The 111,248-nt window shown below is 43.9% G+C and overlaps 1 protein-coding gene and 2 long non-coding RNA genes across 5 annotated transcripts; 1 reads left to right on the top strand and 2 right to left on the bottom strand.

The window, feature by feature from the left end:
- Positions 1-504: 504 nt before the first annotated feature.
- LOC136791396 (uncharacterized) lies at positions 505-7,718 on the bottom strand. The gene is made up of 3 exons (XR_010833348.1): positions 5,993-7,718; positions 5,203-5,279; positions 505-4,875 (listed from the first exon to the last, which is right to left on the bottom strand). It is a non-coding gene; the product is annotated as an uncharacterized lncRNA (long non-coding RNA).
- Positions 7,719-8,521: 803 nt separating this feature from the next.
- MKLN1 (muskelin 1) lies at positions 8,522-102,757 on the top strand. Of its 3 annotated transcripts, XM_067001401.1 has the most exons (18): positions 8,522-8,651; positions 23,023-23,092; positions 30,275-30,417; positions 31,801-31,889; positions 37,493-37,602; positions 41,467-41,659; positions 49,077-49,154; positions 50,364-50,429; positions 58,629-58,741; positions 73,786-73,998; positions 75,774-75,995; positions 78,035-78,164; positions 86,713-86,860; positions 87,706-87,820; positions 90,292-90,431; positions 92,775-92,877; positions 100,522-100,576; positions 102,441-102,757. In XM_067001401.1, the coding sequence occupies exons 1-18, from the start codon at positions 8,560-8,562 to the stop codon at positions 102,560-102,562; spliced, it is 2,202 nt and encodes a 733-aa protein (XP_066857502.1). In that variant the 5' UTR covers positions 8,522-8,559; the 3' UTR covers positions 102,563-102,757. The 3 variants fall into 3 exon arrangements, with proteins under 3 accessions (XP_066857502.1, XP_066857532.1, XP_047918438.1); XM_067001431.1 differs by lacking the exon at positions 100,522-100,576; XM_048062481.2 differs by lacking the exons at positions 8,522-8,651; positions 23,023-23,092; positions 30,275-30,417; positions 31,801-31,889 and having other exon boundaries at positions 41,464-41,659.
- Positions 19,054-21,536, bottom strand: LOC125182637 (uncharacterized). The gene is made up of 3 exons (XR_007162793.2): positions 20,537-21,536; positions 19,702-19,832; positions 19,054-19,294 (listed from the first exon to the last, which is right to left on the bottom strand). It is a non-coding gene; the product is annotated as an uncharacterized lncRNA (long non-coding RNA).
- Positions 102,758-111,248: the final 8,491 nt, after the last annotated feature.

Here is a 111,248-nt window from a genome sequence, read left to right as displayed (position 1 = left end):
CAAGCGGTGGGGAGGATCAGTTCCGGACTGTCCGTGTTTCTCCTCTCCTTGCTCCTGGATGCGGAGACATCCGTACAGGGAGCAGAGAAGCTGCTGAGATGGTCTGTGGCTGGTTTACCACTGCTGGGAAGAAGAGAAGGGAGTTGGCATCTCCTCCAAGTGGCCTGTGCCTGGCCACTTGACAGGAAACAGGGAGAGCCCAAGAACCTCCCTGGAAAAGTCATCTTTTGCGCGGATCAAAGCGTGAGACTGTCTCCAGGACGAGAAAATAAATAGAGAGCGTGAGAAATGTCAGCTCATTTAGAAAAGAGGCAGGAGGAGGAGAACGGGCTTCCCTGGTGTGGCCAGAAAGCCCAGCAGCTGGGCTCGCAGAGGTGGGACACCAAATCACAGCAGCTTTTCCAGGATGGCACAGGGAAAGAGCTGAGGGTCGAAGAGGGTTTTTTTTTGTTTTGTTTTTTGTTTTTCCAGATCCAATGAGGTTAAAAACATTTGTTTGTGAAAGCTGAGCATAATTAGCAGTGAGTCACGGAAAGCGTTGTTCCAGCTACGGCGAAAACAAGGCGGCGCTGAAGGGTCTGCTGGTCGTTTGAAAGCTTCGAGAGCTTCTGCACAAGAATCCTTCCTTAGCTGCACCGCTCTTGGGCACTCACTCTAAATGAAGCAGACGGGAGCAGAAGAGAGCTAAGGCACTGCTCTGAAAGGCAGACTATTAACCAAAGCGTCTCTCCGATGTTTAACTTCAAGAAGGCATCGTTGAAACCTCATCGGTTATCATCAACAGACACGAGAAAGGCTTAAAGTTCATCCCTAACGAAATCTGGACAATAATAAAAACTAAAGATGAGAGATAAATGATGAGAGATAAAATCTCTTTTTAGGTCGAGGCTACTTCAGTCCCCAGGGAGAGTGAGACGGGTTTCTGTGTGGTGCTTCCCACCGTGCTGCACGCATGCAATAAATGCATGGCAAGAAAACTTTCCCCGATGCACTCTGGCAACTCGGAGGATGTTGCTGTTCAAGAATTATGCTAGTTACAGACACCAGCCCTTTCTGTGTTGCTCCAGGCATGTTCCCTTGTCATCATTCTTGCTTTTCTCTTTCCAAAGTCCACGGAGCTATTGTCACAGCTCTCCTCTGGATCACAAGCAGCTCACTGCTGCCCTTGGCATCCTCCTCCTTTAAACTCTTCGCCCAAGTCCCCTGCCCTCAGCAGACCAGTCAGTGGGAGCGATGAACTTGGGGACACCCTGACATCCCCGACTGGAAACCAAGATTGAGCCCTTCGCTTCCCACGGTGCTGCTGACAGCAATACCACTTAGCGCTCCTGCCCTATGACGCATTACCCAAACACCAGCTAATTATCCTGCTTGACTCCTTAGAAAGTAGGCAATTAAGTAGTTAGCTCCATTCTCCAGATGGGGAAACCCGGGCACAAAAAGAGGTTTAGAGAGGGGAAAGGCTGATCCCATGGTGTAGGGTGGAGAGCATCCCTGCTGGTCGGAGGAGTGATGTGGAGTGCGGTGCCCATCTTACCTATCTCAGCTGCCCGCGCTGCAGCTGGGCTTCTTCTGGAATGGGCACCAGAACAGCAGCACCCCAGAAGGATTAATCTTTGCCCAAATTGTGTCCTGTTGCTGTAGACTTAGGCATCTTCGAGGAGGAGCACCCAAGGAGTCCACCCTCTCCACGGTGCCGAAGGGAAGGTGCGGGTGCCCCGAGCAGGCATTGAGAGTCCTCTCCAAACCACAGATGTTGGCAGGATCAGTGCTTAACAGCTCCCAGATCCTGGAAATATTCTGCCAGTGTTGTTTAAGCTGACTTTGGTGTGCGTTTTGGAGCACCCAAGGCCAAGGCACCGCAACTCCCGCGGTGCAGAAAGCGGGCTGCAAACCCTGTCCTTGTGCTCCATCAGTGCCATGAGCTGGGGCTGTCTCTGGAGGCACACAAGTGCTGAAACAAACTATTTTTAAAGCAGGGAGAAGGTGCTTAACAGAAAGGTCTTTAAAATACAGCAGCAGAAGGAGTCCAAGCCTAATAACAGGCGCTCCAGCCATTGTGACTAAGTACTCCATAAAAAGCGTAATTACGGCACTATAGCAACTATTGAATTCCAAGGCACATTTTGCATCTGAAACAGAGGCCGGAGCATCCTCTCTGGGTGATTCAGAGAAATAATCACAACGCCCAGGCGCTCCTCTTGGAAGAGGGAAGAGGCACCGAGGGCGCAGGAGCACTGGAGAGGGTGGCACAGGGGTGACATTCGAGAGGCACGTCCTACCGAAGCACCCAGGGCAACATTTGTGCCCATCTCAGCAGCTTTTCCTGCCCTCCAGCAGCCTGTTTCAGCTCAGCCGGGGCTGAGCACGCCAGGGCACCAAGATCTTTTTTTTCCTCGACGTGGCTCAGAGCCGCTCGAATCCCTTAAATATTATTTTCTGACTCAGATGCGTTTTCCCCCCTTGTCTGGGGCACGTTGCTTTGCAGCTGGAGACTAATGAATGAAGCTGAGTTACTGACCTTGATGCAAATAATATAAAAAAAAAAAGCACGCTTGTGCTTTGTAAAACAAGCCCTTTCAAGCTGGCTTTTATGCAAAGAATGATGCCAATACGCACGTGGAGGCTCCGGTATTTAAGGCCCCTTTCAATCTTCCGGATTGCCAGCAAGCTCTTGGGCTGATTTAAGCCTTTAACCAAAGGACAGATGCTGCAAGAGCTGGTGAAGAGGGCTCGGGCAGGTATTTAAGTGCACGGCCTGGGAGCAGATGCTTGGATCAGGGCCTCCGTAAGAGGAGCTCTGTTATTATGCTGAAGGAGGCATGGTTTCACTGCATTACAAGAAGGTACAGATGATTTTTGAGGCTTGCTTTCACCCGTTTTTAGTATGGAAATGCATCCAGACCCCACAGAAGAGGAGTAAGCTTTTCCATTTTTTTTTTCCAAAGCTCGATAAGCTTTCCCATTTTTTCTTTCTCCATCATATCATCAAAATGAGACAGGATAGTTAGCGAGGATGCTTTGGGGAGCGATTCTGGAATTGCCCCCGGTCCTGCTCTGTCCCGTAGGTATTTTTCTTTGAAGATCCTATGGGAAGGAGCACACGTTTGGCTTTGAGAGATGCCAAGGGTCCAGCACAGCCAGGCAGGGTCCTTCCCCCTGCAGCCCCGGGTTAAAACCAAGCCCTGGCTGTGCAGAGGGAGCTCGGCGAGGTGAGCAAGCATTGCCAAAATCTGGTGTGACAATACCCCATCAGGCCAGCACTCCTCTTCCGCTCGCAGAACAATAGGAGTTTACACAACTGCAACCCACTGGAGGTTTTCGCCTTACTTCAGGGCTGAGCAACGAGACCCCAAACGTTACACAGCTCTGCCTCATGTCCTTGGCTCCGTCCCGCGTTGGAAGGAAACACGCTGTGGCCTGCACTGCCAATGCTATTTCCTCCCGCTCGTCTTTAAAGGTCTCTTTTTCCAACAGCTGATGGGCTCCGCAGCTCCGGGGAGGACGTGAGATCCGGCTGGCCCACGGTCTAGCTGGTATGGCTGCGTGCCATGTTGTTGTTTGTATTGCTTTCATTTTTTTGGCGTTACTTGGCTCCTCCACGCAACTTGTTTTCATCCTGAACTATGCGCTCATTACATATCTCAACACCCACGCAGGTTTTGCATGAGGAAACTCGAAACACACGCGCAGCAGAGGAGCGGGTTTGTGCCGTGGACACACACACACACACACACACACACGAGGTATTTGTCTCGAGGCAGACACAAACAATCCTCAAATCCCTGAGCTGTCCGTGGTTGGGTTTCAAGCCTGCTGACGACAAGCACGTTAACGCCCTGTGCGCATCCTCCTGGCGGAGGGAGGCAGGGGACAGCTCTTGGGGTCACCCTGGCCTCCCCTGGTGATCCCAGCTACTGTCCCAGGCGCCCATCCAGGGACCTCCTGGCATGCTCCTCCACGTGCTGCAGGGACCCACTTTTGCTGCTTGGTTCTGCTCTGCAGACAGGTCCTGCAGACACCAAACCCCGCTGGAGGATTTCAGCCGGATGCCAAGCGACGGGGACAGGAACTGCCCTGCACGGCATTTGCTTCCTAAGTGACCCCTCCGGGTTATTTTTCCCCAAAGCAGCGGGTCTGAGAGGCTGCCGGAGGTGGCACAGGACAGCATCACTGCCATCACCGTGAATCCCGTGTTGTATTTATGCAGCAAAAGCCTCGCAGAGCAGGGTCAGACACTCATGTTTTCCGAGTCTCTCCCATTTTTATGGCCCCGCCGCTGAGCTCGGGCAGATGCAGCGAGCTCAGCTGGAGCCTCGCAAGCTGCCCAAACCTGCAGCATGCCGGGCTCCTCCCGGCTGTGTGAGGCCCTCTCCGAGCGTGGAAAAAACCCTCTCCTGCCACCATCTAAAACCGTGTAGAGCTGGGCAGACTGAGCCCGAGTAGCTGGGAGAATTGCCTTGCAGCTCTGCAGCTTGCAACTGCTTTGCTTCCTCGCAGCCTTCCCTGCTTCCAGTGCTGCAGACGAATAAAGATTTTTTTTTTTCCAGGGCTGTCAGTACTGCATATTTCACCAGCTTTTGCTTCGCTTTAAGCCCAAAATGTGCTAAAAATAAGCTGGCTTGGAGTCCGCGTCCTGATCCAGGCGGTAACAGGACGCCGGGCGGAGAAAGTCCTGGGGCGGTTTGCTCCGTGCAGCGGCGAGCAGGGAGCTGCTGGCTCTTCCTCTGCCTCCTCCCTGCCGCAGGGCTGGCACTCACCGCTCGTTTGCAGTCTCCAAAATTTCATGTTCGGAGGTTACAGGTCTCATATGGCATCGCTCCTCTCAGGCTGCTTGTTAGCGAGGCTCCAAATGCCAGGGTAGCATCCCTTTCCCTGGGGTTGGGAGAATATTATTAGCAAGATCCTTACTGAACTATTTTCTTTAATGCTCCTGCAGTAAATGGCAGGGAAAAAATAAAAATAAAAAAAAGACCCACGGGCAGAATTTTAGATAAGTGAAATCTTAAATGCCACAGGAAGGCTACAAACTTCTAAAATCCTTGTTAGTGCAGCAGCAGAGAGAGGTGTGGAGGGTGGTGCATTGCATGCAGGTTTTTGTTGCGCTTTTTCAGCACTGTGGGGCTTTCATGCACCAAAACCACGGTGCCCCCTGCTCCTGGGAAGGGGTCTCGAGATGAAGCCCTTGCTGCTTCCACTCACTTTTGAAATAATCTGAGGCTGCCGGACGAATTTTTCAGCCACAGCCAAATTTTGTCGTCGTGCTCTCACTCACTTTCCTAAAATAAAGGAGGGGAAAAAATAAAAATCCTTGCGTTAATTTAATCTAGCCAGGCATCTTGCTGTCCTGCCCGATAATATCTCCTCAATCTGTCATTTCCAACCGACAGCTGGTTGTTTGCTGGTGGTTTATTTTCTTCCCCGTCACGGTCTTGAAATATCTCCTCTGATTTCTTGAGCATCCCAGAGCTGCCCCAGGATGTCCCAAACCTCCCCTCTGATTTGATGGGGGCTCTGGGTGAAAACATCTCCCTCCTATAAGAAAAAAACAGGTAACAATAGAGAAAACCATCAAGGAATGTCCGATTTATATGCTGAAATACGCAGGTGTTTGGGATTTTGGGTCCAGCCTCCTGGTGCGCGGCCACGCAGCGGGCAAAAGCACTGGAAAATATAATGGTGTGGAATGGAGATCCCAAGGGGAGCTTCCCTCTAAACCAGGGACAGCAACGCAATGCGGACACCCAAACATCCCAGCACTGACGGCGAACTCTTCAGCAGCATTGACAGAAAAAAAAAATAAAAAAATAAAAAATTAAAGTTAATAAATATGACAATGTGCAAGACTTGGGAAACCACTTGGGTTCTTTCCCACCGTCTGGACCTCCAGGCTACCTCCCCACGAAGCACGCAGACGAGCTGTTGTATGGACTGAAGGAGAAAAAAATAACCCAAGGAAAAAAAAATAATTAAATCTGACTAATGCTGGTACCCTGCGCTCAGCCTGTGATTGCTCTCAAAGGGGGCTGTTGGTCACGCGTTGAATCTGGGTACCGCTCAGTCAGTGCCTTTCCATTTTACTCGTTATTTACTTTTGTTTATGTGTTTTCCGTTATTTATGGGGACTTTAATTACCCTAATTCCTTTCTGGGGGAAAAAAAAAAGATAAATAAAATGCAACAAAACAGCATGTTAAAACTGGCAGAATTGTCAAAACAAGCTTCTCCTGGTCCTTCCCACGAAGCAGAGACACGGCGCAACACCCAGCTAACAACATGGAGCCGGGGAGAAGAGGGACGGGGATCACTGCAAGAGCGATTTGGACAGACCCTCTTCCCCACACCCTGGACCCTATACCCCATTGGGCATCCCCCTATAGCCCCATAGCCCACCCCTGACAGCCCCATAATCCCCCTTGGGCCCCATAGGTCACCATAGCCCCACAGGGCAACCCCCTACAGGCCCATATCCCTCTTGGGCCCCATAACCCACAACAGCCCCACAGGGCAACGCCTTACATCTCCATATCCCTCTACAGTCCCATAGCCCACCACAGCCCTATGGGGTAACCCCCTACAGCCCAACAGCCCCCTTGAACCCCATAGCCCACCACAGCCCCATGGGACATCCCCTTACATCTCCATATCCCTCTACAGCCCCATAGCACAACCCCCTACAGCCCCATATCCCTCTTGGGCCCCATAGCCCACCACAGCCCCATGGGACATCCCCCTACACTCCCATTGTCTCCATTGGCCCCATAGGTCACCGCAGCCCCATGGGGCATCCCCCTACAGTCCCATGTCCCTGTATAGCTCTGTGGCCCACCACAGGCCCATGGGATGTATCCCCCTTAGGCCCCATATCCCTCTGCAGGCCTATGGGGCACCACCCTACAGCCTCATAGCCCCCTACAGCCCCATAGCACACCACAGCCCTATTAAGCATTCCCTTACATCCCCCTATCCCTGTACAACCCTATGGGACATCCCTTACAGTCCCACATCCCCTTTGGGCCCCATAGCCCACCACAGCCCCATGGGACATAACCCCTTTGGGTGTTGTATCTCCTTATAGGCCCACGGGGCATTCCCCTACAATCCCATATCCCTGTACAACCCCATAGTTCATCACAGCCTCATGGGGCACTCCCCTACAGCCCCATAACCCCCTTGGGCCCCATATCACCCTACAGCTCCATAGGACATTCCCCTACAGCCCCATATCCCCCTTGGACCCCATATCCCCCTACAGCCCCATAGGACATTCCCCTACAGCCCTGTACACCCCTTGGGCCCCATATCCCCCTACGGCCCCATAGGGCATTCCCCTTGAGCCCCATACACCCCTTACAGCCCCATAGGACATTCCCTTACAGCCCCATACACCCCTTGGGCCCCATATTCCCCTATAGCCCCCTAGGACATTTCCCTATAGCCCCATATCCCTGTACAGCCTCAAGGGGCATTCCCCTACAGCCCTATATACCCCCTAGACCCCATATCCCCCAACAGCCCTATATACCCCTTGGGCCCCATATCCCTCTACAGCTCCATAGGACATTCCCCTACAGCCCCATACACCCTTTAGGCCCCATATCCCTCTAACAGCCTCATGGGGCATTCCCCTACAGCCCCGTATAACCCTTGGACCCCATATCCCCCTACGCCCCATGGGGCATCCCCCTACAGCCCCATATACCCCTTGGGCCCCATATCCCCCTACAGCCCCATATCCCCCTACAGCCCCATAAGCCCCATATCCCCTTGCAACCCCACAAAACACTCCCCAAACCTCCCCCCACCCCATTCCCTAACACCCCCCACACCTTCCCCCAACCCCCCAACCCCATATATCCTTACCCCCCCCAAAATCCCCATATCCCTCTACAGCCTCATGGGGCATGCCCCTACAGCCCCCTATCCCCCTACAGCCCCATAAGCCCCATATCCCCCTACAGCCCCATAAAGCCCCTACAGCCCCATAAAGCCCCTACAGCCCCATAAGCCCCCTATCCCCCTACAGCCCCTACAGCCCCAAATCCCCCTACAGCCCCAAATCCCCCTACAGCCCCACAAGCCCCCTACAGCCCCACAAGCCCCCTACAGCCCCACAAGCCCCAAATCCCCCTACAGCCCCACAAGCCCCCTACAGCCCCATATCCCCCTACAGCCCCACAAGCCCCCAAATCCCCCTACAGCCCCAAATCCCCCTACAGCCCCATATCCCCCTACAGCCCCACAAGCCCCCAAATCCCCCTACAGCCCCAAATCCCCCTACAGCCCCAAATCCCCCTACAGCCCCACAAGCCCCAAATCCCCCTACAGCCCCAAATCCCCCTACAGCCCCACAAGCCCCATATCCCCCTACAGCTCCACAAAACACTCCCCAAACCTCACCCCCACTCCCTATCCTAAACCCCGACCCCATACCCTTACCCCCCCCACACACCTCAATCCCCGGGCGCGGCCCCTTTAAGAGCGAGCCCCGCCCTCCCTCTGCCCCCCCCCCCCCCCCCCGCCCCGCGATCGCTGCCGGGCCGCGGGTGCCGATTCCAAGATGGCGGCGGCGGGGCCGGCGGGCCCGGAGAGCCGGGTGCTGGGCTACGGCCTGCACCGCTGGAGCAGCTTCTCCTCCTCCTACCTGCCCGAGTGAGCCCGGCGGGGGGCCTGGGCGCCGGGGGGGGACGGGGAGGGGACGGGGAAGGGGGTACGGCCTGCCTCGGGGGGCTGGGGCCTGGCGGGGAGGGGGTTGGGGGCGCTGTGAGGGGGTTTTGGGGGCTGTGAGGGGGGGGAAAGGGGGCGGTGAGGAGGGAAAGGGGGTGGGGGGGGGGCTGTGTGTGAGGGGAGGGGGGCTCTAAGGTTTTTGGGGGAGTGTGTGTGGGAAACGGGGGTGTTGTGTGGGGTTTGGGGGCTGTGCGTGAGGGGAGGGGGGTTTGGAAGGGTTTTGGGGGAACGTGTGTGGGAAATGGGGGTGGGCAGTGGGGTTTGGGGGCCGTGCGTGAGGGGAGGGGGGTGTTCTGTGGGGATTTGGGGCGGTGGGTGAGAGAAAGGGGGGGTAAAAAGCTTTTGGGGGGCTTTGTGAGAGGGAGGGGGTGTTCTGTGGGGATTTGGGGTGTGTGTGGGGGGGAAATTGGGGTGTTCTGTGGGGTTTGGGGGCTGTGTGTGAGGGGAGGGGGTGTTCTGTAGGGATTTGGGGCTGTACGTGAAATGGAGGGGGGCAGAAAGGTTTTGGGGGGCTGTGTGAGAGGGAGGGGGCGTTCAATAGGGTTTTGGGGCTGTGTGTGAGAGAAAGGGGGTGTTCTGTGGGGATTTAGGGTTGCGTATGGGGGGGTAAAAAGGTTTTGGGGGCGCTGTGTGTGGGGGAGGGGGGTGGGAAGGTTTTTGGAGGGCTTTGTGTGGGGAGGGGTTTTGGGGGGCTGTATGTGGGAAAAAGGGGCATTCAATAGGGTTTTGGGGGGCTGTGTGTGGGAGAAAGGTGGTGTTCTGTAGAGATTTGGGGCTGTGTGGGGGGGTAAAAAGGTTTTTAGGGGGCTACGTGTGGGAAAAGGGGGTGGTCAGTAGGGATTTTTGGGGGCTGTGAGTGAGAGGGAGGGGAGTTGGAAAGGTTTTGGGGGGCTGTGTGAGAGGGAGGGGATGTTCAGTAGGGTTTTGGGGGGGCTGTGTGTGGGAGAAAGGGGGTGTTCTGTAGAGATTTGGGGCTGTGTGTGGGGGGGTAAAAAGGTTTTGGGGGGGCTGTGTATGGGAAAAGGGGGTGGTCAGTGGGGTTTGGGGGCTGTGTGTGAGAGGGAGGGGGGTGGGGAGGTTTTGGAGGGCTATGTGAGAGGGAGGGGGTGTTCAGTTGATTTTGGGGGGCTGTGTGTGGGAAAAGGGGGTTGCGGGGTGCTGTGTGGGTCTGTGGGTGAGAGAAAGGGGGGTGGAAAGGTTTTGGGGGGCTGTGTGTGCACTGGGGGTGTCGGAAAGGTTTTGAGGGGGGCTGTGTGTGAAGAGGGGGTGTGCAGTAGGGTTTTGGGGGGCTGTCTGTGAAAGGGAGAGGAGTTGGAAAGGTTTTGGGATGCTGTGTGTGTGGTTCAGTAGGGATGTGAGACTGTGAGAGTGAGGGGTGGTAGAAAAGTTTGGGGGGCTGTGTGTGGGGAGGGGTTTTGGGGGGCTATGAAAGAGTGGTAGGGGTGGTGAAAAGGTTTTGGGGGGTGTGTGTGGGGAGGTAGAAAGGTTTTGGGGAGATTGTGTGTATGGGGAGGGGGTGTTCAGCAGGGTTTGGGGGTCTGTGGGGTGATGGTCAGCTCGGGGGGCTGTGTTCGGGGTCAGTGGTGCTCAGAAGGCTGGGGGGCTTGGGGCTGTGTGGGAGGGATGGTGAGAAATTTTGTGGGGAGCTGTGATTTACAAAGGGTTTTGGGGGAAAGGGGTCACCTGGTGCCTTACTTGTTGCGATTTTTGGGAATTTAGGGTTAGCCTGGAGTTGTGCTTCAGAGCAGTGGCCTGCACTAACGTGTGCCCGTCCTCAATGGGATCCTCGGCCTCCTGGCAGGCCACTTATGGCCCGTTGAGGTTCCCGGGTTACTGAAAGCAGAATTTGGGATGAAAACAACGTGGTCTGGCCGTTTGGGTTTTGCTGCCCCTTTCTGCAGCCCTTCAGGTCTGGGGGATTATTGGGAATACTTCGTTTGGGCACCGTGCTCACTGCCGGCCGTAGAGTCTTGTCTAATGATTGCACCGAGTTTAGTAACCTGGGGTTGAGGTAGCTCTGTCACCCGGTCTCAACAAGCAGCGGTTAATTTAGTTGTTAATTGTTAATTTCACGGATTATCTCCGTTTGCTGAAAGGAGGTAAAACTTTAACAAAAGTTTTGCTGCCTAAACCCACAGTGGCTGTATCTTTCCGTACGTTTGCTTTTTTAGATATTAAAAAGAACCAAGTTCCTTTCTGATTAATTATTTTTGGTGATAACGAAGTAATCCTTTTGGCCTTTTTTTGGTTAAAAAGCCGTTAAAGCATTATTTTTTTTTCAGGTCTGCGATTGTGCTTGTAGTTATAAATTGTTGGCCGCTGAAGGAAGGGTGACAGTCCAGTATCGATCTCCCTGATGCAACGCACAAAGATAACTCCCTTTCTCCTCCGTGCTCCTTTCTGAGGCTCCCGTTAGCCCTTTTTGCCACCTTTTTGTCAGGATTTAATGCTCTCGTGGCACCTGCAGTGCTGCCCAAAGTCCTTCGCGTCATTGCAGCCCGTGGTACGATTCCCCTCCCCGTAACAGGGCCGGCGTTTTACGAACGCGTGACCTTGCATTTGGCTGGTTTTTAAGGCAGGGTTTGTAGGCGCTCGTCGATAAAAGCAGGCGGAGCAGCTTTGGGGCAGTGTTCAGCAGTCCTGGCGACGACGGGGTTGTTCTCCAGCACGCCGACCCCGTTTGGGGCTCACGTGCTGGTTTCTGAGCAGCCCTGGAAACACCAGGCGGGGTTGTGGTGAAAGAGGCCCACAGGAAGGTTCGGTTTGCACTTGCTGCCTGCTGACGTTCGATTCCCACCTTCTGGGAGAGAGCTTGAACGTGGCCTGAAGGGGAAGGCTCCGACCTGTGGCTGAAGATCAGAGTCTTGAAAGGTGGAAACTCAGGAAGGAAATCCCGTAGGAGAGTGGTGTTTAGGGAGGGAGGGGAGGTGGGAGACGTCAAAATCACCGTTAAAGGCACGTAATGTGCTGTGGGATGAACGTGCAGGTAGAGCTGAAAGTTGTCTTACTATTTCTTTGGAACGAGGGGGTCTTTAAGGTCCTGCCCAACCCAAGCCGTTGCATGATTCTATGAATTGTGGTTAGGCCGTAGTTTAAATAAGTTTGGTAGCATAACTAAGAAGTTAGGGGTTTTCCTAAGAAGTTAGGGTTTCTACTTTAACCCTAAAGGGTCTCCTGCTGTCCCATACGTAGGAACACATTCAGAGTGTGGCTTGTCATTGGGAGCTTGCTCACTGCTGCCCTGGTGTTGGGAGTGAAGAGCTCGTGGCGGAGGAGCAGAGTGCATTACCCATGTTCTGTGTCAGCCAAGCATGATTTAAACGTGTCTCTCAAACAGTTACGTGGTTTTAAATGTAAAAATCAAAGCTGAGATAGAAAATTTTCATCGCTGCTGTCTGTGGAAGGAACTGGATATCCAGTGTCTTACTTGCATCTGCGTATTGGATGCTGGAGTGACACTGAAACTTGTCAGAACACCAAAAGTCACCCAATAACTGTAATTTTTCACTAAAAAGATGACAAACAAAAACCCACGCTGTTTTCAAAGACCCGTCTGGCCACATTCTCGTTCAGGGTCAGCAATCTGTTGATAACCACCAGTTTTCTGTAAGTGACCGAGCATTTTCTCGCAGCGAGCGTTAACTTTTCTGTTGCCTTTGGTGGTACAAGGGGACTGGTTAGTGCCCAACCCAATTTCAGGCCGTGTTACCAGTGACACGTTCATCTGCATGTTTGCACAGACCTTTCCAAACGTCAGGTGCGGATTGTCCTTCTCCAATCTGCAGAAGAATGCTCCTAGTGGTTTGCAGATGGCTGGAGCTGTCTTCTGCTGGCTTGTAGCTACCAGCAGCTATACTGGCTTGGAAATTATTTAAAACTATCTGGGTCCAACTGAATGACTTGGTCTGGTGTCTAGTTTAGTCTGCATTTTGGGGCAAGTTGTGCCTTTGGGAAGAGAACTGGTCCAAGAGCAAATTTGTTCTTGAAACGTGGTGTTTCCAGGGAGCACTCCGTATCGAGAGGCTTCAGCCTGTCCAGCTTGGAAAACATTCAGCCCAGCCGGTCGCTGACGCTTCCTCATCGGATCCTGCCTTGCCTCTTCGTGGTTTCTCCCCGAAATGAATGACCCATGTGGGAGACAGCTCCCCGATGTCCCACAAGGGACCACCCCGAGGACTTCCCCACCATCAGCAGTGCGGTCCCTTGGTGCAAGCCACACAAAATTCTGGTGTAGTTCCACGTGCCCCGAGAGAGGCAGACCTGGACTTTATTCCCCTCTCCCTCCTCCGGCTGTCCGCAGAAAGCGATGAGCTCAGGCGCTTCTTTTTTTGGACAGGGAGGGAATAAACAATTTATAGAAGGTAATATAACCCCCGTTCAATCTTCCTTTTTTTGGTAAGGGAGAGGACCAAAAGCTGTCTCTTTGTTTTCGGGGAGAAGCACTTTGTACCCTGATCTTTCCAATAGCCTGCTTTTTGTACTTGTTCCAGTTCAAATTTGCTGCCGGTGAATACAAGGAGCGGTGCTGTGCTCCCTGCAGTGGCAATCATGTGCCCTTCTCTGCTGGAAAGTGCCTCAGTGCTCTGTCCTAGGACCACGGCTTTCTAGTGGTTGCATCAGATTCCTGACTCATGGCATCTTGTAGCTGGCAAACGCGCCCAGGTCCTTCTGGCACTTTCACACGGACTAACAAGAGTGTTTTTTTTTTTTTTTTAAACAGCATTATTCCGGTCATGCAGCTTTGCTGGGAGGTTTCATCCCATTGCTGTTGCTCAGATCTTCAGCCATTAGGGTCTTCCTGTATGATACCTCTGTAGAGGAAGGTCAGAATATTTCCAGAATATTTATTTATTTATTTATTTTGAATATTTTCAGATTACTTTTTATATTGACACTTCTCTAAGTTATTTCTTGTGCTACTAAGAATATAAGATGGGTTTCTAAGCTGATGATTCAGTGCCAACAGTGGCCTTCTCCTAAATGGCAGTCACTTTTTTGTTACAACCCCTTGTTATTTATCTCACTGTGGACTTGAGTTATTCTAGTAATTCCAGTCTTTTCCTGTGTGACACTTCATGAGGTGCTATATCGAGTGCTGAAGCCTGGATAACTCTGTTCCTTTTCTAAAAGGCTCGCTGGAGAAGTAAGGGGAAAGTAAAGTAAGCAAAAGATTTTTTTCATAGTCAAGTTAGAAGTGACTGGGAGCCTTCCAAAGTGAGAATGCATTTTTTTTTCTTTCTTTTTCACTAAGTTATGGCAGAAAGTTCCTGCTCAGACTAACCAGCCATCTATTGCTGTCCTGTGTTTACCCTGAACCAAGGATGTACTCCCTTGTGTTTACAAATCTAGGATATTACACAGCATTAGCAAGCAGGTGCCGAGAACGTGCATAACGGCCTGCTTTTTGGGCAAGGTCCGTAGGATTTTAAAACAAACAAAAAAAAACCTGAAAATATCCCGAATTCCAGCTACCTGATCTCTGTGGCAGGACAAAACGCGTGTTTGAGGCTAGTGGAACGGGATTGCGAGTTCTCCCTCCGAGCAGGTGACAGCGATGAGTCAGGTCTGTATCTCGTGGCTTCGTAAATCTTGTCGCAGACGGATCCAGGTCTTGAAGGATCTCGCCCTTGAGCTGAGGTCAGAAATGTCTAACGCAAAGGTTTGCTTTTCCTTTTTGCTTTCTGCTTCCCGAGTTCTGGGTCCTTAACTAGGTGAAGCCATCTCCTGTTGAGGTCTCGCTGGTTCAAAACTGCCCAAGCTGTGCAGCATCAAAGGCCTTTAGAGCTTTCCTGGCAGGGCAAACTGCTCCTCGTCCATTTGCTGGATGTCTTAATGCTGCTTCTTGTTTCTCACAGTTTCTTAAGTAACTCTGGTTACGTAGCCCTGAGGACTTCCATTTCAGCTGTAGAACCACAACTGCTTTTGCACCTTTAAGCCTGCGTGTCGTTTTTTCAACTTCGTTTGTCAGCATTTCCAGTTTGACTTGAACATTTTAATTTAGTCAATCCTTTTTTGCTCTAGTCGCTTCATCTAGAGATGAGGGGAGCGGAGCAGACGCACCCTCTGGCCATCTGGAGTTACGTGCTCATGCTGTACTTACAATTAATCGATAATTTTACCAGTTGCTAAAACGGGCTGGGGACGCAAACGCTGACTGATGAAGTGAGCTGAGTGATGCTGGTCCCTGGCTGATTCCAGCGAGCCCCGTGTATAGAAACGTTCCCAGATCTGCTTCTCTTCAGCATCCATTTGAAAAGTTTTTTCACTTGTGTGGCTTTTTTTGGATGTTTCTACAAATTTTCTTTTCCTAACAGACATTTCCCTCCTTGCTGCATCACGTCTATAGCCTAGAATTCTTCTCTACAAGCTGAAATAGAGTACTGCAAAATATTTCTGCAGGAAATAGTTGCCTACAGGTTGAGTACACAAGTACTGGGTGATTTTCTGCCTGACAACTCGGTGAAAACGTGAAGTGATGAGGAAGAAAAAGATCAAAAGAGTGAAAGTGAAAATGAGCACAAAATTATTAAGTTCATGCCTTACACTGGCGTCAGGAGCCTGATAGCTCTTCGTGGAAGTTTCTTCCCAGGTGAAGGCACAAATGCTGTGGTAGGTGAAGAAATTTTTGTTAAAATGCAGCCATTATTTAGGAGGTTGGGCAGTTTTATTTGCTGGCAGAAGGATGAAGGTAAATTGCTAATTGCTGGGGTCCCACGGCGTGACGAAGCTGGCGGAATCTCAAACGTCCAACCCTGGCATTTTTGGGGAACATTAAGATTGTGAGATTTTCATAGAAGGTGTTAACATCGCCGGATTATGGATCATTCGTTCTGTGTATGGTTTATATCCTTCAAGCTTAATGAAAGCTGGCTAGATTGTGATTACTAATTACTTGCTTAAAGAGTAAAACTAGTTGGAGCAGAGCGTGTTTTCCTCGCGGTGACTGTTGTTATTGCTGAGACAGCATGTACAGTCTGATTCTTTTTTTTACGGCAAAGAATATAGCTTCTTGTTCTGCACATTCATCTTTTTAGCAAATCGCTGTTGAAATGCGCTGTTAACTTTATCACCACGATTGATTTTTATGATGTGATCAAGATTTTTCTGTTGAGGCTAAGTGGTGTATTCGGTACTTAGCTGGAGGTCAAATTTTGTCAGCTTCCAAAGCAAGCCAGTGCTTGATTTATTTTAATTGCATGTTAATATAAACCTCTAATGATAAATGTATATGTGTATATTTTGACTACAGCCTGTAGAGTTTTGTAGGAGCAGTGGATTTTAAGTGTAGCTTGGTCTGAATTCAATAATACAGCTTCTGGGAGGAAAAGGAAGGAGCAGTGAAGATGTTGAGTGGTTTGTCACCTTACTTAGTTGCTGTTTTAGCTATTACTTGACACTCAGCGTGCATAATCTTGGAGAAATTATTTCCTGGATCGATTTAAGTCGAGGAACACAACCATGTATGTGAGTTGAGGACAGGAGCCTGCGTGCCAGGTGGGTTGAGAAGGCTCGCTGCGCTGCCGCTGCCTTCTGCGGTGCCAGGAAAATGGCCTGAAACTGGGGGGGGGGGGTAAAAACTGTGTCGGTCATTTTGGGTTTGGGTGTGCTCTGTGAAATGATCTTCCTCCCCAGCCTGGGTTTGGTGTTCCTGTAAAGCCCTGGGAGGCAGCCTGAGGTGGAAGGAAAAAAAGCTGGATTAGGTAAATGTGACCCATGAGTAAGGAATTGCTGAACGAGTTCCCACCCTCCTCTCTCATGGTGGAGTTGCTACTGCTGACTTTCGGTTTGTCTTCTAAAAAAACCTGCCTTCTGGTACAGGATTTGGAAACTGCTGAACGTGAAAGGAAGGCGGCTTTGGGAGCTGTCGTGTGCTGGAGCGTGAATTCATGTATCGTGCTCCAAAATAAGGAATTATTCCATAATGCAGCACCACAGGCAAACGGTTCTGACTTGTAGCATGGCTCCCCGACTAACCAGTTCTTGAGATCACTCTGATGGTTTGTTAATTTCCTGGGTCTGTATTTTGTTGTCTGAATTCCCTGAGTAGAGTTGTGTTGTTTGTGAGATAACCTCAGTTTTGAAAGGGAAGCTAACCCAGTGGAGGCGTTTCTGCCTGGAACCAGGAGGAATTTTTTGTACGAGTTAGAAAAAAGTTCTGTGGTTGACCTCAGTTTGGACATGAGGGGCTTCAATCTGTTCTGTTGAACGTAGTCTTCTTTAAATTCTTTTACAGGCATCAGTGTTTTGGGTGAACATTTTACTGAGTGTGAAGTTACAGTGCTGAGGAGTATTAAAGAAGTGTTTATGGCTTCTATCGCGACTTCATATCTTTACATGCAGTCAGTCTGGTTTCTGTGGATTCCTCCTTTGGGTGAAAATGCAAATTGGCACGTAAAAACATGGTTGCAGTGCTGTGAAATCATGGGAGACCTAAGCCTGCTTCTTGGCCTTGGTCAGATTTTTCCATCCGTGCATTAGTTTAAGCAAAACCACTCCAACAAGGCTGTGATGCTTCAGAGTACAGCACAGGGACAGCACAGGGGATTCACCCAGACATGTGCCAGACACGGCTCTCCTCCAGCCTCCTTGGGTAGTGTTAGTGGGCTCCACTACCAGTGTTTCAGCAAGATTTGGAAAGTGCAAGTTCAGGGACTTCTCTGTTCAGTGCCATCAGTAGAAATCTCCGTGTTCAAATACCAGCTAAACTGCATTTTCTCAGCAAGGTGCGAGTTTTTTTTAAATTAAAACTGAACTTTATTACAAAGTGGCAGCGGCTGTTGATGTCCCAGACTCTGGAAATTTTTACTGCAGTGTTACCTCTATCGACTACAGATCCAATGAGCTGCAGAGCGTAATCTCCTCATCTTTGCTGAATATTGAAGGGTAGAGTTTGTGCTATTCTTAGTCATCTTATCAGGCCTGGGATTTATTTCTGTTCTGGAAACCTCCAGGAACGTTACTTAAGTTGCCTGCACGCTGTGATGCTTTTGTTTGTAGATCACTTAGGAAGCCGGATTTCAAATGTCCTTGAGTCTTAGATGTGTAGAAACAATCGCTCGAGTATGAGAAGGAATGGTTCCAGGTAGTCTTGTGTGCAAAAACATCAATTCACTGGCTGGTCAGCTGCAAATAAAATGATTATGAAATCAGCAGTTCATCACAGAGTCGCTGAGGAAGGAAAAGGCATTCTGATATTCCCAGCCTGGAGCCGGGGCCTCTCGCTGCTCAGGAGTTGGGTTGCTCAGTGCCTTGCTGCAGCCAGAAGTTAAGGCTGTGCTTTAGGGTTCTTGAGCACGACTGGAACAGAAATTAATTACGGGGGCACTCGCTGTGCCAATACAGTTGTTGAAATACTCAGCTCCCGGCGTGCCCGGAGGAAGAACCATCGCAGCAGGACGAAGGCACGACGGGATGCAGGGTGAGGAGGAGCGCCGGAGGTTTCTGTGCCCACATCATTTAGCACTTGAGGAGAGGTTTGTTTCTACCAAGGGCTTTTGCCTGTCTTTGGGTGGCAACGATGAAAGGCAGCTAAGTTTAAAAAACAAACAAACAAAAAAAAACAAAAACAAAAACCAACTGATCCTTGAAAGATATAATTGAGAAACTGATTTTCATGACCCTCTCTCAGACCAGAGCGCAGTGGTGCCTGTTTGGCTGTCCAGCACAGCCAGTTGTGATCTGATGAGTGTGTTTCTGTAAGGTGGTTGTTAAATTAAATTAGTTTTTATATGCTGTACTTGCTTAGCTATTTTTCTTTTGACAGAAGTGCATTTGTAATAAATTGCATGTGTTTGTGAAACAGCTGCTGAGAAGATGGAAATAAATTTGAGCGTTAAGTTGGCAAACCTCGTGACAACGTAGTATTTCAGGGTGCGTGCTTACGTACACTATTGCCTCAAGCTTCCTTGAACTTACTAAGCAAGAGGTCCTGCCTCAGTTCTTCATATTGGGGCTAAGAAATCCTCTGTTAACTATTTAAACCAAGCCTCAAACAAAAAATAACGTTTCTTCACTGTATCTGTGTACTGCCTAGCAATTGTGCGTGGTTTACTGTGTTCCAGCGCAGAAGTTTCCATGTCCTCATGCCCTTCTGCCGTTCGAGGCAGGGAACTTTCACAACAGAAAGGAGAGAAACTTTGCAATGAAATCTAGAAAGCTGTTTGAAATGCTTTAGGGGGGAGCTTGTAGGTGCATGTTGCTCTTTAAACATTGCGGCCGGGCAGTTTGAAATCAGTGTTAATTAAAAGTTTGTGGGAGCTGCAGTGAGTTGTAGGGAGAAAAAATTCTCTAGTTGTTTCCAGCCCTATGGAATAAGGTTTAGGGTTTTTGGTGGTGGTTTTTGTGTATGTGGGGGCGAGGAGGGGTTCTTCCCCTTGGTTAAAGACTGTTCTAGTGTCTAGGCTGAGCAAGAGCATCTCCGTTGCTGCTTTGTACTGGTGGGGCTGGAGGTCGCCCATGTTCCATGTGGTTGGCCTCGTGCATCTTAGTCCTCCCTGAAATGGACTGTGTTGAAATTTTAGTCCACGTTCCCAGTTGCTGTACTCTTGCTACTCTGTCTTGGGATGGTTCTAGGAAAAAATAACATAAAAAAGACACAGACAACCCTGACAAAAGTGCTTTGTCGGTTTTCAGTCAGCTGCTCCTTGCTCAGCACTCCCACCCCTTTTTGCCACGTACCGGCGTGGTACCTCGTGGTTTTCCAGCAGAGCTATGTCCGACTTCCACATCCTCTTTGGGATGTGTGTGCCCTTTTCTGCACAGCTGCTCTCTGGCCGTGCCAAGCAAAGCTAGTGTTTTGGAGTTGCTTACTCTCAAGGACTTGTTTCTAAAGTCGTCGGCTTTCTTAATAGAAGCTTCATGAAAATATTTAGGCTAGGTGCAAATTATATCAGCCTAAAACCTAATTTGCTGTACATTTTGCAAAGTTACCTCCCTTTTTACCCTCCCCCTTCCTCAAAAGCAAAGGCGAGCTCACCCCTTGTGATTGTCACGTCTGAAACCACAGAGCTTTGCACAGCGAGCTCCTCTGGAAGTGCCAAGTGCGGGGACGTCGCTGTAATCCCGGCGGAGATCGGCCCGCGGTTGGTGCAGCGCGTAGGATGGGCTCTGGGTTGGGAAACGGAGAATTTATCTACTTCCAGCAGCTGTGAGAGCAGTGTGTGCATGGGTAATAAAAAGAAACGTCCCGTTGGTTCTGCCAGGAGCGTTTCAGCGTGGTCACAACCATCCTCTTCTCTTCTCGGTGATGGGAGCACTTGCAATAAAACCTGAGACGCGAATAGCCTCGAAGGAAGCTGGCTTAGGGATTTAAGGCACACCCTAATGCCTCCGCACGTGTTCTTGCTGGTGGTGTGCAATTAAAGAAGCTCCCTCTGCTTAGCTTTTGGTGTGGGGTAGGAGTAACCACGGAGTTGTTGGCGTGCCGGGCCAGCCAGTTTCTCCTGTACTTACTCCACTATGGGAGAGTGGCATTGGGAATTTATGCCAGTAGATCCTATCCTCTTTTTTTTTCGCCCCTTTTATGCTGGCACTAACGGTAAGCAGAATTGGAGAACTGATGCGACTGAAGAAGTTATTTCTGCTAGTCTTTTTTTATTACGGCTGCTGGTGGAGGGAGGGGGAGGATCAAGCACGAGTGGGTGGACTAGTCCCTCTTGGCAGCGTTATAGATTTATGCTAGACTAGCTCTTGTATCTACAGCTTCTGATTATGAATTATCTCAAACCATGTTTAATGAGTTCCCTTTTTTCCACGGAGAAAGCCCGCACAACGGTATCGGTACGTGGAGTAGCTCAAGGGCTTACAAATACCTTTCTTTAACGTCTCGTGAAAATTGCGTCGACGGTCATCGAGTTGGTGGAGTTTGCACCTCTGAAGTTTCTCAGAGGTTTTAATTGAGATGTCACATCTGGGAAGCCTGCCTCTAGGTGCCGTGTAGGATTTCTGCAGTGTCCGGAGTGAAGGCTTTACGTGGCGAGAGGCGTCTGTCACTAGGAGACGTTTGTTTCTCGCTGTCTCAGGAATGCCTGAACTCCTCCAAGTATTCGAGCCCATAAATTTTCCCGAACCACGATGGTAGATTAACTTTGTACATAGCAAATTCTGTCTTCGACATTTGTTTAATCCTAATAAACTAATAACCCATGTATTTTTAAACATATTTATAACTTTCTCGATGCTGCTGGCTTTTCTGATTTAAATTTCCTTTTAACTTTAATTTTACGAGAGCTACGCGGTCCTCTTCTCTCTCTGCAGAAGGATTTTTTATCTTGTCTGGTTGTCCTGAATGAGCTCCTCGTTGGTTGTGGCAAACTGATCTTTGACCTGGAGAAGCAAACAAATCTGCTTCTAAAAATACGATCTTTGGGCTCTGGCCCAGTTAGAAAATGCCTCTTTTCCAGCAGGGCGTTATCTGACCGCGTGACGGTGCCAGCTCCTGCAAATGTTGCTCAGTGTATGAAGGGCCTATCCCGTGATATTTAAACAAATGTAATATCATAAATAAAACACGTTCTGTAGGGTGAATTGTTATTTGCATGCTGAGCTGAAGTTTCAAAGAGGAGAAAGCCGGACAGCGTTACATTTTTGTTTGCCTTCATGTCCATTAAGAGTCACATCTCCTTCAAATACAGCCTTTTCTCTCTCTCTAGCTATTAAAATGCATTAAAACATTTCAAAGTATCATTTCACCTTGCCTATGGCATGGCATGGCTGCGGTTTGATTCTTCTTCCAAGTGCTTTTTGGTTTCTGGTGGTGACTTAGCACTGCGGCTGGCAACTTCTGTTCGAAATCTGCGTGTCTTAGCAGCTTCCAACTTCTCCCCTCCTGGGAGAATTTGTCCCTGCTGGAATTAAGACAGGCGGGAGCTATGTTTTCTTTAGGACTTGAGCCTCTTGGTGCCACAAACAGGATGTTCCCAGCTGGAAGTGTAACGGCCTGACCTTTCCTGTTCTGATGGGGTTTGAGCAAGAGGGCAGCGCGTGGCCGTGCGCTGCTCCCACGCATGCTCTGTGCATACACGACTAAATCAGCTGGCACTGCTGTTAGTAAGTGCCCTGCTGTGATGGCAGCTAGCTAAAGCAGAAGGGAGGTTGAGTTTTTCTTCCTGTGCTGTAAAAAAGAAGTCGTGGCACGTGTCCTGGAAAGGCAGGCGCTGGGTCGGCGCTCGGAGGTGCCCCCGTGGTGCGGGACTGCCTGGATCCCGTTGCTGGTGTGGTGATTTTGGGCTGCCCGATGTGGAAAGAGCGAGCTAATTTCTGCCTGGTAATGCTCAACCTCTGATTTAACCTCTTTCCCTTCCTGGCTTTCATACGAGCGTTTTTTTCCTCCGGTCCTTTGTAGTAATCCAGATGCTCGTGTTCTTTTCCTCCTACACAGCAGATGGAGATGGCATAAGCCTTTTGATGACTGCGTCCTTCTTTTTACATAAGTTTTACGAGCTGGCAAGTTTGTGAGTTGGACTTGGTAGAGCTTTGTAAGCCCTGTCCAGCAGGTGGTGCGTTGTTACCTTGCCAGCAGGGGAAGGAGTAACTATATATTTTTATTTTTTTTAATTTTTAGTTTTCAGTTTTTAAGTTCATCTGGGAGGTGAACTGGGAAGAGCCTTACTGTACTGTTACAGGAAAGAGGAAGGGAGGTCCTTCATAAGGATTATCCTGATGAATGTGTTTTGTTTTGGCCCAAACACTGTTTGGAATTTGTTAATTACCCCAAGGCTGTGCTATTTCAAGCTGTACGCAGGCAATTAAGAGATTTACTTTGCTGGGTGAAGAGTTAAACTTCTGCTTTCCTGTGCGTTGTTCTAGGCTTTCTAGCTCATGAAAAATATGTGTTCGAATTTGGCGTGAGTTAGACGGTCAACTTCCACACTCCAGCAAAACTTAAGTAGGTTAGCAGCTCACTCTCCCTGTTCCAGTATCGCCTGTCTAGTAAGGGACAGCTTTTGGCTCGCTATCTGCCTTGCTGCTCATCGGTTTTAACCTCATTGAAAAGTTCCTACCCCGTCGAGGTGAATGAGACCGTTTTTTCCACTTCACTGCAGACTTGGGCCTACGTAAATTCATCTGTTTTACATTTATTTCACAATTTGGATTTTTGTTTCGCAACGTGAAATTCCATTTCCCAACCACATGGCTTGGAGACTTGTTTTAATGGGTCTGGGAGAAGCGTAGTCTCTGCCCAGCATTTTGGGGAGTTGCATGGGAGTGTTATTGATCTCCGTGTTTGACAGCTCTTACTGGCGATGTAAATACAGTGTGGCAGTTACTTAAATTACTTCTGGCTTCTCCTTTTTAGGAATATTTTGGTGGACAAGCCTAATGATCAGTCCTCGAGATGGTCTTCTGAAAGCAATTATCCTCCCCAGGTAAGCACCCGAATCTCTGCTCCTGTACGGCAGTCTTGTGCAACTTCAGGTACAATGGATTTTTTATTTTAAATACAGTCTGCTGCTACTTATACTGGATGCATTTGTAAGTTACCTCCTCTCACTTCAGTACATGTTGGTACGTTAGGTATTTACATTTCCAGCAATCTCTTCACGATCTTTCAAGGAAAGATTTTTGCAGGGGAAGAGTTTCACGTTTCATCCTTGAAAATCACAGTCACGCTGGAAATAATCTAACCTTACGGTTAGATTAAGCTGCTAATGAGGCGTGCAGGTCCCCCTTTGTTCGTGCTATTGGAGACTGCTGTAGGCTGCTGGCCTTGAATCCTAGATCTAAGGAGCTTGTATTTGTTTCCCCTAATAGCACACTTAGGAATGTAGCCTCTGTTAAAAAGAGCCATGAATGTCACCTCTGCTGATGGTTAATCGGTGATTATTAAAATAGAATCTGTATTGATTTTTAGCTTCTAATTTGCCTTCTCATTATAATTACATTGTTAGATTATCCGGAAAAATATACTTACCCTTTCACTTAATTTTCCCCCCCCCAATAAGTGTGTTACCCTTCTCGTTATGCCAGATCTACGCCTTATCGCTCTGGTCCTGTTTGCTTAACTTTTCCTGTGTTATGCTGGGTGTTTTGAGTTCTTTTGTTGAAGTACTGATGCGCAGCAGAATGTGTTGGGGGTATCTCTCACACAGAGTTCCTGTGCATAGAAAATAAGCATGTTTAGTTCAAGTATTCTTCATGAGTTTAGCCTTGGGAATTTTCCTCTAGGTAAATCTTGGTTTGCTGTGAAGGTGTGTTAAAAATCTGTACTCTTCACTGGCAGCTGCAGATCACAGCGGGGTCATCCCATCCAGTTGAAAGGCTTTCATCCTAGTTTTCGTGATAGTTTTCTATACTGCTGTCTGTGAAAGTGAGGGTTTTTTAATATGGGAAGAGAACTATCTTGTCTATACTGTTGGCATGTTTCATAAACCCGCTTGTCAAGGCTGATAATTTTTCACATGCTTTGATCCCCTTGATGCCTGTGTGCGTCTACTGCTCTTTTAATTTGATTTTTTTTAATGTAAATATTTTGTTAAACAGCAAGGGAGTTTAAAACTGCTTCAAGCTATGGATTAAACTGTCTAGGAACTATTGATTGCAGGGTAATGGGTTTTGAGCATGTGTTGCATCTCAGTGTGCCATCCTTCTTGTTGTTGTGCAGAAAACGTGTAGTTTCTTAGGGTTCTTCCGTCAGTTCACAAGGCGAGGTTGGCTGTGGTGTAGCTTTAGACTGACCCAAGGTGCTCATAGGTCTGCCTTTTGTTTTCTTGAGGGATCCTAAATGTTTTGTTCTGTTCTTAAACTGATTCTGGACCAGAAATTCATCTCTTGTGGCTGGATGCTTTAACATATTCCCATCCTATGCTTAAAGCTGCCAAGCAGTGATCCAGGTTGTATCAAGCAAGTAGATTAAGCGAGGAGTAATCAGAATCACTTAAATACAAACTACATAAACTTGTTCAAGAGAGATCTTCCGGCAAGTTCGTTCATTGAATATGGCGTGAATGAAGATGCTGTTGCAGCTCTACTGAATCCAGCCCTGCAGAGCTGGGCGCTGCCCTGCACGCTAAGCAAGTAATGCAAACCAAGCTTTTGATTGAAGAGTTACGAATTAAATGTGTGTATAGAGGGTATCCAGATAGTGGCAGTTGAGATAAGACAGTGTCCAAGTTGTGTTCTGTGTTCTTTAAAGACAAAAACAACAAAAAACCCGGCTGCCTAAGAGGAAAAGATGGTCCTGCTGGTTTCCTCTTATTTGAATCTCTGTATCCAGCAGCGAGAATATAAAAAGCTGCTTACTTGTCCGTTTATTTATTTGCAGTGTCTCCTAATATGTATTTTAGTGAATTCTCATGCCTCTCACCTGAGTGTTTAATTACTCATTTAAAGCAAATTTGCCAGTGTAACTTATCTGTTATAAAAACAGCTGGGAAGAGGGAACAGGGAATTGAAATACGCAGAAGTCTTCGTGCAAAGAATGCAGTTTCTGCTGTTCCTGTGCACACGGAGAAACTGTTCCAAGTTATGTTGTCTCATATGTGACCAAAGAACTTCACATTTGGTAAGATTTTGCACCTCTGAACAGTGAAATCTTAAGTTTTTCACCTCTGAACCGTGGTGATTGCCACACTTTAATGCAGGTAAAACTTTTATGCAAGCTTTCTGCTTCCCCGTTTTCACAAAAGCTCTAAAGGCAGAATCTCAGCTTGGGAAAACTTCAGCTGAAGTAATAATTGACTGAATTATAGTCGTGGTGGAGAGAGAGGCTGGGGTGAGATTAATCGCTTTACGTTAGCAAATGGGTATTTCAGATTCCAGCAATAATATGCACACACGCACATTATTTTTAATCCCCAAGATAAACACGGAGCATCCTATGGAAAGTGAAGCTGCGAAGCGTTTTATGGCTTTTGTGTTGGCACCACTTCGTTTCAAAATTGGTCGCTTTTACAGTGACGCACTTGTTACAGCGCGTGGGCGGCCGTAATAGTCTGGGACAGGAAGTGCACAAAAACTCAGTGCCATAAAGCTTGCCTTGTCTCAAACTTTATTAGCTGAAGCTAAGGCTAGGACTCGGCGTGAGGACTAATGCCATTCAAGCTCGCTGGCACACGCTGTGAGATATTTTAATACGCGGCAGCCCCAATCGCTGGCGTCTGTCTCCTCCGTGTGCCTCACCTTAATGTGAGGGTTTACTAACTCACTGCCCAAGTGATGTTCTGTGCTGCCTGAGAGGTAAAAATCACTCCCTAGTATTAAGTGGTCCCCTTTCTTTGTTGACTGAAGCAATAACACCTGTAGGCACCTTGCTTTGGGAGCATTCCCCTTGCTAAGGTAAGCACGAGTTTGTAAAGCTCCGAGTTTGTCCAGTGGCTCAGGGAAAGATCTGCACTTTGCAGCAAGCGTGGTAAAGCCCATACTAAAACTTCCTGAAAAGGGAAAAGAAAATGAAAGTGGAAGTCTGGATATTTGAAGTACTGCCCCGTGGCTATATTTAGTAAAACGTCTGCCTAGCTTGTGGGTATGGTAGAGTTAAATCATTCCTGAGGCCATGAAAGCCACGAGTTATGAATGAGTGCCAGTGGAAGGAAGCATGACAGCTGTTTTTCTGTTTATTAAACTAGATATCTGTCTTCAGCCTTGAAATAGAATGACCCAGAAATTACATATTCAATAACAAACCTGTTATGTAGTAACCTATTCGGGCAGAAGAGGGCTGGTAGTTCTATTTTTGAAGGAGTTCTTACATGGGAAGTGTGAAGCAGCAAGGCTGGTAATGCTGAAGAGCACGGCCCTGCCATCCGTGTGCGTCCCGATGGCTGCAGCCGTGGTCTAACTGGGAGGCTGCGTGCAGGAGAACCTCTAATTACCCATAGTGGCTTGATTAATAACGTGCAGAACAAAAGGGTAGACTTTGTGTTTTAAAAGACAGAAGCTTAATTGCAAAAACATTGGGTAGGTTTGCCTAGTGGCTGCTGACAGCCCCTGCCGAGGATCTGGGTTATTTTCTGCTTTTATTTTCACACGCAAAATAAATGTCATTGCTCCCTAATTTAAAAAAAAAAAAAAAAAACAAAGAACAAACACAAAACAAGTTTGCAGCGCTGCATTGCAAAGGTTGATGAGCAGAAAACGTTAAAGAGAAATAAGTTAATATAATGTGATGCGTGTCTAATTGCCCAGGCAGCTTGCACAGTACGGTTTGGAATCCGGTCGAGCTTATTTGATTCGGAGATGGAAAACTGAAACCAATTGTTCGGGGAGAGCCGCTAACATCCTACACATGCTGTAACAGCGCAGAATTTGTATCTGAGAAGAACAATTTTCCCCTCTCGATTCCCATCCTGCTGTGCAGATCATATCAGGAACTAATTTAAAATCCATTAATAAAATTTACACTCGGTTGTGTGATGCAGAAGCGTGCATATGGTTGTCATCAAATGGTAGCGCAGACCAGAGCTTCGGGAAAGCTTGGAATTCGTTGCGGCTCCCGGTGCCACGGGGCTGGATTCGCTTTTCTGGGTGCCTGTAAGCGGCTGCCGAGGTGCTGAAGCGCCGTACGTGACTCGCCGTGCTCTGCTCTTTGTGCATCTCTGCTTGCAAATGTTTTTTAATCACCGAGCAGAAGTCTTGCTCTTCTCATGCTTTGTAGCATCTTGTTTGCAAGGGCGGTAATTTGAGGCTCGACAATTAGGCTGAGGTTTTTGTGCAGTTGCTCCAATTAATGTCAGTGCGCCGTGCCTCTAATGAACAAACACTTGAGCTTCCAATTTGGATTTCTGGAATACTTCCTGAATACTCGGGTGTTAAATGCACTGACGTTGCTTAGAGCAGCAGGACTGGAAAGTGTTATATAACTCGGAGGTTACGAGGTTAAGTCTGTGAGGTTTCAGACAAATATATATAACTTGTTCTCCCCAGGCTTAATAAATAATTTGAACTTACGTGCTCTTCTGTCGCATCTCTCAAAGCTAGAGAGGATAGTCTGTCGCGTCTGAAATCCTGGTAACAGTCCAAAGCATCCCTGCAGCCAGCTGTTTGCAGCACTCGAGGCAATGCTTATCATTTTTGGACATCTGTGAGATGTGCAGCCTGTAACCATAGTGGCGTGTGTGTATATATACATACATTAAACCGTGCACGTGTTGATGTATTTTTATGTATGTTGTATAAGCATACAGGTGTATACACCCCCATATCTATTAAACTACAAAAAGCATAGATAGGTTCAGGTATCAGGCCACAGGCTTTGAAGCAAACCTGCTTTTTGGTTCCCTGTCAGTGAGATAAATTCACAAAGAGCTTGTCTTGAGCCTCTGTGCCTGTTCCTAATGCCCGCGTGACTCAGCAGCGCTGCGGTGCGTGGGAGCCCAGGGACGGCTGCAGAGTTTCCCCCCCTCCGTCCGTAGGCTCGAGAACTAATTGCTGGCCGCGGGGAGTAATTGCCGTGCCCTGCTCCGTTTCAGACGTGCATGCCAAGGTAGAGGATTTAACTGCAGCCCTGGAGTTTTCTCCCTTAATGTAGGGTAAGAATCGAATAACGCAGGATGAAGAGCGTGCCAGGCTTCTGCAGGGTGGCTGAGAAAGTCTGTCTCCGCGACCCAGGCGTGAGGGCTGCGACTCCAAGGAGATTAAAGCACTGCAGTCGCTGCTGTTGGTAGTGCTGGCGTCACTTCTTCATCGCTGGGAGAAAGCTGCAGGGAGGGTGCGGTGGTGGAGGAGGAGTTCGTAGATGTCGGGGTGTACTGGCTGTTCCACACGGGAATTTTGGCAGTGGGCTGTGCCATGGATCTGGTGTTGCCCTCTTCCAGGATTATCCTCTTGCTCATCCCTTCCTTTTCTCTATTTCAGCAGTTTTCTATATAGAATATATATATATATTTTAAGAAGTTTGGCAATTACTTTGAGATGGAAGCATGGCTTAACTGCTAGTTAAACTGACATTGGGTCCTCACATTTGGATGGGTGGCACAGTGCTAAAAAGTGTTCATAGAAATACTTAAAATATCTGGAAGAGCACCAAAACATTATTCCGTTGCATCCTCGCACTGCTGATACTGGCTTATTTTCTTCAATCTGAAAAAAAAAATGAATTGCTGTAAAGATCCTTGGCAGCAATTCCTCCTTATTCTAAATAGGTACCGGTCTTGTCTGCATTATTTGGGATAAATGGTGTTTGGGGGAGTATTTCTCCTAAGCTAAGCTCTTTGAGGTCCTCAAGGTTCCACATTTATCCTGATGCTCTCGAATGTTATTAGTACTGCTCCTTGGGTTCAGAATTGCTTACTTTATAGGGCCATGGCAGAAGGACCAAGAAGTAGGTAGCGGGTAAAGTTTCTTCTGTTGCTCACCCCAAAGATGCACTTGTAGGGTATGCTTGCCCCACCGATGGAGCTGCTCAGCACAAGCAGAGTGGTGCAGTGATGCTGGTATCTCCTGAGGACCTACAGAAGCATGCAGATAACTGCTAAATGCTGATGAAAGACCCGAAATACTGTATCACGCTGCTTTGGCAGCGCCCCTTTTCGGAGGCAGGGGCCACCAGGAGTGCCTGCAGTGGGAGGTGTTCCACAGCGCCTTAGCTGTCTGCTGGGAACGTAGCCTCGATCATAAGGTTTTGTAACAAAATCCAGGGCGATGAGTAATTGGGATTCTGCGCTTTGTCTCGTTTCTCTGCTGTGTGCTTCTTATTTCTGAGAAATTAGGGAAGACAATTAACCACCTTGTTTTTAGGTATGAACTTCGGTGTATCCTGCAAAGCAGGATGTCTCCAGGCTCCCTCAAGACCTGCTTTGTAGGGGAAGGTTAAATAAACTTGGTGCTCAATGGTCCCTGATGGACGGTGCGAAAGCTTCTCTGTGTATGGTTTTCAAGTGGAATAGATCTTTTCCTCCAGCAGCGCTGGGGAAGCTGGCAGCTGGGACCTGAAAATAAGTTACTTGACTTTGGTTTGTGTGCTGTAGGGGGACAAAGGTGTAAAGGTGAGCAAAGGTGTAAAGGGGAGCAAATGTTCGAAGCGAGAACATTTTCATCATTATATGTGTAAAGCCCTTTATTGTCAGCGAAGTGGTTGGGTTTTATTTGGGATGGTTATTAAGCAGTTGGCTCCTGCATTAGCCACAAATCAAACTTAGTCTGTGTTCAGTGGTTAAATAGTCTCTTCTAGAGAGGAAAAGTAATTTGATGTTCTCTTAGCATGTGGAACATGCTGTATTTATCTAATTGTGCATTCAGTTTAGGTTTCCTTTCAGGCTGGAGTGGGCGTTTGAATCATCGTCCTCCTTAGCTTGATCCTATTTGCCAGATCTCAGGAAGTCTTGCATCCAACTTGAAGGAATGTATGTAAGCCTTGAATAGCAATGCTAGGAATAGGCAATTCAACCCAATCTTTTTCCTGGATAGGTTTTTAAAAACTAATATTCCTAAAAAGCCTTTGGTTAGTTCCAAGAACTAGGGAGAAAATATGATAATTGGGGGGGGAAGGAATCATCTTAATTTTCATTTTTTCTGGCTTTATAACTGAATATTTGAAGGCTGCGTTGTTTCTCCCTTGGTGTGTTATGCAGCCTCGGCTTTAATATTGAAATTCACTGTTCTCTCTTCCACAGTATTTGATTCTGAAACTTGAAAGACCTGCCATAGTCCAGAGCATCACGTTTGGCAAGTACGAGAAAACGCATGTCTGCAACTTAAAGAAGTTTAAAGTCTTTGGTGGGATGAATGAGGAAAACATGACAGATCTCTTATCCAGGTAAGACGTGATTTTGTCAGCTGAGGTAATCAGAAAGGCTGGACCAAAAAGCTCTTGCCCTTCACTCCCGAGCAGACAGAGTAACAGAGCTGTTGTTGTGATCCTACAATTAGCTGCCCCTGTGCTTGTGGTCAGGTCAGTGAGCAACAATCCCAATGCTCGCTCCAGGGAGCCTTCCTTATCCTGCCCTAACCACAGAGGATTTGTGGAGAGTGAACTCCTGGAGGTCTGAAAGAGCTGAGAGCAAGGTTCAACTTTGCTGTGTTTGCGATTCCTTTCTTCCTTGTGCCTGAGGCGCAGTAGAAATGATTCCCCAGGTGTGGGTAACTTCAAGAAGCTTTTAAAAGCACGAGTAACCTGCCTATGTTAAGAACCTCCTTGCAGCTGTAAAGCTCTGGCTGGTCAGCTGCTCTGCCTTGCTTCAAATGGGTAAATAAATCAGATAAGAAAATAGAAAACCTTTGTTTTCCATTTCTTTTTTTTTTTAGTTTGGTCCAGTAGTTGTACTGGTAGGGAGTAACGAAGGAGCCTTTTGGCTATTCGAGGCTGATCGTGAGCTTCTGAGTAGTTGCTAACATAAATTTTCAAGGGCCTTTTAAGGGGTTTTCTGTTTCAGAAAGGGAAATGATGCTTAAATATCTAGGAGTACAAGAGCAACGAGGAGCAAGAACTAGTTGTGGAGGCCTACAGAAGGAAGCTCCACCTCTGGGGAACGTACTGGGGTACATGATCTTTACTCAGTTAGAACAGCCAGGGGGGAAACATGGGATGTTCTTTGTTGCAGGTATTCTTCAAAGCCATATAGAGACTAGCCACAGCTTTCCCCGTCCCTTCCCTCTCTTTAGGTAGACCAGTCTTGCAGCCTTGCTTTATTGCTGCTCGAACTTTGGGGGAAGAGATTTTAGTGACATAGTAATTACTGATAGATAATGTCACAAGTTCAATAAAAATCCTTGCTTTGGGACCTGTTGCTGCATCTTCAGTAGAAATGGACCTAGGATTTTTGATAAGCTATAGTAAATATTTGATATTTTAAAAAGTGTTGCTCAGAAATGGATCACAAAATGCTTTGGCAGTGTGATAAGTCTGCCTCCATCCTACCCAGGGAAGCGTGATTCAGATCGCTTGCCGAAGTCGCAGGGACGCTGGCACAGACCAGCAGCATCGATCTGATGTCAGTTCCCCCTGAAGCCACTAGCCAGTGCTGCCTCCCAGGGAGATAAGATGGTGGATAGCAGTCCAGGCGTTGGTCCAGCATGGGTACTGATGATTTATAGTAATATGAAACAAGCATCGCATTTCAGGCATGACCTAGATTGCATTTATTAGCTAGTCCTAAAATACAAGGTAAAATTTAGTAACCTTATTTATTTTTTCCCACAGTGGCTTAAAGAATGATTATAACAAAGAAACATTCACCTTGAAGCATAAAATTGATGAACAGATGTTCCCCTGTCGATTCATTAAGATAGGTAAATGCATTTTTTCGGCATTCTGAGTAGAAAATAATCTTTTCTTATACTTGTGCCAGTCTTGGCACTTGTGACTTCATTGTACTCAGGCAAAGTATCCAAAATAGCTGTTCCATTTCATGATCTCTTAGGTTGGTTAGATTGGAACACAGTGAAGTCCTGTTACTAAAATAATAGCTTCGTAATAGAAATCCTAGGGACTGAAAGCAAAATACTGTACTTCTCAGAAACGCAGTTGTTGAGCCAACTAATTACTGGAGAAGCTGCTTGCTGTCCTGCTATAACTTGCTATATAGAACTTTAAAAAAGAATCATTAAGTTAAATACTAGTAAAAGTTTCCAGCATTGATAACCTTGGAGTTTGAAGAAGTTTCTTCTTTTTTCCTCCAAACACGCTTGCAACAAAAAGCAATAGCAGAAGCCTTTCCTTTTGCCTTCTTGTTGCTCAAATCATGAAGTCTCACTTCTGGCTAAAGATGCGGTCCGGGAGCAAAGAAGAATTATGCTCCGTGATGTCCACCAGTGTAGTTTCTCTGGTGGAGCATGCTAGAAGGGGTACTAATTACTAATTCCTGTGACTTGGGAGCTCGGGTGGCTGCTCTTTCCTTGCTTTGCGTGGGCTAGAGAGAATAAGCGTCTTACACTTGCCATTATTGATGCTGGTTGGGCTTAATCCAGTAGTTTAGAGCCTTTCATCTCTGCATAGCTGAGTAGATTTATTTTCCCCTTCCTACCTGCTGAGACAGTAAAAGAATTACTGTTTTTACGCTGTTTAATTCTTCTTTTTTTTTTTTTTAAAAAAAAAGCAAGTAGAGCAAGTAGTTGCTGAAAAATCAAATGAGATCCTGTTGACTTAGAGGAATTTAGGAGCATTTTGAAGAATTGGGTAATTCCTTTGCCAAGATTTGGTTGACCGTGGCTGTGTAGAGGCTCTTCGTGGAAGTTTCAGTTTAGGAATCAAGTAATCGTTTGTGTGCCATAAACCATCATGTTTCCCATGTTTAGGCAAGTGGAGAAGTTAGTTGTTGTTTTTTTTTTTCTTTTTTTCTTTTTTTTGCCACTTCTTTTGGAAGCATCTGTAACACTTAGCTTGAGGAATCCTGAAGTGGAGGAAAGGAATAGTTTAAGGCTGAGGTCATGGAAGTTAAATCGATTTTTAATGTATTCTGAAGCTTTCTGTGTTAGCTTTCTGGGGGCATGATATTTTTTTTTAATGGCTAACAAACAACAAATAGTTACTGGAGGGCTAAAGGGTTGAATGGAAAGATTCCTAGCTACTGCTCTGGATGTGTAAGTTGTATTCCTGCAGAATGTGTTGCAGATATGTTCAGATGTTACAAAGCGTAGCATGAAGTTGGAACTTGTTAGGAAAGTGAAATGTTGATTAATTTTACCAGCATTTTTTCTCTGACATGACGTGAGTGGGTATTAAATTACACGGCTCGTTTTGTTGGGATGGGTTCCTTACTTAAGGAACATAAAATTAAGTATTCTTTTGTGACAAATATGTATATATTTGTCACTTGCTCACCAGTTATGGTTTGAGTTTTCCTTTTTAGTTCTATCTACTGCCTCTCATTTCTTGAAGCTATTTTCTGCGAAGGAAATTCCTGTGCTAGGAGAAAAATTAAAATGCTTTTTTGACCAAACCCTATTAATTTCTAGTTGGTTCCTAGTGTCATTTTGTTTATAAAGTTGCGAGTGTTTTTCTACTGTGAAACAACTGTAAAACGATGTTATGAAATTCTGTTATTTTTCAGATTCGCAGCGTGAAGATGTTTTCAGTTTGTTAAAATTTCCAAGCTGCTAGCCAAAGTAACTCAAAATTTGAAATACCGTGCTGTGTTCCTTGTAATGCTGCCAGTAAGCACGAGGCCAAAATCTGCCCTTTTGGACTCAGAGAGGCTGACACCACACGAGTTACTGTTATCAGCGAAGCTTGCCTGTTTGGAGGAGGCATTGTTTAGTTCGGCAGCTGCTTGCATAAAGCATTTTCTTTATAATTTTGCAGATAAACAGATCTGTACGCTGCTGTTAGCAGCACAACAGGGAGGATAATATATTTTTTTTTTGGGGGGGGGGAAACAGGAGGAATTTGACGGGTAGATCTGTGAGAGGTGGGGGAAAAACTTCCTAAAACTTCCATTGCCCACGTGATGTTTGGCTGGTAGGAAGCAGAAGAAGTAAGTTGCTTCTCTCACCCTCTGTCAAGACGAGGCTTGCACTTCTTGCAGTTTAATTAGTTCAACCTCAGTTCCTCAGCACTGAAATGCCCAGTTGTACAGGCTCCTGACCTACTTGACAAGTAATTTTTGTGTTTCACGTAGCACCTCGTTAAAGAGCTTGGGAGGGGAAAAGATGTTTATCTGGACAAAATAGTGAAGAACAATTTTATAAGGCTGCGAGCTTTGTTTCTGGCTGTTTGCTTTTGTGGTCCCTCGAAGCTGAGGTTTTTTTATTGTGTCATTGAAAGCAGAAGGTGTTGTGAAGAGTGATTGCCATGAAGGAGTCTGAAGAAATACTGAGTGCAATTCTCATGCCAGTTTGTTACTAGCATGGGAATTACTAACTCTGCTTCAAGGTTTTTGAGCTTTTTTGTATTAAAAAAAAACCAAAGCAATACTCCTTTATGGATGTTTCCAATATTAGTTGGATTAGTTGGATTGTACCTGCATTTTTCCATGCACTGTTTGTGTGACTACAGCTTGTAGATGAGGGGCACAGAAATTAGCTTGAGAGGTGTGCTTGAAATGATTGCACTGTTCAGTGCCTCTGCTGTTTTCTGTAGTATACAGGGTTGCAGTCCTTGCCTAGGCATAGCTTGCAATTATTGAGAAATATCCCCCTAAAGTCAGTCTTGTGTGGGTAAAAAAAAAAAAAACAAAAACAAAAAAAACCACACAACACTGTTTAAGTGACCTAAATACCTTTTGCTTCTGCTAAAGGGCTATTGATTTTTTTTTATTATTTTTCCTCTCTGCTGGGCACCTCTCACCGTGCGGTGACAGTTCAGCTGCGCTGAACAGTCATTTGCATTTCAGGACGGATGCAGCAAAAAAAAAAAAAAACAAGCTGAGGTCGCTTTTTGGTTAAAAAATGGAGAAATACTGGAGCGGTAGGTTTCAGATTCGACACTTTTAATGGGAGCATCTTTCTCCCTTAAGGGTGTGTGTCTGTGGAGGAAAAAAAAGCAATATAGCAAAGAGTGTGTAGAATAAGGTATGGCCCCTACAACTGTGTTGTGGGTTAGGGTTTCCACTATTTTTTTTGGAGGGGAACAAATAAAGAAACGGCCATTGGGGGACATGAGCAGAGGAATGGATTTGCACCCATGGAGGCTTATTCCAGCATCTTAGGCTACTTTTTCCTCTGTACCACAGAAATCGTTATGTAAAACTCACTATTTTTGATGAATTGTTGATTATTCAAGCTGGTAGAAGTTGGCATAAGTTCTCTGAATTTATACCAGAGGCTCTACTGGAAGGAAATCGAGGTGGACACCTCTGCTTTATTTTATTTTATTTTTTTTCCTGAAAAGAGGTGGTAAAGTGGTAAAGCTTGATTTTTTTTTTTTTTTTGAATTTTTTTCCCACCCAGTAAAGTCAACACCACGACATTGGCCTCAGGTTCACCGTCAGGAAATCGATGGCCTCAGCCCATTTGAGGTGGTCTGTGGTTTGGTTCGGTGTTTGAGCGCAAGGAGCTGATGAACAGATTGGGATTCTTTATGGCTGAATGAGCACCAGATTTAACTTCAGTTTGGTCTGTGCGTTCCGGTCTGAGGACAGAAAAAAGGGGGTGCCCACACTTGTGGTATTTTTTCGGTCTGTCATCCTAATAGGTGGGATGCCCTGGGTTGTCCATGAGCTCTAGTGTTTGGCAGTTTGCTGTCCTCCCAAGGAATGCGAGGAAAGGCTTGTGCAGTTGCTGCTGATGCCTTTTTGTGTCTCTGTGGAAGGATTGTAGCATTTTTTCACATAAAACATGCATCAGTTATTGCATCAGTTCCCCTATCTCTCTGGTAAAACTTTAAACTGATGCTTTTGGAGTTAAAAGTAGTAAGATTTTATGATATTGAGATAAAATACCTTGCTTAGCTTTGTCCCATGGAAGACAGGCTTGGTTTTCTCTACCAGTTCTCTTTCTCGGTTGGTTTTCTCTACCAGTTCCTGTCTCCACCGAGATGAACCTACTAGGGGCTGCTCTGAGAGCATCTCACCTGGAAGGCTGAAGGATCGAGTAGAATGGAATTATCTGGGATGATCTGAGAGCCGTTAACATACGAAGTACCTACGTACTGATTTTAAAACCAGTTAAGAATCGCATATTTGGAGTCTGTTTAGATCTTTTCTGAAAATCTGTTCTCCCGATGACTGTTCCTAGAAGTCGTCACAAGTCCCTAGCAAGAGGTTTGTAGAAACACCCTTTAAAATTTAGGGTATCATGCTTTTGAGCAATATGCTTTGTGCCCAAACGCGTTGCGGCAAATAAGGGATGTATCTTGGGGAAGCGTAAATACTTCCGAACCTTTAACAGGAACAGCTTTAAGACAACTTTTGGCTTTGATTTCCTCAGGGGGTGGGTCAGAAAACCCCTATTTGAACAAGTCAGCAGTCTCCATGGCGTTTCGTGGCGGTTTGAGGGGTAGCTAGCAGTTTCTCCGTGGGAAGAACAGCTTCTCTGGAAGGGAGGAAGTAGTGGACTCCACGCTGCTGCTGATTACTGCTCATTCATCTCCAATGCTATCTTTTCCTGTTTATCAGTTATGGTCAAATAGAGAGGAAACAAAAGTGTTTGAGAGAAGCCACTTGATTTCACTGCAGTTTTAAGGAGCGAGCGCTCACGTAAAAGCAGTGCGGGGGCTGCGATTGCTCTGAGAAGCAGAACAAACTCTTAATCTGCAGGCTAATCGATAAATCGATGCAAGACCATGGATGTTACCACAGAGAGGCCTTAAGTGAGAGGCTGCGGTGTGTTTCACAGGTCACTTAGTGTTTTAAATGTTTGGTCCGATACCCAGATGAAACAGGATTAGCCAAAAAGCTGCACGTTTGAGAGTTAAAAAAAAAAAAAAAATTAGATACAGTTTTTAAATTGGAGACTGACAGTTTTCCCTCCTTCCCTCCTCCACATCTTGCAGACGTTCCTAATTTTGTAAAATTTAAAATACCCAAGCTTCTTGTCTTCACCATTAGGGAAAATAATTGTTGCTGACAAATGTGAAAATAAATGTACTGCGAGGAGCAAATACTGTCTCTGGTATGCTCGTGATTCCCATCCATGTCAAAGCTTGTTGCCTCTCAGAGCTGTTTAAAATGATAGTATTTTTGCTCTTTTGCTTAAAGCGAGCTTCTGCTTTGCCATGATCTGCTGTGTTAATGTTGCTTAGTGCAGGTTGCTTTAAATGACAGCTTTACCGTGATGCGTGGTGATTTTTTCCTATGCTTTCTTAAACCTAAACTTATGTAAAGTCATAAGTACTGAATCTTATTTAACCTTCAAAAGCTTTCTGTTGAAATAGTACTGTTTATAGCCTGATAAGACTAATGCAGTGCTTGTTTGATGTTGATGCCTCCTTTTTCTCCTTTTCCTTTCTCCTCCAGTTCCACTCTTATCCTGGGGACCTAGCTTCAATTTTAGTATCTGGTATGTTGAACTTAATGGCATTGATGATCCAGATGTGGTCCAGCCGTGCCTCAACTGGTACAGCAAGGTAGGCCCTGCATTTTAGGTGCCTGTTTGCTTGAGGATTTGTCGTCTCAGAATCTTGTGAAACTTCTCGGCCTGGAATTATGTGACCTTTTCATTCCTTGAATATCTGCTATTGAAACAACAAACATGCGTAGTTAAAGCTCAAACCTCATGGCTGGCTTGGACTCTGAGCCTTGTGTCTGTAGGTTCTGTAAAAGAAACAAACAAAAACCTGCTAGGTAGATGTTGCAAGGAAAACTCGAAGAAACGTGGAGTCAAAAGGGGACAATGTTATTAAAATAATTTGTCGTGGAAGGGAAATAAATATTAAAGATCCCATTTCTCCCTCTTGTTGCCTTTTAAATAGTCATTTATTACCATACTAGTCCTTCTACAGAGCTGTGTATGAAAGTCTAGAGGCTTCTGGTTTATATATGCAGCTTTTATGCAACAGGGGATGAGGTTGTTTAAAGAAAACCCACTTCAGCGTCTTAACCTGTTGCAGATCTTTGCACATCTGATGTTTACCTCTTACTGTCTTTTTCTTGAAAATCCTGAAACGGAGGAAAGCTGACGCCGCTGGACTGAGATGAGATGATTTATGCCATTTGTCACTTTGATGGATAGCGAGTTTAAAGGGCTCTAAACATTATTTGTATAAGCTGTATTTAATTGAGCACAGCAGACGCCTGTTCTGTGGGCGGGAAGCGCACTCTCACAATGAGAAATCAGTTTGGTGCTGTTTTTTTAATGCCTAGATCTTCTGGAACAATTCATGCAAGTCATGTGGCGTGTTACAGAGAAGACATCCTTCCCTTTTGAATACGACTGAGTGGTGGAGCAGCATCTCTCTGCTTCCAGAACGAAAAAGTCAAAAAGGGGATAAAGACTGATGGTGGCTGTGAGGCTGCTGACTGTATCAGAGCTGTTAGCATGGCCCCAAGGTTCTTTACCCCGCTGTCTGGCTCATAAATGTTTGTACCAACATCACAAGTGACTTCGTGGAGGATTTAAAAGCAGCACTAACAGTCACAATAGAAGCCGTCAATAGCAGCTTTAATCGTAACGTGACATTGTGGTCATTAGCCTGCTCATTACCAGTGTCCAGTTCCAAAAAGCCCAGCTGACAGAAGCTGCTGATGGTTTTCTGTGCTGCTGCTTCCCAATGGTGGTGCCTCCAGCATTTTTGACTAGCTGCTGCAACTAGGAAGCTATGTTTTTTTTTTTTTTTTTTACTTTTTTTTCTTTTCTTTGATGATGATGTCAACATCTGTTTTGTTCTCTCAACCCATGGAATCGACACATTTCACGGTCAGCGTGTCTGCAGTGACAGCTTCTTCGAGGGGGTGCCAGCATTGTTCTTCTAAAGCTGCGAGCCCTAAAGCAGCGAGGCAGGGACTTAGTCATGACTGTCTGGATGAGTTGCCAAGCTTTGGGTGATCAGCGTGTGTCACCGATGTTTTCTTCTCTCACGGTCCTCAGGCCGCTGTTGCCAGAGCCATGTCGGAGGGTATGTGCTGACCCTTACGTAGGGAAAGGCAGGATTGAGCTCCTTCTTCCGTTCCTTTGAGGTATCTTCCGTTCCTTCGAGGTAGTGTGGGTATTACCATGCGTGTTCTTCGAAGCCTGACAATTTTGGAAATCAAATAATTATTCTCTATTGTCTGAGACCTTGGACAAGAAGGTTCTACACGAAGTTGCCCATCCTTTTTGCGGCGTGAGCTTCAACCAACAACATACTTCACTCCCCCCAGGAACAGGAATTAGGTGCAGGAGATGAGGACTACAAAGCAGCAGGCACGCTCCTCAGTTGGCTCCCTACTCCTCTCTCCTCACAGCCTGGCTCAGCTGACAGCCTCCTGAAAGCCTTCCTACTCCAGTTTTACTGAGGAGCAAGCAGACTTTGGCAGTTTAGCGATGACTGTCATTTTTGTTTTTGATAATGAGCATTGAAATATTTTTAATTCTACCTGTGTGCTTGACAGTGTGAATGTCTTAGTCTCATGTTCTCATTAAGATTTTAACCAAAGGAATTATTTACAAATTCAGATCAAAGCCATTCTTTGGTTTGTCATCTCTTTAAAGCTGCATGACAGCATGTAAAAAGGAGCCTTTTATATACTTTTTAGACACCATTTGCGTACAATATTTTTACATTTAGCTTCTGTAGTACTGCTGCGATGCCAATCACATGCAAACTTCTACATTACATCAAGTGGCCAGCCTGCGTCCAACAGTCATTTGATGTTTTGGAAGCCAAATCTATCAATCATGAGAGGCTCAGTGGAAATATACAGTCTCAATTTTGTCTGATGGCTGAACTAGAGGAGCTGAACATGTGGAAGTGGTTATTACTGATGTGCAGCTATCCTTTTGCTCCCTTGGCCCAGCAAAGAATCTAACGTGCTTTTGGCCTTGACTTATTCAAGTGAACATTTGCTTAAAGTCAGTGTCTTAGGTATCTCTTAGAAAGGAGGAAAAAAAATCAAGAAACATTTTTTTTTTATTATTATTATTATTTGTGCTGTAAAGCTGTGTTTTAGCTTTACTATTCCTTTGCCAGTGTCCTGCGTCTTTATTGGTATGTCTGCTTGGCCTTTCTCGTGTGGGCTGGGAACCGATTTTCTAAAAATGCATGGTTCTGGCTATTTGCAGTTGTGAAATACTGATGGATTAAGAACTAAAAATACAGCTCATGGCCATGTTCTCTTTAGCTGTTTCAGTTTGAGGTTCTTGCTATAGAGCCATTACTTCAGAAGCACTAATGTGTTTTGAATGTTGGTATTAGTTTTAGGGTTTCCAAAGGATTCTGCTCATTTAAATACAATAACTTTCAGCTGTGGCTTCCGTTTAAGAATAAAACCTTTTATCTGTAGTTTGATCGGTCTTAGAGGTTCTTAAGTTGAATTTGTTTTTGACTGCACTCGATGATGTGTGTTAAAGATGGAAATTGAGATTTTTTTTTAATGCCTTGGAACTTGGGTTTGAAGGGTCTGCATAAAAGAAGTGGCTCTGAAGGTCTGAGCTGCTTACCATAAAAATCTGTTGCTTATGCATATTGTTGGCAGCTTTGAATATGCAGTGGGGGATTTGGTAGGTTAACTGCACAAGCTGTAGCTCTTAAACAAAATTTACTATTTTCTCTTATTTCCGTACATTGATTTTTGATCTAGCGAGGGTTTTTCTAGCCATCTAGCCTCGTTCCCACAATCGAGTGGGAAATGAACAGCTTTGGCTGATCCGTAGCATGAAAGCAGCAGGGGCTCTGCTTTAAGGCCTGTGGAACTATTTTGAAGGTAAAATTTTGGCCTCGTGTAAATACTTGCTGTCACGGATTCGAAACCCTCACGAGCTTTGTGGCCAGCCATACGTTCTGCTGTTCCATGGCAGGAGCAGCGGTCACCGCGAGTATTTCTATTCCAGTGTTTTTTTTCGTCTGCTTCCAGAAAAGCTGTGACCTACTTACTCTTCTAAATTATTTTGTTACATAAGAGTCATACAATCAAATTATGTAACACTGATAGCGAAGGCTTTTTCCTGCTCTGTGTCATGGAGGCCTCAAACAGCAGGACCGGGCGGATGGGGGGGGAGATAATGGTTGCTTCAGAGATCCGGGACGCTGGGCAGCCTCCTCTTGTGTGCCTATTAAACTGGATGGCATGAAGCTGTATAATTTCTGTGCTGTTGGAAAGCAAATGTCTGCACAGCTTCTAATGCCTTTCACATAGCGTTCCTCTGTAAGCTCAGTTCCTCTGTAAGCTCACGCACAATTTATGTGCAGTGTGCAAGAGCCTGTTCTGCCTCCAGACAGGTTCACAGGTAGTCCCCAGCAGTGCCAGTAAAAGGCAAATCTACATGTCTCATAGGTTTTCTTGTGTTCCAGTAGTACCGTGAACAGGAAGCCATTCGCCTTTGCCTAAAGCATTTCCGTCAGCACAACTACACCGAAGCTTTTGAGTCGCTGCAGAAGAAAACCAAGATTGCTCTGGAGCACCCCATGTTGACAGACCTGCATGACAAGCTGGTGTTGAAGGGAGACTTCGATGCTTGTGAAGAACTGATAGAAAAAGCTGTGAATGGTAAGGGAAGCGGAGGCAGTCGGGTATATTAATTAAAAAAAGGCATTAAAATGTTACTGCTTTAAATGTTAACGTACACAGCAGTGGGATTGTCTAGTCCATGTTCTATTCATATTTAGCGTGTGGTGTCCTATCCACTTCTGGACTTGTATGTGCATGATGTAGGCTAAAAATTACGGAATCACTTCTCTCTGTTACTTTTGAACCTCTCTTTCCCCTTGAAATGGCAACGTGGTGCACTTAATGGGTGAAGATAGGTTCTGCATGTAAGTGGCTGGCAAGCTGAAGGTGGGTATAGCTATCAGAAAAGTGTTCTCAGCAATGATCCGCATCGTGATCTCTAGTCAGGGCTTTCCACCTGGTTGGAATTTCAGCAGAACTTGTATTTGAGAACTCTGTCTATGGGGACAATGCTCCCTGGAGGAGAGTTTAGGAGTCATGGTGAGTGGAAGAGGCTGACTTCGCTTACTGGTTTACTATTAATTTTTTTACTTGGAACCTTTCATCTCAGAAGCACTGCGTGTAAACGGCTTTCAACGCCTAAGATGGGTGAGATTTACTTTCCGTTGATGGAACGGGATGCACGAATTGAGCTACTGCGGTGAGGTGTTTCCAAAGGCCAGTGCAGCATTTGGATTGCAGCTGGATAAACAGAGGTCCTCATGCCTGCGGGTGTTGAGCTTTTTGATGACGTGCAATTGCTATTCCTGGGAAATCTGTGCTGGCATGAGAGATCCTTGTGCCTACGGACTTATGGACTTAGTGCACTAATTTAATGGGTGTCTGGCACCAGAGGTTTGTTCTGTGTTTTTCTTTTTAAATTCCAGGTTAATCAATCATTTCGGAATCTCTCTTGGATAGATGGCAGTATGCCTGCCTGGCTACCTCAGTGCGTTTTGTACCACTGAAGTTGCAAGCGGTTCTTGAGATGTGATAGAAATGATAGCTTTAAAATCAAGGTCTGTCTTCCATGAAAACCACAATCTTTTCGCGAGGAAGCCGTTCAATGGAGCATGGTGTTAAGGAGTTTCTTGCAACAGGTTGTCAAAAACTGCAGCTAGTGACTTTCTGTGAGTTTTGGCTCAAGGTTTCTCAACCGTAGAAGCAAAACAGCTCAGCTCTGCCCTGTGCTGAGCTCGCTGAGCAGCTGCAAGCATTGAGACTGCATTCGTCCCCGTCCTTCTGAGTGCTGCTTGCCCTCCTGAGACTATGTAGTGTTGTTGGCTGGGAAGGGAGCATAAACAGCTTCCTGCAATGCAGGGGCATTTTGCAACCAGCAGTTTTCTCCCGAGTCTAAGGGCACGCTAGGGTTGTAGGAGGAGAAATCAGCAGGGAGCTGCGGCTGGCTGCTGTTTTGTTAGGCACACGAGCGTCAGGGGCAGCCGATGAGCCCACCGAATTGAGGCAGGATCTGCTGAGAGCCAGAGGGGTGCTATATGCTAACGGGGATGGTTTTGCCAACGCATTAGTCTGCTGCCTTGGCGGCTTAATCTCATCAGTGCCTAGAGGCTGTCCTCTTTCCACTTCATCGCAGGCTGTAGTAGAAACTATTTCTTGAATGGAATTTCACTAGAGATCTAGAATGTGCTGAATTAGGTCCCTCAAAAATTGACTTCTTTTTTTCCACGGGCACTAATGAATCGAATGTTTGTGGCTTTGTTTTCTGTGCTGTCTGTCAGATGTTAATTTCTTTCACTACCGAACACGTAGCATACTGCATTTATTCCCTCCAGCAGTTTTCCCCTAGGGCTTGCATGGAGGTGGTGCTTCTGTGTCTCCCTGGTTCGTTGAGAGCGGGGTTGCTGTCTGCAGTGCTCAGCTTTTCCAGGTGTGGAAGTACTGGCAGTAGACGTGCCTGGTAGAAGAGTCTGTCTTGTGTTGCACTGGCTGGCAGATGGACACTTTCTCCTTGTCAGATTTGATGTGAATAATCCTGGTTCCTGTAATCATGTCCCTTTTTGGAGGTTGGAGAGCTCTGCATCTCTTAAGCAACCTAGAGAAATGCTGTAGTTTGTTTTGTCAGTCCTTTTTTTGTCCCAGCAAGTACAGAAGCAAGTGTTTTTGGTAACAGGCTGTGGATAACTTAGTAGGAGAGTCTTCAAGTAGCACGGTTAAGTTTCCTCACTGTTTTTGAGCGACAGAATAATATGCACAGGCATATTTATATTGCTTTCTTTTAATCTAGCACCGGGCTGGCTGAAGTTAGATGTCAGTGTGTGCATCTCCCATTGCTCTGTTGTTTATCCTTAATGATTTTGCTTGACTTTGAATACATTAACCTTCCTTCCCTCATCCTTTTGCGATTCTTTTTGCTGTCTTCAGCTTTTGTACCCATTTAAAGCTCTATCACCTCCTAGCAAGCACCCTTTGGAGAGAAGTGCTATCTATCCCGAGACACCGAGGCTGCATCCCGTTTATGCTGTAAGCTGACAGAACTTTGCCTAACTGGGTCAATCCAGCCCCTGCTCGGGACAGCGTGTCCCCTGGCACTGGTGCTCGTGCTGCCACGTGGCGAACCAGGTCAGGGAGCTGATCCAGCTAGGATGGGGGAGAGGGGTAGGAAAACCCCTCTGTTTGCCACAAAAAAAACTGAAACTGCGGCTGAAAGAGTTTGTCCAGAGTTGTACCAGATGACTTTAAATGACTTTAAGTCAAGTAACTGGATGTATTTGGTACCTAACAGCTGGGTCCTTCTTCTTTTTGGTAGGATGGGAATAGATGTTATCAGTCTTTCAGCTCTTTCTCCTACAGCATCGCTGCCATCTGCTCCCTGTGGCCCTCCATGGTTACCTGTCCTTGCTCCGTCCTGCACATCTCTGAAGCTCTTCAGTTTGAAAGAACCTCGTCTGCACCCAGCGTTTTGCCTTTTTTTTTTTAGCAGCTTCGTTGTGAAATCTCAGGAGCTTGCAGCTGAATCTGGAGGTTGTGGGGTGTTCTTATGGCTGAACTCCTCTCCGGTGCGGTGTTCTCTCAAATAAAAGCAGGTTAACTTTAGTCCTGCGTATGGCGAGTGCAGTGGAGTTCAAGTGTAGAGTTAATTGAGGTACACAGATCCTTAAATTATCCCTGAAATGGTTCGAAGAGCAAACTGTTCTGTAACAGGCTGGACATGAATATGTGAACTCCTGACCTCCCGCTGTTCTGAGAGCTCGTAGCCTTAAAGGAACAAACAGCAGTGCCGTGAGGTTGACAGAGGTGCCGCTTGCTCCATGCAGTCTAAAATCCCGATCGTAGAGGCTGATATTTGCTGTGGTAGGTATTTAAGAAGTGAGAAGTGATGCATCTCTTGCAGGCTATTTCCATAGGCTTAGTCATGTAGAAAAAGTGTAGGTGGTCAAGAATTAGTGCTAGCAGAGCTAAACTCTTGTTCTTTTGCATTGCTAATGATGAACGCTGTCTTCCACCTCACGTCACCAGATGATTTCTTTTGAGAGCTCAGTGGCAGGCAGCCACACTTTTCCCGCAGATTCTTTTGACTTGTGCATTACACTTAGAAAATGGGCAAATGGAAACTCTGGCAGCTGCCTGACTTCCTCTCAAAAATAAAAAGGTTCCCTAAACCTCAGCTGGTTCACAGACTTGGTTCAAATGCTTAAAATTTGGATTCATTCCTATAGCTTTCAAGCAGCCTATATTATTGAAGGAAAAAAAATCTGCTTAATATTCCTACAGAGAGCATGAGGCGTGCAAATTACTTGGTGGACTGTTTGCAACTACTGTAAACACAGAAAGCTGCCTGAAATGGATTGAAGATCGGCTAGGTTTGCTGCCTATTAGTATTCCAGGGACCGAGGTGTTCTTTCTGGCAGTTTTCATGTCCACATGAGAGATGCGTATGGGGCTGACTTCTCAACAGATAGAGCGATGAACCAGGAGACGTGAGGTACAGCCTGCAGGCTCAAATGTCTCCCCAGACTTGGGATGAACGGGAACAGCTGTATTCTCCTGGAAGCTGTTGACATTGACACTTTAATTTTACCTTCAAATACTTTTGGATTCACGTCTGAGAAAGTATAGACGCTGGTTTGCTGCTTTATCGTACTGGAGGGGAGAAGCTTGCTAGGGATCCGAAGCCCACGTCTTGTGGAAGTTACCTAGAGGCTAGACTCTCACCTGGCATCCTCTTTGTTTTCTGCTTCAGATTTTGTTTGGAAGCATCAACAAAACAAATAAACAGAAAACACCAAACCCAGAAGTCGTGGGCTAAATGTTACTCTGAAGTTTTTCATGCCATTAGCCGTAAAGTGAAGAGAATTCAGTAACCCTCTCTAGAGGCGTGTGTTGTCTGAAGTGAAACCTAATACAACTTTTACCTGTTCTAGATCAGCTTCACCAAGTCAAATATTTTTGTCTGCGATGTTTGCTTTGTTCCTTTCTAGGTAACGTGTAATTGGCTGACAAAATAAAACCTTCGTTTATCAGGGAGGTGGAATTTACTAGGCCCTAACTATTGTGAACTTCGTGTTGTTACAAGCAAAATGCGTCACAACTTGGTGCGAAGTGTTTGAAAATAGTACAAAATAAAAGTTCTGTCTGGCTGCAATTTTACAGAGTAAACATGGACATTGAAATGAGAGACCTCAGAGGCTAAGGAAGTAACTTCCTTTAAAGACCGGAGCTTACCACGTTTTCTACAGTGGACTTGAAATTTATTTTAAACTACCGATTCATTGGAAACAGCTGACAGACATGAGCAGGCCTAGTTCTGATCTTCAGTGCCTTGCAGAAGCTTTGGAGACTTTTTGGTCAGCACTGCTATCCTGGCAAGAAACAGAAGGAGTGCACTCGAACAGGTCTGGCATCAGACACAAAATCCACCTAGAAATCCTCCTTTTTTTTTCCCTGTGGTGTTGGACAGGTGGTGATTCAGCTTCCAAAACAAGCTGCCTCTGGTTTGCGGTGCAAGTGGAATGAACGTGGAACTGCTCCCAGCAGAAAGAAACATTTCTGGGAAGCAAGCTGGAGTGTTTCCAAACCAACGTCCCATGGAAGACAAGAAGCATTATTAAAAGAGGCTGAAGGCACAGTAGGGGAGAAGTGTCATATCTTGACAAGTGCAGCCTGTGGGTGTTGAGCATGGGAGAGAGGTTAAATCACCCTTTCGGATCCTGTGTGGTGTAATTCATCCTCTTGAGCTATTTATGTCCAATTATCCATTGGCTGCCGTGGGGATGATTACAGCCTTGCGTTCTGTCTTGAAGACCCAACGCTAATGATAACCAAAAGGCTGAATTTCTATCTAGGTTTGTGGCTAGAAAAATCTGAGTCAGTATGGGGTTTCTTACAGTGCATACATTTGTTCTGTTGGAAGTTGGCTCTCGTGAATCAGAACTCATGAAACCTCAAGTTTCAAGCCTCTCAAGTCCTGTCCCAGCTTTGCAAGTCCTGAAGAAGTTGGAGTAAGAGCCCTAGTCTTAAAAGCAAAACAAGCCCTTCTACATATGCTGAGCAAACTTTTGGCTTTCCTCAATTACCTAATGCTAGGAGAGAGCTGCTGTTTTTGGCTGTAAGACAGGTGAAAGTAAATCTGCCCTGCTTTCACAGCGTATTGGATCTGAACAACTTGCAGAGCTGAGTTGATGAAAGTTGAAAGCACTTTTGTATTTTGAGACCGAATTCAATACCTTTCAGGAGCTCCTGAGTGCCTTTACTTTGCTAGTAGATGGTCTTTAAATAGAGTATTCATCTTCTCCCAGGAAATCCTTGCTGGCTTGGGTTTTAATTAAAACCTGGATTTCAGTCATAGAATCATAGAATAGAAGGGACCTTAAAAATCGTCCAATTCCACAACCCCGCCACGGGCAGGGACCCAAACACCTATAACCATCATGAATAACCATCATGACAAACTACAGGATAGCAGGAAATGCTTTAAAACATTCTCTGAATGTTGTGTCATGCTTGGAAAAGATTCTTACCTTTTTGTAAATAAATAGGTACGAGTGCACTAAGGAATTTTCTTTCTTCATCTGTGTGCTTACCAAGGGATTTTGTGTAAATAAATGGAGGCATTCGTGATCTGTTCCATTCTTACCTCAAGCCACAATTACTGGGGTTGGAAGAACTGATACCTATCATATACAACTAAATAATTTCATTTTTCCTTTCTTCATTTTCCATTTCTTCACAGAACCACAGAATTGTGTGATTCTGTGATTCTTTTTTTGTGGAATGTACAAGTGATTCCTGAGCTAATTTGCTGGGTCCCATCCTGCTGAATTGCGAATCTCTTAGGTATTACGTGCTTTAGGGCTTCTGAACCCATCCTACATCTGAGCGAGCAGCCGATGTGCAGTGTGCTGTTTTACTACAAAGCTGTGCAAATCTGTCATTGGAGTCCCGAACTTGCCTGTGTTAGTTACCGTAGCATACCGGTGTAAAACTGGCTGTCTGAAGTCACTCTTTTTTATTTTTTTTTTTGGGTACTGTATGGCAAGTGTTTATAGTGCATTTATAAAGAGCTCGTGTCTTGATACGGTGGGATGTAGGCAAGCGACTGCTCGAGGAAAGCTGCGATCGAGGGACTGGCCGTTAGGAGTCTAACAGTTTGTTATACGTGCAGAAAGTTAGGAAGTCTGTCTTACTGGAGTCATCTCAAGGCTGATACCAACAGGTTCCCCAAACTCCTGCTAAGCTCTTTCCAGACTGAAGGGCAGTCCTGGAGAACGTGGGTGTTGTGTATCCCCTCTTCGAAAAACTAAACATTTCTGTAGTAGACTGACATACACAGATCAGAATTAAGAACTGACCTCGGGATGCTGGAAAAAAATGTGTGGTAGGTGTACAGAGGGAGAGGAAGGCACATGGGGAACGTGGATAGAGTGCTGCAATTAATGCTTCTTACATAAATGCTGCAGTTGGCATATCTGGCCAGTGACCTAATGTTGCTTCGGTTTAATTGCTTAAGTCTCTGAAAAGAATGTAAACTAATATTTTGTTTTTCATCCACTGCTTGGTTGTCCCGTGTTGTAGCATTTAAACAATCTGCTTTTCTTCCCTTTTCTTCTTGGATGAAGCTCCAGAGATAGTGCCTCACCTAGTTTCAACTTAACGTGTACTAAAAAGGTTGAATTTTACGTGCACTGGCAACTTCTCTTTCCCTTAAGTGTGGGGGTGGGATTCTAATCTAAATTAAATACACCACACTGGAGATTTATGGATAATTGGCATCACCTGACAGGCAAACAGGGTAATTCTTGATTGATCTAGTAATATGTATTCTTTTTATTATAGTGCTTACACATTTAGTTCATTATTGAGTTTAACAAACTAAATGATGTCTATAGAGAATTTATTTAAAATGAAGACTGGAGAAGCATACTGGATTGAGTATGGCTGAAATAACCTGCTTTAAAAGCGATTTTTTTTCTATAATGGAAGTATGAATGTTTTATACAGCAGAAATTTTGTTTTGCAGATGGTTTATTCAATCAGTATATCAGTCAACAGGAATACAAACCTCGCTGGGGGCAGATTATCCCCAAAAGCACCAAAGGTAAGGATATTTCTTAAGATATAACCTTCATACTGCTAGTTCTGTCGTGTTCCTTTTTGGATACAGAGCAAGAAAGCCTCCTGTCGGACAGCTGTTCAGGGGAAAAATTGCCATTTATAAAGTCGGTGAAATGCAGCCTGGACTCAGGCTGAGCAAGGAACGCAACAGGAACACTAGCTGTAACTTTAAGGATAGCTAATCGGTTCAAAAACGAAACTCAGAATGTAGGTTAAGCATAAGAACAGTTAGCTGTGTGGCAGGATTTAATGCATGGAGTCATCTTAAAGGGCAACATACAGCTAAGAGTGGTAAATAAATGCTTTATCTTAACATGGAGTATTTTAAATTTGAGACATCTTTTGAAATCTTTGCCTATTGTGCAGTAAATTCTTCAGTTCAGGTTTATCTCTGGTGTTCTCTGCCTTGAAAAGTCTCGTAACAGCAACCTTGACTACAAAGTACAAAAATCACTGTCATATATCAACCTTAGTATTCGAAGTGACAGTCACCAAACGTGGAGGCCCATACCCAAACCTCTTGGGAAGGGTTATCTATGAGAACAAGTAGATTTCTCTTCCAGCAGAATGCCGGTTGTCTTTCTAATGTTGCTTCCCAGGGGTGATGCCTGTCCTGAATGTTTAAGAAATCTGAAGTGCTTGGGAAGCTGCTTTAATTGGACGGTTGGAATTCCCTTATGTGAGAATAAATAATTGGTGCAAAGCTAACAACTCTTCTGTATCCGTACCATTAGCTCTTTGCTTCTATCCCTTGGGTACGGGGCCGTGTCATTTGAGTATCTGTTCTCACTCGTCTGCCTTCAGGCGGCTTTGGGTGAGAGAAGAAAGGGGAGCAAAAGATTCTGTGTCCCCAGCACTGAAGAGCTTCAGAGAGAGCTCAGGCCTCAGTTGTGGGGACCTGCATGCTTCAGGAGCTCCCGAGCTCCTATGCAAGGCTCGCAGAATTGCAGTAGGGCACTGTATTCAATGTAGCTCTCTCTAATATATGCCAAACTGTATATATTTATATTGCACGGAAGAATACTACCTGGAGAAAACTTTGTTAATGCTTAAGGAATGGCAAGTTGTTAAATTGCTCTGCTTTTTTATAGTACTGAAGTTATTATATATTAAGCTGTATATTTTTCATTTAGAGTCTTATTATGGACCAACACTCTCTCCTTCCTTTTTTTTTTTTTTTTTTTTTTACAAGGTGATGGGGAAGACAGCCGACCAGGGATGAGAGGAGGCCATCAGATGGTTATAGATGTTCAGACCGGTGAGTAGTTGCTGGGTTTCTTAACCGACTTAATTACTTAATGAGATATTTTTCAGATAAGTGTGCAAATGTGTTCTTCAGGGAATGTCTTAATTTAAATTTCTGAGGTGAAATTGCACTTTTTAATAGTTACATTAAATACTGTGCTTTCTTTTCTACTCCAGCTGCTTTTCCCACCCACTTCTCCCTGCTCGTTCTCCTTTAGGCCTGTTTCACTAAGAAACCAAGAACAATTGGTTTTAATTTTTGTTGTTCTTCCTCTCCTTTTTGAGCAGATGCTTAGACAAGAGAAAAGAAATCAGGGATGATTATTTCCCTTATCTATTACATATTGTGTGCTTTGGAATAGCACTCAAGCAATAGAACTGATGTGTTGAAACATTCATTCTGTTTTGGTTAGAGTGGCTTCTACCTTCAGCTATTTTTGTGCAAGAAACTCCATTTAAATAGATATTATTTGATGCTTTTTATGGCAATGCTTTCTATAGCGGTTTAAAGAATGGTTCAGCCTCTGTTTCAAAGAGCCCACAAAGAGAAGAAAGGGGGATATGGGTAACAATTCTGCTGATATTATATTCCATAATTTTCCATAGCTTTGTCTTGCTTTTATTTAATCATATTTTGGGGTACGTTATTCTTTACTAAAGTAACCTTTCAATTATGCATCCCTGCTTGCATCTTTTCTAAGCAGAGGATTTGTACGAGTAATACAAGTTTCCTTAGGTAAGGAGAAATAAGATCAGGGTCATCAGTAGCAAAGAGGTGTCATTGGGGGAGTTGGCACAAGCACTACTGTGGCCGTATCTGTTGTGGTCATATGGAAAGGGACTGAAGCATGTGACAGAACAGTACCTTCAGGAGTAATTTGCTAAGTCATAGTGAACAAGCAAAAATGCAGCAGTAGCTGCAGTCTTTGGCTTTTACTCAGGATGTAGTTACCGGGCTAGAGAAAGCATTCGAGTTGTTTTGTATATGAAAGCAAACTTTTTTTTCGGTGGAAGAGATTCATTAGAATAAAATGCTGCTGGAGGATTGCTGGTGTTTGCCTGCAAAAGAAGCTGTGAACGCTCCCTAGTGGTCCTGGTGAATAAGTAGCAGCGGCTGTTTGACAGGCGTGCCGAAGTAAGACGAGGCATGTGAACTTGGCAAGGGGCAGGCAGTCCTTTAGACCTGCTGAAAGAAAGAAAGCTGTGGTAGTGTGAGCCTTCATTTCATATTGGTTTAAGTCTTAGCAAGCATATCATCTCTGCTTTAGACTTAGATTTTCACTCTGCTGTCATAAGGCAGTAAAAAACATGGATAATTGATTTTTTTTTGACTTAAAACTGGCTGGAGAGCATGTGCAGAAGGAGTCCCAGTGCACGAGAACTGGATTTCAGTCCTCTCCTGCTGCAGCTCTCTCCAGTGGGGGCAGAATACCTTCCTTCAGATAGTTTCGCAGTGGGATATTTGGGAGGTTGCCCTTAGTTTTGCTTCCAGGCCCATTGAGGCTTGTAGAAGCTCATACGTTATTGAAATTAAAAGGTTTGCCATGTAATTCAGCTTACGGACAGGCCAGGGGAAGTTCTTGGTGCTGTGTGTATTCTTAAACCCAGCTGCTGCTGACTGCTTGAGTTTTCCTTTTGAACGTAGGTAGCGTTTAACGAGACTGTGGGAATTTGGCCAGCTATGTCAGGATGTGTTTTGCAGACTGGAGCTGGTCTCCCTGGCCAGTCTTGAGCAAATCTAGTATTGATGGAAAAAGGAGCAGCAGCACACTCAAAGACATCGTCCCTTCCTTACCCACATGCTTGTTGAGCTGTATTCTGAGGTTTTTGGGAGGTGAAGGAGTAGTTCACTTTGCATTCCTCATTAGGTTGGGGAAGTCCTTTCAAAAATGACTGCTTTCCTCAACTTTAATCTTTTGGAAGCAAACTTAACAAAATCAGACTCATAAGGAGGTTCTGATGTTTCATATCACATAGAACAAGCTTGGGAAGCAAACTTTAATCTCCAATGTCAAGCCCTGCTGTAGCTCTGGATATAACTGCAGAAGGTTCTGCTTTTTGATTAACCTCAAGGAGATATTAGCCAGTTGCTACTGATTACAATAACAAACGTTTATTTTTATTAAGTTTTGTATAGTACCGAGCCTGCTGGATGCACGTGTTAGTGTCAGGATAGGGATATGGGCTTGTAAGTAGTCGAGTTACATCTCGAGTTACTGATAGCCAGTTGAGTCACCGTGAGCTCTTGTTTATGCTCTAAGTTTCAGGCAGAAAATAAGTGAACTTCGCCTAAAGTGCCTTTTAGCATGTCTTATCTTCCAGTTAGGGGAGGCTGAAAGCAACTAAAAGAGCAGTTACGGCATCTCTGCTGGCAAACAGTGACTTGTGGTGGTGTAGCTCCCTTCTGTCTGATGTTCGCGCACTTAATACTTGCTGCAGCTGTCTTGGAATAAGCACAGTGTTCTTTGTGCTTTGAAAAACCTCCGTAGCATATGGAAACGAGGGCACAGGCATTTTCGGATGCGGAACTGAGACTGCAGCTTGTTATTGTCCCATGTCAAAAATGTGGTAATCGTTAATTCTCACAATTTTTTCCAGGCTTTTGTTTGTATTAGCGCTCAGACTGGAATGACCCTGGGTGGCGGAATTAGGAAGTTGTTCTTGGTATGCCTATAGAGAAACGTTTACAAAGAGGCATTCCTAGTTACAGTTGGAAACCGCTGGTGTGTACATTAAGGCTCTAGGCTGTAAATGAAAGCAGAAGATTTATGCTTCTGCTTTGCCTGCAAAGCACATGCCTCGTGTAGCTCTCTATAGGAGGCTGGGGAGTTTCCTGCACTCTTTTACGAGGAAGGAGAGGTGTTAAGGTAGTCACAGCCCTAAACAAAAAAGCATCCCCAAAACACCAAAAGCGAAAACAACCCTGAAGCTGCACAGGGGCGTTCTGTGTTAAGTGAGCTGGATGTCTGTCATGAAAACCTCCAATTTATGTAGGTCCTGGTGAAATACCCAAGCACTAAAGGGCAGGCTTGTATAGCACAGTGCTTTACAGATGCATTAAGTGCTGATAGGATGATTGCCCGAATGCAGTTTTGGAAAAAGGTCTAGGTGTCTGTCTAGCACTGTACCTTGATTATCACAACACTGATTATGCCCCCTCAGGCCTTTCTGTAGTTCAGATATGATGTGTTATGAAATGCCAAGCCTGACTCTGGAAGAAGGTGGGAATGGGTAAGCAGGCTGCCCCATTCAGGCTTTAAGGAATACCGTCCGTATTTTAGAGGAATATCTATACTGGATTTTGGATGTCTGGTTTATAATTCCATAGGTAAAGTGGATTTTTTCCTCCTCTCTTGTAGAGCAAGTATAATTTTATATGAATGATAGTGTAGTCCCTAAGGCCATGTAATTTGTTTGGGTAGCAGAATGATGTCTTTAGGATTTGAGAAGAAAATAAACTAGTACGAAAGTTGTTCTATTTAAGAGACTCTTCCATGATATATTCTAATTTTTTCCAAGGTTCATCTTTATTTCATTTAGATAAAGCCTCCGTATGTTTTCTGACTAGCCTGTTAGAAGTAATAGCTAAGCAACCAGTATGATTTTGGTCTGCATTTCTCCTAGCTATGGCAACTGAAACATTTTCTGAAGGAAAATATTAGTGAAGCGATCTTTATCAGTGTTTGTGCTACCTCTGTTCAGTCTCTGAAGTGAAACTAATTTGTGATTTCAGATGTACATTATTTCCCCTTTCCCTTTGTGAGGAATTCTGCTCGCTTCATTGTGTTAGATAAGTGAAAAGAAATCTGTAGGCTGGGAACAGTGGGAGATTGAAAACGGTGGGCACGGTATGCTCATGGTCTACGTGGAGATGGTGAGACTGGCCCAAAAGAAGCACGGAGAGATGAAAAAGATGAAGTGAAAGCAGCAGACATGAGAAAAGATGCTGTTTTGCCTGAGGAAAACACTGCTATCCATAAGATATTTTATTTAAAGACAGGACTTGTGTACAAGATGAAGAGATCTCTGAAACAAAACACAGATGGCTTCTAAGCTCTGAAACACAAACAGCTGCTGCATCCTGGAGGTTACTCAACTTCATGGGGCTTTTGCGTTTGAGAAGACTTTGTCTGCGTTGTATGCCTACCCAGACCAGCCTGAGCCTGAAAAAAATGCATCTGGCCACCATCTGCACTGAACAGCAATTCAGAAACTGAATGGTGTGATAGAATCACGGAATCATTAAGGTTGGAAAAGACCTTCAAGATCATCTGGTCCAACCATCAGCCTACCACCAATATCACCCACTAAACCATGTCCCTAAGCACCACATCCAACCTTTCCTTGAACACCCCCAGGGACAATGACTCCACCACCTCCCTGGGCAACCCGTTCCAAGTGGTGCACTTGTGCTCTGAGTGCTCCCTTACGACAAGCGCAGCTTGCAGATATCTAAAGCTGTGCTTACTGCAGGAGGTGCCATCCTTTAGTGGAAGGCTTTTCAGGTGCCTTGCACACAGCTTTCCTGAGACAAGTCCTCCTCCAGACCTAGGAACGCTGATTCTCAAGGGCACCCTCGGCAAGTTTGGGGTGACAGCAAACCATGGAGGGAGCAGCTGATAAACTGGAGGACGGGACTGTAATCAGGGGGGCTGGAGGAGAGAGCTGACAGAAGCCATAGGAGGTTCAGCCAAGGTAAATACAGAATCCTGAAGCTGGGATGTAACGACTGGGTGGCGAGCAGCTTTTCAGGGCTGTAGACAGCTGAATGCCAATCTGCAGGGTGTCCTTGTGGCGATGAAGGCCAACCTTCTGTGGGAGGCTTAGCAGAAGCAGGACCAGCAGGTTGGGGCACGATGATGTCCCTCTACGTGGTACTTGTGTGGCTGCCTATGGAGTGCTGTGGTACAATAAAGGTGGTGGCCTCCAGAAACTCAGTCCAGTGAAAGGATGGTTGGGGCTGGAGCACCTGGTGTACGAGGAGATGCTCGGGGAGCTGGTTTGGTTCTGCTTGTGGAAGAAAAGGCTCAGGGGAGAACTTACTTGTCTTCAACTAGCTGGTGGAAGTGTGTGGAGAAGATGGACGTTCATTTTGGGGGTGTGCAGGAATAGGATGAGGGGCAGCATACAGAAATTGCAGCAAGGGAAATTCCAGTTAGATACTACCAAAAAAAAAATATCATAATGAAGATGGTCAGTAACTGGAGCAGGGGTCCAGATATTCTGAAATATCATCCTTGGAGCATAGCTGAATATGTCCCTGCACATCCTGTTCTACTCTGAGGGGTTGGGGAGAGGACTCTTGAACTAGGTGACTCCCAGGGGTCTTCGCATATGAAATAATTTTGAACCTGTGGAGGACTGTTCTAGCAGGCACATGGAAATACCATTTGACCAAATTGTTTAGTTAAAGAATCACCAGGGTGGTAGTGCGTTCATTGCCCTGATGAAACAGGGATGCTGCAGTAGACCAAACGTCTTTCACCAGCCTGATGTTAGCAATTTGCCGTGTTACATCCTGGTAGGAAGACTTGCTGTGCCAGAATCCCACCAAGGATTTCACCATGCAGTGAAGACGGAGTCAAGAGAAGTTGGAAAAGCCGGCCTTGGCCTCAACTGAAGCTTCCCCAGGGTTTTGGGGATTTAACAGGGATTGAAGAAGGCTTCATAATGTACTCTTCTGAAGAATGGAACTTGCAGAGAGGCCATCAGGAAATACGTTAATTATTTTCTCTGATATTTTGAGGATTGCTCCAGTACCTTCCAGTCTTTTGGGGAGTAAGGAAAGGGAAGAATTCAGACACTCCAGAAACATTTCTGACTGAACAAGCAGTTGAAAAATTTTCATCGAACGTATTTAATTCAAAGTGTTGGATTTTTGCTCAACAAGGAATGTGCAGGAGATAAGGCTAAGATGCTGGAGGAGAACTGGTAAAAGCTTCGGGTAGATGTAACTGCTTTCATGTTGTTCTTGTTGCCTTGCAGGTAGATCTGAAAATTCTTCCAGTCTGTCCTTAAAGCAGAAGAGAGGCTTGCTTTAATAAAGCAATATCAATATTTCTGTGTTACATAGCGCTTGGGTACAAGGAAGAATCTCTTCTCTTCCAGAGAGGGATGCCCTGCTTGCATCTTGAGTTCCCTAGTGCTACTGAAGTAGAAATAATTACATCGATGGGAGACTGCTGTTTCCCCTCAAGCTTCACACTCCAGCTGCCTCCAAGTTTATACTCTATTCCTTGTCAGCCCTCCTCTTTGAGCATGTGCTGATACGTTGATGAGATGTTGTGGAAATGCATGGGAATACTGGATGTGTACTCTGAGTCCATCCTGGTGGGTGATTTGCTTGAAAAGTGAACGATTATCCTCCCACAAAACCCGAGTTGAAAAATAGAGTGGGAGGTATGATACTGGTTGTGGAACAGATTAAAGTTCAAATTTTGTTTTGGAGGGGAAAGAAAAAAACCACTAATTTTTCCTTATACTTTGGGAGAACAGTTATGAACTTCAGAAGAACTCTGGAAAAACTATTTACCTGGCATTACCAGCAGCAGATGAATTTATATATTAAGAAATGTTCCTGTAAAACTACAGAAACTTGCTATAAAACCGTATGTAATTCTGTAATAAGATTCACAATGATAGTCATTCTGGGTCTAGGTAGTGATGGAGCCTTTCTTCATCTGGACTGTGTTTCTATGTCAAGGTGAAAAATAAATTTGGTACGCAGTCCCATGTACACTCATGTTGTTCTTGGATTCTGTGGATGCTCACGGTTCACCCTATAACTATATGATTCTTCTCCTTTTTTGGTGCTTACATGCCACTTAGTTCTGCCAGCTTGGTTTAGGTAACTTAAAATCTGAGTTTTCATGAAATTCATTCAGGTTTGCTATTAAATTTCATCCGAGACGACAAAGCCTTTGCAGGCAGGCATGACGTTTTGGCAAGGCCCCAGTAGGATACTTAGCTGGTGCCAAATCTTTTATTTTCCTCGGCTATCAATGAAGCTGTTGTGGTAATGTGGGTTTTGTGAGCTGTGAGAATTTATGCGCACAAAGGGACCTGCTCTTTGCAGGGAACACTGGGAGCCCTGAGTCCAGGAGGAAGGGTAATTAAAGTTAATGAACCAGGGTAACCTTTCCATGGTGATGACCACTATCCTGATGGTAGGTGAGGGTCAGGGACTATTCCCGTTTTATAATCGCACTTCTAGCTCTGCTCTTTAATTGGTGTTGGATTAAAAATTGGCCGTTACCTTCATAATAGAACTGGCTTGTGGATTTTAAAGGAGTTTTTCAGAGCTCTGCAAGTCTTCAGTGGCTTGTTCTTCTTGGGCTTGGTTGTATGTTGGGTCTTAATGCAGTCTGAAAATGCGGTATTTTTAGTATTCGAGACTAGATAGTGAAGTTTCAGTAGTGGAAGTGGTTTAGTCATCTCTTGATGTCAGAACAGACTTCTTAGATGCTTCCCATGTTCGGGGCTTCATCTAGTTTGATCAGCAAGTCAGGGAAGCCTTTGAACTTGGTGTGCTTCGAGTGGTTATGAGTTTAAGGTAAAGGTGCTCCAAAGATGGGCCTGGAACGTTGAATTATGTCTGTTACTATTCTACTGGCAGGCTTTTGTGGCATCAGGTAAATTACATTATGCAAGCTATTCCCCTTGAAGAGGATTTTATAGTTGAAGTAAATTTTCCTTTATAAGGGATTGACTAAAAAGAAAAGCTTTGTGGCTGCTCTCTCAGAAGTCGTCTTTTGCTATAGGTTTTACATCAATCAGGGACCAAACTGCGACTTCACTGACAAAGACTAATAACGCATGGCATCCAAAATGTTAAATACTGTTAATTTGCCTGTCTTGAGTTTTAATCAGAAAGCTGTGGATTTGATTGACTTGTAAGTAAAAGCAGAAATAGAAAATGATTCCTCATGAGTTGGCAGTATATCAGTCCTGAAAATTTCCATTACTAAAAATTGACACTTTTGACAGTTTTTACTTTCTGTCCTGGTGACTGGTTCCATTCAAAGAGGAACGGTGCTTTGTAAGAATTGGTTTCACTTTTTTTTTCTGATGATCATTAAGACCTACAGTCTATTTGTCACAAGTGTTTCGTATATTTGTCACAAGTGTTTCATAGGTATTAACCTGTTTAAAGGTATTCTCTTTATTTAAAATAATAAAAAAATAACGTTCTTCCTTTTTTTTTTTTTATTAGAAACTGTTTATTTGTTTGGTGGCTGGGATGGAACTCAAGACCTGGCTGACTTTTGGGCATATAGCGTGAAGGAAAACCAGTGGACTTGTATATCCAGAGATACAGAGAAAGAGGCAAGTTCTACATCCATTCTGATATATATGCGTTATTTTACAGAAAAAATACCATGCTTCTGAAGTGCTTGTATTAATATATAGCGTGCTGAAAGAACCATGAAATTCAGACCATAAAGTTTTGAAGACTTTTGAAATGCTTACCCTGGGAAAACGTGAAATGGATGTGAATTTGAAGTGTTAAGCCTTTCCCCTCCAGTAATCATTATTTCTCAAGAGCAGACTGATCAACCAAAATCAGCTCAGTGATTAAAACATGAGTTTAATAATTTGATAGGACTGAACAACCAGGCTGCTGAATAAACATTTCAGACCTGATGCTGGTTCTGAGCTTCAAAAATAAATTCTTTTTTAGCTTCTGTCAAAAATGTAAGTAGAAATAGACAACTACGAGATAGAAGTTAAGAGAACAGAGGGTAACTGCCAGAGGCCACACAATCCTAAGAGTTTTTGTGGCATTCAAGCCATTTTCCTTGGCCTCTTTTGCTTGCTATTTGACGTATGAAACCTCTGAAATTAATGTAGCTTGGGTTATAGGAGGTAACAAAAAAGGTCCAGAACCTTTGGCTCATGTAATTCACATTACTATATACTGTGAAATGTTAAAATTTCCTGTAGTTATTGCGTTCCAAGTTCGTTACTTGTTTGTCAGAGCATAACTTAAGGAAATTCATGCAGACTCTTCCTGAAGGTCCGAGAAGTTTGAGATTCCACTACTTTCTGACAGATAAATTTAGGAGTTGATTTCCCCAACTATTTGAAAAAGGCATAAACATGTCTTCTCATTTGAATTTTTCCACGTTCTTGTCACTAGCTTATTTTATGAGCTTCTGCGCTAGATTAAATAACACTTGAATATTGCCATTTTTTTTCCTGGCAAAGGTGTTTAGAGGTTGTAATCAAGTAGGACAAATAGCATGAGCTGAAAATCTCGCAGTAAGGCACTTCCCTAGCCTTCAAACCTGTTTGTCGTGCACATACTGTTTTCAACATCCTTTACAAAATGGGCTATAACAAAACTGAATGTGATATTCTAGTATCTATCTTAATAGTGCTGTATAAAGGTAGAATTGTCCTTATGTTTCATATCCTTGTGAGTAAATTTTTTTTTTACTCTTTTCATCACTGCTCACAGCTTTGTAATTCTCGTGGCTCCATGCTTGTTTAGTGATAAGGTGCTCAAGTTGGATTTGGTCTTTCAGGGTCCAGCGGTGTAGGTTGGGCTTGTGTTGCCTCTGTTTACATCTGGAGCTGTGGGTTTCACTTGAAGAAAAGTTCTCACCGTTTACCTAACGGGTAACATCCCTAGGATAACAAAGGCTGTGTGTGACATAATTACGAGGAAACTGGGACTTTACCACATGTTGACAAAAGAGATTAAGATAAAGCTAGACCTTCCTTTGCTCCAGAAAGTAAAGAACCAGCAATATTAAAAACGAACAAAACCAATTTTAACTGTCTTTTCTTTTACTTTCCTTCTTGCTTTGTGTACCTACCTAGTGTGTACATTTGTCTCGGAATGCAATGTAATAGGGCCTTCCTGTCTAAAGGGGTGACCGTGCTTTCTTCCTGCCCATACCAGGGTGGGTAGTTCTGGTGTTTCTTTAAGGGATTCATTTTATTTTTTTGCTGGGATCCTTTCTTATCCGGTTGAGCTTCTGTAGAGCTTGGGAGGCCTGGCTGGGATGCAAGGCATCAAGCAGTGCCAAAAGCAGCGTATGTTTTCTCCAAGTTCCTCATGCCTGACTCTAGCATGGGTAATGCTGGGATGGGAACGAAGGAATACAAAAAAGGGCAGCTATGGAGGAAAAAAAGTTAAGAGTGCGATGGCAGGTCCAGAAACTCAAGTGGAAGATGGAAGGGTCTTGGACTGAGAGGAAGCAAGGTAGGAGAATTAAAGAAAAGGAAAATTGAATTGAATGTATGAGTAACTTTGAAAAAGAGACATACTTCATAGAGGAAAGTGGGAAGAAAGCATGTGGATTTAGAAATGGAGTTCCAGAAGGGTTTTAGGTGTGGATATAGTCTTCAGTAGATGTCAGAAGGTGGACTACTGAGGCATAGTCCAAGATTTTGGTGACTTACTGAAGTACTGTGAACTGGCTGCTGCTAGCACTTACAGCAGTCCAGCAGTATTTTTTTTTTTTAATTAGATCTGGATAAAACTTGATTTAGAAATGAAAAGGTCAATCTCAAATGGAGAAGTAAATTCAAAAACAAAGACTCCAGATGTTTCTCTAATAGGAACATCAACTGTTCACAAACAATTTGCTAAAAGGAAATGTCTGTTGACATGGAATTTCTGAAAATATTCAATGTAGATTCCAGTAGAACTTAGTCTTGTTTTTGTGTTATGTTGTGCTTGTTCTGCTTCTTGCTTTTTTTTTTTTTTGTTCTAATTAATCAGTGACACCGGTTAAATTAGCCACTGAATAATTAAGCTTGGACAAGAGCATAGGACGGTAAAAGTTGCATCTTATCCAGCATCGTCTTAAGGGTAACACAGAGCAACATTTTGGGCTAAAGGAACTGATAGCTTCTGTTGCAATGCCAGATTATCGTTGTCTTCCCCTTGGCATCATGTTACAAAGCTTGTGGTGACCTTTTAGTAAAGCATGTTGATGCTGTTTTTCAGAATTTGCTAGCGAGTTGGAGAAATGTTTCTTTGTCACCTTAAATTGCATTTGTGATTTTTAACAGTTCAACTACCAATGCTAATTTTCCATAGCCGTTATGTTGGAAAAATGCTCACAGCACTGCTGGAAGAACTGATCACCCACGTTCTTTTTTTTTTTTTTTTTTTTAAATAAGTGTTAAGGACTCAAGTGTGATGTTGAGTTGAATCACTAGTATACACATCACAGCTGCCGATGGACAAACGGACCTGAATTTGACCTTCCCCACCATCCCTCCAGTGTATGGAGCCAGCAAGGCTCCTGCAGTCCTTGTCAAGTCCTCCTCCTCCACGACTGCATCCTTGCAAGGGAGGTACACCGTGACCTTTTAACTGGCCCCACAACTTCTGTCTCCTCCGTGGAGTGCTTGGGCATGCATCAGCTCTACAAATCAGTTGGCATGAGGCATGGCCAAAATACATGAAGCCTAAGAGCCTTTAAGAGCTTGTCCTCTGAACTGAGTGGAATGTTCTGACAAATGCTGTTGTCTCCAGGGTTTGTTAGTGGTTGTAGATTAGTAGACCTTTTCAGGATTTGAGAATAAATAGCTTTGAGAAAACAAACATTGTCATTCTTTGGGCATTTTGGTCCTAGGCCAGTGTCAATTAATAGGGAAACTTAATGTGTATGTTTTGGTGTCTAATATTTCTAGTTTCCAAGCAGTAACTTTCTTTTGGAAAGGGTAATTTAGTGAAAGTCGGTAAAGGAGAGCAGTTTAAGTGGATAGGTAGGAAAAATTTAATTTGGAGTAAATTACTAGTTATGTGGACTTACGGGATCATAATGCTAAGAGATGTCTATGGCTTTGGAGATTTGATAAATGAGAATCTAGAAGCATGATAGTAGACATTTTGTATTTCACTAGTATTGCTGTGCCTCGTTTCAGTACTTCCTAGACATCAGAAGAGATGAAGGTTCTTCCTTCAAACATTTTTATTGTGCATAGTAGTAGCTTGTTGGGCACGGTATGTTGACTCATCCGCATTTTGGCTTTCTTAGGCTCACGCACAAGCTCTGTGAAGGACATGGAAATTGTGTAAATGGTTTAGGTGACACTTATTTCCCAAACTTTTAAGTGTTTCTTGTCTAAGACTCTTAGGTAGCAGACAAGGTCTTTTCATGGGTTAATTGGTTAAGAGGAGAAATCATTTCTCACAATGAAGGAAAGCGGAGGTCAACAGGTGCCTGCTGTTCAGTAGGTTCAAAGTGATCTAGAAAATCGGCATATGGTAAGGTGACAATTTGCTGCTAACATCAAATGCTTTTCCGGGATACTGACAATAAAAGCTGACAAATGTAGAAAGATCTTAAGGTAGTGAGAGCCAGAGTGAATTTCATCTGCTATTGTATTTCCAGTTAAATTTTTTATGGTGTATGGATGCTTTGCTTTACGTTTGTTGACATAGTTGATTTACCCAAAGTTTCCGATGTCCTATTACCACACAAGCATTTTATGCATTTGTAAATGTTTCTGACACCTGATTTTTTTTTTATGGAGTGGGGTGATGCTCAAATACGTCAGCTCATCCATGTAAAGCTTTTACTCTCTGCTGTTTTGAAGTGTAGAACTTGAACTAGTCTCAAATATTGACTCCTTCTTGCAGATGGTGATGTAGTTTGGAAGATGCTTTGAGTGACTTGAGGATTTTCTGTTTTGAATACTGTAATGTTTATGGACTTGAGATCTAATGCACTGAATCTGCCATATCCGAGTAGTTCCAGTTGTACAGATGCTCAGTTGTACGAGATGCCTGGTACCACAAGAGCACACAGGGAGAAAGCAGCTGTCCCAAAAAGCCTGCAATAGAAACTTGGATCCTGCAGATATACCTCTGAGCCAACTTCCTAAGTAGTGTAAATGCCTACAAAATTAGGGACGAAGAAGGCAGATGCTGAAGTGAACCCAATGAAACGTATTCTAGGCTGATCCTAAATATTCCTGTTTTATTTCTTCCCCCCTGCATAGAAGGATAATGATATAAAAATGTTCTAGCCTGTATTCATTCTCCTAAATGTTAGAGAAACTTTTAGATACATCTGACTGGCTTCTCCACTGCTTTCCACATAGGTAGCTTAAAACAAAAAGACCCTATTGAAGAGTATCTTGTTTTCAGAATTTTGAAACGTTTTCAGCTTTTAAAGGTAACTTTTTGTTTATGCAAGCATGTGTGACTAAGAGCTCTGTCCTCTTAGCTCTTATTTATTTGTCTTTTAACTGGCATTTTTTAAAAAACAAAAGATAATCCTTAGTTTAAAACAGCTCGGAGTCTTAAGGTATTGAGTTCCATTGCTAAGTGCCTGTAGTTCTTGCTTCCAGCATGCAAAAAGTGCAGAAAACCAGCCAAACTTGAGTTATTCCTAACACCAGATGTTTCATGTGTGGAGGTCCCTTTTGGATTTTGAAGCCAGTCTCGTAGAGAAGGGAGTACTTAAATAAATGCATTATGCACGGTGTTCTGAAGGCTGCGAAATTTTGGCAGTCTTGGGGCTTGCCTGTGCCAGTCTTCAGATTATACGTGGACTTCCAAAGCGTCATGAAGCCTTCAGTTGCAAAGTTTGTGGCTTGCAAAGCGAAGAACTACTTTTATACCTTGGAGTAACGTCTCGTGAATAGTTGATCTGTGGCATTTGTGCTCTGGTTAAAAACAAAACAAAGCCCACCACGTTGACTACCTTACAATGGGCTTACTGGGCTGATTCCCTTATCTGGAATTTTACTTTTATGGCTGTTTTAGGAAGGTGTTGCATCATCCAGACCCTTGTGAATTACAGATGAGGCACTATGCAGAGATGTGCTAGGGAATGCATCTTGGGGAAGATTACACGTTTTTAAACTGCTTTAAGCATTACAGAACTTTCAGGTAAGGACTTAGTAAAGTGAAGGATATTGATCTTAAGAAATGTTGATTTACATCCCTTTGGGTTTTAATGACACTAAAATTCGCAGCTGTAAGACAAAAGCCAGCTGGAACCTGTGGAACCCTGTGTTCCCCCCTGACTGCGTGGGGAAAAAATGATTTAAAAAATGATTTTAAAGAAACAGAGGAAGGTAGGGGCAGAAGGTGGGAGGTAAGTGTACTCTCTTGCCAACAAGATGAAAGTAACTTCATACACCAGTCAACTTTGCCTTGGGAGTACTCTTATTTCAGCTAGCAGCCTGTGAAAGGCTTCCATTACATTAACACTCCTCAAGCTGTACAAACGCAGGAATCTCTAAAGAAACATCAGTTTTTATCCCAGTGTGGTAACACAGGGGAGACGTTCTCAAGTAGCATCACAGACACATCCTTAGCTAAATCGTCTGGATAATTACACATTTGAAAATCTGGTAGGTTTTTGTGGTTCCTGCTGCTAAGAATGGGCATATTTCTGCCACCAGGTTCTGAAGATGATTAGGACTTAAGCTTTCTGGACTGTCTGTAGAGCAAATACTGGCTGAAAGGATAGCACATGGGTATGTTGAGCTTTTGGACTTGAAAGAGATCGGTATGGTTAGTAGAAGAAATTGAAGAAACCTTGTTCCTGAAGCCGTGACAGAGCAGAGACTAGCGGTGTGGTGCCCTCAGTGGTAATTGATGCATTCCTGCAGCTGGAAAACCAGGTTGTGCTCTGAGAAGAGCTGAAAGGTGATATAAACAAAAATTTCACAAGCTGCATCTTTCCTCATCTGTCACTTAGTTCAAAAGAAGGCATTGCCATCTCCACAGTGCTGTTTTTTAACATAAATAATCTGTTTTATATGTATATTTCTTTGCATGTTGCTATAATGGAGGCTTCATCTGTTCACTGTTAAACTCTACTTAGTACCTGTATCCCTTGAAAGGCAATCTCATAGCCATGGGTTAGCCCGAGGGGAAAATGGTACAAGCACTTTAGCGACGTATTAACACCTCTAGGTATGAACTACTCTTGTCCTCTCCTTAAGACTGTCTTCACTTTCTCAGAAACGTCTGAGAGCCTGTGGCTGTCATAAACTACTTAGACTGACAAGTTCATATTGATCTATCGCCAGCTTTTCAAAGATAATTATAATAAGAGCAAAACCCTTATTTCTAGCCCTGCTATGCCCTTGTAAATGGGGGGAAACCGTGACACTTCTCACGTATTTTTGGTTAAAGAGTCAGTAAACGACTGGTTAAAGGATCTTCAGCCTCCCAGCCTGTGGGTCTGCAGCTCAGCTGAATAATTTGCATCTACAGAAGAACCCTTCCCTTGGCCGGACTTTCTTTTTGCAAACCTTTGTTACTGGTAATGAGAGGACAGCGTGAACTTAGGATGTGTTTTGAAATGACCTCATTCAACATCCTGCAATTGTTAATGGGGTTAGTGAAATTCAGCACACGAGGGATGTTGTCCTGAGGGCCCGGCTCTCAGAGCTGGTGAAAGCTCTGGTTCTCTGGTGGGTCGTCTGTTTTATTTCATCAGTGTTGCTGAAAGCAAAGCTGAGCAGATAATGTGTAACAAACCTACAATTTGCTTGTTAAAATTTAATAAACTGCAATTTTTACTACTCACATTTCACCACTGCGAGTAGTGCTTGGTTTGCAGGTAAATTGTGCCTTTTGTTAGGAGTAGTACAGTAAAGTAGTGTCCTTCCATTGCAAGGTTGTTTTGTAGGAAGGTATTTCTTCCTTCACCTGTTTGCACTTGTAAGCTGAATCACGTAGGCTGGATAATATTTTTGACTGTAAACTGAAGCTTAAGCAAGACTTTCATACGTGTTCTTGCAACCTCCTTCGTAGAAATGAAAGAATTATTATTGCCTGTTCTTTGCGTGCTTGGATTTTTTTTTCCTTTTCACTTTTTAACTTTCCTAGAAATTCTCTTGGTCATAAGATGGCTTGGTTTGCTGTAACATGTAGTTATGCAGTGCTGGAAGTCCTTGATGATAGCTGGGCATATGAGCGAGCCAGGTGAGAGCACGCTGCTCAGATTGACCCAGGACCATGGCTCCCTGCATGGGCAGTGTTGCAGCTGAAGGTTGCCAAAGTTGTTCTGCGCAGTAGGTAAACCCACAAAATACAGCTGTCAAAACAGGATATCCGTGCTTCGGACAATCCATGAGCCAATTTATAGGGCACATTTTCTTTCTTCAGGGTTGGATTAATCGGGGTTCATCGGAAGCCGATAGGTCGCATGCCAGTTCATTCACTTTCTGAAAACACCCTGCCATTAGTTATTTCTTCAAGCGGGCCTGCCGAGAGACTAATTACTAACAGGTAATTTCATGGGAGGAGAACACGAGCCTCTGCTCATTTTCATAGCAACGTTCCTGTGCTGCACTGAGCCTCCGTGCTGTAATGAACCTGTGCTGATCCCCGCGGGATGGAGCAGGCAGCCTGAGTCAATTCTTACACAGGGCAGGAAGGGTTGGCCTGCCCATGGGTCACCAAATCCCACTCACCCCTGTTTTAAGGGTCACGCCGCGCATCTCTGAGCTTAATCATTTGATTTATAAGCTCATTGAACCGCCTTTCAAAAATAGAGCACGGGAGCGTTTAATTGTGCTTTAAGCAAAGAAAGTCTCTTTAGGGAACGTTTAGCTTGAGGCTGTGTAGTCTCAGCGCTGACTATCCCAAATGTGTACATGCTTCAGGACAAAAAGCTTAATCGTGTTTAATTTTTTTTTTCCATCTAAAGTGAGCAGAACAGATGAATCAAAATGGTGTGCTAAAAGCTGCCTCTGACTTTAATCTGCTCCATCATGTCTGAGTCAGATGCCCAGAAAGGACTTTGCAACTAAATCTATTTAGTTGCATTGCTATAGGAGGGTACTCGTAAGCGGATTAGCCATAGCTCAAATACTATGTCAACTGTCTGACTGACGGATAGCTTCCTTGTCTTAGCGGAGATGAGATTTATTAATAGCCAGCTATTTGCAAATACTTGTCAGAATCTTTCTGATATCCAAGCCTAATATGTGTCATAACAAACTTTACTTTGTGTGAAGCGTGGTGTAGATCCATGTCTTCCCAACACTGGTCAGAGTTTTAAGTGTTCTGCTTCTTAGCCAGGTTCTGATCCACTTAATAGATTTCCCGAAATATTTATTGGCAGAACATATGTAACTCGTGTACTCTCAAAGAATCTTCTTTATAGCTGGCACAGCAACTATAAAAGTAAGTAAGGAATATCCGTTGTCCCCTATAAATAGGGGCAAGAGTATCTTAAGGTTAAAATGAAGACGAGTGGCTGCCAACCTAGCGTAGCTGTTAGCTTCATTGCTACTTAAAGCTTTTGCTTAAGGCAAACCTGCAGAGTAATTGAACGAATGGAGTGCATGTTGAACATCCAGGATTTTTTTTTTTTGGAGCTAGGCTTTTGTGCTCCTAAACATTTGAGATCCCAGTTTAATCCTTTGCTTCACTTGAAGCACAGTTTGAAGGTTGGTTTTCGAGTCTAGTGATGGAGCTGTCAAGTCATGGACATGAAATGAGACCTAGCACTGATTTCTGCCATCGTAGGGAGTGGGGAAGGGTGGCTGGGGTGTGCTGTTTGTGGGAGGCTCTCGCACCCTATAGGAACCTTTGCAGACAGCACCCACCCATAGGGCACACGTGTGCCGGGCTCTGCTGCGTGACTTGGCACTGGTGGCACGTGCTTGGTCATGGTACGGGCGTTCAGAGCAATGCGTCAGCCTCCACTCACTTTATCTTGTGTTTTGGGCTGATGGGCAATGCAGATGCCCTGTGTTACCATAAAAAGCACTGGATTTATTCTTTTGATAGGTTTCTGGCATCTGAAGTTATGAGGAACTTAAAATGCTCTCTGTGAGCAACTAAGGGGGTGAGGGGTTTTTTTGTTTTGCATTTCTTTTGTATGGCTGTAGCTGTTTCTCTTTCTGAATTCAGTGCTCATCTAAAGTAAAGCAAATCCTTTTGAGCTACTGCTTAGATTAAACATTTAGGGAGTACGTGTTACCTGAACACTGGCATTGTTAAAGCACTAGCAATCTTAAGAAGCGTATAGACTTGATTGAATGCCAGGGATAACATGCAATTCCCTTTATTTTCACGATCGTGGAGAACTTTCTCCTTTTTTCGGGGTGGTGCTGGGGGAGGAGGAAATGGCTTATCCTCTGCATCTGCCGAAATGCACGCTGAAACTGGAAAATGAGCCCAATTAATCTCTGCAGTTGTGTGTAGGCAGGAGGGACTATTTGTTGCATGACAGCCTGCTCTCAGAACGGGAAACAAAGTAGGTTGTTTGTGTCTTTATATGTCCTCGTCCCAGTTTGCTTTAGGACAAGAGCATTTACCTCATGACGCTTATTTTTGAACTTTATACTGGAGGCAATGTTCACATTCCATTCAGTCTTTTAAAGCACCAAGAAGGGAGAATTAGTCAGCTGTTCTTTGTTTTTATTTCCCTGACTCTTGAACGGAGTCCAGGCTCGCTCCTGAGGTTTTTCATCTGGATCGGTCTGAATAAAACAGATTTTCTTGCAACCGAAAACCCTTTATTTGCAAAAGGTTATGATAACCGAAAGAAGCCAAACTCCCCGAGTTTTTTTGTTCGGGGGGTGGGCAGTGGAGGTGGCTTCCCGCAGTCCTGTTCATGTTCAGGCGGGTTTGTAGGACACTTATTTAAAACACGAAACAGAAAAATAAAAGCTATCATGTTTGTGCCTTAGCAGAGCATGCCAGGATGCTGTTGCTAAGATGATGCATGGTGGTTCTGGCATAAATAGTTATTTGAGCAGACCCTACCCTGAGGAGTCCCAATCCTTTCTCTCCTGCATAGGAACAAATCAATTATTCTAAGGAGGCAGCGTTGTTTCTCCGTGCCGTTGTGTTGCTTTTTGAAAACGTTTTGTAAGTTAGTCCTTAAGTGGGATAATTGCTTTCAGCATTTGCAAGTTAAATGAAGAAAGCTCTAATTAGATTTTATAAAGTGGCTTAGCATGTTGAGAAGGCTTTTCATAAAGTATACTGTGTATTCGCTTGGCGTTGCACAATTGAATTTCGTGGAGGACTGACGAAACCCAAAAATCCTATTTGGCCTCGGTTGTAACCCGGGCACTTAAAGGATTGCCAGGCTGTCTCAGGGACTCCTAGCTAGACATGCTGTTCCCTTCCCTACCCAAATCCTCCTCCAGGTGGTTTATCTCTATTTTAGAGACTGGAGGAGTTGCAGTCGAGCCCAGCCTGCTTGAGGAGGAGTATTAGAGTAGGGAACAGGAGCTTGGCGCTTGGCACCCCTTCAGAATGGTGCCTACCGTTTAATCTGTCCTCGCTGTCATTATGCTGCGCTAATTGTACTGGTGCTGGGTGGCAGAGGGCCACTTTGTTCAGGTTAGTCTTAGCTCCGAGCGGCCGCTTATTGAGCCGCACAGAGACCAAAGTGCCCGAGCTTGGTGTTGCTCGGTGTCCCGTAGGTTTGAAATGTGATATGCTAATGCTTTATTATTGCCCCCACAGCCTTGGCATAAATGGAGGGACCGGCTGAAGCGGCGTAACTCATTGTTTGCCGTCTGAATAAGGACTTAGCCTAGTCACAAGCTTCTTTCACGTGTGGTTTCTGCAGTGTGCATGCCAGGAGCGTCATGATGAGAACTGGGAAGAGTTCCTAAAGGCAGTATTTGTTCAGATCGTTTCGGCGCTGTTCCTGGATGTGACTTACTAGAGCCTGTTATAACTAGATGTGCTCTGCTGGGAAAGTAAGACCACTGCTAAATCAGCCCATCAGTTCCTGAAGCTTCGTTTGCAAAAAATGTAGATCCTGTGTGCTAGCAACTTTTGAAGAGAGTTCAGTGAAACTACATTTAAAGACAAATTACTTAATGAAAAGTCTTGCATTGACCTGTTACTGCTTGGGATAGCCAGGTAAATGCAAGCTAGTCAAAATTATTTGCCTTCTGCTCTGCTCAAGATGACTTGAGCTTGTTTAATCTTCTCTTGGGTTTATCAGCGTGCAGGTGAAACTGTCGCTAGTACCACAGATGTTTGGGAATGATAGCTAGTATGTCTTTGGAGTAACGGGTACCAAAATAAATACTTGGTTGTCAGTTCAGTTTTGATAATAAGGCCCCAGATTTTAGAAAGGATGTAGAGATGTCTAGTACAACGCACTCATGTTGGGATATTAACTCATGGATCACGGACCAGTCTGCATGCTGGCAGGAGGGGAAAGAAGCTTGTTCTGCTCTCTAACCATACTTGATCTCTTCAACCATAAGTTAAAGAGAGTCGCGGCTATTACAGTCCATTTTTCTCACTTCTTACTTAATAAGGGGTCAAATTCCTTGAACACTTCTGGCATCGACAAACTCGTTCCCATTTGAATTTGGTGGGTCACTTTCTCCATGACAAGTTGTAGCAGTGTGTTCTTTGTTTGAGCAACAGGCTCCCTATTGTAGCTGCATCAAATACACTTTGGATGAACATTTGCAACCGCCCACGGGCTCTTGATTCATTTAACCACATGTGCCTTGAAGTTTTTATTCATTTTTCAGTGTCTGCCCATCTCTGTCTTTGTAAATGGACTTTGTGTCTCCCGTTGGAGTATGTTCATACTACAAGGGCTTCTGTAGGCAAATCGAGTAGCCTTCATGTGAACCCCATTGTTTAAGGGAGTTATTTATTCATTATTTACTTATTTACTTATTATTGGTAATCCTCCAGGCTCAGTTGGAAGCTTTTGGCAGGTTCCATGTGACCTCATAAATGGTATAGAGGAATAACTTGAGTTTTCTATGAGAACAGATGATGAATTGGAGGAAGCTTTCTATCCAACAGGAGACAGTCCTTGCTGTGGCAGGTTCTGCAAGTTGGTGAAATGAAGTTCAAGGTAGTGAACTCGAGGTGAAGTTTCTCTGCCTGTGTTCTGTATAGATCAAATGGTAACACCTTAAACATAACACCTTAAAAAAAGCTTGTATTAGTCTGTGATACATGACAAATATATAACTCTTACCTTTATAAATAACATGGTTTTCCTGACTTTTCTCGTTTTGACATAATCTTAGGATTTGAACTTTTTCTTCTCTACTTACCCAATGCAGTACCTGGGCTGCGATTTCTAATATCTTGCAACTGGTGTTGCAGGTGCTGCGTGTCTAAGCCTCACACCTGTGCTCAGACAAATTTCAGCTGAAACTCTTCTTCAAGGCAAGACCGGTTTGGAAATTAATAATTTTGAGATTTATTCCTGAAAGTGCCTAAGACTTGATTTGAGCAAATTTGGTAGGATTTACTTTAGCCCAAAGAGACCATACAGCGTTGTGGGAGTGTGGAAAGGTACCTAAATCAGCAGGTTCAATTAAAAAAAACGCAATGACAGAGACAAAAGTTGGAAAGGACCAGTATCAGACAGGCAGGTCTTAATATTTCATCTGCATGGTGGCTGTGCCAAGGCAATAACGTGCTCCTTGGCAGAGCGACAGTGGAGTATCCTTAAGTGTCCCAGTTGCATAACAGGAGATGGATGGACTTTGTCTGCAGGGGTTATTCTCTTGGGAATCAGAGGCAACCTTTGTGAATACACAGGTCAGTGCTTCTCCTGCAAAGAAACCATCCCACATGTTTTGAATAGGGTTCTGTGGAAGATGATAATTTGTATTTTCTAGGAACAAGGTGCAGCACGTTGCAGTCTTCTGGCAGCTTCTTCCACGTGAACAACAGCAATGAATGAACTTCTGCTGCATTTCAGGATTTCATGCTAATGTTTCACTTCTATTAGACTTTTTCTTCAGAAAAGAAAATTATCTTAATTACCATGAAGTAACTAATCCTCAAAGCTGTAATTGTTGCTGACATAATTCTTCGTATTTACCAAATATGAACAATTTAGTTCACCTCTTCAGATTGTTTACAGTTAAATCAAACAACAGTTTCCTGTAAATATTCTTTAATCAAGAAATTGAATTCTCTAACATGAATGTTAAAGCCTTTTGATTACAAAAATGTATCGTTTCCTGTATTTTTATTAAACTTAGTGAAGTGTATTCCATCAGTATATTTTAATTTCAGTAATAGGTTCAGTAGTTCTTTTATGTGAAATATACAATTACAAAGATTTTTAAGTGAGGCACTATTTGGTAGCACGTAGAGCAAATACTGTGAGTATTTGGTATGGCACGACTAATTAACCGTAAGGCTTCTGACAAATGGTAATTTATGTTGCAACTTTGAATAGCTGGACAGTCTTTATTTTTCAATAGATTATAATAGTTTATTTTCAGTCTTACGTACTTTGGACATCTGTATGTACATCTTACCACTTTTATTTGGCACACGAAATCTTCTCACTTTTCAGATTGGTTTCCAGGCTGCCTGTTCAGGTTCTCAGTACTGACCTTTGAAACTTTCTGGTCACTTTCCATGCAGTTTCTATTTCTTGTCTTCCAGACTCTTCTGAATATTTTCAAAGTTAGCCGCACAGCCTTGTTCTGGCTCTCATTTAAATGTGCACTGAAATTACATAATCTAAGATGAAATATGTAATAAGAAATACGATCTATCCATAAGTGTGCCACCATTTATCTTCTTTTGACTGATCTTTTGTAAATAAACGCCTTGATTTCTGGGATTCTGGAGCACAACAGCATCACTTGTGTGCTTTAAGACGAGTGCATGAAGGCTTTCAAAATCAGCCTTGGCTGTAGCAGAGAGCGTACAGCCCGGCACTGCGTAGCGTCGTGTTCATGTCACTGAGTAAATTACTCTGTGATTTAAGTTGAGCACCCCTGCATGGTTAAGTGCCTAATAATTTGACAGTGTCCCCCTGTGCTCCTCTGAAGATCGTAATTCACGGCTATTTTGCTTACCGTGGGAAACTTCCTTGTAGCTGGAGGTTGGAGTGGCCGTATCTGCTGGTGAAGGACAGGGAGTGCTTTTGTTACCTTCGCAGCCCCATTACCGGATCTGGTTGCTTGTGGGAGTGCCTGGTTATGATCTGTTAGAAAACAGCCTATTAATAAAACAGAGCCTCATGCAAGAGAGCACTTCTTAATCTTCTTCCTATGTAGTTATTTATAGGCTGTGACATCTTAATTTGCCTCTCATGTGCATCAACTTCTGTTATTTTAAAAGATCAAGTAGCTTTCGCGTACCTCTGAGAATCGCTTCTGGAGGAAACGGTCTGATCTCCAAGGAATCTTATAATAAACTTTTAACATAAAACCTTTTTGTAAAAATTTATTTATTTATCTTGCCGTTGCCTTTCTGAAGCACAGAAGCTACAGAATGTCCTGTTACATCACTATTTATATATTAATGCTGTATTTACCTGAAACACATTTTCCGGAGTGCTCAAAGGATTTCCAGTTGCTGTTAATGTTGATTCACCCTGAGTGGGTGGGCAGAGACCTACCCAGAGCAGTATTAAATGTATTATACTCTTTATTTTTGTGGTTGTTTTCTTTATTAGAGTGGTCCCAGTGCCAGATCTTGTCACAAAATGTGCATTGACATTCAGCGAAGGCAGATCTACACGCTGGGACGCTACCTGGATTCCTCCGTGAGGAACAGCAAGTCCCTGAAAAGTGACTTCTATCGCTACGATATCGATACGAACACATGGATGCTACTAAGTGAAGACACTGCAGCAGATGGAGGTCCAAAGCTGGTGTTTGATCATCAGGTCAGCTGCACTATTTTAGCACAAGTTTCTGTTTATGTACCACCTTCTCAGTGTTTGTGAATCATAATTTTGATAGTAGCCTCCTGAAATTTAGGATTGCTGTACCAGGTAACAAGACAATGATGGGGGAAGCCATGGGCTGCACTCAGTTAAATTTTAATAGCATCGTTGTCTAATGCCATTGACTACCGGTATTCCAATCAAATTGAGTCAGAAGAATCATAAAAACCCTTGCAAAGTAATTCATTTTATTTATTAAGGCATATTTTATTAAAGCTCAAAGCACAGTTCATCTGGTTTTAATCAGACTTGCTGAGCTGGGTTTGCAGATCCAGCCTCCTGAGTAGACATTGGGGAACAACTTGCAAAGCTGGGTGTGCTACCTTCAGGAGAACTCTGGAAGCAAGATACTGACATGAGGCCAACAGGATTGGGATTCTTTCAAAAGCAGTTCTCTTAAATTTTGTAGAACACACTTATTTTGTAGAGACTGAAATCTTACAGGAGTAACTACTAACCTTTTGAAAAGCTGCACCTCTCCGTGGGTTCAAATTGAATGTGTTTGTATGTTCAATGGCTTTTGTGTCCTTGAAAAAGGTATTTTGTTCTTAATTGTTTTTATAAATCACGGCCAAGAGATAGCACATCAGTATTCATTTTTAAAGTGTCCCAAGAACTTTTTATTGGTACTAGCAGTTTTATAACCAAAGCTGCTGTCTGCCAGCGCAATATGCATTTTTGCTGACACCAAAAATAAGGTGTGTTGTATGCAGAACAAAAGCCAATCAGTCTTTCTGTTCTATTAATAACAAATATCAGTCTCCCAGGTGTTGGGCAAAAGGCAAAAGTAAATGATCAGCTGGCAAGGCTGCTTTGGGTACCTTGTTTGCCTGCTTCTGAAATTGTTTCTTTTTTCCCTGCTGTCTCTTAGGAAAGAATGTACTCCCTGAATTCTTTATCAGTCTAGGGCTCTTCCTTTTCCCTCCCTCAGTGCCTAATGCGATAGCAGTTTCTGTTTAACCTTCAAAAAATGTGCTGCCCAAGAAGCGTTTTGTGTAGGCTTTCCTGAGTAGCATCTCTGACTTGCTGCAGTCCTGACTCTTTTTTTCCCTTAGTATTTTATAACCCTCTCCATTGCACCACGTCCAAAAACATCACCTGCAATCAAGGAGTTTTGTTTGATTTGTACCGTGGTGCATCTTGTGTGTGCCATGACCTGAATTGGGGCTTTGGGGATAAATATTTTGCTGCTGCTGTTTCATCAAGGATCTTCGGCCAAGTTATGGTCCTACCCCTCATTATGTTAAAGCAATGACGATAACAGTAAATATAGGCTTGGGATGAAATCCAAGCAACAAATCACAGGTTGGGTTTTTATCAATTGTGTGGTATTCAGTAAATTAGCAGTGACTTTGATTTTTGACTTTGATTTTTTTTCTTCTGCATAGTCACTGTCAAAGGTGATAACTTTTGGGCAGAAGTGGCTGTGGATCCCGGATACTAGAGGCAAATTTTTTAGATGACAGAGTGTATATATAGCCCTCTTTTGCTCATTAAATGGTCAAGTTGAAATTAGACCCACTCTTTAAACTAAGAAGCTGTTTTCTGAGATTAATACCTGTCAGCCATGAAGATGTTCTTGCTCTTTTCCACTGTTAGAGATTCAGGTGAGCACAGTACTATCTAACTAGGTAGCACTTGCAGGGAGGGATGCTTAAACCTGTGTGTTTAACTCTCAATGTACTGACTTAAAACTACTTCTCTTGTCCTTCAAGATGTGCATGGATTCTGAAAAACACATGATATATACCTTTGGAGGCAGAATTCTGACCTGCAACGGCAGTGTTGATGACAGCAGAGCCAGTGAACCGCAGTTCAGCGGGCTGTTTGCTTTTGACTGCCAGTGTCAGACATGGAAGCTTTTGAGAGAGGATTCCTGTAACGCTGGACCTGAGGATATCCAGTCTCGAATAGGACACTGTATGTTGTTCCATTCTGTAAGTATCCACGCTATACTGTGATTCATTATGCCTGACCTTAAGGAGAACATCTGGTTTTGATTTTCTTGCGAGGCTGAAGCTCTTTAATCTCCCAAGTGGTGTGTTGTCTCACTTGATTTTATGTTCACTGACAGTCTGATGCTTTTTTGGTAAGTGCAGGTGGTATTAATTCAAGTCTTAGGCAGAGCTTTCATGACTTCAACTGAATATAATTTCAAGTAAAAGCAAGGTGAATTCTAAGTAGTTGATTTTAGTTTAATAGTGGCGATTGAACCAGAGGCCACCGATTCAATTTAATCTAAAGTGTTTTCCTTTTGAAATTGGTAAAATGTCTTAGAATCTTCTGGTCTAGTAAATACCCCATGTAGTTACAGGAAAGGTAAACTTGGCTAGCGCAGGGCTTACCTGTTGTGCTTTCAGAAGTGCAGGCACCCTGCTGCTGCCTGTTCTCCTGAGCAGCTGGTAAGTTCGCTACAGATAGCATTATCGGCTCTTCATCCAGAACCTGATGGGGAAAAGCAGGGGTTTAGGGGGTTGGGAGCTATGTGGCACTTTATTATTGTTATTGGGTATACTAAAAAAAATAAATAAATCTTCCATTTCCTTTCATGGGCTCATCAGCCATGTGTTTAAGTGCAGGACAGGGGAGTTGCAGGACAAAGGTAGTGAAGGAGGGATGATCAGTATCATTATGCTCTGCATTATCTTTCCACATGTGTTATTTTATTGGAAGTTACCTTATTAGAGGGGAATTGCATCAACTGCCTGCTTACACAGGCAGATGCGGTGCAATGGCACTTCTGCACTGAATTTACATGTGAGTTTCTTGGTGGTAGCAAGTGGAGTTTGCAGAGTTGTGCTGATGTTGAACTCCACCTTGAGAACAGCGAGGAAGAGAACTGAAATGAACAGTGTGGCATTCACATGTGTACTGATACCACCAATTGAAAAATGCCAGTTTGAACAGCTTACAGAGTTTTTCCTCTGTCCCTTTCAAATTAGAAATCAGAATTTTCATACTGAAAGCTGTGCTTTAGAAGCTTTCAATTTCATTTCTGTTTTTAATGGCTCTCAAATCTAGTCAAAAAACATTGCCACACAAACTAATGCATAGGAACCGGAGGATTTGCAAAATAGATGTCCACAGTAAATGTAAGAATGTAGGTTTTTATAAGCACAGTTCATGGCAATTCAGCATCTTCACTGTTTTCACAGCCATTTGAAAGAAAAATAATCAGTTTCGTAAGGACTTTCCACCTGGAAAGCTTGAAAGAAGTAATAAACCTGGCTTGCTGTTTATTTTCTTGTTCTAAGTGTGTTGGTATCTGGATGGTTTCTCTTACAGTTCTTCTTTGTTCCTGGTTTAAACAGTGAAATTACCATCTAGTTGATTTCTGACATTATGCAATCATTAAGGGTGGAAAAGACCCACAGGGACCCTCAGGTAGGGACACCTCCCTCAGCCAAGGCTGCCCCCAGCCCCATCCAGCCTGGCCTTGGGTACTGCCAGGGATGGGGCAGCCACAGCTCCTCTGGGCAGCCTGGGTCAGGGCCTTACCATTCTCACAGTAAAGAATTTTTCTTATAGCTAGTCTAAATCTCCCATCTTTTACTTGAAGTCCATTCCCCTCTGTCCTATCTCTTCACCCCCCGGCACAGAGTCCCTCCCCAGCTCTCCTGCAGCCCCTTCAGGCCCTGGCAGCCCGCTGGGAGCTCTCCCTGGAGCCTTCTCTTCTCCAGGCTGAGCATCCCCAGCTCCCTCAGCCTGGCTCCATGGGAAGCTCGAGAATTCAATCAAGAATTACAAAATTTTTACTGAGTTTGAGAATAATAAACTGTTCTGTACAACTGTTCCACTGCGAATCTTTGCACAGATGGAAGTAAAAAGTGCTTACTGAATTAACATCAATGGAACTCAGGTAGTTAAGGCAGGATTTTCAACTTAGAAGAAAAATAATTGTTACTCATTCATTCATAAATGTTTCTGTGAAACAGAAATAAGTACTTAGTAAAGAAATACTTCTTTACCTTTCTAGAAAAATCGCTGCCTATATGTATTTGGTGGCCAGAGATCGAAGACTTATTTGAATGACTTCTTCAGTTACGATGTAGACAGCGACCACGTGGATATCATATCAGATGGTACTAAGAAGGATTCGGGGATGGGTAAGTCTATGACTACGTAGTAATTTCCTCTTACTGGTATATCTGAGAAACGTATCGTTAAGTAGGTGAACGGCCAGCTGCAGCGTCCTGTGGTATCAGGTTAGCATCCTTAACTAGCCCTGTGTACCCAAGTGAACTCCCCGGTATATAGGTTAAACTTATGCCAGCTCTTTTGTCCTCCACGTCATTTGATATTCGCCATCTTTAGCACAATACAAATAATTGATGCGTGAAACCATACGCCCGTCGAATGAAAACAAACAAAAAAAGTCAGCAAAATTACAACCAGTGAATCTTATTTGCAATTTCAACAGAGACAAGAAAAAAGATGAAAAATAATTGTCGTGAAACAGGAAAGTAAAAATTAAAAAAATGATCTCTGCGTGAAAGATGTTGTAAAACAGAGAAGTAATTGGCTCGGTTTGAGATGCAGAAAGGCAGATAAGATGGCCGGAGACAGAGAATTGGAGTAAAGGGGCAGAGGTTATTTTGCCTGGCCCGAGCTGATGAGAAAGATGAGGCTGCTGCTGCTCGTTGTGCTGATGTTTCTGTGCTAAACTGGGGCTAAGCAACAGTAGGAGGCTGGAGCAAAGCGTCAGTCGGGCTTGGTTCACACCACTGGAACTAATAGATGCCAGAGTTGTATGTGCCAGAACCCTCTAGAAACACCCAAAAGGCGTTGTAACGCAAGCATGAAGAATTGATTTTATACCTCTTCTCCTCAAATATGACATAGAAGCATGGTAACTTTTTCCAGAAAGGATCTCTGCATATGTAAGCACGTTTTCCTCCCTTGCAGATGTCCTGATTTTGAGGCTATGCCTCAGAAGCTGAAACGTGTGTTGCTACTTTAGTAGTTTGTCTATGAGAGACAAGCTATTAATATTTTTCAAATTATGTATGTTTAGGCCTGATCGTGTTTTCTGTTCTTCCAGCTACCAAAATCCCCGGGAAGCCATTTTTCCTTTAAATTTAGGCATCCCTCCTTATTTTGATCAGGCTTAATTTGAACAAGTAATTTTGCTGAACTTCTGAAGTGACTTATTGATGGTTATGAGTTGTTTGCTCATTTAATTTAGGTATGCCAATGAGGGAGAAGAGTACCCAAACATTTTTTTCTCTGGAGTGACTTATTTACTTGAGTGCTTCCAAGAAAGAAACAGCTTGTATTGTTGACAATCTTACTTAATAAGGTGCCTGCATTTTGCCTGATGCTGCTCTGCACACACCCACACACTGCTTGTGGTCCTTAGAGCATTTAAAGAATTGATTATTTTTTTTTCCCCACGTGGAATTGCTAGCATACTGCCGTTTTTGCTTTTTAAAAACTACCTTTCTTGATAGCCAGAAGCTTTGAAAATATGTGACTTTCAGCTGGCCTTTGTGTTTGCTTCAGATTTAAAGATACTGAGCTCGCCTTATGGCTAGTGAAGACATCAAGCTCTGCTTCTCAGCACTAACTGCAAGGATCGGTTAAGCAAATGAGAATATAGAGAAAATATATGGAAAATTTAGCTCTCCTCCCCATTCCCACGGGCCCCAGGGTGGTGAATAGTACACTCTGTAAGAAAATGACTCATTGGAAATAATTCACGAGTAGATTCTCAGTTCGCTGTTCTCCTGTGTGCGGAAAGTTAAACAAACGGATTTGAATGTTTCCCTTGCCTTTGAAAGAAAATGCTACGATTATTTGCATTTTAACAGGAAGAGAACAAAATGCCTGTTACATACAAGACAGTAAATGCTGACAGCGTTATTTTTCACCCCAAAGAGCAAGTCTTTAGTATGTTCTTGTTAGGTGATGATACATAAAGGTTTGATCTGCCTGAACAAAGTGATTCCCTGCCTGGTTGCTGCAGAGCTCCGCGCCGCTCGGTGCGATGAGTGGAGCCGAGGATGCCTGACCTAAATGTTCCGATAAAGTCCTGTGATTACATTTTGTTCCTGGCTCGCGTGTGGCATTCAGTTCTATTCTTAGTTGAGCTATTTTGATTTTTACTCTTTTTGAAAACTTAATTGGTCATTTGTTAAAAATTTCCATTGGAGTAGTGAGAACACGAAAAAATGTAGTAAAACGTTAAGGCATATCAGTAATATGGAATGGTTACAGCGCTAGAAAACTATGGTGATCTGTTGGTTTTGCTGCTGTCTGACCTTCTGGATGAGATATTTATGCTATTTAGTGATTTTCTGCTCTTAGTTGTGCTCTAAGTGTTGAACCTGGCAAATCCCTTGTGTAGGTGATGTGCTTGAGAGAGGTGCTTATCGCTTACTGGGTGATACGTCTCACCAAAATTTTCCTTTTCACTCGAATACAGGACAAGAACTTCAGCAAGTTTAGCCATATCTTTTTTTCATTCCTTGGAAAAAGGTTCAAATTTGACCAAGGTACAGTTTCTGAAAGATGGGTTTGCACGTAGGCAAATCCTGACGAGCTCAATTTGCTACTAAAAATCACAGAATCACAGAACGTTAGGGATAGAAAGGGACCTTGAAAGATCATCTAGTCCCAATCCCCAAATAAAAATCTCTCGTGGCTCAGTCTGCTTTGAGCGTGGGCAAGCCTTGCAGCTCCTGGCGTCTGCCTTCTCTGCAGAGTGAGCACTGGTGCTTTCTCCTCACTGCATCAAAAAAAAAAAACAACCGGTGCCTTCTCTCTGCTGCCAGAGGAGGGCACCAAAATGAAATTAGGCCATTGGTGGTGATTACCTTTCTCCACTGATAGGTGTTAGGAGCAAGGAGCAATTTGTCAGGTCAGCTAGACAAACGGCCAAAATGGGACTGAGGAAAAGACTGCAACGGTGATAAAGAGTCTGATATGAAGAAAGGCTGTGGTGTTACAAATTGGAGGATGTGTGGCTGAAGAGTAGAGCCTGTGGTTGGAGAAGAGACAGAAGTGTGTGGCGGTGGACGTACCCTTTTAGATATGGGGAAAACCAAAACAGCCAACCAAAAGAAACCCCCCGAACAACAACAAAAAACCCGTCGTTTACATGCCAGAACAGATCTACAAGGCATATGCGTGGTTTGGAGATGTCACCGGGATCAGATGTCTTCTAAAGGCTGCACTGACAGCTTGCCTGACTTGCTCAGCATGCAACCCGTGACTAATCGCGGGCAGTCCTTTCGGGTCTAACGGAGCTGATGGGAAGACTTGTGGGCAACGTTCCTGTGATAATCCGGCTTGGCCCTGACTCAGGTGGTGTCCGAGCCCCTGGTTGGAGGGAGAATTTCCTGCTGCAGGAGACCCAAGATCACCTCCTATCCCTTGGCACTGAGCGACTTCCAAGGTCAAATGGGAGCAAGCCCTGTGTGTTCTTACAGCTCCTTTTAATGGTGCAGTAGTTCTCGTGGACAAACTGCCCCTGTTTTGTCTACCTGGGAAGTTCTCAGCTCTCCTGCTGGAGCTGATGCTCCTTCCAGACATGAAGCCGTGCACCCGACAGGGCTGAGGCTTCGTGCATAAGTACCACGGACAGAGACGACACTGCCCAGTCTAGGAAATCCTGATTTAAAGTAAGACAGCGTCAGAAAAACATTAATCAAATTGGAAGACAGAGCTAGGAGCCAATTCAGACAAGTGGTCTGAATATCCCATTTTGATTCTGTTTGACACCCAACATGGCTTCCCTGTGTTAGATTTAAGGTCAGCATGGCCAGTGACTAGGGTGTCTTTTGCCATGGAAGGTGGTGGTTTTTTTTCTAAGAGTGCTTTACAGGGATGGCGTAGTAGCAGAACTCCACTGGAATTTACTAAATGACCTGTTTTCTCCAAAATCCAATCTAGCCTGGGAGAGAACTTGTGCGCTGAGCACCGTGTTGTTGCTTTTTCAACACGACAACCAAACAGTTCAAAACGGTCTCCTTGGCTGCTCCTTGGCCGACTTCCAAGCACAGTCTCATCATGAAAAATCCAAGAGGATAATCATTATCTTGCTGTGTCAACAGCTGGCCCGTACGCTATCTCTATCACTCATCAGGGGCTGCTCCATTAAAATCCAGGAGGGGTGCTGCTTCAGCTTTGTGAATTACAAGTGGAGGTATGCGGTAACTTGCTGACCTACTGCTTTTTTTTTTTTTCCCTTTCCAATTAATCCATCCGGGAGGTGCCAGGTGCTGGTGAGCAGCGCTGTCCACGTGACGTAGCTTTCTCCTGCTCTTTTAATCATGAGGCATCACAAGGAGGAGGATGCCTGCAAGTCACTTGCAGCGAGATTAGCAGCAACGTGTTCAGAGGCAATCGTAATTTAGGTGGCACTGAAGGGCTCTGTCGACGAACTTGCTTCCCTCAACTATTCTTCGTGAATCCTGGAGAAGTGCTCTGCAGACTATGGGGTTTATATTACTGTTTTGCCATCGCTGTGTGTTCGGAGCGTGTTGAAAAACATGCTATAATTCCTCCTCCAATGAGAGAGACGAGGTTTAATTTCCAAACCTCTGCCTAGTATTATGAGCACCACCTCTGCGTGAACTCCAATTTATTGCTTTGCAAATTCTGCCTCTCTGTAAAAGCTCTTTTTTTTTTTTTTTGCTTAGATGCTGGCAGCAGCCAACGCTGCGCTCGAAACAACTGTGGCTGTTTGCACATACAAGCCAAAAAATATTCAGCTTGCTGAAATGATCACTATGATCAAATAAATGCCTGTAAGTAGGGATTGTAGTAGTGGGAACATACCTGTCGCATGATTAGGTGTCACTCTTCTAGAAAAGCATTTCCCATGCATTATATTTAAATAGAAATTATACTGTACACGGTTACACAGCATCTTATCAAAGCTTTTTCTGGAATTATTACTTGTTTATGTAACTGGCTGTGTTCAAAACTCAGGGCCTGTGTAGCTGCTTGTTATTTTCACATACGGAGGCCACAAGCTTTTCATTTTCCTTACATAAAAATAAATGAAAACGTTAAGTTTTGGAGAGAGGATTCAGACCCCTTAATTTCATTTAGTTATTGCCTTCCTATACTGGCCTGAATAATGGGATCATGGGGAAAAAGATGCAGCAGCACGTGAAAAACATTCGCCATCTTCTAGACTTGCTTTTGGGATTGCTTTCTGTTGAGCAATCTCTTGGTACAGCTTTTCCTCTTCAATCAGCAATGTATTGTCATGGGAGCCAAGTTGATAGCGCTCTGCGATGGGCCAGCGTCGTGGTCAGAGCAGCCAGGGCTAAGTTCTCAGTTTTGCTGTTTTATGTCCTTGGAGCCGTCTGCCCGCAGCTGATCTGAGTGATAGCGGGGCCTGAGAGGCGCTCCGAACAGCATGAAATTGGGGAGATTTGCTCCAAAGCTGACTTATTTCTGCATGTATGCAGAGAAGTGGAAGAGTGAGGGCACTTCGATGCAGCCCTTCGTACAGCTTTGTGTACCCCTTGGATCCAGTACCTTGCAAACAGTAGTTCCTGCAGTCCCTTGGCATTACTGGTCTGATTCTTATCCTGTGGTATGACTTTTTATTGAGTCTTAAGATTTAAAATAAACAAAAGCCAACACCAAAAACAAACACAAAAACCAAACATCCTAAGCAATCCATTACAGGTTCGATTTAACGTCTTGCATGCGAAACGAGATTTCCATCCCAGCATACATTTTATTAGCTAAATATCACGGGGACTTCTCGCAAGTTTACAGCCCTTGTCCCTCTCTAATATGCTGACCTCAATGATTTGAATTCCATCCAGCATCGACTGCAAGTCAGCTGCACTTGCAAATGATGAAGCTCTCTTACCCCCTAGTGGAAGTGTTTGTTACTCTTCGTTTTCTGTAGCCCTTTTGCTCTATCAAGGGTCGGAATTCATTGGCAAACATCTTTTTGATGTTTCTGTTGTCTTTAAAGTATCGCAGCATCTCCCTCCTACTGTGTAGTAGCTTGCCTTATTTCCTTTGATTTATATTTAGGGACTTGTTCATCAAATTTGTGGGGGTTTTGTTTAATTATATTGCATCTAACTTTTGGTTGTCTTCTGCAAAAGACTGGATTCCAGCTTTGTGTCGTCTAAGGCACTGCTTCAGTATGACTTCTATACAGTTACTAAGGTCAGAGTTTTTGCAAGTTGTTCCTTGTCTTAGGCCCCTACTAAATCCATATTATATATATTTTTGGGTATAATTTTTTTCTAGACTTTCTGCATTTGGAACAGTCTCAAGAGGAGATTAATGTACTGCTGAGGGAAGCTCGGAATTACTTGACTTGAATTTGGTTTTGATTGCAGTTACTGCAGATGAATCATATTTTATTACCAAGATTAAAAAACAGAGGCACTGAACTTTGGAGACTTTTCCCTCCTTCGTTATTTAAATAATAATTTCAGCTTCAGAAAATCAAGCATAAGCTAGATACAAAATGCATTTATTTAACGATATTTCAGGAGGAGGGATGAGACTTCCGTAGACGAGTTTCATATGCTTTCTGTATCAATGGTAATATGCTAACCATATTCTTCATGATTATAATAATTTTCATTTCAGTGAGCCTGAGGTATTAATGCTCTGAAGATTTGCATGCTTTTTTTTTTTTCTAAAAACACGGCATGGTCTCGAATGTTCAAAGCAGCAGATAGGGTTGCATAGACATTTGCCATCTACATTAGCATTGCTGATCAAATTTAGATGGCTCTCCTGCCAAAAATATCTCAAATATGCCTTGAGTTTAATCCTTCTGGGTCAACAATTCAGTCCCTGACTATGCAAAGAAACACGTTACATGATACTTACTAAAAATTAACGATTTTTGGTCTTCGATTGTCTTTTTGCTCTCGATTTCTTTATTGGGTGACTTTCACAGTACTCTTTAGTTGGATTAAAAAGCTTCCTTGTGGTTTTGCAGCTCAAACAAGGTACGTAGGTGTTCTTGTGCCAGCATTGTTCCTTGCTTTTTTTTTCCTCTGCTCTGTACCAATTTGCTTATAAACCGGATGAATTTTCCTTTAAACTTCATGGCAAAATTGAAGGTCAAAACAGGGAGGCTGATGCTGATGAGGGCTCTGAAGGCTTTTCCATAAAAACAATAAGCAAGGAGTTTGTCAACAGGGCTCTGAAAATGAAATACCCCAATATATTTCAGTTTCTGCTTAGGTTTACATAAGAATTAAGCATTTTAAGAAATGTTTATTTTTTGGCTTTACTAAAGATTTTGGTAAGGGCTTATGCTGTAGAAAACCAAATGCTGCCCAGAATTTTTACATTGACATTTATTACTTTCCTGGCGCACCAAATGAAAACAGAGAAGCATGAGACCAAAACCTATTACAGAAGAGGCTTACAAAATACCGGTTTGTGTATCCTTAAACAGCGATATTAAACGGCTTTATTAGCACAGGGCTTGTTTTCTAGGCCGTGTGTGTCGTTCACAGTTAATTGCAGGGAAGAATTTGCAAAATACAAGAGTTCTGAGAATTTTTCATGCCAAAATCTTGATCGGAGGCCAGGACCCTTTACCAGCCTTTGTAAACTGACCCAGAAAGAGAAATGAGACAAACAGGATCTGTAAACAAAGATCACGTGCTCTTCACAAATACATTTTGGAAGGATGGTTGCCTAGGGAAACAGGAAATGGGAATTATACAACAAACAAAAAGGACTGCCAAACAAATTTGCTGACCTTTTTTCGGGGAATTATGATGAAAACTGCTGGAATCCTCAGTATTTCACCATACTTCTGAACCTGAAGGTGGAGCAGAAGAATAGCCTGATAATTATACCATAAGTATTCAGAAAATACCAAAAACAAAACAACCCTTTCCTTGAAATATTTTTCCTAAAAGAAGCAACACAAAGCTGTGAGCTATGTAGTTGTGAGTTCATCTTGAATTTTTTTGAGTTTCCAGCTTTTTCAGTTATGTGGGAATCAATGCTTCCTTTTACAGATGAGCTAATAATAATTATTCCATTCATATCTTGCAGGGATTGCCTAGCTCTATTGCAATGCAGTTTTATTCTAATTTTGGAGACAGAGTTTCCCAAAGCCCTGTCCATATCTCGCCCTAGGAAACAGCAGCTCTCTGGATGTTTTTTCTGTGCCTCCAGGCATCACAAAGAGGAAAGGAATGAGCAAAGTTACCCAGGACCTACCCTTATGGGGGAAGGAAGGAGTCAGCTTCTGGGTGACGTTTCTTGCTCTGGTCCCTCTCATGTGGTTTTGGAGGGCACACGCGAGAAGTAAATTGTTTGCTTGGTGACTTCTACACAGCTCCTCTTTTAGAGATGTGCTGCTTCAGTTTTAAGTTGTGGCAGTTAACAAGAATACTGAAAGAGGAAAAAAAAATACTGGCTTGGCTTCACTCAGTCCATTGGAATTGGTTTTATGTGACAGATGAAGAGGTGAAAGTACTTAAAAAGAAGAAAATAGGGGAACTAGGTAGTGAGGTTAGATGTAAGATGCTCTTTATCCCAGAATACTGAGAAGTTAGTTAAATGAAATCTCCTGCTTGCACCATGGAAATCGGAAAATGTGCTGAAGTTCAGAGGGAGAAAAATGCTTTTGTCTGGTGCTTGGATCCTTTCTTGTGTACTCCTGCATTTTTAGTGTGTAACTTCTCTTTTTGTCAGTTCCAATGACAGGTTTCACTCAAAGGGCTACCATTGATCCAGAACTGAATGAAATCCATGTCTTGTCAGGGCTCAGTAAAGACAAGGAGAAGCGGGAAGAGAATGTAAGGAATTCTTTCTGGATTTATGACATTGTGAGGAACAGCTGGTAAGTTGATGAAAGGAGTACTATTTCTAACCTCCACGCGGGTTTCTTTAGAAAGCAATCCCACACGATCATACCTCCCAAGTAACTCAATAACTACTTATAACCATGCAGTGGTTGTTAATCTTAAAGACAACTGAGTTCCCTTCAGGCACCTCTCCCAGAGTCTTTAGAAAAAAGACACATGAAAGGGGGAAGCTGTATGAGCTCTTCCTTTACTGGAGGATGGAGGAGAAGTAAGTCCTTATATTAAATTTTTCCTGTAGGAAATGCTCAAGGCCAGGGTTCATTGTCAGTGCAACAAATTCAGTCAAAATGGAAGTTGTTAATTCCAGCGTACATGGTACTGTTTATTAGAAGTGAAGGAAACCGTTCCTCCCTTTATGAATGGGGATGGAGAAAAGTTCATGCTAGAGCTATCGGCTCTTTCCTGTCTGGATTCAGTATTTCATCAGGTGGCTGCTAGATTTTGTATTCTGAGAAAACATCTCCATCTATTTGCTATATGGTATTTGGTAATTGGCTGCCACTACCCCTTTCTGGAGCTGGCAGCATTGTTGTATTTAAGTTCTTTCTAACATGAGGCCAGTCACTCTGAAGGCATGTGTGCTGTTTTTTAAAAATGGGTCTTCAGTTGGAAAAAAACTTAATTCTGCATGGAAATCAGTGATTGAAATCATAGTTTTGATAAAGTTTGTGGCCTAGGTTTCCCATATCTCTGATGTGTCCAAGATGCTATTCTCCATAATGAAAAATATTTCATAGTGACCGTTCTGCTACCAAGTAATGCAACATCTGAAGATACCACCGAGGTACTATCAATCATTACTTATTGTTATATATTGCAGGTCTTGTGTCTATAAAAATGACCAAGCAGCAAAAGAGAATCCAGGTAAAAGCCTTCAGGAGGAGGAGCCCTGCCCAAGGTTTGCCCATCAACTGGTGTACGACGAGTTGCACAAGGTATGAGGGTTTAGATACATACACAATGATTTCACTCTTGTTGCTCATCCAGCATGGTTGATTCTTCGCAGGCAGTACGACTTAATACAGTTTTTTGTCTGATGTTCCTGTTTGGATTAATCTGGTGGGTAAATTTCAGTTAACTCATTGTTGTGTTTTGAAACAAGCAGTTAAGGTACTTTTCCCGTCAGTGCAAATGAAATGTGATGGCTCCTACACGCAATCAAAGTGCAGGCAGTGAATTTTACTAAACCTACAGATTTTGTCCAGCAGCTAGCTACTGACTGTTCTCATACTTGAAAACACCTGAAGTTTTGTGCATTATCTTCCGGGGCTGGATCTAAAAACCTGCTAGCAACTGGAGTTTTCTTTAAACTAAAGAAAAAAAACAAAACTTTTGCATTCATCCTTCCAAGTACTCTACATTTCTGTGAGAAAGCGTGTTTGAACACTTTGTTTTGATTCTGTGAAGAATCTGCTGTAGCAAGTGCCTTACCTTCCCCAGCATGTCAGAAGCAAAAATCATTCTTTAGAACTATCTGATTTTAATGGACAAATACATGCTTAATTATACTTAAAATTGTTTATAGTGTATGCATGACTGATGAGTAAACTTAGGGCATTGTGCAAGTTAACCGATAAAAACCTAAACCCAAGGATTAGGTTTCTGTAATTTCATTATCTATGAATTTAAATTAGTGACAAATTTACTTCAAATTTCAGGGATATTATGTGATTAAACATAATAATTTGTTTTACCCAGTTTAAAACAGCCTGAACTGAAAAAGACAAATATAATTATCATTCCGTAGGATGTTAATTAAATATGGGAAAGTTTGCAGGTGGAGGGGGGAATTTGAGGAAGAATGGGTGCAATGTCTGGAGAACTTGTGTTGTTCGTCTTCGTTGCACGTGTTAGTGGTAGGCTGTAAATACTGTTCCATCCTTGAAGTGTAAAGTACCATGAGATTGAGAGCAAAATTCTGTAAATTATTTTGAAGGTTTCTAAATCGTGGCAGTTGCCCAGCTTTGTCTGAAGAGCTGTTTGATGTGCTTGTTTTGAAGAGTCTTATTTTTAGAAACCTCTGTTCAAATGACCTTTCTAAACTCCTCTGATATAAATAAGGAGAGCCTACATCAGTGGGATGTAGAATACATTGTTTTGAGTGATTATTTTTAAAGCTGTGTAGAAAGGTAGCTTGTTAAGCTTCTTGAACCTCAGAATTTGAAGACCCTTTGTGTCTGTTTAATATCAGCAGTTCAGAGCCTGAAATACGAAATGATGTGAAGAAAAAAAAAATGAAGAAACTACGTCTTTTTTTTTAACACTTCCACATTCCTTGAGATTTGCCTCATTCTGCAAATATAGTTTTGCATTTCAAAGATGTTGCATCTGAAACTCTCAGAAAGGCTGTTAAAGACTACTTCATTTGAGCTACCTTCAAACTAATGAACTCTGCATACAGCCATAGTCAGTGTTTCTGTGATTGGTGTCTCTGGATTGATAGAAGATCAGTCACAGCAATGGTTGGGACATCTGACTCCAAATAAGATTTGGTGCTTTCCTTTCTCAGCTCTTCTTAGCATTACAGTTTTGCCTTTTTTGTTTTACTCTTTATTCAGGTAGATCTTTCCCTGTTGTTCCTCACGTAGTAATTGTATCAAACATCTTCCAGCTAGGCTGTTGTATTAAGGTGAAATAAATCTGCCTTTCCAGAGAAGATGGAAATATTTTTGTCTGCAAGACAGATTAAGGTTGTCTGGAGCTTACAGGACTTGAGGGGGATGCAGGCCTATTTTCATCTCCCAAGACTGTGGTGTGCTGGACTGGACATGTCACTTTATTTTGAACATCTTCAGCAGTGCACCTTCACTGACAGTGCTCTGACTGGAGTCAGTGCATTAGTCTACAAAGTTCCTTTTTTCTCAGTCTAACAAGCTTAAAAATTTCTTCTTCAAAGAGAGTCTTGATTGCTGTGATCATCTCACAATTATATGTATACAATCTATTTCGCCCTAAGTGGAGAAGGGCCCTAATGCAGGTGCCTTAATTTTGACAGTCTCATGATGGTGGTAGTTTGGCCTCTTTGAGGACATGATTGGAAAAGAGGTTGGTCATCCACCAGTTTGTGTTGTTTACATCAGGTATTTGGAACAGGGCAACAAGATTTGAATTGGATCCTTTTCTGCTCATGTTATGTACTTGAATATTTATGCTTATAAATTTTTCCTAAAGAAAGAGATTGCCTTGTTTGTGGATGTTTTGTTATCTTAATATATAAGCACTTCAAGAGAACTTTATTTCCTAAGGGATAAAGTAAACCTAATGAGGTTCATAATAAGATGGAGCAGCTTATCTAAAAGGGAGAGTTCTCCTTCCAGAATAAACTTCTCCAAATATGTTGACATAGTCGTTGTTTAATGGATGTACATAAACAGTCGGTTTCTTGATCTGCCTCTCGTTTGTGTAGGTTCATTACTTGTTTGGAGGGAATCCCGGCAAGTCCTGCTCTCCGAAGATGAGATTAGATGACTTCTGGTCTCTGAAGCTCTGTCGACCTTCAAAGGAATACCTGCTAAGACACTGCAAATACCTCATAAGAAAGCACAGGTATAGAAAAAAGATTTCACATTTTTCTTTTCAGAAGCCCTTTTTTTTTTTTTTCCCTTGAAGATGCTAAAAATTAAATACCCTATAAATATCACTTGACTGATTAAATGGTGATCTGCAACTTTGCTGATTATTTTTAGTTAAGAAAAAAATAAAAAATAAAAACAAACAACAAAACAGTTCAACATTAAAAGTAGTAGAGCAGGGCTAAACGAAATTGTAATCATTGACTTCACTCTGGTTTTACTATGTTATTCTAAAACTAAAAAACCAAGTCTGCCTATTGTGTGGAGAGTAATGGAGAATTTTTAGATTCCGTTTTAACTCTGCTGCTCATCAACATGTGCTTCGGTACTGTCACCTCCCAAGAAAAGGGAGCGCTTCCGAAGCAGTGTGCTAGGAGATAGTAACAGCTCACAAGGATGCTAATGAAGTCTGGGGGCTGAATTCCTTTGCACATCTGAGACTCCTCCACCGTGAGGTCACATCAGTGTTTCTCTTTCAGAACCGCTTGAAAGATTTCACTTATGCAGAATTCATAAGTACTTGCACTCAGGATGTTTCAGAGCTGCCTTATATTTGCTAAGGGGCAACAGCTTTTAAAATGAAGCTCCTGTTGTTACCTTAAGCAAGAAACTCTAGCAGTTAGAACCTCTCAGGATTCAGCAAATGATTTGAAACCAATAAATGCCTCTTTCTGCATTCTTGGTGAGAGTACTTCGTTATCAGGTCCTGCCAAGAGTTGAAGGTCAGTTTTTACTAATGGTATCTTCTGAGGCAGCAAGCAAATTGCTATACTCAACTCACAGTTGCTGCAGCTGGATGAGGCTTTTCGCAGGTTAGCGATGCATTAGATAAGGATACCTACAAAAACAAATCCAAGTCTTGCCAGTAATCTGGGAGATTTATTAACTCCCGTGGTAGTATGCAAATGCAGCTGTACTGCCTCCAGAGACAGCTCTGAATTACTTGTTTTCACTTGCATAAATTGCACTCAGAGTAAATATTGTTACGTATTGTCTGGCAGAAGTTGAGGTTTAATGCACCATTTTCCCATTTCTTGGGGTATGGGAGGGAGCCAAACATGCCAACTTAGAGCTGGTACGATGGCTGCATTGCTGGAGCTCTCTGGATTGTGACAACATCATCTAAGAAAATCTATATCAGTGTTTGGAAGAAGTAGTGTTTAATTGCCAAAATGTTATATATATCAGGTAACAGACATGGTCTTTGCATTCTGTGGACAAAGTGCCTTGAATTTTGAGATGATTTTGAAATTTAAGCTACAGATGTCCACTGTGTTATCAGTTGGGTAGCTTTAATCTATACAGCGTTACCCATTTTTTTTTACGTGAAGTAACTTGTCAAACTGGCAAAGGTAATTAAAGTATATTATGAATATAATGCAGTCTTGTAAGGGAGTTGATATACAGCTGTAAAGTAACCAAGAACATGGTTTTTAAGGTCCTTGTCGATGGAATCCAAAATTGCTTAAGTTATTTTCAAGGAAAGGCACTTTGGTGATTCAGATGACGACAACATGGAGTTTAATACTGTACTCAAAGGATAGGTGATAGGAGGAAAAACAGATAATGGTAAACCTCATCTTTTTTAGGATTATTCACCCAACTTAGCACTGTAGGGAAGCAGCTCTGCCCACTGAGGATGCTGAGCCCAGAATCCTTTTTGGAGTGTAGATGGCTGCATGTGTTTCCTCAGGAGCTTACAGCAGTTAGTGCTTCCCTTTATTCAGAGACAGTGAGAAAATAACACTGATGATGCATAGGCAATTTTTACATGTGTTCTCTTTCCGAAGGTGGGATATCAAAGTATAGTACTTATTTTTCACCCCTATTCTTCCCTCTTCTGTTGTCTGGCAGAGGTGGGGAGCGTTCTCCATCCCTTTCCTTGTAGCCAGGCTCCTTTGCGGTCAGGAACGTAAATATCCCTGGGGCTGTAGGGCTCGAGGCTTGTTTGTCTGAACCGTGCTCCTCGTGTGAGGTGCTGTTCATACTTCTACTTATGGGAAAATTAACTCTACTAAATGTTTCATGCTTGTATACAGCACCTTCTTAATACATATGCTTTCTGCTGTTGTAAGTAAGAGCATAGTACTTTGCCCTTGTAACTCCCTTAGAGCTCCCAAAAAACACTCCTCTGTGTTTCAGTCTGGCTCGACAGCACGCATTCTAGCAAATATGAGGCTGAGCTGCCCTTAATACTGTTTTGTTTGGGAATATTTGGCTGAAAGTTTTGTAGGGTAGGTTTTGCTCTGTGTAGAAATAGCCGTATTTAGCCCTACAGGAAATAGTTGTGCTCAAGGTTTGTATCTCTTCTTTGCAGGTTTGAAGAGAAAGCTCAGACCGATCCTCTCAGTGCACTGAAGTACCTACAGAATGATTTGTATGTAACTGTGGATCACTCAGACCCAGAGGAGACAAAAGAGGTAAGGATGAACGATCCTTGTCTTATAAAGAAACGTAAACTGTGTTCTCACGTTCTAGCACAGATTTTAAGCCTGTTACATTTTGTTTTTATTCAGTGTGAAAAGCTCAGACGGTGCACGGTGCTTTGCTCTATCATTTTCTCCACACTAAGGATCACACTGCTTTAGAAACAGGCGTTTTGCAGCTACCCATCCAGATAAAATAGGTTTTGTGCTCTTAATAGCGAAGACTAGACCTTTGTTTTAATTCCAGCGTACTGGTGTGTATTTTGGGAGCTTTAATTGAAACATAAACTTGCTGAAATGTCACAAGTCTGTGGTTGGTTGTGTGGTAGAAAGTGAATAGAAACTGCTATTCACGCTGCATTTTGGCTTGTCAATATCAAATAGTTCTGGGGGAGGCAAGGAACTTTTTTTCTCGATTATATCCATTTCTGGAAGTAGGTTGTAATGCAAGTTGCTCGCTAAACCTTAAAACTCTTATTTCCTCTGTTTTGAATATTATCCAGTAGGCATGTTCTTTGATTTGTTCCAGGAATTTGCTCCCACTTCCTGTTTTGATTCCATTACCGCAGTACGTGTCACTTTACAGCAGGAATTAAAGAAGTAGCGTAAAGTGGCAGATAAGGTGGTTGACTTGACTCTGCCATTAATTTCCACGTGGAACTTGGGGCAGCCAGCTGGATACACAAGCATTCGATGCTGTGGTTAGGTAGATCAGGAGGAAGAGAGTGCATTACCCGCTTTGGAAGTGATTCGACAGCTCCTTTCATCAAATTGCAGTACTAGAATGAGCTCTGTTACTCCATGCTGGGTCTCTGAATTAAATCACTTAATCTGCTGCATTACTTTATCGAGAGAAATTATCTTTATACAGGCACAAAAAGTTATTTTAAGGGTTATTTTAAGGGGAATAGCTTTCTTGCATAAGAACAGCATAAAATTGTGAAGTTACCAAAAGGAGGGAAAAAAATATTTACTAACACTACTGATCACATTTAACGGTTGTAAATTCTGGTTAGGCTTCATAAATTTCTGGTCCAATGCAACATGCAATTGCTGTGCCTGCAAGTTTTCTGTTCGGTGGTTTCTCGCTGAGCCTGTCCCATATCTCAAGTACTTTCACACCTTTTCTAGCTATTTCTAGCATAGGAAAGACATAATTATTCCTCATTTTCTTCAGCTGGAAAAGGAGACTTTTTCCCATGCAGCACACTTCAAGGAGGCTTCAATTATCCCCAATCTTACCAGTGTCATAGCACTTTCTTCTTCCTATTTGAACCTGCAATAACCTGTAACACACAGTAATGATTCTGGTGCTCTCTTCTCACCTTCTCCTCTGCCCTCTGTGACATAAGATGATGCCCTGTGTTCTCTGCTTTGCCTTTCCCTCTGTGACACGTGTTCTGGTAGCCTCCTCATGTCTGTGAAGGCCGTGGGTGTCATTGGCCAGCTGCTCCTGAAGATATCCTACATCTCTTGGCGGCTTGTGCCTTTCTGTTGCTGGAAAAGAAAATGTTTGTGGTATGACCAACAAGCTCCTCTGCCTTTAGTACTGTACCCAGCAGCCCAAAGGAACTGCCGTTAGGGCTGTACATTGTGTACGTAAGGGATAGGGAGTCCCTTAATTCTCTACATTTGATGTTCCCAGTTCAGTCTGTAGCATTGAATTTGTCTGCCTTGTGAGAACGAATTTCCTGACTGCCGGAGTCAAGATTTGGGGTAAAAGTAGCTTTTTCATGCAGGATTCAAACAGAATAAAAAGTTGATAACTAATTATTCCTTTTCACAGGACTTACTAGTGTTCTGCACATTAATGATCTAGCATATGAGCGGAGGTAGCTCAAACCAACTGGGTGAATATGGCGACCCCTTCCTCTGCAATCCTAATGCCCGACCCAAGGAAAATTCAATAGCTTCTGTCTGTCCTGTGGGCCTGCAATCTGTGCTTGCTGTTCGGCAAGCAATTTAAAGCTCGGTTCCAGCGGTCTCCTAAAATCATTTAACAATTTCTGGGAGTCTTTCTTGTTTGTTTATTTTGCAAAAAGCAGTTGCTGGTCAAAAAAGCTTTGACTTCTGGAGCTTTTTGCGTTGGAACCGATCTGCCTGGTCAGTGGCACGGAGCCAGCCGCCGCACTGGTAGCGACTGGGTGTATTTCCAGTTGACGTCAATTTACCTTCCGGTTATCACATCGAGTTGGCTTTTTGCTCTGGCATTACATCTTCAAATAGCTCGTGTGCTTTCCAGAGGACTGACGCAGGCTTTTTGGATTCCATATCAGATTTCAAGCAGCAATTTGATTGTGCATCTCGGCGCAGACACCTACATGCTCTGTCTTTATTTGTAGTTGAGATGGTCGTAATTAATATCAGGGGCTATATATATCCGATTGTACTGCTCTATGCGGACTGCAACCATTGAACGCCGTGTGGCTTCTTAGTGTGGCAAGTTTTAAAAGAAATCACCTTCCATTCTGCGTGTTCTTCTCCCTCTCTCCAAGCCTGCTGTTAAATTTGGAAAGGACAAAACTGTCTTGAGTTCATACCTGACTTTGCGTTACGGTTCTCTTAGAGACAGGTCTGTGGGGTATGATATTACGAGCAGAATTTCACTTCAGGGTAAGGCTTACTTGTTTTATAATACAAGTAATTTCTTCTAACTTTGTTAGGCAAGTCTCTTCAGCTGTTTTGAGTTGGATGCCAAAGAAAATAAACAGACTGTTCTTGAAACTAACTTTGGCGTTAGTAACCAATTTTGTTTAAAGTAGCATGACTGATTGACAGTAGGAACATACCCCCAGATTTTCCTTTCTTTGTTGTGAATTTTAGCAATGTTAATGGGATGGCAGTTTTACTTCCTTTTTTATTTTTATAAAAGGAAGTCATAGATGCCTGCGAGCAATAGGTGTCTCATGGGTGCTTGCTTTAGTGGCCACAGGCTGTATGCCAGCTCCAGCTCTGCTGTTGCCCACAAATGCAGATCCAGTTCTCCTTAACTGTATTTCTGCTTGAAATCACTTAGATCTCTTCAGTTCAGTGCTTCCAGATCAGTCCATCTTTGTAATTTGCTGGCTGTGGATTAATAGCTCTGATGCTTTATGTAAGGAGCGTAGATCCCCAGAGCACGTGGAAGTTTGTGCATTCTAGTTCACGGGGAGATGAAAGTTGTCTAAAAAGCTGGCATTGGTAGTTCTTGATTTTAAAAAAAATACATCTGCCAGCATGGGTGTTCTTCTGTTTCATATACAAATAGATGTACCTTCAGTGATAGTTTAGATATTCAGAAGAAGCAGCTTTTAAAGACATAAGGAAGATCAAAATGGGAATTTATAGTGAATTCCCAAGTTTTTAACTTAAAAACGTGCTATTAAAGCATGAAAACATCAGTTGATCACATACAAGGCTAAAAACGTGTTCCTCGAATGCTGGAGGGATCACACCCAGAACGCTGCTGCTGCTTAGCGGTCTGCAGAAGAAATGAAGGTGCTGGAAAAAGTGACCAGTGCTGCCCTGTTAAAGGGGAGTGAGATGATGTTGTACAACGAGATCAAGATTTGCATAGAGAATTCTACGTTTGGTGGAGAGAAGATTTCAGCTGGAACCTGTGATTGCCCTTAGATACAAGTAAAAGCTGCATTCTGTTTTTCTTGGAGAAAGGGAGGAGAAGGAGCAAGGACCTGGAGGCCAATTTGAGGCCTGACTAGCTCGTAGTCTGGGCTGGAGGCCCCTGTTCAAGGCTGCTTCATACTTTCCATTCTTGAGACCTTTTCTTTAATAAACTTGCCAGATAAAGCCAGCGGAGCCCAAAAGTATTGTTTGGGTCTGCGTTAGACTGAAATTTCTGGGAAAATTTAAGCCCAAATAGGAAAAATAGTTCTAGGAAGGAGCTAAGAAAAGCACGCTTCTGTTCTTCGTGTCCTGCTGTGATTCTTTGTAAAGCCTCAGGGTCTGAGTGCTGCAGGAACAGAGGTTTTGGAGCCAAGGAGCCTTTGAAAAAAGTGTTCAGCCCTCCCAGACTTCAGCTTGTGACGGCTCCATCCTCAAAGAATTCGAGCCTCTTGCTTCTTCTTTGTGCCTGCACTGCGAGGCACCGTCCCGACAGAATGGGTCAAAGCGGAGAAAAATTGCTTTCTGCTGTGATCTGAGCGCTCAGAGCACGCGGACGTTGGGGAGGAGGAATTAGGTCTGATTCATGCAACCCGCCAGGTATCCCAGCCGGGAGTTATTTGGTGTTAATGGGTCTGTTTGTGCAAACAGCACAGCAAATAGGCTAAAACCTGCACGGGTTGCCACACGGTGGAATTGTTTTTTTTTTTGCTTCAGGTAGAAACCAAGGTAAAGTATGTGCAGCACTAAAAGAACAATAATAATGGAAACACGAAGGCTGTAAGTTGGAAAATGCTGGAATTAATATTACCAGTGTTGTCTTAATTTGTCTTTAATGTGGTTGATGAACCTTGTGTTAGTTAACCAGATCTGTTTATCTCTAAGGAACCCTATAGTCTCAGCTCAGAAGGTGGGTTGGATCTCGGAGAGAGAAGTTAATTGTGTAAGGAAGGGAGCTGTTGTCTTGTGAATGGAGGCTTAATTTGGAGTAGCTGAATCCAGTGAGACAAGGGGGTTGTCGGAAGAAAATGGGTGGCATTGTGACGAAAGCAGTTGGATGCTTCTGCTGGATAATTGAATTCTGGTCCTGCCTCTGTAAGAGAGATGCTTTGTGACGTTAAACAAATGGCTTTTCCTAGATGGTCATTAATCGGGTCTTTCATTCCGGTACCCGGTGGGAGAGATCTGATGGGTGGTTTGCTCAGGGCTTTGCTCTTGTGGCTCTGACTGAATTCAGAGGAAGGTGTTTGATACCAAATGTTTTGAAAAATCAAATTCTGGTAGTTTCACATAGCAGACCCAGAAAGAATCAGAACTTGGAGTGCTATCTGGCAGGATAGAAGTTAATACAATAGAAAAAACTAATGAAGAAATTAATGGCTTTAGAGCATAGTTTGAGCTGTAAGGGGGGAAAAAAAACCAACTGCATCAGATATACGCTATGAAGAGTGTGTAGGGGACCTGGTCTTGAGTAAGCCACAGCCCTACTATGCATGGGGGAAAAAAAAGAAAGGGCCCTTTGGGAAAACATCACAGGGCTAGCTGACATTGTAATGCAAATGCAGAGTGAGCCAGCTTAAGCATCAGTGCTGTCTGTAATTGATGTTCATAACTTGTGTGCTTGACTCTTCTATCCGAAAGTGCTTTTAAAGTGTGAGATGATGCATAAAACACCCTTTTAAAGCAAATGAAAACACACCAGTCAAGGTTAACTGAAGTGCAGCGGCATCAGGGAAGGAGGCAAGATATTCCTTCCCCAAAAAGCTGGAGAGGAACTCGTAGCAGTGGAAATTGGTCACGCGTGGTGTGAAGAGACGGGAATACTTGGCAGAAGGTTTGATTTTTGGTCCCAGTTCAGCGAGTTCCTACCTGGATCCGACTGTTTGGTCTCTTAAAGCTGGGCATCCTGAGGCCTGGCCCTAAGCAGGGCTTGGTTCTGTTTCCAGCAGGATGGCTGCGGTTGCTGGGGGAGGAAGGAGCCCCTCAAAGCATGTGGCATCTGCCCTGTCCCCGCCGAGCTGGCTTAGCGTGTCACCAGGCAGCTGGCAGCAGGCCCCTGAGGCGGTTGTGTGCCGAGGGGAAGGTGGCCAGGACATGGCACTCGCAGTCAGAAGGAGCACGGGTTCAAGCCACCGGTTTTATGGGAATTTTGGAGCTGTTTAGGCTGGGCTTCTGTTTACGTACGGTACTGACGTGGAGCCAAGTTGCTCTAGCAGCGAAGTACTGGTGTAGTGTTGCAGTCCCTTTTGATTTCATGTAATCAGACCTCACTGAAGAGGGTATTTAATCAACCTCTTCCCCCTATTCTGCAGTCTGTCAATTCTGTATCTTCCTAACTTGTTCTTAAATGTCTCTATTGATTGCTTTCTCTGATAATAGCCTCCACAAAAACCTGCAAATTTATTCCAGCACCCTAGTAAGAAGGCCTTACTTCAGGCTGTTCTTTTTCTTGATGTCATACTGAAGTTGATCTTACTGATTTTTTTTTTTTGTCTCCTTGCACTTAGTTGTAGATTTACCTTTTTGTAGGTGCCTTTCACATCTGTGACTTGTTGCTGTTTCATCCTTGGACATTCTTCCATGGAGGCTGTGCAACCCTGACTCCTTTTAACTTGATTAATAGAGCTTGAGTCTCAAACCACTTGATTCTTCTAGTGCTTTCCCTGCATGCTGCTAATTGATATAGGGCATCCAAAAGTGGTTGCCTTATTGTGGATGAGAACTCAGGAGCCTTGATAACCGAAGGAGCACTTGATTTACTTGAAGACCTACTCCTTTTCATGCATTTCCTACTGTATTTGTCACTTTTGCAATAGGATGATACTGGCCTGTTCATGGCACTGTTTTGGTGTCAGAGCATTGATGGCAACTCCCAGTAAAGTTATCTGACCTATGTGCCACTCCGTCCTAGCTTAATCTCAGCAAATCCTTGCTAATTTACCATAAATAACATACAAAAGCATACAAAGTGCTATGGAAGTCAAGATGGGAAACGTCCGAGTCCCATCCCTAGGGCCTGCTGCCCTGCTCTAGAAGAAATTAGATGGAAGTGATGCAACCCGTAGTTGCCAAATCTGCTTTGGCTGCTACTTGTCACCTTCTCCATCGTCTGTTCCATTTCTTCTTGAAATTGAAGTTACAATGATGGATATGTAATTCCTGGCTGTTCTCCCCGCCCCTTCCCTCAACATTGCTTCTCTTCTGTTTTTAGCCTCCTTTGCTTGGGCTGTGCGCTGTAAAGACACACAGGCAGGAGACAGAAGATTGCAGGCCTTTAAGGGATTGGCTAATTCTTGGAAGAAACATGACAAAGCGCTAGGCTTTGCTGTGACACGAGGAACTGCAAACAGCAGCTGGGGGCGGAGGAAAGCTAGTGCTGCCTGTCTATCAGCAAGGCATTAGGGGAGAATAAAGCTGTGAAGGTGTTACTTAAACCACTTTCACTCTTGATTCTGATGTTCCCAAGCAAGGGACTTTCTTCTTTTTTTAACTTAAAAAGACCTTGCCTCGAACAAGCTTGTGATGGGAGCTGCTCTGGCAATTCAGAAAGGTTATCGCCGTTTAAGAGCTTTCTCTGTGTTCAAGAAGTTGATGCTGCACTTGAGCAGTTAACCTGTTTTTGTGCCATCTAATCTTTCCTTGCAGAGACTGCACCACACTCATCTCTAGGAATGCTGCGTGAAAGAGCTTACCTGACTTCTGTGCTCTGACATCTGCCAAAGAGGCAAAAAAAAAAATGTTAAAAATACATATAAAAATAAATGTTAGCGCTCTTCTTGTCAAGTACCTTTCATTGAACTGATGCTGGTCTAAGCAAGACCTCTTGGAAAAAACATCCAACTTGTGCTGCCGAGGTGACAAACGGTGTTGCTCATATGAAAGCATTGCTGTTATTTGTATGCATGTCACAGTAATTCTGAGGGTTGTGCAAAGAAAACCCAGTAATTCTAAAGCCACCTGTACCGCTATGAATCTTTTGGTGTTTTTTTCCCATGCAGTTAATAACACTTCTTTCTTCTTCCACCTCCTCTTCTGCAGTTTCAGCTTCTTGCCTCAGCGTTATTTAAGTCTGGCTCGGATTTCACCACTCTTGGTGAGTATTGTGTAGCAGAAGAATCATACTAAATATGTTCCCTCTCATAAAGATCATTACTGTTCATTTCTGCTGTTTTTTTTATATCAAAAGCTTACAGTTCTTAGGAGTATTGTGAGCCCTTTTCGGTTTGATTATGCGAAGTGCCGCATTATAGGCATTTGAGAGGGAGTAGAATGACCAGTGTACAATGCCTTGAGCCCATATTTAAAACATCTGTCACCAGTGGTTTTAAATCCGTGCCTCTGGGGAGTATTTTGTGTCTCTTATTACATCTGATGCTTTACTGTTACCCAAATAAACAGAAGCTTTGGTCAGAATAAAGTAACTCCCGTCATGTCACTTTGGAATCTCACAGCATGGCTACGGCTCTGTTTGCTGGGATAGCTGCAATTCCTGGAGTAGTTTGGTTCGCTCTGTTCTTTGCAAAACTAGTTCTTTGGGCAGAATGTCAAGACTGAAGACAGCAGTGGCGTGTAGGTCTGAAAACAGGAGGTCTGAGCCAAAGCCATAATTTGTTTTGCTATTCTATCCAGTTAACTCTTCTCAAGGGTTCAGATGTTAATCCTGGGCAAGCTATAGGAAGACTATTGGCATAATTCACGTTCTTTTGATTGTGTTGCCATCCCTTTACGGAGCTCTTCCTAGGAGCGTGGATGACTTCACTTTTTGACAAACATAATTCCCAATCTAAGGAACTGAGGGAAGGAAAAAGCCACTGCTCTGTCTGCCCTGCTGGATGAGGAAGCTCTGCTGAGTTTGTGTGCTTTGGAGGATGTTACCTAGTTGTTGCTATTTCTTAAAATACAGATTTTTAAAGAAAGACAGCACTTGTTTCAGGAAAGCTTGCCCTCCCCTCCCAACTTCTAAGTGCTCTGAAGGATGAATTAGTTTATCCTGCAGTAACACCGCTGTGTTTTATAGTACAATGCTGTAGTCAGAGATTGGCTTCACAGATAGGAGGACACATACATCAAGTAGTGCTGCTGAAATAAAACAACCAAGCCCTCCTTGATTTGATTAACTTGCTTGACTTTGATTAACTGAAGAGTGAATTAAAAAGCATTCTTCTGAGATACCAGTGATTTAAGTAAATACAAAGCAGAGGAAATCGTTGCATGCCCGCTCTATTGTTCTTGCTGTTGATGGTTTAAGTATGGGGATTTGGATAAACAATGCTGCTGCGGTAGACTAAACCCTCCCCTGTCGGGAGGAGGCACTTCACAAAACGAGTTGGCGAAGACCCTGTGCCAAGACTCAGGCTGGGACCTCAGTGCAGTCCAGGGATTAAATAACAGCTCTTAACTTGGGACTCCTACCATCAGCAGAGCTGGTCTCGAGAAAAACTGCAAGCAACACAAGTACCAGTTCTGGCTAAGACAGCCGTGAGATAATGAGGAGAGCCTGGGGATAGAAGAAACGAGGCACCAAATAAAAATAGCTACAGAGGTCTTGTTTTCTGGGACATCAGAGCGGTCCCCTGAGGACTGTCGCTTCCCCAATTTCTTCAGGACCGTCCACGAGCCTGACAGCCGTTTGCTTATTGCTTTTTATGGAGTTTTAATTTCGGTGTTGGCTTGGGGTGACACGAGCTGTGTGTGCGTAGGCATGTAGTAGGTGGGATGGGGAGCTGGTGGCCTTGTTTGTAGGATGCTACAGATGTGAGCTGGGCTGTAGTGGGGAATAAAGCAGTTAATTAACGCTCATCGTTGGCTACAGCGATGTATTCATGGGCAAAGGGGTTAAAGCAGAAGCAGCGAATAGTTAACAGCCATCCAGAATTGAAAACTGATGTATCCTGCAGCTAAACCGAGCATTTAAAGCAGTGAGGGCTGACGAGTTTTCCATTCTCTTCCTCCCCCAGGATTTTCAGACGTCGACCACACTTACGCGCAGAGAACTCAGCTGTTTGATACACTAGTCAACTTCTTTCCGGACAACATGACCCCTCCAAAAGGCAACCTGGTAGACCTCATCACGCTGTAACGGAGCAATCACTGGACACATGGAAGAGGGGGAAAAGCATCCATTTTCAGTATTTTAATTTTTTTACTGCATTGATTGACTGCTGGGATGAAGTTATATAGTAACCCCTAGGTGTTTGAGAGGGGTTTTATACTTGTATGGTGAATCCCTGAAGCTTTTCCCTTGGAGTAGGTTAATAAAAATGTAACTGACATACTTCTGACTAAATACATATATTTTTTCTGACTTTGAATTTTTGAGTTAGCAAATGAAAGGAGAAAAGAGGGGGGAAGAGAAGAAAATAAAACCCCATCACGCAGTGATTGTTTTTGCCTGTCGGGGAAAATTGAGATTCATGGGCTGTCTGGAATTAAAGATGATGGGTTTTATTTTGGGTTTCATGGGAGAGGGGGTGGTGGTTCTTTGCTCATGTAGCTAGCCATGATATATTGTTTTGTCCTACAACTTCATTCTCAGCAGCTGAATAACTTGGCAGCAGGACACTGGCGTGTGTTGAGGTAATAGTAATGTATGTGTCTCGAGTCTTGTAATCGCAGCGTGTCATGTGAAGGGAGCATGTGTGACAAATTGTCTGTCTCCTTGTCTGAGATCCTGGCTGGCAGCAATGTCAAATCGCATTTGATATCCATTTCAAACCTAAATACCTAAATGCCTAGCTTCCATTCTCTGGAGCTTTCCACTTAGACCTGACAGACAATTGGGAGCTCTGGAGAAACTGTCAGAAAATGGGAGTGCTGGGGTTGTCTGCACAGGCTCCATTTCAGGGATCTCTCTGTTCTTGCTGCCGTGCTCTCCTGCTGAGAAACTTTGCAGGTCCTCACAGAGCTCTGCAGAACTGGGTCTTCCACGCGCACACCCAACCACTGCAACCCGACCCCAGGTTGGGTGTAGGATTTCTGAAGCAGATAGTCTCCGTTTACATCCACCTTATGCTTCTGTGTGCGTTTGTCGATGTGTAAATGTAAAGAGGTTTGCTCCAAACAGCTTGTCTCCTCTCTGTGTAGTGCAGCGTACTCACTTTTAAATGCATTTTAGACCTCAGTCTGAGCGTGAGGGAGGCCTTTCTAGCATAAACCTCTTCAAAAGCAAGCTGATGCATATGTATAGAAAATATATTCTTCCTCGCTGAAAGCCTTCTTTATAAATAAGGTAAGGGCTCGGTGCTGCACTATGAAGTGGAACGAAGGATGCGCGTACCCAGCATTAGCAACTTCTTGCATTCAGTGTCAGTAAGCATTCAGTACAAACTGGCTGATGTAAATATTTGTGTGACTGCAAAGCTTTTATGTCCAGAAATGTTCATGCCGGTAGGGTATCATTGCTGCACTCACTATGGCTACACGGCTCCTGTTGAACTTGATGGAAGTCTTGTGTGTGCAAAGACGATTTGGACTCTTGAAATAAAGAGTTAGTGAAGTGTCTTTTTCAGAGCTCGAGTGTCTGCTTGCTTTGATTGCATTGTACTGCCTCTTTATCATGTTCTTTGTGTGACTTCCGTAGGTCTGGCGCATTAGAAATAAATTGTAAACCTCCATACTAGTGATTAATCACCCGGAAGGGAACAAATGCGATAGAGGTTGGGCTTTGCTGTGTCTGCAGGGAGGGCTATACAGATGCAATGCTTTTAAGTAACCTGTAACTTGAGGCTGTTTAGAAATTGTATACTTCGGTGGATGGCAAATCAGATGTCTGTGGAAGAATCCGCTCTGTACATAGTGCATAAAGTGAAATCTGATTAAATTGTTTCTTTGAAACACGGGATTTTTTTTTCCGGTGACATGGAAAGTTTTAGGTCACTGCAAGGTTTTCCGACGTGCTAGGTTTGCAGATGCTTTGTTATTAACTAGTTAGAGTTTGGGATACGAATGTAGTTATCAGTTGTGCTAACCCTGGGGGAGTTTTCCAAATTGAGTTTTCCACCGAGGTTGAGCTGAGCCCACCTGATACAACCAGCTGAAATGCTGCAGCCCATAGTTATATTCGTGCACCTCTGAGCCTATAAAAATAGCTGGATTGAGGAACCATGGCAAATAGGTGGTGGAAGTTGAGAAATGCTGAAGGCTGTGTGAATAGCGTGGCCGCTGAGCTGGCTGGCGTTAGAGAAATTCGATCAAAACTCACTTTATTGGGGTGCACGCAAAGACTGGCTCGGTCGCTGTGCTGTAGCGTAGATGAATTCCTTGTCCGAGCTAAGCGAGCCTTGCGTCTGTAGGGCAGGCAATCCTAGCTAACGAGAGCACTTCAGGATGATCAAATATTGACCTACCTTTATCCCGAGCCGATCGATTTCATCTCACATGAGCACAGTTTATGGATTACAGCTGGTCATTAACCAACAGAAACTATTTGCTCGGCTTCGGAGTATTTGTGGAGCAGCAGAGGCACCCTGTGGCCGGGGAAGTTAATCCAAAGCGAAGGCTGCTTGTGGCTTTGCCAAGGGTGTTTCTTGTTTCCGTGTCCTTAAATCGAATTATTTCGTTGCATTGCTATATGCTACACTACCTGATCTTAAAACCAGTTAAAAAATTCTGAGCAGGGAAGTATAAATTTCCTTTCAAAATAAGCCAGTTATTAACAAGCAGGAACAGAGAGTTTGATTTTAATTGCACGCAGATCTTTAAAGATGTTGGTAGTGATCCAGGAAAGCGTTACATGTGACCGTTAGAGAAATGCTGAAGTGCAAACCGAAAAGAAACCTGCTCAATCTGAAAAGAGCCACCTGAAAATGTTTCCCGGCACAGTGCATGCAGTTACAAACATGCAAGCTGTACGTGAGACGTTTTCAAGCCTCACCCTTACTGCGTGCAGGCTGTAGCAGAGTCTGCTGCTTAACATAAAGACAAGCACACTACTTGCCTTTAGCTTATATAAAGAGGTGACTTTGTGTGTAGATTTAACACTGCATTATCTTTGCATTACAATACTTTAAATTATATATTAACTTATAACATTATTTTGTGGATCAGCTTTTTGGAAAACATTTAAGTATTCTTTATGGGAATCTGTACCCGTGATGTTGTCCTTGAGAAGTAAAGCCCGTCAGGTTTGATTTTGGCCACTCGGATTAGGCAAAATTGAATATCTTAATATTTATACAGCCCCTCGTGGTAGTCCCAAGGCAGAAGTCCTACAGGGTTCTTCCAGAATGACTTGCAGGAGGGAGAGCTTCTACCATAACATGAGTTGTAGTTTTCTGGCTCTTTTAAACACAATGTTTATAGTGTAATTATTCTTCCTTTTTTTCTGAGCGTAACGAGGAAGGAGAACTTTTGTCCTGGAAAAATCCAGTTTGCCCTTTCTCCAGGCAGCATCCCAGAGGTGTATTTAGGCAGTGATACCCAGCCACGTAAATAATCATCGGGGTTTGGTTCTGTTTGCCCAGGATTGCCCTGGGCGCACACAGGCACGTGCTAGCTCAAGGACTGAGCTTGGACTTTCTGCCCCTTTCAAAATAAGGGCAGGGTTTGGCCAACTGAGCTGTGAAGTCCCAATTTAAAAGATTTTTCTCTTGAAGGTATTTGCCTTGTGCTGTAGCAGCTAGACTGAAATAGGGGAACTTTCCTGTAAAACATACTGCAGCTTACCTGCATCAAGTTTGTACTGAAATAAGGTTGCAGTGACGGGCCTAAATTAAATTGCTGATTTTTTTTTTTTGCTCACTAATTAGAACAGTCCAGCCCAAAAAATTAATGACGGAGGAGTCTGTTGGTAAACGACTCAAACCCACCTACCTGCAGCCGTACAGGGAATTTCAGAGGCATGGGGCTAGCGGCAAGGGACGATGATAGCTTTATCTCTGTTTTTCCTTAATAAGCAGCCACAAGTGCCAGGGTCTCCATTAGCTGCTTCTTCCAGAACAGACTCCTTCCACGGCAGAGTAATTACTCTGCAAGAGTGTTTTCCGCAGGGCTTTGTGGAACAGCTGGTTTCTGAATCATTTTCCTGATGCGTGCACATTTTTAGAAGGGAGTTTTCTTTGTCGCAGCGCTCTACGCCCATCTTGCCCTGCCGTGGAAGCTTGCACTTGTGAACGCTGCAGGCAACGGGCGATAAATTCAGAGCCGGGTTCTGGAAAACACTCGAATCATCTTGTCTTCGTTGGCTCTTACTCTAAAAAAAGTTAAGTGTTAATGTCACTTGTTTTAAAGGCAGGGAGGTGGCAGGTACCTGTAATTCTGTGCCTTTCAGGATGGAGGACTGACTTTTGTAGAGCTCCTTGAGTTAAACTTTTAGTGTGGATTAGCTCTGAGCAACCTTGGGCTTGGATGCTCCTACATCTCCCTACGTGCCGTAATTCTGTCGATGTAATGCTGTGCTGCTTTTGAGGAAAATGGCAAAAATGTTGTATACATGTTCCCAGATATGTTTCCGTTCGATACCTTTGTATTTAGAAGTGGGAAGACGTCTTGTGAAACCTCGAGTCCTGGTGTATGCTTCGAATTTTAGCCTATTAGTTAGGATTGTCTTGGGGTTGAAGAATATTTGTCTATTGTCAAGAGAAGCCCTGATGGTAAAACTAATTCATGTACGTCTCTGGGAGTGCTCGTGCTGTTTTGTAGCTGGAGCTGTCACGGAAGCAGGGGTGGGCCCACTTTAAAATAAATTTTTTGCTGCTGTGATAAGGAGAAATTAGCACTGACAAAAAATGAGCTTGGCCAATTCTAGTGAGTGTACGTGATGACTGGGAGATGTCTTATTTTGTGAGAGTTTAAGAACAACAGCGATGTCGTTTGCTCTTCGTGCAGATTAGTACATGAGCTGTAAGTATTGTTAAAATATAAATGTACTTTTGGAAGCTCGTTAGCGTATTTAAATGCCTCTGGGTATGGTAGCCCTGATCGTATTGTGACGTGGAAAACATGCTAGAAATTCAAGTTGTGGTCATGACTTCTGGGCAAAACCCCTGTTTTACTGAAAACTTCCATTTTAATGAGAAGTCGGAGTGGAATGAGCGGTGTACTGTACTGGAACCAGTACAATAGTACGTGGCTCAGTGCTTAGATAAATTGACTCCACGTGCTTTTATCTGTAGGTAAAGCATCTAAACCCAGTTTCAGAGTGGCTGCGGAGCCAGTTAACGACTTGTTTGTTGGCGTTTGAAAGGGTTCCACCAGAAAATGTCATGGTTGATGCCAGGAGGCGGGCATCTTTTGGTGTTGTGGCAGAGCTCAGAGAACTGGATGGAGTTTGGGGCTATTTATGAACGCCTTGGTTATATACGTTACCCTCTGAAGAGGGGATGGTGGTCATGGGGCTGTGCATAATGCCAGCTGTATGGCTTGGGACTGGAGGTATGCATGTCAGCATCTTCCCCAAGCACAGTTCACGAAGGTAGCATGTTGCTGCTGTCCCCTTTTGCTTTCACGTATCTGAACTCAATTTGTCGGTGTGATGGGCTCCAAATACTTGCTGTGACCCAAATTCAGTGCTCTCCTTCCCGATATAGCCACGGACTTGCAGCAGCTGTCAGCATATCACTTCAGCACCTTGAAATCTTAATTTATACTTGGTGGAGGCAAAGGTTTGTGTTGTCCTGGCCGCCAGCTGTTTGCTCTAAGGCAGCACAGCCCTTACTGATGACCTGCAAAGTGCACGTATTTGAGTGCTGTCAGAAATGAGTTGGTGTGTCCAGCTCTAGCGTGGCATTGCAGTTCATTCCCAGAAGAAAAAAAAAAATAAAAGCGTGGTGAGTGAAGAGCTGAAGACTGGCTCTACCGGGTTAGCTTTTGGGTTCTGCTGCTGCTTTAAAGGAAAATCTCACTCGTGTGTTTGCTGTCCAGCAAAATGGGCAAAGCGTGGTCCCCTCAAGGTGTTCGCTCTTTTCTCCCACCTGATTGTTCACTGCATCCCAAACAGTCTGTGCCTCCGGATTCCCCTAAGGTCCATGGATGAGGCGGATGAAGCATCTCCTGAAGAATTCACGGAGGCTGGAGCTGGGTGGCAGTTAGGAGGCACCGGTTTCTGCACCACCATCCTCGAGCTGCTTCCTTTGCAAAGCTCCTTCGTTTTGCCACTGAAGCAGCCAGGAAGGATCTTTGTGAATTAATGTTCTCTGCTGCTCTCCTTCCAGGGGGAGCACGGGGTGCTGCTTTGCCAGCTGCAGCATGCTCCTAGTTTTCTGTCCCCTCTGCCGAGCCGGTGGTGAGCCTGCCCTCCTGTCTCAGCATCGCTTCTTTTGTGCAGCACCGGGAGCGTGGCAGCTGCTTGACGGAAGGAGAAGGCGATGATACCAACCCTCCCAGCTTCACCCCAATAATTGTGGTAGGGTTTCTACCTCTCACTTGTGTAATCCCGAATCTTTTACCGGCGTAGACAAGCAGCAGGTAGCTGGGGAGTCTTTTATTTCCCCTGTGTAGCAGGGCAGGGAGGGAAGTGGACTTGGATAATGCAGTAGTAGCTCATGAGAGCGCATGTTTAGGACGTGATTTCTCTTTTGTGGAATGATTTGAAGGCTCCTAGGTAGCTCTGCTATTTAGTGCAGATTTCCTTCATGTGTCCTGGATCTTCTGGTTCCCTTTCAAATGGATGTGATGCAAGACCAGGATCTTCTAGTCGCGGAGCTTCACACTTGGCTTTGTCCCTCTCCGTCCCCCACCAGCATCAGAGAGAGAAATGCGTTGAACAAACTTTCCTAAGGTCCTGCCCCCATCCCCCGTCCCCCCCAAGTCCCTCTGCAGCAATTTCAAGGAGAAGCCAACTGGCCTTAAACTCCTGAATATACCGGGGCTGTGCAGCACAGTTGACTATGAGACCGCGTCTTGTGGCCTTAAAAGTTTGTTAGAACCTAAAAATGCTCTCAGCTTTCTTGTGGGGTGATTAAGGGCATTTTAGCTACATTTTAATCAATAGGATGGTGGGAAGGCTAGACCAAAACGGTGACCCCAGTGGCTGCAGTCTTCTCAACTTTCCAAGTACCAGTGGACAGGTTTTTCTCCCCAGTGATGAAAAAATAAACTTTAAATAACCTGACTTTGTAACGAGCTGCCCAAGGGACCGAATCAATTCATATTTCACTGCGCAGAAAAGTGCTGCAGCGTGTGACCGGGTCTACTCACTGAAGAACCTACTTTGAGGCTGAAAAGTGATTTTTTGTTTTGAAGCCTAGAAAAAAAACACAATCTCAGCTCTTGAAAGAGGCAAGTGTCTTTTTATCAATCTGTGCTTCCTCAGTTGCAAGTCAGTGACTTGACTGCAAAGCATCAAGTCTGAACATCTTCTGAATCCTTGTGCCCTGCAGCAGCGTGCGGCAGTCCGAAGGTGACGGCCTGAAGCACTGCAGAGAACTCCGGTGTTGATGCCAGCTCCTATGTTGACGTGACTATTACTTTTTTCTAACCACAAGATAGCTGTTACACCACTGACTTAATTTCCCCTCTTATCTGCCTAGGTAAGTGGAAAGGCACACCAGCAGGGGATGCTGAATTTCCTCTCTTCCTCCTCGTTCTTCGCCTTCCTCCCTCTCTCTCCTTCCCATTGATGTTTTGACATGCCAAGCACCTCTTGCTTCTGAAGCTGTGGTGCTGGAAAACAAAAAAACTAGCTTGTAGGAGCTGTTCCTAACCACCAAAGCTGTATTTCCTGCTGTCTTCCAGCGGGAAGTGATGGGAGACGTTCAGCCAGAGCAAAGAGCTCGATTAAACAAACGTGCCTGCTGTTGGGAGACCTGAGCCCTGGGGGCCCTGAACCTTGCAGACCACGTTGCCCAGGGGCAGAAAGTTAATTCCCTTTGGTCTGTTCTCAGTTAACGGGAGACTGTTCCAGTCCCGGTGGGGTATGTTTAGGTGCTGAGATGCAGCGTGACAAGTTTTAGAGGTATCAAGGAAGCCTGGCAAACGCTTTCCCTTTGAGCTTTCTATCTGGAAACACTAAATCTGCCTCTCCTAATAGTGCAGGAGCTTGGGGTCCCGCAGGCTTCGGTGTCCCTCTGAGTTCTCCTTGGTGCTTGTGCCGCCGCTGGGGTCTGGGACAGCCGAGCGGGCTGGCAGAGAGCATCCGTGGGGCAAACATCGGCTGCGTGCGTGGTCCAAGAGCAGCTCAAATACCAAATCCTCCTGCCCTGGTGGGTACAAGCTTCGTTCCTGGACTGTGGTGATTCTCCATCCTACCCCTTCCAGCTAAATGGGTTATTTCTGTTCAGCCTGGGCTGTTCGTTTGCTTCCTTGGCATAATTAAGTCACCTTTGGTCATTGCTGGGTTGACATGGGAGCCTCATGCTGTATGTAAGTGAACGAGTGCTGCGAGGAACACCTACTACTGTAGTTATGTTGTATGTAATGTACATACGGAGAGAATGTATTTTGTTCATTTTTCTTAATAAAAATGTATATGCTAGCACGGGTGTTTATCTTAGATCTGTTTTAACGACGCTTGCTTCCAAGGATGGAAAAGGAACCGCGAGCACCTCGCACGAGTGGTGCCGGAGCTATGAAACCGGGGAGGAACAGAGGCTGATGCAAATCACTGGCTTTTAATACTTAAATTCCTTTTTTTTTCCCTCTCCCCCTTGCGTAAGTGGAAACTTTCTCCATCCAACCTAGAACAAAATGTTTTATTTGGGGCACACGACGGCAAATGGAAAGGTCGCGCTTCTGCCCTCCTTCGGAGGATGCTCGGCGCAGGGGTGCCAGCTTTGCTTTCGCAGCCTGACCCAGCCGTGGGGTGGGCAAAATGCAGAATTAGGGGCACT

This window comes from Anser cygnoides, chromosome 1, assembly GCF_040182565.1.
Source record: "Anser cygnoides isolate HZ-2024a breed goose chromosome 1, Taihu_goose_T2T_genome, whole genome shotgun sequence".
Classification (NCBI taxonomy): Eukaryota; Metazoa; Chordata; class Aves; order Anseriformes; family Anatidae; genus Anser; species Anser cygnoides.
The sequence above is the reverse complement of the archived record's forward strand: the minus strand, read 5'-3'. Positions and strand labels throughout refer to the sequence as shown.

What these genes read in the sequence shown, in the direction of transcription:
- MKLN1 (XM_067001401.1), top strand. Translation starts at nt 8,560, where the DNA reads ATGGCGGCGGCGGGGCCGGCGGGCCCGGAGAGCCGGGTGCTGGGCTAC. An exon ending in TCCTCCTCCTACCTGCCCGA is followed by an intron (nt 8,652 to 23,022) that starts GTGAGCCCGGCG and finishes TCTCCTTTTTAG; the next exon opens with GAATATTTTGGTGGACAAGC. An exon ending in ATGACAGATCTCTTATCCAG is followed by an intron (nt 30,418 to 31,800) that starts GTAAGACGTGAT and finishes TTTTTCCCACAG; the next exon opens with TGGCTTAAAGAATGATTATA.